The sequence below is a fragment of the Passer domesticus genome, chromosome Z (assembly GCF_036417665.1).
Source record: "Passer domesticus isolate bPasDom1 chromosome Z, bPasDom1.hap1, whole genome shotgun sequence".
NCBI lineage: Eukaryota > Metazoa > Chordata > Aves > Passeriformes > Passeridae > Passer > Passer domesticus.
Window position 1 is genome coordinate 58,677,065 of NC_087512.1, and position 128,411 is coordinate 58,805,475.

The 128,411-nt window shown below is 38.2% G+C and overlaps 3 long non-coding RNA genes across 7 annotated transcripts; 1 reads left to right on the forward strand and 2 right to left on the reverse strand.

Moving 5' to 3' along the window:
* The first annotated feature begins 2,864 nt into the window (after nucleotides 1–2,864).
* Nucleotides 2,865–7,805, forward strand: LOC135290474 (uncharacterized). Its single transcript, XR_010353251.1, has 4 exons — nucleotides 2,865–4,184; nucleotides 6,265–6,317; nucleotides 6,640–6,777; nucleotides 7,744–7,805. It is a non-coding gene; the product is annotated as an uncharacterized LOC135290474 (long non-coding RNA).
* Nucleotides 7,806–28,862: 21,057 nt separating this feature from the next.
* LOC135290959 (uncharacterized) lies at nucleotides 28,863–67,894 on the reverse strand. Of its 4 annotated transcripts, none has more exons than XR_010353791.1 (5): nucleotides 67,757–67,894; nucleotides 58,402–58,499; nucleotides 33,423–33,501; nucleotides 31,488–31,615; nucleotides 28,863–30,904 (listed from the first exon to the last, which is right to left on the reverse strand). It is a non-coding gene; the product is annotated as an uncharacterized LOC135290959 (long non-coding RNA). The 4 variants fall into 4 exon arrangements; XR_010353790.1 differs by lacking the exon at nucleotides 67,757–67,894 and adding an exon at nucleotides 65,414–65,540; XR_010353793.1 differs by lacking the exons at nucleotides 58,402–58,499; nucleotides 67,757–67,894 and adding an exon at nucleotides 37,041–38,268.
* A 15,090-nt stretch (nucleotides 67,895–82,984) lies between these two features.
* Nucleotides 82,985–91,909, reverse strand: LOC135290868 (uncharacterized). 2 transcript variants are annotated; one of them, XR_010353691.1, is made up of 6 exons: nucleotides 91,660–91,909; nucleotides 90,431–90,563; nucleotides 90,252–90,313; nucleotides 89,192–89,393; nucleotides 87,035–87,133; nucleotides 82,985–86,530 (listed from the first exon to the last, which is right to left on the reverse strand). It is a non-coding gene; the product is annotated as an uncharacterized LOC135290868 (long non-coding RNA). The 2 variants fall into 2 exon arrangements; XR_010353692.1 differs by lacking the exon at nucleotides 89,192–89,393.
* Between the last annotated feature and the right edge of the window lie 36,502 nt (nucleotides 91,910–128,411).

A 128,411-nucleotide genomic window follows, 5' to 3' on the forward strand; every position in this document is an offset into this window, starting at 1 on the left:
ACTCTGGGACGCCAGCTTCCCTTGATAAATTTCCAACGGGTACATAAAGTTATTTATTTTTGACCTTTTGACTTCCCCCAGATCTTCCAGAAGGCAGTGGCACAGTTGGGACACTATCAATTCCAGCATCTTACAGTTGTGTCACAAAATGCCACACCAATATGGGCCTCAAAAATGCATGTCATGTAGTGTGTTTTTATTTACATATGCAAAAACAAGCCCAAAGTAAGATAATAGTCTTATTAGAGGCAACACATCCTGAAGTGAATCAGTAAGCAGGAAGTCGCTGTTACTGCACTATTCTTGTTCAGACAGATTATTTTGCCATATTTCGTAGAGGTATGGAGAATTAGGCTTTTATAATGGCCTTATCCTTAGCATTTTCATTCTCTTTTTCATAATTTGTTATCTGTAGCTGCTTAAACTATGCTCAGAGAACATTAATTCAAACTGTGGTGATGGTAAGTTCAAGAGAGTCACCTAAGCAAGGGAGGGACTCATTTAATACCACAAACAACGTTTATAGGAAAGGGTTTTAGAAATATAATTGGGCTGAGGAAAATACCACCCTAGAAGGATGGGAGGAAAGACGCTTGTGGTCAGATTAAATGTGGCTCTTACTGCAGCCCAACTTTTTATAACAGAACACCTGGAATGAGGCAGGGGAGGGATGTGGGGGAAGTTTCTTACTATTTGAAGAGACAATTTTTAAATAAATATGCTGGGGTTTACTCCATTTTGCACTTCTACCTTGTGTATAAAATACGTACCTTAGCTACTATGTGAACAGCAAATCAGGAGAAGAATTTTGCTTAAGTTTTCAGAGAAATATTTGTATCTTTTCTGTATCTCTACCAAAGCTTCCTGTAGTCAAGCTACAGTACTTTTTGCTACTGCAAAATTTTGCTGTAAACACAGGTCTCCATGTCTCCATAAATGTCTCATGGCCAAGTGCCTGCAGAAGAGCAGTGACCACTTCAGTTTATGTATTTTCAGTTTTGAGAGATGAAGCTTAAGCTGCCAGGGCCTGGACTTTTTCTTCATTATTGCTCCTTATGTTGTCATGGTTCTCAACTGACATCCCCTCTAAATGCTTTTCCTATTTAACAACTCTTGTCCTCTCCTTTTTCAACCTGAATCAATGGGCTGCTTGGAGTGGGAGAAGCGGGAAGTGACCATTTGTGTGCAGAGAATAATGTTCACAAGGGGCTGAGACATATTTTTGATGCACAAAAAATCCTCCATATACAAATAGACTGTGTGTTGTGACCAAAATGTCACTATTTTAAAGGTATCTGGCTTCTACCTGCCTCACATAATGGTCACCATGAAAAGGATTTTGGCAGTTGGCTGACCAGTAAATATGAACTTGATTTTTCATATTATTTTTATTTGTTTTACATTGTGGTTAGGCTTTCAAATATTTACTGAGGAGTTAAAAAAAAAAAAAAAAAAAAAAAAAAAAAAAAGAAAAGAAAAAAAAAGACAGAGAGATGGAAAGAAAAAGAAATAACCCAAAGAGACGTGGAAAGATAGAAAGGACAATTTACACACACTGACCCAACCCACACAGGCAGACCAAAGATTTAAAAAATAGGATTGCAGAGAATTCATAAATAGCCCCTGAAAACATAAGCTCTCTTTCTCTTAGGAAAACACACCATTTCTTTGCGCAGCATCCCAAGACAGAGTGCTGCAGATCTGCCATTACAATGTGTGCTGGTATGAAGGCTGTCTGCAAACTTGGCTCTGGCCCTGCTCAGCCTGGCTCCTCTCCCTGTTTGCTCAGCAATTTCCCATTGGTCAGTCCATCTCGCCATAATCACACACTGGCACCACAAGAATGTTTCTTAACAGAACGCTGTACCTTGTAATGAATGCAGGCTAAAACACTCTAAACCACATTGGTTCAGGAACAGCCATGACCTCCGGCTTGACAGATCAATGCCATATTTATTTATGTGGAGTACCTGATAAAAAGGATACCAGCTGTAATGAATACAGCATTTTCTCTTTTTCTCACAGTGATAACTTGATATACCTGGAATATGAATCATTCCACTCTTTCAGTGGATATAAACTAGAACTGTGTGTGGATTACCAATACCTCTGAGAAAACCTACATGAACTGCAGCTGACCAGGAGAGATAAAGTGCAGAGAGGACACACATTTTGGAAGGCACTTCACTTAGAGGTAGAGGAGAAAAGTCAATAGTTCTTCTACAGTTACACATTTGTTCTTCCAGCATTTGTCTTATTACACCTCCAATTGAGTTGTATTAAATTTAACATAAAGAATTTATTTCTGTCTGACTTTGTTGTAACTCAGAAATAAAGGTATCCCAAGCCTAACAGCACCCCAAAATGTAAATTAAGAATATTTTCAATTATTTTAAATTTAATAAGTTTTAAGATCTGATTATTAAAATTATTAGAGAGAGGCCTCTGTCCACATTAAGATGAAAACAAGACCATAAAAAATCAAGAGTATAGATTTTATTCAACAGAAAAAGCAAATTTTACAAATCTCCTTCAAGCTCAGCAGGGCTCTTTTTTCCCATTGCTTTCATGCCATCAGGTGCAAGAAATCACAGCTTTAGGGCCTCCATGATATGTAATGACTTAATTCCACCACCCCTCCCCCAGAAAAAGCATATAAAATCTCAGATAGGATATGCAGTATGACTGGGATTTAATTCAGGTAGTTTTCTGCAGCTGTTGTATCACATCTGGCAGGCAGCTTACATGAGGAAATTTTGAATCCAAATTTCAAAATATTTATCTTTTTTTCCTTTTTTTTTTTCTCTCTTCCATCCCAAAGAGACATAATTCACAAGAGGAGGTTCCTAGAAGTATCTTACATTTTGGTAATACTAGCTAAAGCATCTACAGTGGCAGTTAGCAATTTGTCATTATTTTTAAAAAAAGGTTAAAAGTATTTATAAGCCTGCATTCATGTTATGTTTTACATGATAATTTTATCTAGCTTAGATGCAATACTCAAAATATATTAAGCTATGTGGTTTGTCTTAACTTTGAAAATGAAAGATATTTTCGAAGTTATTTTAGAGGTCTTGAACGGGACAGCATGTAGCACATCTTTTCAGAGTTTCCCATTTATGTGGGTCCATATATGTTTTCTCATATTGGTTAATAGTTTTGCTCTCAGTAAGAAATTCTTGACAAATTTTCTCCATTAGAAATTGCACAGCTATTTTTCTGCCATTTTTCCTTAGTGAGACCTGTGGGTTTACTGACAGTCTTTTTTGTTGTAGATGCATCAGAGGCAGCATTCTCCTCAGGCAAAACTCATGTGAGATACCTGCACTACGTTAAGCTGAGTAGACAAGTGGGACATGACTCTTGTAACTTTGCAAGAAAGGTTCATAGCAGAGAAATTCTATTTGATTTACAATTGAGTAAAGGAGGGAGAGTTCTATTTAGGGACCTTGCTGTGCCTTGGCATGACTCCAAAGCATGAAGGTGAAATGCCTTCTAATGGGGTTGTATTGCCTGTGGTCTGACTGCAGTTTTTCAGAGTTGCTAGATTTTCTGTTGGGGATTTTGGGTGTCTGACGATGGGAGACAACTGAAGTTGAAGCTGAAGTTCCACCTTTTGCCTGGAAGCAGTCTGATAGAGCAGGAAGGTGATAGTCCACTTTTTTCTGTCCACCAGTACAGAGTTGCAGCAAATCTTTTGAGGTGACTTTAGAGCTTCTTTGTGGAGGAAGGTGATGGTAAAGAAACCACTTGCTTTTGTTTGTTCATTCATCCTGACTAGGTAAACAGAAATCTGATTCTGGCAAGCATAACTTAAGGCAGCCTCACCATGTAGGCAATAACCTTAACTTTGATCTTCCCTGCCTGGTTCCTTTGTGAAAGGGAGCTCATCTGTGTCTCATGAGCGATCGGAGCTTTTTTTTTTACTTTCTTATTCAGATACTGAATTTAGACAGCAGAGCAGAGTGACATTTATGCAAAGTAATATTATTTCTCATATTTTTCCCTAAGCTTGAAAATTCTAGCATTGACTCCTTGCTTACTTCCCACTGCATTAAACTGATACTTCTCAGATACTGACAGCCGTGCACATAAGGTGAATGAAGATTGAGACAATTGTCAATCTATCTGGTAAAAGTGATGGTATTTCAAAAGTTTTTTGTGCAGACTCTGTTCTGAAGCTGGTAAGAATTGCTGTTACACTCAATTAAACATTTTCGTGACTAGCTGCTTTCACTTTGCTGGCTTTCTATTTTGGTGGGGGGTGGGGGGGGGAATAAAGTAAAAGTGATTATAAAGTATATTTTTAAATTATCACAAGCAGCTTTGTATACTCAGGGGAGTAACAGACTGAGGTTTGCATTGACAATCTATTTTGGCACAGATCTAGAAAAATCACATGGAAGAAGTTTGTGTCTGTAAAAGAAAATTTTATAGACACACTAAACTCAAGAAATTGAGTTAACTTTCCACAGCAGACATGAAGAAAAAGCTCAGTGAAAATACAGTCTAATTGGAGCCTTTGCAGGACACTGCAACTTCCACAACTGCAGGAACAGGAGTAGCACAAGGACATCAAAACCATCAACACCAGACTTTTGAAATCCTGACTTTGGTCAACATTTCTAAAGTGGTGGGGTCTTGTTCAGCAATCTGGAATGGCTACAGCACCTCTAAAGATCCTGCAACATGCTATGCAGATGGATCTGCATGAAGTTAATTCTGAATTGAATTAATTTGCATAGCATTAGTTCTCACAGACTAGTAAGTGTTTTTCCATTACTTTGTACATTGTATTTCCAGCCAGACTTTTTTATTTTTCTTTTTTTTTTTTCCTTCTTTTTAACTGCAACTTCTCTTCAACACAGCCATGGCTCTACGTCTGACCAATGCTCCATGTCTGACCATTGCTCTCTACTGGCCATCAGTATTCACAATTTCTATTGAGTTAGAAGTCAGAATCAGAGCTCTTGACAAAATCTGGATTTTCTGTATTATTTCTACTTCCTTTACCATGTGCATCATACTGTATTGAGGATTACATTGCCCTTAATAAATATTCTGCTCAGCTTCATGTCAATGTGCTTTGAATAAGACACAGATTCAGCTGCATGAATCTGTTTCAGGGGAGTGGAAGAGAAAAGGAAGAAGTGAGAAAAGACCAAGTGAAACTTTCTGTATAGCCCAGTAAGTTACTTCCCCTTCTAAAAATCACTGGGGAAGATCCACAGCTGCCTATGGTATACCACCAAGAATTAAATGAAAATAGATTAAAGAGAGACCCATGTCTTTGAGTAGAGCTGTCATGGTGCTCTTCATGATGGGTATGGGATGGATAGTTAGGGAAAAGAGACCTGTGAAATGGAAGCAACCAGTGCCAAATAGAAACATCAAGCTGGCAGGACTTGAGGTCAGAAATGCAGATACATTGAGAAAATGAGGATGTCAACCACCTTCTCAACAGCAGAGGGAAAGTGAGAAAGCGCTCTTGAGTGAGAGAAAAGAAGAAAATGCAGGCAGTGTAGAGGAGCAACACGAAGACACCAAGGTCAGTGAAGAAGAAGTCAAGTCCCAGATGGGAAAGATGAGGAGATGCCTTTAGTTAGGCTTTAATTCTCTTCTGAAGATATAGAGAAGGACTCTTTTTCCATATAATACATAAAGGTGTGGGGAGATGAAATGTTCAAATTGTAGATATTGAGCAAAGGCCTCCAAGCTGAAGGAAATAGATATTAAGGTAGCTGTGATTCTATGAGAAGTTTGAATAGAGAAGGCGAGAAGAATGATGAAGATCCTGTGCCTCCAGGAAGATAAGACCTCTGTTCCTAGAGATGAAGATTATTTCAGAGATAGATAATGAGAACCTTTGCCTTTAAACAGCTATCTTTAAAACAGTACCCCATAAGTTGACATAGCCCCTAAACACAGCTGTGGGAAAAGCTTGTGGAAAATGGGAGGGATTTCACAATTGCAGATTTCCCTAGGCAGCTGCAATTTGTGAGGAAATTGAGAGCCAGAAGAGAACTGTTTTATTTTAGAGAAGTCTCAATAACATTAACAAGAGGGGCTTCTCTCCCTAAGTGAACTGAAGAAAGACTATTCTAGAGGTGTTAAACTGATTGAAATTTTAGGGTTTTTTTCTTAAATTGATACTGGGAAACAAAAGGTTGTAAGGGGAGGAGAAGAGTCCTGAAGGTTTTTTTCTGATTCTTAATACTCTTTATTTTAGTTGCTGTTAATAAATTTTTCTTTATACCCTTTCAGAATTGTGAGCCTGCTTTGGCTTTCTCCTAATCCCATGTCACAGCAGGAAATAAGTAAGTATATTCTAGTGAGTGCATTGGTGATTGGCCAGCACTGAACCTACCACACTAACTGGTGTATTGGCTGGGAAATCTCAAACTACCAAATCAAAACCACTACAGAGCTGGGGAAAATACTGTAAGGTTGTCCCATAGGAGCAATGGCCAAGGCTGCAAGGTATTTCCTTTAGGGTTCTAGCTCTGTTTCTAATTGGTAGGACTAGCACATAATATAGATCAGTGAAGATAGATAATGAGGATTTCTGCTCACATTTCCAGTGAGTAATAAGAGTATAACAAGATTTATGGAGTGGAATTTTAGAAGCTTTTTCTTCAGTGTATGACCAGATGGTGGTGAGAAGAAGAGTTGCTGGGCTTCCACAGTGGAAATTGTGACTGACTGAGTGATGAAGTAAAAGCATTTGGGAAAGGAAAGTGGGAAGGCACTGGTCTGCGATAGCTCAGAGATGGAGGGGTAAGTCTGGGATAGACTCTGCGCCACTACAACAAATTTCTGGAAACTGCTATGCGTAGGAGCTCTTTTTCACTGGTGGCACAGCTCAGCTAGTATGCACTACAGAAGGCACATTCTGAATTGTGGGAAGTCAGGGAGGTATAAGGACACACAGATTAAGGGAAAAGCAAAACATTAAGAGGCTCATTGTTAAATAAGCATCCTTCCTCTGATTTAAATAAGTGAGGTGGAAGTTGTATGAAAAAAGTGTCCATGACATTGTCAGTTCCGTAGCATGCCTATATATATCTGCAAGGGGATTGAATTCAGTGTTCATAAGGTGCCTAAATTGTTCCACTACCTTTTTTGATGATCATTCAGTATTTTAAACATTGTGCTTTTTATGACACTTGCATGAATCCATGTGCATGCATATGTAATTAAATGTAAAGTATGATCTCCCAGATGTACAGAGAGATTTCTGAGTACTGATCCCAGCTGATCTAGTTCAAACCTCCTGCAGAAATAAAAGGAAGTGCACACTCATACTGGTATGGATGCACACACTTACTGGTATACCTGCACATGCCATTGGACTGGGGTGTCTCAGTCACTCAGGATAAGGTCTGTACACCAAGGACCCTTCATTTTTGGGGCAAATCCTGGTATATTTGCCGCAAGATATTTCAAAGACATGCAGATATGATAGAAACAGAAGTTTAAAAATGAGACTTTTAGAGTGGAGGGTGACCCTAACCTTAACTCCTGGGTTTGATAAATGGAGGAGGCCAGATGGTGATTAAAGGGTAGTTAGTGTCAAGGTCATCTGTTATCATAATTTTCATTTCTTGAGCTGTTTTCATTTTTGTTGTAATGTTAATGTTATTTAAAGTGCATTTGTTTGTTTTTTGTTTGTTTTAGAAAAGAGACAAAATCACATATTTTGTAATATATCCATATTACAGAAATATATCTAAATTCTTGCAGCATTGATGGGACTCAGGATCTGCAGCTCTGAGTGAGCCTCTGAGGTGGTAAGGCCAGTAAGGCAAGCAGACTTTTACCAAGTCATTGCTTTGACTTTCCACCTCCTCTTTTCTTGTTCCTCTCACATGATATGTGGATAGGATTTTTTATTCTCCTTTATTTTTTGATCTAGCTGTGTGAAAAAGCACAAATACTTAAATGCCAGTTAGTTGTTTTCCAGGGCTTGCTCTTTCTACACATTCTTTGTTTTGTATTTTAATGCATCCTAAAATGTTCAACAATTACTGTACACCTTGACATAAACATATGCACCTACAATTTGAGCATCTCACATTGTTTGTTATGGAAAATAGGATTTCAAGTTCTTGTTTGTTAGGCATTGGTAGCTTTTACCTTCATGATGTTGAGAACTCTGAGCAATGATCAGTGTCCTCGGTGCGTGTCATCATGCCTGATGCAGTGGTCTTGTCTTTTACAGGTGTTGAGGGTGCAACAAAATGCTGCTGATTGCAATCCACTGGCCTACTCAGGCCAGGAACCAAGTCTGTGGGTGGAAAGTGGAAATGGTGGTCTTAGCAGTATAAAGGAAATCTCACCAGAAGACTCTTAACTGAAAGAAAGCGCATATGGAAATCTGCCGTCACGCACACCCAACTTCACCAAAACTTCATGCAACTGAAGGGGGTTTATGGGATCTCTGAAGCATAGCCACCCACAACGGTCATCAGACCAATTTGTGTGAGGTTTTTTAATAGCGCTTTGGGGTTTTTCCCCCTCCTGTTTTGCTTTTTGACTTGTAGTCATAAGCTCTAACCTTCATGTATCTGGGTATATAAATGCATAGAGAGAGAGAAGATATGTACTTTTTGTCCTTTATCCAGTCCATGTTCTAAAATAAGATGTCCCACAAAACAATTCACGCAAAAACTGAATTAAAAATCCCTAAAGATATCCCTCCTCTAGGAGGAGTTGAGTCACAGTCATGGCTTGGGTAATACAGATACCATGATCTTGGTCCCTTGAAACTGATCACCTAACTACAGCTGGCATCAGCAGAAATATCATCAAGATTGTATTTCACTTTTAACAGTCTGGGGGCAAGTCCTCATTTGTTCTTGCTCTCTTTTTTGTAGTTTTTATTTAAAAGCTTATCCTTGGATATGTGGATATGAGACTCAGAGGCTTAACTGCTCTAGCTGGATAGTATATTTTCAGATAAGTGTGTACCCAGCCTGCTCTAAGTTTCATTAGGAGAACACTGCTCAGGTGCTGTTTTCAGATAACTATAATACCACCTTTGATAAATTTCAATGCAGTAAGCTGAAAGCGTGAGTTGTTGACATTTCTTTGAAAAAAATCTGTTTCACTCAATGTGTTTTGCCCCCTTCCTCTGTGATTTTTAAGGTGTATTTGCATTCAGTGCATCTTTACTTACATAAGGCTGTCACGATCTGTCCTCGGGGACAAGATTCATGAAGGTTCTTTTCACTGATCTCAGGGTGCAAAAACTGACATGACAAGGGGGTTTTGCAGTAAAAATCAAAAACAAATGTACCTTTATTGAGTGACCACCAGCAAAATGCGTTAAGGAGAAGAGGAATGAAGAAAAGGGAAAGAATAAGGAAAAAGAGGGGAGGAAAAGAAAGGAGGTGTGTAGCTACCAGACGTGGGATCCTTTGAAGTCCAGTTGACGGGGCCTGCCGTCTTCACATCGGGAGACCTCAAGGGTACCAGTCAGCTATAACCTCTATTATAGTCTTTTTGGATTAGGGAGAAGGGGACACATTTTGAATTAGTCTGTTGAAAAAGGGTACAAAAAGCCCATCAGCAGTAAGCAAGAACCATTGTCTTCTCGGTTCTATGGTCACTTGCAAACTTGCTTTGATCACCTGGCCTTCCACACACCTTCCACACACCTCCCCCCACCTCTGCGGTAGGGATTTTAGTCTCAGTTTTTGGGGAAGAAGGGGGAGCTTTTCCATATAGGGGTCTCATGTCTCAGTCCTTGGGGAGAAAGACTTTTCTTATCTCAGTCATGGGGGTTGATGTACGGTAGGGTCTTTTGTGGTGACCACCGAGAAGGTAATTCCAGGGAGAAAGTCCAGCCAAGTAAGGAGGTTGGAGAAATTTCAGAATCAGCATTGCTAAGTGATGCAGTTGAAGGAGGGCAGAGTGTCCCTTTCCTTATTCATCGAGGGCAGCATCCCATGGGGTGAGCAAACACGCCTGTGGAAACAATGGCTTGGCTTGGTGGGCGACAATTCAAGCAGGATCAGGATCCTAGAGCAGGATCTTTTTCCCTGGTGGTCTCGGTTTTCATGATGATCATGTGGCAAAGAATGAGGGGAATTTCAGACAGACACTCACAAAGGTCCAGCTGAAAATGCATTTTTAAGTCATTTGTGAAGAAACAGTTCAGTTTGAATGAACAAGCAAGTGAATAAATAAAGTTCTTAATTCCAACAGGTTGTTACCTTCAGTGGCTTGTTAAAACAAGCACGGACTCAAAAGCTCAGTTGCAAAGAAGCTATATAGCATGTTTCCATCCACCCAGAGACCAGGAAAGCTGCCATCTGACAGCAATGCCTAACACATGACAGCAACAGCTAACACTAACACAAGTCATCCTCTTCTTCCTATCCTTTCCAAGCCCCTCTGTCTGCCCCTGCACATGATGAGACATAACCCAGCTTCTCAGTGCTGGGGGTGCTGGTTCCAAAGTCTTGCTCTGCTTGACATGTTATACTATGCTACATGGTTTAGACAATGAGGGAAGGCCAATAGTTATCTATTAAGAAATGGAAATGCATAATGTGCATTATGCAAATGGAAGCCAAGATTGTGCCTCAGAGATGAATGCAGAGATGTGCAGTAACCTCAAACTTCACAAATTGTATCTGAAATCTTTATGATAGGATGCAGTCCAATTCACTCATTGGAGTGCAAGAGCCAAAAGATACCACTAAAGAAGATTCCTCTTCATTTATTTAAGGTCAAAACTATCCAGACCTTCCAACATGTCACATCACTGAGTTATGTTAAGACAGGACATGAGCAAAGCAAGGGAATGCAGCATTCATGCTGAGTCCCCACTCTCCAACATAACAGTCACTTCACCACAGAATCAAGCCCTGTTCACAGGAATGCATGTGAGCCTGGCTCTCTGCCTTGCTGCTCCCTCGCTTCTCCTCCCACAACCCACATGCGTCTGTGCCAGGTACAACACTTACAATGGATCAAACAGAATGGGCAGGTTGAGTTTTGCAGCTGGGGGGGTGGAGAAAAAAAGAGAGAGAAAGGTCTTCCAAGTGCTTATGATTTTCAGTTTGCCAAGAGGTAAACAAAACCCCAGAGGCACCATAATCTTTAAAATTTTTATCTGTGCTGCTCCACCAAGCATCTTGGAGTGGTACCCACAGTACCCTGACACAAAACCACAGGAGGGTGAGGTTCCTGCTTCTGCTGGGAGCGGTACAGGGAAGCTGTTTATTTTGGGTTCATCTCTGAGAAGTGAGTCATGTTTCGACTGGAAAGTTAGCCATGACTTTCTTGCAGATCTTTGTTGCCAGCAAAAGCTGGCCTGCTACCCAATTCCTCCCAGCTCCCTGTCTTCATCCTCTCTCCCTTCTTTAGTTTGGGCTGCCTTTATATTGTTAAAGCCCCCATTTCATAATAGTCACTGTGCCATGTTAACCTTGAGAGTAAGGGAGAAAGGATAGTGAAGAGTGTAGCTCTGTGCTATAATAAGCATTTGGTGCTATAGCAGGTGGGAAAGGCTTTAGGGATCTGGGCAGATTAGAAAGAGAGGGGGCTCTAGCAGATGTTGAAGCAGGATGATGTATTGCTGTTCACTCTGGGATTCAGACAATACCAGCACAAAAGTAGAACAGGGAAATGGGGAAAAAAATTGATCCCTTCTGATGCAAACTGGGCTGGAAACCAGACATACTTGAAAATGAGCATTTAAAAAAAAAACAAATGTACTTCCAGGTCCAACATCTTCTCCTCTCTGTTACTGACAGGTTTCTCTTTTAAAACACCATCCCAGGTTTGATTTATTTTACATTAACTTAAGCCTTGAAGAGTTACATACAACTTCACCTTGCTTTCCCCTTGTCTCAGGCAGTAACTGAAAATACAGGCATCTAAACTTCCTCCTCTCCAACACACCTCAGAGACATCCCAAGCAGGACAGCAGCTGTAAGTAAAGTCTCACCTACACACCAAAGGTCAGCAGCACTTAGAAATTCAAACGACATTTTCTTCAGCTTTTATTGCAGCACTTCCAAAATACTTTAATGATGTGATTCCTAGTCTTGTTATCCCACCTAGCACAGTCAGTTTCAAACTGACACATAATTGCTTATTAGCTACATTTATATTTATATTTATATTTATATTTATATTTATATTTATATTTATATTTATATTTATATTTATATTTATATTTATATTTATATTTATATATTATCAAAATTATGTCAAGAGGACTAAAATGCAGATTTAAATGATGAAATTTTGTCCTATAGAGAGCTAACACCTCAAGAGGCAATGGTGCATCTGTTGTAATAAATAGTCTGCAAAAGATAAAAGAAAGGTTTGGTTTTGACTTTGATTTTCTAGAATGTAAATCAAAGTGAGATGCTAGGTGCACAGCAAACTGAAAAGCAATTTTTTTTTTAAACAGATACCTGCATATGAATATAGGGCCTTAGTTTTGTAGTTCTTAGTTTGGAGCCCCACTAGAGTTGAAAATCTAGGCCTTATTTCAGTTTCTATTTGCAAAAATGTTACCAAGGAACTCACATCTTTCTGAAGTTTACTAGATAATTAAAACTGTGATCTGTGAAATAATTTCAGATCAGCAGATCATCCACTTTTGCATTTTGATATGTGAATAATACAGAAAATCTGGGTTACTTTTCTTGAACAGCACAGATCTAACTAACTGATGAATGCATCTGAAATAGCTGTTGTAAAGGAGTTTATCTTCAGATTGTCCTACATTGAGATGTGGGTTGCTACACAGTTTCTGAGAAGCATGTCAGGCCAAAGCTTTCCAGCATCCTGGAAATTCTTAAAGCAACCCAGATTTCTGATTTTGGAAGGCTGCCAAAAATCCCAGCACCAAACTTCTTCCCTATCAGAAAAACAAAATGGAATAGTACAGCACATGACTATATCTATTATCTATTATTATATGTAAGTATTATTGCACTGGAGCTGGTTGCTCAGAGAAGCTGTGGCTGCCCCATCCCTGGAAGTGCTGGAGATCAGTCTGGGTGCAGCTCTGAGCAAGCTGGTCTAGTGAAAGATGTCCCTGTGATGGAACAGGTTTGGAATAAAATGATCTTTAAGGTCCCGTCCAACCAATTCATTCTATGATCCTATGATTTTATGACCTAGGGATTGTCTGTCAAGACAGGGAAATACTCTGATTCCTAGAAGTACCACTTCAAAATTTAGATGGCCAAAAAATGGTGTATAACAGGAATACATAGAGATGAAAGGAAAGTGGAAGAGTTGGTGGTAGTTCATAACAGTCTCAAGAACCTGTGAATCCAACACTAAGCATGAGATGGCAAGGACTTTTCTGATAGCCATCAGCCAAAGTCTTCCACTTTCTGCAGAAGCTATCTGCTGTCCATCCTCTCTGTACGTGTTGATGGTCAGAGATTGTGTTGATGGTCTGCTTACAGTTTCTGCCCCTGAGGCCTTGCAGGTGATGGTAGGGAATATTCTCTGCTCCCTTACTCCTCTTGCCTGGGGAAAAAGGGATGTAATGTCACTCTTCAATAAGAGCAGGGGGTGAATATATGAGTGAGGCTTTCTCCCTTGTTAAATATATATATAAGTTTAAATAAAATATCTTTTGTGAGTTTACTAAGCAATGGCATTCTTTTGCCTGAATTATTGGATTCCAATTAATTAAAAAAAAAAACAAAACAGTTCAGAGAACCTCAGCACCATATTCACACTGAGTGACCTCTCCACCCTCTGTACACTCCGGCAAGTGGTAATGCAGGGAAAAACCAAATCTTTATTGGCACTCATCTCCCTTTTGGTACAGACCCCCTTCACATCCACTTGTATTCTCTGATTTTATATGTGGTGGTTTTTGGTTTATGTCTGGGAAAAATAACCAAGCATGGAAGTAAATCAATAATGTTTAATAATGCTTGTAATCATGCTTGTTTGTAATCATGCTTTTTATGAGCAACTGCATTACATGATGAGTGACACCCAAAGGCACACGCTCTAATAAGATTCTGCTTTTTCCCTGTGTCCCTGGCATAAACACACAAGCCCCAAAATAACATATGGAATGCACATGGGGCACTTCGAAATAACTGAGTATTTATGACAAATTTTAATTGTGTCTTCTTTTAGCATCTAGAGGCCTCAAGTTTGGGCTGTGGGTTTTGCTAGTATAGAGCAAAATGATAAAAATCAGAGTAAAATGGAAATTATGTGGCTTCAGGAACATCACTGCATTTTGGTTTAGGCACCAGAATAGAATCTACAATTTTGTGTTATCCTATATCCACTGACCATAATCCTCAAGAGGGGTGTCTGAAGCCAAATACCTCCTTCCTTCTGGACCAGATCACCATAATTGCTGGATTCCAGCATATAGGACACATCACACACAGACACTCATGGATATGGGTTGGCAAACAAAACTAGGAATTCTGAAAAAAATAAATGACACAAAGAGAATGATGGACTCCACTGCCATTGCAGATGTATGTTACATGTACAGATTCCTCTGGGACAGTGATCCTTGGACATCAGTAGAAGCTGTGACTCAAGAAAGTGAAAGGCAAAAAGGGAAAAGGAGACTAATGGTGCTAAGTAACTAGATCAATGGACACAGCTAAAATACAAGAAATAAGTATTTGAAACATGGTTTGATTTATTAGTATGCAGGATAAGCTTTGAGCAAAATAAAAAAAAAATCTCTGAAATGAAAGGGAAATGTGTTTCACAGTGGAAAAAACCCACAAAACAATCTAGAAGTGCTGACTGGGAGTAACAACAAAAGCCAGATGGCACAAAATGACATCTTTAGGGATTATGAGGCATAAGGAGCTGCACAGAAAAGCATGCTGAGTCCTTAAAAATCTAACACCACTTACCAGGCATGCTCAGTCTCCTTAGATAGCCACATTAACTTGATGTGCTCTGGCCACACCTTAAAAGCTAGACAATCATCTCTACCATTTAAGCTCTCTGCCCTTAGTTATCCCCAACCATTCACCAAGCTTTGTCTGCTGTGCTGTTATATATCCTCAGGAATCCAGGATATCCAGCATTATCAGAAACTTGAAAGACGATCCTTTATCACAGTTAACAACACAAGTCCCCCCCCACACCCGCCATAGGCATAAAACTCCTCTCCCTCTTCTTTTAATTTATTTGGAATGGTAATGAAGCTTTAAGGAGCTTACTTAAGTTTCTTCTAGACAGATCTGCAGTATTACTGAAATGTTTTCCTATCATATGAATATAAAGGGACAGGAAACCTATTTTCATCTACCCACCCAAAATTATGCTTCACTGGTTGTGAGCGTGAGATGACTTTGACTTATTAGAGAAACATCGACTTAAATAATTCATTAACTTAATACTGTAATCGGTATTGAACTTCGTATTTGTCAAAACTTAAGTTCTCTGTGCATTTGATTCCAAGGAGGCCCTGCCTACTCCTTTTCATCTTTCCACCAACATGCAAATACTCTCACTGCAATCAAAACTGAGTCCAGTATCATTTACATTACAATTGTTAAAACTGCAATCAGTTGTTCAGACATCTAGACACCATATTCCATTTCTTTATGGAGATTTACAGAAATCTTCTTAACAGCAAAGAAGATTTTTCTCCATAGACCCTTAGCTTCTAAACTCAGCCTTTTCTCCTTTCTTTAGTGGTAGATTTATGCATATAAAAAGAAGTAAATGAATCAGCTTTTTCTAGTTACACAGTAACTTGATGCTTATTTGGATGAAATCTGTAACAGAAAAACTGTCCTGTGGAAAACGTCTGCAAGAAGCCTGTCATATTTGCAGCTCTTTTCTTTAAACATGAGAAAATATCTTGTAGTAGTGAGTTTGCAATACTAATTTCAGGACTTAGATTTTTATTTCTCACTCACAAACAAAAGACATGTAAATATGATGATCTGGATCAATATACAATTTTCTTCCAGATGGTTTTGATCCTATTGGACTGCAAATCACAATATTCAGGGATGAATAAGAAGTCCCCAGTATCATTGGAATTCTAGACATTCTGCTGAACCAATTTTAATTAAAATTTTAACTGTGCTGGCCTTATTTTGAAAAGCTTAGTTCCCTGTTAAAATTACACTACTTTTTATTTTTAAATGGTGTGTGAATTTTGTTACTCATTAAATGTGCCTGATTGACAGTCCTCAACCCTCCTGTACCCACAGAATGAGTGGAACAGTAACATCATCTCCCAAATGTTTTCTGGCATTGATGGGAATAATTTCACTTGGCTTCTAATTTTGATAGAAATAGAGTCACTCCACTGAGCAATTAATTTCACAAGATAAAGAATCCCAAAATACTATTGAAAGATATTTATTTTATTGACTGTGTGACAGGCGGTTAAAGTATTTGGGAGTGAGGGAAGGGGAAAATAACCACTCATTCTCTGTACAAATCTGAAAGATGTAAAATCATTATATATCTGTCTGAGATTTCCAGTGTGAATTTTCCCAGTGTGAGAGAACACCTAATATAACAGTATATCCCATTTCTAGTCATCTCCTAGGGGTTTTGGAACAGAGGGTACACTACTAATAAAAAGGAACATGGCTGTTCTCTGCTGTTATCTGTGAGTGGAAGATGAATTACTGTAGAGCAATGGTAATTTTGTTCCATTTGCAAACAACCCAGAATTCCTCTGTATTGCCTTAGAGTGTCAAACAGTTGACGTGGAAATCACCTGTGCTGGAAAAGTAGCTATTACTAAGTCCCTTGTACCTTTTACTTGAGAATCAGGAGCAACTGAAACATGAAAAAAATATTTAGATGGGGATTTGTGGATTCAGAGATGTCCTGATTAAGTTGAATGGAAAAAGACCAGGGAACTTGTGAAGTAGTTAATAAAAATATCAGTTAAGAAAAATGTGGTTGAAACTAGGCAAAACGTGGTGCTAAGTATTGTCTTTGCTTCAGAGGACCTGTCTGACACAGCAAGATTTAGCAATAGGTGTATATGCCACTATACTCTTTACCATAAGGATGCCCATTTTAACATTTTGAAGACAAAATAGTTTAAGTGAATATCCATAAGAACACCATTACCAGAGGGAAATTATTTTAGTGCAAGTTAATGGAAACCACATTACATGAGTAAATTATTCTACTGCAAGCCTCTGAAAACCAGATTACAATAGTCAAACAATCTCATTTCAAGTCCACTGAGACCACATTAATAAAGCCATTATCAAAGTAAACCAATTTCAAATGAACTCTGTTGGGATTTAGTTTTAAATGGCAGCAAGATTTCAATGCATGTTGAGAAAGGCCTCTTCAAATACTATTATGGTCTAATGTCAAACATGCAATCAAAGTTACAGGAGCCAGCTATAGGATTATTAAAAAAATGTTCACTTTTTTTCCAAATTCTACTAATTTGACTAACAATTTGCTATTAATTACCATTTGTGTTCTATTTATTTCTTCATTTCCAATGCATGACATGAGTTTGTTAGAAAGCAGTACATGCAAAATGAATTTTAAAACATTTCATTAAGCCATTATGACAACCCAAAAGGCAGTAACCTCATTCAGCCACTTGTAACAAGCACGCATACAACATTTTGTGATAGAAAAGCTGCAGTAAGTCCTTATCCCATGTGCCAGGAGCAATAATCATCATACACTGAGAAAGGCACAGGGCTTGTGACTGAATTACTCTGCAAAGTAGACTATGTACAGAAGAAGGAGGAAAATGGAGAGCCTGAATGCTCCTTTTGAAACTGGGAAAATATGTTGAAACTGCACTCATATCAGACAAGATGAGTGCAGTTTGATATTAATGAGTTAATGAGATGATATTAATGAGTTATACATATATCTAGAGACAAAACCTTTCCCACACAGAAATGACCTCAGGTGATTCTTTCACTTTTCTCCTTTGATTTTTTTTCCTCCAACATCCTTTGTTGTAACTACTTCTATAGAAAAATAATCTTTAGCCATCAAAAGCTGAAGAAAACATTTCTTTGTGTGTTTAAAAGATGGTTCCAGACACTCATCTTTGATGGATCAGTCAGTATTTGTTGGTCCTTTTCACTTTGTAGATCGACCAGCCATGAAGCTTAAACTGCAAAATGTATTTCTGTGAGTCTACAGTCAAATGTAACAATATCAGCTTAGCACCTCAGTTCTGACTAACTGAATTCAAACTTTCCTGAGCAGAAGTCAAAATATTTAGGCATGAGAAGAATTCTGGCTTAAGTCATAAATACCTGTACATTTAAAACATCTATAGTTTTTGGTAGTTGGGTGAAATATTTTCTCTGCAACTTTAGAAATACATTCTAATTTAACTTCAACAGCCAAAATAATTTTTGTGCCTGGTATACATAAAAGTGTTTTACAAATGGTAAATAATTTCAATGTGTACCTTTAGATATCCTTCTTAAGTATTAAAACTTTTAAAGCATACAATAATAATAAAAGTAGTGCTATCTCTGCTGGCAGAGAAAATGAGGAGTTCAGATCCTGTGTTGATACTGATGAATTAGTAAAGTGCTAACTATTCAAAAACATGTTCTATTCAGATGAGAAAACAAATCATGATTCCAAACATACATTGTCAAGATGTAGATGAAGATCCTGAAAAAATTACAATAAGAGAGTATTTTAATAGAACAATCTGTTCAAAAACACTATGTTCATAGATTGTAGCTGTGGGTCTTTGAGCTGTTCACTAAGTTTGATTAGGAAGAATAAGAAAAAGAAGAATCTCTTGGATACTCCAGAGCGGCATATTACTGATAATTACAAGAATTAACCAATCAGACTAACTAATAGTGTATATTATTAAAGTAACTCATTCTGACAATCCTACCTCAAAGAATTTTAAAATTCTAAGATTTGTTGAAGCCAATGTAAATTGCGTTCATCCTTAGAAATATACAAGTATTTAAGCTATTCCTAAGCTTTTCCTGCTTTGAATTATGACTTAAGTATATTAAAAAGATAAAAAAATAGTTTTTCAAAATCATTTTCCTGCTGATAGGCCAGCTGTTTCTATAACTTCCCCAAACATACCAGCTGGTAATCTGAGTGCAATCCACATCAGTGAAGTTCTAGGTTTAGATTCTGCTGGTCTCAAATACAATATCCTCTTTAATAAATACATAGTTTTCTATCAAGTATAGGCTAGTTTTGGGGTAGGTTTGTTTGTTTTTTGTTTTTTGGCATTTTTTAGTATTTCCTAAGTAATTTCAAAGGAAGTACACACTGTACATTTACTTAAGAAAATCCAAATAGCTCTGACAGAGAATTGACACCTCTGCTTGCACTTCTCTTTATGTTACTGTGACTACTGCTGATGAACCAAAAATTTATTATTTAATGTTATTTTATTTAAAAGTGATATTAAGATTTTAAGTTTGAACATGTATTTTCATAGCTTCTTTACTGCAGTAGATCAAGCTGAGGTGAAGATTTCAAATGCAAATACAAAATAATAATCAGAGCAAAAGGAAAATTGTTGAAAGAATGTTGATTTCTCAAAATTCTTTTGTGACAAAGAAAAAATTAAATAAATACAGCCCACAGTGCTGCACAAAATATGGATGTATCACAGGACAGAGTTCTAATAGTTTTGCCATTTTCATGCAAGTCTTAATCTTGAGTGTGCATCTTTTCATTACTTCTAAAAGATGAAAGAAACAAGAAATCAAGTCCAGTAACAGCAGCAAGAACGCAGCTATATTAAGTTCAGTGAGAAAAAAATACTTTTGAGTTTATATTTAGAACTAGTTACTTCTACACACAGAAAATTCATCACTGTTGATTTGTTGCAGGAAGAAATTTCTCCATAACAAAGTTGACTCGCCACGTTTCTACAAAAAAAAAATAAATTCCCCTTACTAATACAAATTAAAGAGTGTGGATTTGTTTTTCAGAAACTTGTCCTCTTGTAGTCCATAGTGCACGTATTTCAGTGTACTGGATGAAAGCAATCACATTGGTGGGTGTCACTGTTGAAAACTTCTGGTATGCATTCTGTCCTTTTTTCTTTACTATAAACAAAAACTGACTCAACAGCTTTGTGGCAGTGTGCAAAGGTTGCAAGGGATGCTGCAACATAAAAAATATCAAAATGGTAGAATTTCAGCACTGAAAACCCTTCTGTCTGAACAGGAGGAGAGAATTTTGATTTAGAAGCATTAGGTGTTGGATTGTCCTACTAGTAGAGGAAATACACTAAGCCAGCAGTGCAGAAGAATCAGTCTTGAAACTGTCACCTGTGGAAAGCAGATTGCTAAAGTACAAAGATGATCTGGAAGCATTTGTAGGTTACTATTGGTAGCTGAGCTCTGTATTGGAAGGGAAGATATACAAGCAACTTCTCTGGAATTTAGTATTTCCAAGCTGCCATTGAACAGAATAGACACATAGATTAATTTGCGTTAAAAGCATTCTTTAGGCCACTTGAAGATACATGTTATCCTTGAAGATTGCAAGACTGCAAAGACTGCTTTAAGCATGGTTGGGCAAGCCTTTGAAGCACGTAGGACCCTGCAAACCCAGCCATATCTGGGTTAATAAGATTCCACAAGACTGTGTGAGGTAGACAGAAGGTAGGTGGAAATGATGCCAACTACATTTATGTCCACCTTAATGCTATTTCTGAGAGTGTCTCTGATGCACTCAAAGAAGGGGGAAAAAAGGGACAAATTGATAATATTGAGAAGAGGGAGGAAAAACTTGGTTTCAGTGCTAACGTAGACACAAACCTTAGTCTGAATCTCAACAAGATCTTTATTATCATCAGTTGTAATTAGAAATTTGGATATATTTACTTCTCTTGATTTCAATCTCTCTACTTATTTCCCATTCTTAGAACTGACTTTGAAAGTCAAAAATTCTCTGCTCAAGGCAAGGAAATATTTTTAGCAGCTTTGATGCATTTGCACGTTTGCAGGTGCTGTGGTCACTGCGTGTGCCACATAACCTAGTTGAGTCATAAGCTGTGCCTGTGACAGTTGTCATGAGCTAAACAAACATAAAACAAAGTGTGGCAACAGCATGAGTGGAAGTTTGTCAGGCTAGGAACAACATGCACAATTCCATCCTACCCAGGAACCAGTGTTGAATCATTTACTTAGGCCTCATTTTGGAGTGTTTGAATAAAAAAGAAACATAAATGAGGTAGAAACAGTAAGAATTTGAGAAAACTTGAGCACAACTGTAACATTCCATGGTACTCTAAATCAGCAGTGGTGTCACTGGAAATTGTCTTTGCTAAGGATGTAAGCAAAGAGTCCTGTAATGTGAATGCCTCTGACCTAAAAACTGAATTTTTGAGGATGGGCTACAGAAATTTCCATGAAAAACACAGGAGACTGTGAAGGAAGGCAAAAAGCCTTCTGTGAAATGGAAAAGGTAAACCCCCTCCTTCCGAATTATTACAATTTCAGAATTAAAAGGGCTCTCAGGCAAAGATACGGGAATGGGAATAACAGTTTTTTTACTAGGAAGGAAAAAAAACCAACTAAATAACAATGTAATTTAACACAAGCAAAAAAACCACTGGCAGAGTGAGAAAAACCTGACACCCTGAGAAGTCAGGGTGTTGATAGTAGTCCAGCCAGATGGTGGCTGCTCCTCCTGGAGCGGCGATCTGCAGAAGGGTGTAGATCCTTTCTGAAAACGCGGTGAATGAGCAGCTGGGCCTTGGTTCCTGATTCCTCTGAGAAATCCAGCGAAGAAGGCTGTCTGTGGTCTCAGAAATGCTTGTTTTATGGTGGCAGGGATGCTTGGCTCCTCCCTCTGGATGGAGCATCTCTCAATGGGATGATGTAACTAATCTTACCAGCCACAGTGAGTAATTCAATAGCCCATCAGCAGGAGATTATCTTCCTGGCAGTGTCATTGTTCTTGAAAGAGATAAGAAAAACTGCTCAACCCCCAACAGATGGCAAAAAAAGAATACATGCCTATTTTACAGGCCAGGACACCATATAGCCCATTAGCAGGAGATTATCTTCCTGGCAGTGTCATTGTTCTTGAAAGAGATAAGAAAAACTGCCCAACCCCCAACAGATGGCAAAGTAGAATACATGCCTACTTTACAAGCCAGGACATTATCCACCCCTTATTCTATTTCCATCTGTGTCACAATGAAATCTTATACTCAGTTTTCACTTAAGACCAGGTTTCCCTGTGGTACACAACAGGTTTCCCCATCTTTCTGCATTACTCACCAAGTGTAACTAGGTCTTTGAGTAAAAACAATCCCATGGATGGGTTTGTCTCTGCCTGAGGTGGGATTAATCCAGACAGTTTTCCTTAAAATACCCTTCATATGTACTACAGGGACTTTATCTCCATCTATTGTGTGCAAGGGTTCAGACTGGGCAGGGCCAGCTCGATTGATGGACCCTCGGGTGTTGACTATCTAGGTTGCTTTTGCTAGGTTATTTTCCCAGTTTCTAAATGTTTCTCCACTAAGTGCCTTCAGGGTAGTCTTAAGGAGTCCGTTGCACTGTTCAACTTTGCCAGCAGCTGGAGCATGATAGGGGATATGATATATCCATTCAATACCATGTTCTCTGGCCTAGGTGTTGATAAGGCCGTTTTTGAAATGGGTGCCGTTGTCAGATTTAATCCTTTTAGGTGTGCCATGTCTCTATAGGACTTGCTTTTCCAGGCTTAAGATGGTGTTCTGGGCAGTGGCATGAGGTACAGGGTAGGTTTCTAGCTATTTAGTGGTGGCTTCCACCATGGTCAGCACGTAGCGCTTGCTTTGGCGTGTCTGGGGCAGTGTGATGTAGTCAATCTGCCAGGCCTCCCCATACTTGTACTTGGACCACCGCCCCCCATACCACAGGGGCTTTACCTGCTTGGCCTGTTTGATGGCAGCACATGTCTCACAGTCGTGGATAACCTGAGAAATACTGTTCATGGTTAGATCTACCCCTCGGTCTCGTGCCCACTTGTAGGTGGCATCTCTGCCTTGATGACCCGAGGCATCGTGAGCCCATCGAGCCAGGAACAACTCCCCCTTATGGTGCTAATCTAAGTCTATCTTTGACACTTTTATTCTCGCTGCCTGATCTACCTGCTCGTTGTTTCGGTGTTCCTCATTAGCCCGACTTTTGGGGACATGGGCATCTACATGACGGATTTTCACCGTTAGTTTCTCCACCTGAGAGGCAATGTCTTTCCATATATCAGTAGCCCAGATTGGTTTTCCTTGACGTTGCCAGTTGGCTTTTCTCCACCTTCCCAGCCAGCCCCATAGAGCATTGGCTACCATCCATGAATCAGTATAAAGGTAGAGCTTTGGCTGCTTCTCCTTTTCAGCAATGTCCAGGGCCAGCTGAACGGCCTTGAGTTCAGCAAGTTGGCTCGATCTACCTTCTCCTTTGGTAGCTTGTGCAACTTGTCGTGTGGGGCTCCATACGGCTGCTTTCCACTTCCGGTTCATCCCTACGATGCGACAAGAACCGTCAGTGAAAAGAGCGTAACGTGTTTCCTCTGCTGGTAGTTGGTTATAGGGTGGAGCTTTTTCAGCTCTTGTCGCTTGTACCTGCTCCTCATCGTCAGTGAGACTAAAGTTTTCACCTTCTGGCCAGTTCGTAATTATCTCTAAAATCCCAGGACGATTCAGGTTTCCAATACGGGCGCGCTGGGTGATGAGGGCAATCTATTTGCTCCATGTGGCGTCGGTGGCGTGGTGGGTAGTAGGAACCTTTCCTTTGAACATCTACCTCAGCACTGGTAGTCGGGGTGCCAGGAGGAGTTGTGCTTCCGTGCCAATCACCTCCGAGGCGGCTTGAACTCCTTCATAGGCAGCCAAGATTTCCTTCTCTGTTGGGGTGTAGTTGGCTTCGGACCCTTTGAAACTTCGGCTCCAGAATCCCAATGGTCGACCTCGAGTCTCACCAGGCACTTTCTGCCAAAGGCTCCAGGACAAACCATTGTTCCCGGCTGCAGAGTAGAGCACATTTTTGACTTCTGGTCCCGTTCTGACTGGGCCAAGGGCTACAGCATGAGCGATCTCCTGCTTGATCTGGGTGAAGGCTTGTTGCTGCTCAGGGCCCCAGTGGAAATCGTTCTTTTTGCGGGTAACCAGGTAAAGAGGGCTCACAATCTGGCTATACTCGGGAATGTGCATCCTCCAAAAACCTATGGCACTTAGGAAAGCTTGTGTTTCCTTCTTGCTGGTTGGTGGGGACATAGCGGTAATTTTGTTGATGACTTCAGTGGGAATCTGGCGCCGTTCGTCTTGCCATTTCACTCCCAGAAACTGGATTTCTCGGGCAGGTCCCTTGACTTTGCTCTTCTTGATGGCGAAGCCAGATTCTAGCAGTATCTGGATGATCCTCTTACCTTTCTCAAACACTTCTGCCGCTGTGTTCCCCCACACAATGATGTCATCGATGTACTGCAGGTGTTCTGGAGCCTCACCCTTTTCTAGTGCAGTCTGGATCAGTCTATGGCAGATAGTGGGACTGTGTTTCCACCCTTGGGGCAGTCGGTTCCAGGTGTACTGCACGCCCCTCCAGGTGAAAGCAAACTGAGGCCTGCATTCTGCTGCCAGAGGAATGGAGAAAAACGCATTAGCAATATCAATAGTGGCATACCACTTTGCTGCCTTGGACTCCAGCTCGTACTGGAGTTCCAGCATATCCGGTACAGCGGCGCTCAGCGGTGGAGTCACTTCATTCAAGGCACGATAGTCCACAGTCAATCTCCATTCTCCGTCAGATTTGCGCACAGGCCAGATGGGGCTGTTGAAGGGTGAATGGGTTTTGCTGACCACCCCTTGGCTCTCCAGCTCACGAATCATTCTGTGGATGGGGATCACGGCATCTCGATCCGTCCGATACTGCCGGCGGTGTACTGTCGAGGTCGCAATTGGCACGAGTTGCTCTTCCACCTTCAGGAGTCCTACTGCAGACGGGTTTTCTGACAGTCCAGGCAAGGTGTTCAATTGCTTAATGTCCCCTGCCTCTACAGCAGCAATGCCAAAAGCCCACCTGATTCCCTTTGGGTCTTTGTAATAGCCGTTCCAGAGGAAGTTTATGCCCAGAATACACGGGCATAAACTGGGCCAGTCACTATAGGATGTTTCTGCCACTCCTTCCCAGTCAGGCTCACCTCGGCTTCCACCAGGGTCAATTGCTGTGATCCCCCTGTCACACCAGCAATAGAAACAGGCTCTGCCCCCACATGTCCCGATGGTATCAGGGTACACTGCGCACCAGTATCAACTAGGGCATCGTATTTTTGTGGCTCTGATGTGCCAGGCCATCGGATCCACACTGTCCAGAAGATCCAGTTTTCCCGTGCCTCTCTCTGGCTAGAGGCAGGGCCCCTCTAACACTGGTTATTATTCCTCTCCTGGGTATACATACTAGAGGTCCCTCCAAGGGGATCTGACAGATCGTACCCAAAAGCTTGGTCATGGGAGGTTGAGGCTACCTTCACCTTGGTGGAACTCCCCCGGTTAGAGTTTTCCTCCTTGAGTTGACGGACCCGTGCTGCCAGGACAGAAGTGGGTTTCCCATCCCACCTCCCCATGTCTTCCCCGTGGTCACGCAGGAAGAACCACAGATTAGCCCTTGGGGTGTACCCTCTCTCTCTAGCTGGGGAATGTTGGGCTCTGACTTTGGGGCCTGTGACTCGTACGGGTGCTGCATTAACCTTCCTCATTTCCTCCCTCATCTCTTCTTTGAACTCCTTAATCACAGCTGAGATATGAGCCTGCATTGGGCCATTAATCATACTCCCATAATTCCTAAGTTTGTTGGCAACAGAGCCCACTGTCTCTCGGTTAGTGTTAGCATCAATTGTTGCAATGCAAGTGGTGTACTGAGATGGCCCCAGATTTGCCAGACTCCACAGCATTTGCCCTGTGCACCTGACCTTGTCGGGGTCATTATTATGTTGTCCATCCCTCCCAAAGAGTACCTCTAATACTGCCACTTCCCTTAACTGTTGGATCCCTTCCTCCAGGGTCTTCCAACGCATTCTATGGTGGTGCTCCTGCATTCTCTCCCTGTGGACAAACCTCTCTGACACTCATTAAAAGCCGCTCCCAGAGAGAAAGGGATCCTGGCTCCCTTACAAAAATCTGATTCATACCTGAGTCCTGGGTTAAGGGTCCCAAGTTCCTTGCCTCACCACCATCCAGCTGCATGCCTGTACCCATAAGGTCCCAGACCCAGAGTAGCCAGGTAGTATAAGCCTCACGCCCTCGTCGCACAATGTCTTTGTGCAGATTATGGAGACTTTCGTACGTCAGGGACTCGGTGATGATCGCAACTTCTGGCTCCCCTGTGGGTTGTGAGGTTCCTCCATTCCTATCTCTATCTGGGTGCTCTGCTTTCATCTTAGACCTCCTTGTTTCTACCGGGGCAACTGCTGCTGGCTGTGACTGCCTTTGTGGTTCAGTTGGAACCTGGACAGTTGTAACATTTGTGGGTTCCACAGCTGTACTATTAGACTGTCCCTCTTCAAGGCAAAGGGCGGGTTTCTCACCTGCTGGTGAAATGCACCCCTTCAGCATCTCTTGCATCTCCTGCATCTCCTTAACCAGCACCCTCACCCAATCTGGGTGGTTCGTTTCTGAGGCAGGCTGTGGGGCAGGGTCAGGCTCTGGAGCAGTAGCATCTCCAGTCTCTGGGGTAGTGTCAGGCTCTGCAGCAGCATCCCTAGTCTCTGGTGTAGGTGTCAGGGTAGTTATCCAGGTTAATCTTCTCTTATCTCTGAGTGCTAAACATAACAGGTATATCAGCAACACCACCCATTGTATGATATCATTAGCACTTAGAGTGGATCTTAACCCTTCGAAAACTGGTGGAGCAGACCCAAAAAGATGGTTAAAAGGTTGGGAGAATGTTTCCCCCCGTGTCATTTCCTCACAGTAGGTACCATTATTAAAGTAACTCCAAAAACATGCAGTTAGTGTGTGATAGCTCTGAATCCATGTACCTGCCATCCAGAGGAAATTAAAGATCCATGAATCCTTCACCCAGAGGACAAACTTGATAACAGACACAGTGGCCTTAGTTATAGGACCCATATTTAGATAAGGGCCTGTAAATGGGAAGTATACACTTGCGACCACATGCCACCCAAACCAGGGAAAACTAGACCACATGGTGGTACTTAAAAATTAAACTACCTAAGAAGTGTTAATCCCTTTTTTTTTTTTTTTTCAATGCCCTCGAGCCTCACGTTGGGCGCCAAAATCTGTCTTGGTTTGAAAAGACAGGAGTCTGTGAAGGAAGGCAAAAAGCCTTCTGTGAAATGGAAAAGGTAAACCCCCTCCTTCCGAATTATTACAATTTCAGAATTAAAAGGGCTCTCAGGCAAAGATATGGGAATGGGAATAACAGTTTTTTTACTAGGAAGGAAAAAAACCCAAACTAAATAACAATGTAATTTAACACAAGCAAAAAAACCACTGGCAGAGTGAGAAAAACCTGACACCCTGAGAAGTCAGGGTGTTGATAGTAGTCCAGCCAGATGGTGGCTGCTCCTCCTGGAGCGGCGATCTGCAGAAGGGTGTAGATCCTTTCTGAAAACGCGGTGAATGAGCAGCTGGGCCTTGGTTCCTGATTCCTCTGAGAAATCCAGCGAAGAAGGCTGTCTGTGGTCTCAGAAATGCTTGTTTTATGGTGGCAGGGATGCTTGGCTCCTCCCTCTGGATGGAGCATCTCTCAATGGGATGATGTAACTAATCTTACCAGCCACAGTGAGTAATTCAATAGCCCATCAGCAGGAGATTATCTTCCTGGCAGTGTCATTGTTCTTGAAAGAGATAAGAAAAACTGCTCAACCCCCAACAGATGGCAAAAAAAGAATACATGCCTATTTTACAAGCCAAGACAATGGGCTACAGAAATTTCCATCAGCTCTGATCTGCTGCTGTAATTGGAATTTTAGAAACATCACATTCTAAAAGTTAAAAGAACATATATGAAGATAATTTAACATTTTAGAGTATTGTAGAACAGTGTGTTTAACGATGATGAGCAAAACTGACATCAAGTACACTAGATAATTCCTCAAAATTTCTGGAAGTTAATTTAATACTCTTCAAGTGTAAGGATAAAAATCATTACTTTCCTTAGCAAGGAAAAACATAGGTTTTTGAGAGACATCAGTTATTTTGAAATAAAACAAAGTAATATATTTTCAGTAAATAGAAGGTGTCATATATCTTTGAATTATGTAGGTGTACATGTGAGCTGTAGCACCTTCTATCCAAGTGTGGACAACTTCAGGCAGAGTTGTGATGTAATCTGAAACTGTTTTGAAAATCACTCAAACATTCAAATAAGAGCATGCAGGTCAGGCAACCACAGACTCATCAAGGTTGAAGAAGCCCTGTAAGATCATTAAGTCTAACCACTAACACAGCACTCCCACCATGTCCAGTGCTAAATCATGCCTCAATTGTATTCACATTTTTTGAACACTTACAGGGATAATGACCCTACCCTTCCCACATTTCTTCTCTTTCTGGGGACTGCAATTTACTTCAGAACTTCATGCACCAAAATGGTATGAAAAGACAATGTTCACATCTGTAAAAAAAGGGTACCTGTTTGCTGATCTGGGGTCCTGATCTCAGCCTGATGCCTTTAAGATGACTGGAATAACGAGTTTCATTCCCCATCACTTACATGTCTATTTTTTTAGTGCAGCTGCTCAGAGAATCGTACACAGATGTCATAATTGTTCTCAAGCTTTGTTTCAACCTTAAAATGCACCCCACTAGGATATGCAATGCCTTTGTCCTCCTGACCTGGGATAAAGACAGGCAAAACACACATCTGGTGTTTTCCCAAATGTGGTTCTTTATTCCATTAAATGGATTGAAAAAAAAAAAATGAAGATGAACCCTTCAACAGATAAATTTTAGACATAAATTTCAATTTCAGATGAATGAAGCTGCAGAGTATACCTAGACCATGATAATTTTACCTATGCAGTAGCAAAAAACTAAAAAGTGAAAAGGAAAATGTTTAATACTACTGATGTAGAAAAGCATATTGTATATTTATAAATGGTACCCAAGATCAGATTTAACAGAGAGCAAAATCTGATCTGCATTTGACTTCAAAGCACAAGGACTATGTGTTGCTGTGTTCAGGTTATTTCAACTCCTTGCTTACTATGAATTTTATAAAACACCATATGCTACCAAGCTGCCTCCACACTGAATACATCAGTAAAAGAAATATGATAAAACCCCTATATGTAATTACATACCTAGTAATTTTTAAAAACTAATTCCTTGTCAGAAATAGGTAGAAACTTTTGTAATGCACAGCATGCATTGTCAGTATTCTGCATATTTAAATATCTGAGTATTTAGATGCCTAACCTAAGAAAGTTTGCAGCTTTTTAATAATATGATACATAGATTCAGATTAATTGCAAATTAGTAAAATACTGCAACAAAATGCACAAAGTCCACCACTGAAGTCTCTTCCCAGTTTGAACTTGTCAACAATTCATAGTTCCTGGTTTTTCTTTCAGACATGCTCTTATCTGTTCATCTTAACCCCCACCTATTTTTTTTTTTTTTACATTAAAAACAACAAAAACAACAACAAAAACAAACCCTAGTGTAACCTCCTGTTTTCCTTTAGTAACCACTCCAGCACTCCTACTTTTTGGACACAAAATTCTTCTTTCCATTGTCTTCGATATTTATGAATCACAATCTATTTAAAGCTATGATGCCTGTAGATTTTGCCAAGATATTTGTGCCTTCATAAGGTTTACTTAGCACGTTTGGAATTAGATTACTGATGCTCCTCATTGTAGACTAGGAATCAAAGTATCTCTAAACAAAGACTAAATCTTTGTCTGGATGTTCAGGGCAAGGCATCATCCCACTCCAGTATCCTGTTTCTCTCTATGTCTGCATGCAGGTGGTTTGAGACCATGCAACATGGTTGTTGCCATTTCTCCTTCACTAGCTATTCACTAGCATTGAAACCCCCTATGCTTTTACTGAGCCTATTCCTTTTGCTCCCTGCTCAAGCGAATGCCTAAGAAATATACATCTTGTCTTTAAAAATGCACACATGATAATTCTTATCCAAACAAAACATACCTTTTTTATTTTTTTTTTCTAAAGCGTGTTTTCATTTGTGCCTGGAAAAGGATAGCTTCTTCTTAAATAATAGTCATGAATGACACCTACTTAGAGGTTAGTTTTCTGTTCACTGAACTTTTCATTATTAAAAAATATATATGTTCTGACCCAAATATACAAGAGGGAAAAATGTTATTTTATATATGCTAAAATTTGGCAGGAGAAATGTCCTCACTACTGAGGCATTTGATGAAGTCTATGCACTTCTTGTTCAACATTTGGTTGGGTTTTTTTGTTTAGTTGTACACATATCAGGTAGCTGATCTGTAGCTATTAGTAATGTGATATTTATGATTGATGTGACTACCAATGATTTATGCATTAGAGATGACCTGGAATTTTGGCAGGATTCTTATTTTATTCTTGAAAATTAAAATGCATTCATAATATGTAAAAAAAAAGAAGGAAAAAATTACAAATATATCTGATCACATCTATAGAGAAATTTGTACTCATGTTTAAGCATATACTTAATTATAAATTATAAATTCCTTGTAGATAATGACAAAAAAAATTACCTATCACTCATGCATAACCTTAGAGCAAAAGATTAGCGCAAGTGCTTTTTTTGGCATTCTCAGATGCAGAGTCAGAAACTTGCTAATACACAGAGAATGTCTCATGCTGGAGCTCAAAATCCTGCTTTTAGCTACAGACAGAATTACTGGATCAGATGAAAAGAAAAAAAGAAAAAAGGAAAAAATAAGCATGTTTCTCCAGTCGTTCATATTCTTATAAAATGTTGGTTCCAGAGAAGATCTGCAAATGAGCACAGGATGAGGTTTGTGAGTTACACCCCAATAAAAATTTTTACAAAGTGAGAATTCATCAGTGCAGTTACAGATTGCTGCCCTTTCACTTCAAAAAAGCCATGTGTTTATGGAGAACTGATCCTTCAGAAAATGTTTCCTACCTTGCCTCCACCAGCAGGGATTAAGGGACTAAGGCTCATTAAACAGCTCATTAAGGGACTAAGGCTCTGTCCTACAAGCCAGTATTTTCAGAAATGGAACCTGTACTGAGACAGCTTGACAAGCATTGGAAGTTGTTTCCTCTTTTGATTGAGTACATTTTCTTCGTTATATGAGGAAGGAATTTGTTCTCAAGCATTTTTATGTAGTACAGACATTGAGATACTTTGTCACAGATTTCAAGGTTTGGACAGATTGAAACCTTGTTTGAATTGTCTGGTAGATAAAAGGCAGTTACAAGCACCCAGCTATGGAAATGTTTTTTTAATTCCTACTCTTCAGCCCATCTGAAGAGTGGGAATTAAAAGCTTAACTACTTTTAAAAAGATGCAGCAGTATTTCTCTGCTCAAGGAAATAATTTAGCAAATACCTTGGGGTCATGACTCTAGTTTTCACTTCATCTCTGGAGCATTTTGGTGGGGGCATTGATCAGAGCAGATTCTGGGTAAGTGCAACAACATTCATGGTAGACATTCATTCATCAGTAATCAGATAGACCTGAAGGTAGACAAGGAGAGGTTTTCAGTTAAGACTCCTGTGACTTCAGAAAGGATGTGTCTTGGTAAAGATGATGAATAAAAATGCCAAACTTTTCAGGGAGGAAACTGGCGTGGTGCTTAGCAAGAGGTAGATGACTTTGTCCTGGTACTAGCTTGAGGACCTCTAAACACTACATTTCTCATTTTGACAGTGTCTCCAAGTCTGTTTGTCAAGTCACTGGCTAAGAAAACCTATTTCCCAGACCTATTTCAGATTGTCTTATCTCCAATTCCTGAGGATTAAGAGCACATATTTGTGGACTCTGCAATTTTAAATTCTTTTATATCTACTTCCAAGTGTTACAGCTATTAATGCAGGGGGTGTATGGAGTTAATCAATACCGCAAGAAGCATGAATTTTATGATGTATTTTAAACTTCATGTTTGTGAATTGTTCTCTTCTGAGTGGGTGAATAGTGCTATAAAAAGATACATTATGTTCCAAGGCCTGTCAACTTGGAAAAATACGTATTTATTTACTGTATATAAATATTTAAAAATGTCTTGAAAAGATGGAAAGGGGATAATATTACTGCAAAAATATTTCTCTAGAGGACAATATTGATCATTATTTAAATACATTGTTCATGGCCAACAAAAATGTGAAGCTTTGTTTCATATAAAACTATTTTTTCTCTTACAACATATTAATATCAGTCCTACTGTTTTCCTTATGATATCTGTGCTGGGCACAAGCTACCCTGTCTGAACTGAAGTGGCTGATAACCAGGCCACTACCACTCATGTGTTGAATTTAGATTGGCAAAGTTGTGTAAAAATATTTTTTAGTTTTGTGGAGTTGCACAAAACCATTTTTTGTTCTGGGCTATATATTAAACAAAAATCGCTTCTTCAGTCCAGCAGAAGTCTGGGTCTCTTTGGCCACTACACTACACCTGCTGTCTTGCTTTCCATTTAGTGGTTTTCATTTTTGTGTTACTGTATTTAGAGTAGTTTTCAAGATATGTTTGGATCATGTTTTCATCCCAACTAATATGAATGTATACAATAAAAAAATACATAGTGGTGTTTAAGTACTGTTCTGTTACATGACAGAACAGTTTGGTTGGGTTTTTTCTAACATCAAAAAATCCTTGAAAAATTTTAACTCTCAAATACAATCCTTTCACTTTGCAGGTAAAAATCTCAAAATTAAAAATGAAAACCAGAATGAAACAAACTTCATTAAAAAAACCAAAACCAAACCAAAAGATTTTAGATTTTAAAATGTGAACTGTTAAATGCTTCATCATCATAGTTCATTAAAATTTATTCTTGCATTTTTTTATTGGCAGTCTTGAAACTTTAGCTGCATTGGGAAGAGTATCAGTTACAAACGTCTTATCCTCCAAAACAAGCCAGTTCCATCCCCCAGTTCCTACTGCTGCTCTAAGATTTGGCCTCCACTCACAAGACTTGCAGAGCATCCTCACCACTGTAAACGAAACACCCGAGGAAATGTTCCTGGGCACAGAATCTCAAATATCTATACTTCAAAAGCAGTGGGTTTGGTTTCCCAGACAATAGCTAGGTACCGTTGCTGAGTTAGAAGGGGAAGGAAAAATGTTAGGAAGAAATTTTTACACAATTTGCCTGTTTTGAAGGCTTGGAGGGTTTAAGCAAAAGGATAAAGAATTTTTCTTTTTCCTGGCTTCAGTGGTAGATGCTGGTCCCAACCATTTTAAAACGGCAAGTGTAAATAAATCTACATGATTCATCTGATCCCACAGCATAGTCATTTGACAGAGTAGTTCAAAGAAACTTACCTGGCTCCTATGGTGTCACAAAGGGTTTGTATGGATGGGAATCCAGTTTTTTCCACTTCCTGTCTGGTGCTTTTACCTACTAAACAATCAACCTCAGTTAAAAAAAACCAAACCAAAAACAAAAAATCAAACCAAACAAATACCTAAAACTATTATTTCAGTAAACCTTTTGACATTGGTATAACTACAGTCCCTGAGGCATGAATAATATTTTTCTATGTAGGTTCTGACGGGAGAAATAGACATATCCCCACCAGTGGTTTCATGTAAAGTGCAATATTTTCATGTAAAGTACAATATTTTGCACAATTCTAATGAAAATTGTACATTTCCACTGTACAGATCATATTGTGGTACCTGCAAAATATTTCTTCAAAATCTTTCTTGACAATCATAAATATTTCGTATGATCCTCCAAAGAGACTGTGTAAAAAATAAATTTCTGAGATTGAAACAAAAGTGCTGCACTCAACAGGAGGTAAAAGCAATCTGTGGAAAGGTGTTATTGGACATTTGGGATATCAGAAATGGCTGTTTCTTTCAATCACCCCTTGGCAAGCTGCTCTATGAGATATGACTATCTGCTCTATGAGATATGTGCTTGGGCAAGAAAATGAGTGAAGGATTTGCCGTGCTCTGGATGTCAGCTGGGCAGCAGCATTCACCCTTCAGCGAACAGCAGCATGCCTTGTCCTTGCCTTGGGCAGTGGGAGGACCACCATGCTCTTCTGCCAAGCATTGTGTATGAGGCTTTAACATGTCTAAAATAAGGAGCATACACAAAAAAGCTGCTTGTGATGATCAGGCTCCTATCTGTCTTTTCCATGTGATCTCTATCCAGAGAAGGCTGTCACTGTAGACAGTTTCTGCTGAGAAACAGGTCAAATAACTCTGTATTCATCTCCAACAGCAAAACACTGGTATTTAAGTCAGAGAACTTGTGTTTATTTTGTTAACATAAAAGGATTTTTTATTAATTCAATTTTTTTTTCTTTTGGTGTTGTGTTGGAATCACACTTAGTTGTAAGCATTTAGGAATGCAACTGATAACGAAACACCAGAACAAAATTTATAAAATCAGTGTGGTAAGCTCTGAATATTTTATTGCAAAAGAGCTATAGGCTTTCTGGAGAAGAGAACAGTAGTTCAAGACATAAAACAAACAGCACCATAATCACAACTGCTCACTTGAGAAAGTAAGATACGGAGAATCAAAATGAAACACAGCCAATACCAAATTCTCTAGTCCTGCAAAAATTACTATAAGCTATTGTATAGACTGTGGAGCTGATGAACAATTCACAGAACATGTATAGTAACATTTATGTCAGAAGTCTACTAAAGTAAGGAAAAAAATAAGAGGAAGAAAAAAGATATGGGCACATACAAGAAACGACAATTTCTACAAATTAATGAACTTTAATTAAATGAATCTCAGAAGACCAAGGAAATTAGATATTAGTCAACTGAAATCTGACAGGTTGTTTTGAGAAGTTGCAGAGAAAAGAGAAATGACAGAAAAATGAAATAAAAAGGTATAATTTCATCCATTCTTGAAAATAAAAGTCTAAAGGTAGCTGAGTATTATTAGAAAGGAAAAATACCTTTCAGCAATTGCATGATGAAATAAACAAGACAAACACAGTTACAAGCACTGATGAGGACTGTCCTGAACACATCGTATACTTTATTTGTCATGGTTAAATACTGGCACATTATTTACCCATTTTTTCCTCTATTAATATCAAAATAAGGAAAAAAAACATATCAGAGACCTACATAAAGGATTCCATTTTCTCTGACTAAATGTCAGATGTATCCTAAACTAATAGGTATGGTCCAAAATCTAGTATAGTACTGGATCCATCCTGATTCTGCTATAGCTGAATTTTCTAATATAAAAGGGTGAAGGCAAGAATCGGCTTTTTGTCATGACCACACAAAGAGTTTTTGAGAGTTGTTTTCATTTATACACAAAACAATTAAAAACCACTATTTACAGGGAAAAAAAACCAAAACATTGAGAAAAATAAGAATCTACCAAAACAAAATATTCTGCTACAGAGCAATTCTCCCAATAGGTCTGAATGGGGCTTTTAAATTGTTATTTCACAAAATATGAAGAGGAATAGAAATCCAAAACAAATAACAAAAAATCTCCAATAAATTTATCCTGGGGTTTGACATTTAGATTACATTAGGAAGTTTATATAATAATGCACTTGCAACCTCTCTATACACTATTTTGTTAAAGTTTTGACAGCAAGTTTTGAATGTGAATATTAAGTAAGGATTCCTGAGTTACATTATGCATGTTAAAATTTTAATAAAAAAGAAGGAAGTACTAAATTGTATAAAGTTTATGTAGGGATCTCAACAATACAATTATATGAATTTTATGCAGGTGTTATTGGGTGAAAATCTTTGATTTTGCATTAAAAAGACAGTCACTTTGGTAGATATTTCTGGTGTGAAAACAGTATCTCCAGATCTAGTTAGAACATTATAAGTACATTTATAAGTACAGAGTAAAATAAGACTTTCTGTTTCGTCAACCAGAATGAAAATTATATATACTTTTTTTTGAGCTTCTAGATATAATTACCAAGTAGTATGCAGCTGGTACAGAGTTGCACATAAAACACAGTTAAGGAAAACAGTGTTAAGGAAAAATAATCAAAGTATTTCTACAATGCAATAATAAGTACTACTGGTCAGTTTTGCATCTTAATATTCAGATATTTTGTGTCTTATTCAGATGGAATAAGAGCCCAAAATACTGCTCTTCAATATTCATTATACTTGTAAAAATCAGTTATCTCACATACACATGGGAATCTTTCAGCTGCAAAGACGCAGACACTGACCGTTTGAAATACACTGCTTTTTGTCTGTATGGAAAAGGTCTGACATAATAGTTCTTATGTAAAAGTATTATATGGTACTTTCAGTAGATCTGAACAACAATTAAGAAAAAAGTAGTTTAGGGTCACTAACAATATCTCTCCTATCTCATCTTGTACAAGAACCTCAGGCTTTGCAGTTTCCTGTATAGTTTTAGTATTTCAGAAAACTTTTGCAGATGGTGGTAATAAATATGGCAGCATGAGACAGTAATAACCTACATTGGCGCTTTCAAGAGGAAACATTTTACTATGATTCTTTAAATTCTTGAAATTATAAACCTTTGATTATTGACTTTGCAGAAACAGCATTGCACTGTAATCCTAAATATATTTTGTGATGATTATTGCACAGAGCAGATGAGATCAAGCACATGCCTTAGAGAACCTATTTTTATGAAATATTTCATAGGTATATAGGGATAGCCATCGTGAAAAGTGTTAGAAATAGAGTCCTGGACACAAAAAGTGTTTAATAATTGAGCAGGTAGGAAGAAAATAGAAACAAAAATCTGCTTATAAATATGTGTCAATCTTAGTAAGGATTGTCTGAACAGACAAGAAAAATCAGGTGTTGAGGTCATGTAATTCATAGCACTTGTATTCTAAATTCATATTGCTAACTTTTTTAGCATCTATAAAACGGAGAAATTGAACGGTCACTATGTACTTAACGTTTAGTCTCTCTTCCGTTTTGTGCAGAATTTTTCATTACCTGATTAAAATCTGAGTTCTCTCAGAATTTCTCCAGTCCCAATACCTAAAAGATTGTTGCTCTCACTGTCAAAGAAGAGATTATCTCCAACATGAAGTCCATATGGAATGCAATTGCCATGTCTTTAACATCCTCCCTCTGTTCAGTTTCCCAAGTTCAAATTTTTATTACAGTTTATAACATCTATGATGTTCTTATTGATGATATATTGCCTATGTCACTATCTCTGTGGTTTTTTCCCACAAGGATCTTCTAAATAAGAAACCAAATACAAACAGCTTTGCTTCAATCTTTCCTTTGCTTCCTTTTTATGGGATAGTCTCTTTAGTCTGTATGGAAGAGAGAGAAAATAGAATTGTGCTACAGGCTGTGGGACTCGCCTGCAGAATGCCATGCAGAGCAGAAAGAAACTTGTCTCCACATGACCTTGAGGGAAGGAGGTACAACAAGGCAGATGCCCTATGGAGAGGATCAGCCTATATAAGACATTAAGCGTTGTGTTGTGTTTATAGTAGTTTAATTATGATAAGTTGTACATTGTGGGTTGGAATGTCCTGTTCTTCCCTCTGGTTATATAATGGTTCTACCCAGGTTGTCCTCTCTTCCTCATTCCTTGTCAGTCTTCTTGTCTCCTCCCCGGTTGCCCCAGTTACAAATGTATCCTTTATTTTGTCCCTTCCCAGTGCCCTCACACACTGCCTCCTTTACTTGGCAACCCATCCTCTCCATCTAGAAGCTTCTCTTTTGGGCATTGAGTGATTAGTTCAGGGTCTGGGGGGTCTGGGGCCTCTGGGGCCCCTCCCCTGGGGCCCCTCCCCTAGTCACTTCCCATTGGTCCTATAGTAATGTCCTTGTTTCCTTTTCCACTCCCCCCTGCTCTTCCATTGGTTGGAGGGCAGGCTCCACCTCTGTTTCCACCTCCCTTTATAAGTTGTGGCAAGCCACTTCTCGGGGTCTTCAACTTTCTGGATTAACTCTATGTCTTTGTTGCAAATAAACCTGGTTGTACCAAGAGTCTGAGTCTGCTTTTTTTTTTTTCATGTCAGCAACAGCCCAGACTTCTGCAAGGCCTTGTGCCTTAGGCGCTGTAATTGGGAGGCACAAGAGAGGAGAGTGGCCCCCTGCTGTGGCTTACCGGCTGAGAGCCAACTGCACGATCTTTGAAAAAATCAATTCTGTTTTTATGCATGTGGGACCTCTGCAGCCAGGGCTACCACCTCCAGCAATGTTGCTAGAATTCTGAATGTTAAGTGTTAAGATTGGTTTTTTTGCTGTACCATCTTGTGACACCATGCATTGTTCTGACTGCTTTTTGTTATGGATGTTCCGGTAATTATCCTAATTTGTATTTGCTGTTCCCTTAACTGAGATTACACAAAGTCATTAACTCTTTTCTATAGTGCATATTTTCAGTTTCTGTCTGTAGGCAGAAACGTTCCCATGTAAATTTAAGTTGCTTCTCAAGATTCTGTCAATTAGATCACTGTTTCCTTTCATGGGAAGGAGATGTGTATTGTTACCAGTTACTGATCTGTTCCCCTGTTTGTGGGAAGATTAGCTCTTGTGAGGTCATATTCCTAACTGATATTAATAAAAGTTTGGGTTTAGGGCATTTTAGGGAAACCCTCACAGTCAAAGCTTGGGCCTTGGCCAAGCCCTGGCCTTGGCTGGTTGAGGGAAGTATGCCATCATATTTTCAGGTGTGTCTGCACTAAAAATGTGATCAAGTCATTTTGGCTTGCTGATTTTATCTTAAAACAGATGGATCTTTTGATGTAAACATAGAAATCTTGTCTGGAAAAAAGCTCTCTAGATCCTCACTGTGAAATGGTGCTCCCTAGCAATTGCAGACTCTGGGTGATGGTTAAGTGGATTGTTTTTATTAGCTGTGTTGTATAACTGTTCACAGTAAGAGAAGTGTGTGTTATGTTACATGTATTCTTTAATTTAGTAGATTGAAATATGTACTTGTTATGACTGATATATTTTCCACTGATGTATTTTTGCCTTTGCACATACAGGTGAACATACAAAAGAAATCCAGTGTCAATTTGCAGCCCTTGAGTACCTGTTTCTGTAGACACTGATAATGGGCCGGCCTATACATGCAAATGGGTGGCCAAATTTTTTTCATTTGTGGGGCATGTGCCATGTCACAGGTATTCCACATTTGCCTATGATTGTTGAACAGCCCATTGCATTCTCAAGCCCATGTTGCTAGAACAGAAAAGGGGCAGTGCAAAGGTAAGATATACCAGCTATGAAAGACTGTAAAAGGCCTTATACGTTGTTCATTTTTTGCATCGTGTTCTGAATGACCTAACCCCCATCCAACAACATTTTAGTGAATGACAGGGTCACTTAGATAAAGCTCAGGTAATTGGGAGATGGGAAGAGCCCTTTCCACTGCTAACCTGCAAGCAAGGATATGCTTGTGTTTCCACAGATTCCTGTCCACGATGGGTACCTGCAAGAGTCGTTCAACCAGCCTTGGTTACTCTGGCTTCATCATCAGCTTGTGAGGAAGCTGAGAGAAAAAAATGAATGGAACTTGTTTGATTTCAGTGATCGGTCAAATGTGTTGTATTGTTGGGAGTGTTTTGCATTGTGATTCTTGTTGGTAAAGTTGATGAAGGTTGAAAAAGGTTCTGGTAGTACCGTTTGAAAACAAAAAAGGTGGAATTGTAGACAGAGATAAGATAGAGTTGAGCTACAGGCTGTGGTATACACCTGTGAGGAGCCTGCCAGAAGTTGCCAGATATTTGAACATCATGTGGTCACCCCTATAAGGACGTTAAGAAAGTGTATTGATGGCATGGCAATGTGTGATAGGGTCGCTTAGTGAGAAATATATCAGGAAGTACTGTGTCTTGAAGAAGTGTATAAAACCAGCTGATTTCTCATTATAACGTCTCAGTATTCCTGCTGTTCTGAGTCTGTGCATTGGTCATTACGCTTCTACTCTGAGGACTGAAAGTGTAAAGGATCTTGATTTCTCTTCTTTAGCACCTGACTGGGAGCATCCAGTCTTGAAACCAAACCCCTAGCATAATTAAAACTGTTCCTGGCTTTTATTTCTTTGTCATTTTAAGTTGCTTATGCACTTTTAAAGCCAGAAATACAGTCCATTCTTCTTCATTTAGTTTGAGATAGGCTAGGATTCTAATTATCTAGTCCACCTTCAAGAAAAATAATTTTAGACATACCTAGTCTAACTTACATGCTATGACAATTTTACATAGACTTTTACAGATGCTTCAATAAAAGCACATTACATAGTCAGTTTTCTTGTGGGTTTTTTCCCTCTATTTTGCCATCTTGTTTATTGTCAAAGGAGAATTTCATGTTACTTACCTCATCAATGCAGAGAAAAGTCTAAACCCACAGTATTTATGCAATTTATTCCATATTCAATGTGCTTTAAAGTTATCAGCTATTTTATAGAACATTTGTGTGCATTGCAGTTGTCAGAGAGAAGTAATCTGATTATGGCTATGCAGAAACTTGCTGGCAAGAAAAGGCCTGAAAATAGAAAATAGTTACCCATAACTCTGCAGTCATTGCACCACACTACATCTTTTACTAAGATGAAAAGAGAAAGTGAAAAATATTACTGAACTAATGGACATCAAGCTCATATCTGCTAATGTAGACAAGGCTTCTAAAAATCACTGTAACTCAATCCAGTGAGTCTTCTTACATTTTACCATACCAGGATACTTTGTAGGCTAACTTCAAAAAGCCTTTGCTTGTTGATAGGGAACTTAGAACAAAACCTTGGGTCCTAATTCAAGTAGCTTTTGTGAAGTTCTAGTTCTTTCAAATAGCCTTTGGAAGAGCTCATGGACATTCTCATGGCTGAAACAGATCCTGATATGTCCAGTTTTGCTCTAGATGACATCTCACTGTGGTCTTTGAAGGCAAAAGATAATGGAGACCAAGATGTGGTTTTTCAGGCAGAGAGAAAATCACAAGCACCCTGAAACATCCCTATTCCTTGAAGAAAAACTAAATGTAGCAGAAAAGAACATGCACTCCTGCCATGTTTTCCATCTGCAATCCCTCAGATAATATCTACTACTTAGTATAACCCTTTGTCCTCAAAGCAGTCTCTGCAAGGACAGGGGATTTACTTTGAAATCACAGCTATTATCTTTGGATAGATCCTGTATAGTTGTTATGGCATTCTTACCTCTGTCATTTCCTCAGCAACATGTATGGCATGTCTCCTATCAACAGGTTTCAGAATCAAACCAATTTTCTTCTGTCTGGAGTGGCTGGGTTATTAATGAGGGGGAAATGTCTGCTGGGGACCATGCAAAAGTAATCCCAAACCCTCTTTCCTCTAACTTCATAATCTTACTGTGGAGTCACCATCTTTGTGGAGTCACTACCACCAAGCGCCCCTTTTTCCCACTGTAAGTTTTCTGAACCTTATCACCTTAAAAAGAAATTTTTTTTCAGTTTTCAGATTTTTAAATTTAGCTAAGCTTCCAAGTTAATCGCCAAACTGTTTCTAATCACCAGTATTATTAAAACATGTTTTATATTCAAGACTGTCAGTTAGTGCAAAGTAATCCAGTAAATACAAAACAATTTCCATTAATACTTGCTTGCTGAAGAGGGGGGATGCTTTTAACTATGAAGAGGAGAATCCTGAGATGTAGAAACAAGAACAGTCAGGTAAAATAAATTTAAAAAAAAACCAAAACAATAAAAAGCATATAGTGGTTTATGAAAGGACACACAGAGAGCTGCTGAAGTAACTATATGTTTTCCTCTCTTTTTCTTAATGTATACCTCTTAAAAATACTGTTTGTTGGCATGTATTTGTTTCCTGGTAGATATGCAATTCATTGCTAGCTTCACATTTATGTTTATCAGTCGTATTTCTAACTTTTCAGTCTCGCTTAATTCCCACAAGCAAGAAGGAAAAAAAAACTTGCTCAGAATTCATATATTGTGCTTATGAATTAGGGTAGCTCTCTGAGAAATGCTCAAGGGAGCTGGAAGACACATATACACACATAATGCAGTAAGAATTTTAAGCTGATATAGCTGTTCTCCTCTTTTAGAGAAACATATTCTGCTTTCAGTTAAAACCTCTTATTAAAGAATGTTCAAATATGTGAAAGTGAAGATAAAGTCTGACAGACCTTCAACAAGTTGTGGTGCATTCATACACTACTGTCTATATCTCTTTTTAATTAGCAGTCCAAATGAAGTGAACAGATTGTACAGTGTACTACATCAGCCTGGCTCCTACATTTTCTATTTCCTCATATTCATATATAAGGACCTTCTTCCAAGTAGGGTTTTCCTCCTCTCTCTATTCTCCCCAAAATCCAGGTCGTCAAGTAAATATAATTTCATTCACTGGCAGCTTTATGAGGTAGCTGAAAGGACACTCAAGTCTACTGTTTCATGTTTTTCTATACTTGGGATGAGAAACAAAATTGTTGCTAGCCTTAGTCATTAACCAAAATGTTTAAAAGCATTCAATTACACACCCAGTGAGAAATTTCTGACTATATTAGCACCTTTTGAATCTGTGTTAGAAGTACCTATGTACTAAAATCCTAGTGGACAAAGGGCTTGCTTAACATATGACACATTATATTAGCTCGACATTCTTTCTTGTGTTGAAGTGGAAAAGAGGGAGAAGTATTTAATTTATAATCTGTTAAATATCAGTATCAGAGATACTGAGAGTAAACTTTGCTTGGTTCTAAATTCTGTATTATTCCCCATTTCTGACTTGCTTAAAAATGAATAAATTGATGCATTGCTTTTTCATAGAATAGAAGAAGGGCAAATACTCCTCAAAAGTATTAGTCAAACTATTTTTTCCTGGTGAGGAGGGTTAATGGTGTGTTCCTTTGTTGTTATCCAGTAAAAATTTCTATGACATTCAACAGCCCATTTTTACCCAAAATATTTACACTGTGATTTATGATATATTGGAACAGTTGAAGCTGAGAAGTTCAGAATATTTTGAAAATATCTTCAGAAGACAATGTTTGTTATGGTTAGGTCTTTGAACTTTCTTTTTTAAGCTGATTTAACCTACATAAATTTGGTAAGACTTTTAAAAGAAAAATCAAATTAGATATCTTTAGGGTTAGAAAAGTCAGACTGAGTAATTCCATTTCTCTCCCTAATCCTCAGCAGGTTTTCAGACTTGCCACATCTCATTAGGTCTGGAAATTGGCTGACTAGAGTTGGAAAATTAAATTATGACTTAAACATATATCCCTTCATTACCTTCTATGGAACCACACTCCCCAAGAGAAACTCAAGAAGGATTTATGAATTATAGGAGTCATGGTCCCTCTGTATTTCTGATGTGAGAACATTTAGGCTGCTCTGTCTTGCTCAAGGTCCATTGGTTTCAGTGAAAACTGCCTGTTCAGAAGTAGATACAAATGTCACCCATTTCTACGGCCAAGTTTCATTCTCATTTAAAATTGCATCCCTTGGGCTTACCAGTAGCAGCATCAATAAAGTTAATCCAGTTATGCCTAACAAATTAGCTGTTAAGCAGCCTTCTCAGTAGGATGGAACATCGCAAACACAGTTCCACCAAATCTGTCCTAATAATTTTTCACATATATTGTATTCCTTTGCCCACCTTAGGACAAAAAGAATCAACATACTCCTTTTATTTGCTGTGAAGGATGCAAATATGTCAAAACACCTGTAAGCAATATCTCATTCTAATATCACTAATTCAGAGAAATGCAAGAGTAAATCTGTACTAGATGCCAGGAAAGAATATTTTTTTTTTAAACTGTGTTTTGATATTCTCTTAATTAGAGGGTTTTTAAAATAAAAGCTGGATAAGCCAATATTTGAGAACTTCATGTTACCTACTAAGGTAGCATTTTCTATGTTTTACCTCCTGTTTACTGTAGTGCTTACTTTCTAAAACATGTAGGGGTTCTTATCTGTTTCCATGAAGGCATGAGCTATGTTTAACACAGCTGACAGTGATTGCACACACGGCCAACAATGACAGAAATATTTAAAAAATGCAACTACCAATTGTCACTCTAACAACTGGCATTTTATACTTCCATGCGTGCCCATATTTGATCTTTCCAGTGACATTGCATTGAGCAAGGAAGGCCTATGTCATATTTATTTGGAGAGTTGGCATGCACATTTCTGGCCCTGTATACAGTCAGATGGAAATGGGGAAAGATGGTTAGGTTTTGTGGTGGAAAGGGATTTAAAATATAATTTAAAAAAATGTGTCACTCACCCCTCAAAAGCACTTAAAAAGGGCTTTGATTCAAAACTGAAAAAGTAGGTCCCCTGGATCTGAGGTAAATCTAAAAGGTGGCATCCTCTGAAGTTAGCTCTAGGAAGCCTCTGAGGCTAAAAAGATACAAAACAGACTGCAGTGGTTCTTGCAGTTAATCCTGTAGCAAAGGAAGACAGAAGCAACTGATATCAGTTCAGCAACTACCTCAGCAAGCCGTTTGGAAAGCCACCCAAAAACTGCATAATTCATTAATAGAGCATTCTTCCCAAGATATGTTTAAAAATACACTAAATACTGGTGACTGGCAGAGATACCTTAGGAGATAGCAACACTCCATACTAGTGTTTAGAGACTACAAATACATGAATCCCTATGACTTACATTAGGATATTGTACAACTGAGTCTAAAGAGGGATTTTGGAAAACAGATCCAATGGAATTCCAAAACCAAGATCTTACCATTAAACATCTGTACAAGTCTATTTACATGTCTCAGCCAGGGGGTTCTTTGTTAGCTGTTGTAATCAGGGCACTGTAGTTGCACTGCACTGTGCACACTCACTGGTGAAATCTCAGGGAAATGTACTTCAAAAAGAGAGAAGGTGTTAAATCTATACACAGAGTCAGGATTAGAAATTGGTCAATCTTCTAATTTGGTACTGTATGTAATTAATACTTACTGAGTTCTGACAAAAATATTTAGAACTATGCATATCAGAAAGTAAAGCTACTGCAATAGCACTTAGTAACCTTTTACAAATGAGATGAAACCAAGTGCCATGTCTCTAAGGCGGGTAAATCTAAAATCAGAGTGCAGTTTTTTAGTATATTGAATGAGCAAATTAATGTCCTTGGAGGGGGAAGAAGTAATTCATTAAGTGGTCAGTTCCATCAATTGACTTCTGCTGTCCTATAAATCTTTGCAAACAGCCATTTCAAAAGTATTGTTTAGACTGAATGCTTTTCACAGCTTAATAGAGACATTATAAGATCTTCCTGCATGCTGTCATTATGTTATAAAGCACCAATTTCAGGCAGATTCTTCTTTTTGGTCACAGTAAGCATACCTTCTTATTGAACATTCACCATGCCAATATAAAGTCAAAGGTAAATAGAAGGTGAAAATCTGGTATTGTTACAATTCAACTTCTCAAACAAGTGCAGATGATGTAAAAGACCAGGAGGGTAATACTGCTAAAAAAGGGTTCCAAGCCATATAACAAAGCTTGTGTGTTGAGAAGCTGTTACAGCTTCCTGGGGGGGACAGAGTATTCTTGAAGGGACTGTGGGGAAGGACAAGTCTTGACTGTCCTGCCTCTTGACAGAGGAAATAAATCACCCTGCACACTTGAGGATACCTTTCCAGGCTGCATGCTGGGAACTTCATTACACAAGCTGTGCCACATATTACTATGCATATTGCCACTGATTGGACATAGCCTCAAATCCATAGCCTATTTCTGTCATAGTCTTAGGGGGAAGGAATCTGTTTCCTGCTTAAACTCATACTGACTTGGAAAGGATAGGGGAAGAAAAAGACACTGAGGAGCCAAGAGTTCTCATTGGAAAAAAGATCCCCTTGACTAATGATATGTCTAATCTACACTAACCCTGCCTCCTGGTGCATGAAATACAGTAATATTGTCATGGTTTTCATATCCCCTTTGATCTTAATGCAATTGTTGTCAAAGTGCATAGCTACTTGCAGCAATCCTGGCTTTATTAGGAAGATAGAAAGTGCTTCCTCCAAGAGAATTTTCTAATTTGGCCTTTTTTTCATACTTCTGTAAGATTATAGAGCTTCTGTATGCCTGTCAATAACTACAGCAAAATATTAAAATACACTTGCTAGAAAAGTGTTCATTAGCATTAGGTATGCTTCAACATATAATCTTAATACTATTATAATTTGAAGGTGTTGAGTTATATTTCCCAATATACATGGGGATGAAGCTGAGACAGGAATATATGACTGTGATTTACACATTAAAGATAGAGAAAGGCTGCCAACAAACCAAATAACACAAGGAGATTAAAGAGATGTTTCCTTAAAATACCTGCCTGTTATGTCATTGATTCACCTGCTGCTGATTTCACCTGGACTGAGCTGAAAAATATGAAGAAGTTCTCAATTCCAGTTGCCTTTATAACCCTTTCATAATGGTTACTCCCTTGCCAAAATCAAGGTGTCTCATATAAGGCAGTTCTGGAAGGTCAGTGTATGTCCCCATCTGATGTTCCTCCTCATTTAGACACTAAATACCAGCCAACACATCTGCTTGCCTCCTTGCTCATCATCTCTCCCTGCTGCTTCCCAAATCAAATCAGAAGTGATTTTACTATGAGCAATTTTTATCTCTTATTAAGCGTTCAACAATTTTGGTCCACTCTGTTAATGGAAAGAACTTAAATGTTTGTCACTTATCAATGAGCTGGAATCACAGTGGTTGCTATAGTGTATATATAGTGTATAGCCATAAGATAAAAATAACAAAGACAAAAAAAAGCAATGAAGTAGGCATCCTGTGGACTGAACACAAGTATATTGGAGGTGAGATTTCACTAATCACATAATAAAGAGAATGGGAAAAGTCATAAATGGTAAATAAACAATTATATTTCTTCCGTGATAAAATAAATCATGGGGGTTTTTTTTATAATAAGGGTGCTTCTACTGAAAAAGTCCTTATTATCTCAATACAAGTTGTTCCAGTGTGACTGGTGTTAAATACATGTATATGATGTATATATATGTTACAGTGTGTAATATATGTATGCATATTGATGCCTTCTGTAGGCTGACCTATAACACAGGCTAGACGGCATCAAAGAATAAATAGGTATTTATTAAAAGGCCTCAATGGATATACCCTGGGCAGTACAAGAGGCCAGCCAGGGCTACACCCAAGATAAACTCAAAATGGTCACAAAATGGACCACTGGTCACATGTCTCTCACTTCTGTAATTTCTGGTCCATTACCATATTGGAGTTAACTGTCCAGTTACAGCTTTAGGTTATGAAGTCACATTCCATCTTCTTTTTCTGTCTTCAGTGCATACTGTTTATGCTCTTGGGCCTGAAATTTGGGTGGTTGTCTTTGGTCCCAAGCTAGGAAAGGAATTGTCTAGCTACGCTGTGAAGAGAGTTTACCATCCCTTAATATGAAGCTCAGAACTACACACTAAAGCAGTAGAGAATCTGAAAAATATAAAAGCTAGAACCTAAGGTATCAATATTTTTGAAAATTACTTCCTGTCAAAACTCATTTTCACAATAAAATTCCCATCTAGGGCAAATATATGGGTAAGTAGGATTCTATTGTACATTAACCCAGAAGTAATATTTACGATACCTTGCAACAGAGTAAGAATTTAAATAAAATAGTGTTCATGTTTTCATTTACTGCACAGCAAAATAATCGTAAACTATTTTAAGCTTTGCGTGGGACTCCTGCAAATAAGGAAAATGGCACAAATATGTCAAATAGAGCATAATTTTTCCTTCCTTCTAAAATGGTTATAGTAATTGTGCCCTAGATTTCTTTGATGAAGTTTTTTGTAAATACCAGGGAAATCTGCAACATAGTGGGAGGTTTTCAGGGTATTACCATGCTATCCTAGCACATGTTAGGAACCTCTGCATTAAAATAGCCCAAGTCTGTCAATAGAAATAAAAATACCTAATCTAGAAAAATTATTTATATTGCTAATACAAGGTGACTTATAAATCATGCACATTTGCAAGGAGATTGCTGCAATCTTTCCTACTAAAGAAAGGGTGGAGCTCTAAGTGTCATTAACTGTGTCATGTAAAAGCTTCCTCTTTACTACGTCACCACAGACTAATAATAGCTAAAACACATAAATCAATTTGCATCCTCTACTTGAGAGGAAGAATTAATTATAACAGTTTGTTAAACAGAAAGGTTTGTAGGCAGAAATGTTACAGTTCTTCCTGTTTCCTTATATAAAGATATGTTTTTTAATATAATTCTCTATTTCTAATGAGTAGGGCATATTTTGAGCATCTGAGTATCCCAGGTGCTATTACAAAATTCTGCCCAAAGTGTTCATCATTTCACTGATGTCTATGGGCGCTTTTCATATGTTATTCACTAGGCTATCTGACTCTCAAGAAGATATACAGCCACCCTTGTTTGACATGTTGATATGTTTGATAAGTAAGGAAAACAACTGAGCACAGGTAATTCTACCCATTTATAAATGAAAGTTAAGCACAGAAAAAGGTGATTTATGTTAACTTTCTCTGACTGCCACAAAGTCAAAAATCTTTAGATTTAAATAGTGATATTTGTTTCACTAGCTTGTCATAATTCCCAGCCACACATCCATCCATAAAACAGAGATAGAGACTCACTTCTTTAGCCTAACAAACTTCTGAACTAAAGGTTCGTGAACATTTATTGATGCAAATTGATTAACTACAAAAATGCTTGTATTGTGCTTACTTGCTTTAAATCTGTAAGTAGACACTAGCTCTCACAGGTAGTTTTCCATGTGCACCAGCTCTTCAAATGTGACCCCTGTTCAAACCTTAGAGTTCCACACTTCTATTCCATCTGTTTGTCCACTGAAATAGAACTGATGTAATAATAAATTTAAAATTAAAAATAAACTGCACAAGAGAAAGATAGAGAGAGGAATAAAAGTTACAGAGAAGTCGTAAATAAAAGACAAATTGATAAAAGAAAAATTCCTGCACTAACAGCAATGAATCATGTTGTGCTATCAAAAAAAAAAAATTACTCAGTGTGGTTTAGTGTTGATCTCTCATGCCTCAGCCATGAAATTGGATTCTGAACCCTGAATTACATGAGAGCAAATAACAATGCAAACTTTATGCAAGAATACAACAGCAATGTTCATTTAAGAAAAATATGTTGTACTCTTAAAAATAAGAGTACTCTTGAAAGTAATTTGCAAATCAGTTCCACACATAAATGCAAACAGCGTTGCCAGCCTTAAAGTAAAGATTTGCCTTTAATCAATTTATTCTAATTTCTTATGAACATCTTTTCTTCCTGGAACTATTGCAGAAATATCATTATTCTTTTTAGTGGCACTCACCACTACGTTCTCAAACTTACTTGCAACCTTTATTTGTCATAGTAAAAAAGAAGAAGTGCTAAGTTGTCCTCAATTACAAAGTAATTTTGCATGATGTATTGCAAGTGTAATATAAATTAGAGCAAATTGCTTAATCATAGTAAATTTGATGTATCATGGCTGTCTCAGTACTTTGGTGAAAAACTGCAGACTTAATTTTTTTCTTTAGGAAATGTATCATATCACACTTTGTAGGAGGAAGTATTTTCTTCGGTCCTGGCATATCTTAATTGACACTAATTTGTTAAAGAAGGAAATGTTTTCAGCTTTACACTGAGATAACAAAGAAGGCAAAGAAAACAGTCATGAAGAACTTTGTAACAATGTGAGAAAGAGAGGTGTAGTATTCTAGAAATGCCATTGCAGATATTAATTTTTAGATGGTAAACAAGTTTTTGAGTATTTGTTTTACTGGAACATAATAATGTTATATTATCAGAAGCTAAATATACACATGATTCAGCTAGAATAAATATAGTTTTAGAATTGTCCTTTCTACATAGAATTTTGGACGGGATACTGTTTCCATTGAAATGTAGTTTTGAAGGTCTGTCCTCCAGTCCCCTGCTCAAGGTATCATAAGTAGTGGATGAGCTTAACTGTGAATTTCCCTAGTTAGGTCTTGAAAATTCCAAGGGACAAAGATTCCTCAGGTTCTCTGAGTCACACTGCCAATACTGCACAACTTCCCATTGGAGAAGTGCTTCATGATGTCCAATATGAAAATCTCAGACTGCAATTTGTGGTCATTTCAACAAGTTAGTCTTGTACTACCTAGCTGAGTTTAAAATGTCCATGAAACAGCATTTTGCATTAATAGTTTTCTATAACTGTTAGACTATCCCTTTACATCCTTTCCCCCGCCACAGTAAAAAAGCCCGGCTCAGCATCCCACCAAGCAATCTTTCCAGAAATTGAGAAAGGGACATCTGCTTTTGGGCCAACCACTCCTCATTCTGTGCGTCTACAAACCTACTGAGGGTGCACTCTGTCATCAAGTGCAACTAATCATTCCTAAGAAGACCTCTTGAATACTCTTTTTTTCTGTCTGGTAGCTGGATATCAGTCCATTGCTGCAGCTAATACCTGACAATCTAGCAAGTTTTTAATTCACCTAGGTCTTCTTACATATTTTCCTTTTACAAATAAATGCTTTGGGAGGTAATGTAGAGGTAGAGATCATCCAGTACTTTCCATCTTTTTCATACAGCTACTTGATTGCAGAAGGCAATCAAACAGAATCAACACAATTTTCCTTTGATAAATTCATGCTGACTATTCCCCATTACTTTTCTTGTATATCACATTCTTGTAAATTAAGAGGGCATACTTCCACTCACAGATCTGAGGTAGAGGTTGTCTTCCTCTCCTCTACTTCCAGAGACAGAAGTTAACACTAATTTTGTCATGGAGAACTTCACTTTGGTGAATCCCTGCTGGCCCCATGGATTTCAAAGAATGCAACTGATGTAGGCAGCTCCAAAACCTTGATTGCCCTACTGCTGCCTGCCCTTTCCTTAACTGTACTGGTGTGTGTAAAGGTGGAGGAGAAGGTGCTGACCGCAAAAACAGTGCAAAAAAAGCAGGAAAAGCCAAAAACTACCATAGAGCAGGAAAAGTGAAAGGAAGAACATAGTTTTGGAGTTCTAAAAAACTGACAGCTTGTTTATTTTTTTTATTACATTTTGTTTAACTTAACATTTATAATGACCAAGAGCATATTTATAAGTACTGCATTGGAAAAATTTGGTCTGGTCTCTTTCACAAATTTATGCACACCAAAGATGAAACATCCTATGCATATGTTTCAAATTGTTTTACTCACCTATGAATGACAGCTTAAGAAAGATTATTGAGTTATCTTTGAAGACTGTTCAAAGAGCCCTTCCTTGTGTTTTCCAGTTCATTAAGACATATTGACTCTCTTCTGTTTTTAACTGAAAGAATTTGCTATCTCACAAGTACTAAGCACTTGATATTAACAAAAAATGGGGAAGGGAATTAAATTAATGGAGTATTGTATGACTGGTTTTTGGTTAATTGATTTAATTTTTTTAGCATGACACAAATATATTGTCATTGCCTAAGACACAGCTTTCACAATTCTTCTAGTGATGTTTTTTCTATAACTAAATGGTGGTGTGACTAACCCACCCTCCCACACCCCCCCCCCCCCCCCCCCCAGTTACTGGAAAACGTTGACATTTATAAAATCCTCTGATAAATATTATTCAAATATACCATCAAGATAAAATATTTCATTAGATAGGAGGAAATAGGACTATTTCCTTTAAACAGGTAAGATATAACAAAAGTCATTCTCATTGCACAGTTTGAGTGCTGAACACTATAAAGGAAAGGTATTAAATATTATCTTGATTGTGCTGAAAATTTATTTCACTACCTATAAAAGCATGCTGAAACCCATGGACAAAATTTTCTGTATGTGAAAGCGAGAGACCTCTAGGACAAAGAAAAAAAAACCAACCCCAAAAAACCACCACAACAACAAACCCCACAAAATCCTCCTTCCCCCTCTTATAAAACAAAAAACACCCAAAAGCCCCTTGAGTCTAATCAATAAAAGACATAATGGAGTAAAGTAATTAGTCATTAAAATATGTTATGCTTTAGAGGTGGAGCATGCACCAAATGCATTCTTCCTCTAAAACTACAAAAAAAAAGTCTGAGATATATGTCACACATTCACTTTTGATTGCCCTACTAACTAAGTCCTTTACCTTAGTGGTGTAGTCCAAAGAAAACTCATGTCTTTTTGTACAATGACTTTTGCAACACTCCTCCAGAGTGTAGGCTGGAATTTCTCCATGAATAAATTGATACAGCCAGAAAAGTTGATCCACTTCACCACATCTGATTATCTGATTTCAGATATGATTATCCTCATTGCTGGAACACTCTATAGCCCTTCTTCCTTCTAACACACATCCAGTGGTATCAATATTTGCCAGTGTGGTACTGTGGTTCACAGTAATGTCCAGACTGAGATACAAAATTAGAATTTATTCATTTAGAAAAATTTACATCTAATCCTTCCCTCACTCACTCTTTTTAAATTTACTTAGAAACAAAATTAAAAACTTTAAAGATTGTCGGCAAGATGCTTTTTACTCCCAAATCTGACAAAAATGACATGGACCAAAGGGAAATGAGGATTTTCTTGAAAGTGCAGGAAACTGTGTTCCTGGCCCTTTGAGATAAGAAGTTCAGACTGAATGTTTTAAAATAATTGTGGATGATTTGATTAATTTAATGCATCTGCTGCAGTGACACAACATGCTATAAGAAAGGCACAACACCTCTGAGGATATTAAGCTATCCAGGCATCAGAAACAATAGCATAAGAAAAAGTTGTTATTTTAAAATAATCAGTTTTACTTCTGTTCATCTCCTGTATTCTTCCTAGAATAGTCCAGAAGAGAAAAAGAAAGGATCATACCAATTAAATGTTTTTGCTACTGTGTGCAGGCTTCTTGGAGATTTACAAAAGAGTCCACACCAGCAAATCCCACCCTTGGTGTTGACTTGAAAAGTAATAGTTGGGTGGACTACAATAACCATCATGTTTGGGCATGATTTGTTTTAAACTGAAATTGTTCTAGCTCAGACCACTGACAGACACCCCTCCCGCTCCGAAAAAGTATGACAAAACAACGGTGATAGTAAATATCTAACTGGTACTGATGCCTAGATTTTTGATTTTTATATATTTGTAGCTTTATAGATTTTAATATATAGTTGCATAGTTTCTAACACTTTGTCGCTTTAGCATAGTAGTTGCACTTTCTTGCATATTGTGCTACCTTCTTGGAATTCTGTTTAGTCTTGCTTTTTAGTCTAGCAAGGACACTTTGTTTTGCACCACACATTATAGACATAATGAAATGCAGGGCTAAAAGATCAAGGGGGGCTCCAATGAGGCAGAACCTAGGGGAAATTACCTAACCGCTCTTCTAATTGGACAATATTTGTTAGACATAACTAATTAATTGCTAATTAGTTGTTAATTAACCTTATAAAAATTGTACAAATCTGATTCCATGTGTGCCCATAGCCATGGGAACACCTGGAAGCTTCCATGAAGGAACTGCTTTATGTATTATCAATATTCATATTATCTGGAAAGTGTTTTTTCTTGATTCAGGCAACAGTCCCTTTCTGAGTTAATTATTAAACTATTATTATTTTTACTATTATTATTACTTACAATATAGCATATAATGATTAATAAATTATTATTACTCAGAGCCTTCTGACAATATTTTTGCACATCACAGCAGGGTCTATTAGTAAATATATTTATTTCATTTTTCACCTCAGCAATTAATACTGCTCCAATTCCTTTCTAGATAGAGTAATAATCTATAGAGAATTAATAATTTTCAAGTTGCTGTGACTGATACCATAATTAAGCAGGAGGTAACCAAGCTTTAAATGTGAGTTAATAATTTAAGGTTGCTGTTACAAAAAGTGACTGTGTCATCATACAGGTACAAAAAGTTTTGTAAAAAAGAGTACCTTCTGGAATCGACTTTCAATGATGATTGTCATGTGTGATTGCAAGGTGACAGAAAATGGTCCACCATTTCCTGCATTTTTGATAGCTGACTGTAAAAAACCTAGAAGATTAGGAAGAGTTTAAGGTGACCATATCAATTAAAAGATAATTTTTAAAATTCTTGGATAGTCTGATAGGCTATGGTATCTGTGAAATGCTTTGCATCCATATTCTTTGTTTCTATTAACATTATCCTTAGTATCAAAACCAAAGCACCAAAAGGCAGCTCTTTGGTAGACACATGCACCCCCAAATGCATTTTTTTCTCAGAAAGACTGAAAGCCTTAGTAAAGGCAGCTACAGTGAGCCTGTCAGTTCATTTCATTGTAAATTAACCTAGTATGGGAATGCAGCCAGCTGGGATGAACAGTGGCTTAGCCTCAGTATCATATACAGGAGGTATCAATCTGAGACCATGGGAAGCAGGGTATTGAAAGGGAGATAGCTAGTCAGGTCGTGGTGTTTGGAACCTGTCACATATAAGGTCATGTTCCAAGTTCATGTTTGTGATTGGACCCCGCCCTCAGAATATCCCTGTATTTTTTTATGTTCACCACACCCTCAGCTTTGGATCTTGCCCCTCAGATTGTGTAGTGTATGCATTTGTTATTTCACTATATCATATCAAAATTACCAGCAGTAATTCAGTATATATTACCTCACACCTTCCAGGCATAGTGAAAAAAAATTAAAAGTCCATTGACAATCATCAGAATAGTAATTGGCGTGAAAGTAGCAAGATTAACTACCATATCAACATTTAACCAAAGAGTTTCATTGCAGAACTGGATATCATTACAACAGTTTTTTAAGATGTCAGTTCCCCCACAAAAGGATTCTTGTGTGTTGTATGTGAGCCTCATTCATCAGAACTAAGCAGACCTTCAGCTTTCGAAATGTTGCTATGATCAGAGAACAGTCCTAAAGCTCTTTGGCAATGGCAAAAAAGCCCCACCACATGCTGCTTCCATATTCTTCAAGGATATTCTTCAGGGTCTCCTCTTACAGCTGAAAGCCTATCCAATATTTTACAACTAATGAGTTGGAAATTCTAGCTGGGATGCTGCTCCTGAATGTGTTAGCCAATGGTGGATCATCAGTGCTGAGTTCCACGGAAAAGCATTGGAGACCTTCAAGATTTAGTGAAAGAGGTTCAGAAATCCCCTGAACCTAACATAGGATGGAAATTGGACCTCCACCAGATTGCATTCCCAGAGCTTGCTGCTGCACTCTTTGTTCAGAGTGCAGAGCAGGCTCTTTGAGGATCACATAGCATATTTGAGCCAGCCAGCACTGTGCTGGAGAGCTTTATACTGTTAGAATATAAAGCACTTCCAGATTAGTTTTGGAGGAACATGCTAAAATCCAACTTGGGATTCTTTTTCTTAAAGAAAAAAAGTTTTACATGGGATGAATTCTTTATGTAAATCAGGAGGCCAAAGGGACCCATCTGTCTATTCACACTGAAAGAGTTTCTTCTTATTTTCATGTTCTTATTCTTATCCGTGAAATGGCTTGGATTTTTTTCCTCCTAATGTATAAAAAAACATTCAAAAACATACAGTGCTGTGTGAAGAGAAACCGCTTTGTACTGAAGCATGCTGGAATCTGTTAACTTTCTAGAACCAATTATCCTTCTGCCACAGTACAGTGTAAAAGCACTAAAATGACCATGCAAAGAAAATAAGTAGATGAGACTGTTATTTACTTTAAATATGTAAAGAAGAAAGTCCATTAAAATGAGGAGGTACTTATTTCCTCAATTGTACTTAACATGGTCAACAACAGAATTACTTCCTTTCACTGATCTTGTAGCAAAACATTCAGATGTGGACTTTACAAGTCAAGGCATAAAAGACTAAACAAGGGATTTTATTTGATAAGATAGTTCCCTCAGTGATTTAAAATCTGGTATTATAAAATATCCCTTTGAAATATTCTAAGAATAAGGACAGATAGAGTGTTTTGTGAAAATCTAAAATCCAGTGTGAAACAATCTACATTGTTGATGACCAGATGATTTTTTTTCATTACAATCTGGAAGATTGTAATGGAGAGGAGAGATTAACAAGATGAAGAAAAAAAATACAATTTCCTGAGGGAAACTCCCAGAGCATTAATTAGCAAATATGACTTTGTCTCCAAAACACTCAGTCTGGAATCTCAGAGTCTTTGCAGATATTTTGCCAAGCTTTATGAATTTTCAGGATGCAGCATAGATCCAAGCACTGTACAACTTTTAAAAAGATGTTAAAATGTTCTCATAACTGGACACTCAGTTTGTAGTTTGGCAATGATTTATTTTTGTCTCCAATCTTCCAGGTCATTACTCTGAAAAGCACGGTGAAGTCCTTTGCCAAATGCATAATATCTTGGTTAACAGAAAGCACAAGGCAGGTAAGCATTTCTGCAGCTTTAGAAATTGACAAGTTTCTGCAGCTTTAGAAACTGACAAGTTTAACTCTCAAATAATGTCTAAAATGGGAGGGCTAGCATTAAAGTTTTTCAAAAGCCTATGTTTCTCTATTATCTTTACCCTCTTATCCAATATTTACTGGTATCCAATCCAGCTCTGCAAGCATTATTAAAACTGTAGGTATGGGCCTGACCTAATTGGCTCATAACTCCTCCTCTTTTTCCTTCCCCCCCCCACTTCATTTAACATGTATTTCACTGGATTTATAATCTCACAGTTCACTGTCCCTGGCTGTCACCCAGTTTTCCTACCTCATGCTCTCATATGTAAGGGCAGGCCTGCAAAAAGACATAAACCATTCAGAAAACCATTTTCCAAAGCAAAGCAAACATGCTTTGCTTTGGAAATGAGATGCACAGTGTAGATGTTAGGTATATTAGGACCTATAACATGTGGAGCAGCTTACATTTAGATAAAAATTCTTATAAAATTCATATTTAAAAAATCTTTGCTTAGTAATCAATGTGACTGAATTCAGAGAACCCAAAAATATATAGAAAACAAATGCTATTTCTGCTATTAATTTTTATGCTGTGCTTCATACACGCATATTTTTTGGGTATCACTGATCAGGTGAACCCACAGACATGCTCTGAAGGCATTTGAGATCCCTATCCAGAGACAGAAATTTCACAGCCCCTTCCACCTATTATCTGGAATTATTTCAAATGTCCTGTAGATATGTCATCAGACTACTCATTCACTGAAAGACATTCCTCAAGGTTCCTGGAGAACTGTGACATGTGTTCAATAGCTTTAAGAAAGTAGCAGTAGATGGGTATTTTTCACTGGAAAAACACTATTTTCACACACCACAGTGGCTTGGGCAGTAACAGAATAATATAAGAGAGCATAAATTTGTGCTGGTAAGAAATGTACCTGATTTTTCCCAACCAGCACCGTGGACACAGGCATTATTTCACTATTTCATTATTATTGGTAAGCAAATTATATTTGAGCAGGTTTAGTCATATTTCTGAAGATTTCATCTTGTCAAAATATTACTAATACTAGAGGTTACACACTATAAAATGTCTGTGAGTTACAAAATTATGTATGTCTTGCAGCACATATACTGCTGGATGTAATAATCTCTAACAAAATTTGATACAAGGTTATTATTATGGTCTATCTGTGCCAGATTATCTAAATAACAAAAATGGTAGTATCTTTGGTAGTAAACTGGAAAATACTTCCTGTAATATTTAACCTGTGCTTATTTTTTCCATCTTACCTGTTTCCAACAGATTACTAAAGCATTATAATAATTTTTCTCCCTATCTGTGAATCTCGGCGGTAACACTCATTGATGAAAGCCAGATTCTGCCTTCAAGCACAGGTGTGAGTGAAGACCAAGACAAAGCTTTCCATCCAAAAGTAGGCACTAGAAAGGTGTAATTTGTATCTTTTATTCATAGGTCCTTCCTTGAAGGCTCTCCATTTCTCAGGGCCAGCTCTTTGCTGACCTTGTGCTTCACATTAGGGCTTTATAGCATCACTTACTTCCCGTTCTCCACACAGATACAGGATGTTTTAGAGTCCAACCCCAAAGCAGTGAAGGCCAATGCAACTAATAATTTTCTTTGAGTAGTTCTAGGAGATAAGGACTACAAGAGGCTGAATTGACACTTGTTTAAATTTAACAGAAACATTGGGGAGTTTTATGTTATTTTAAAAGTGGCCTTGTCAGTCAAATATCAAGTTAAATACTATATCAATGTAGACCATCTATTCTTGCACAGAATTAAGGCATCTCTCCCCAGTTTGTCTCCCTAGAAAGTATGATTTTCTTTATTTCTGTAGCAATCCTTACTGAAGTTCAAAATGGCACGTCATAAAGATGCTGTTTTCTTGTCATTAATACATCTCCTTACTTGCAAAACAGCAGGACAATAACATGTTGGATCATACCTGGCAGTAGTGCCACGAGGTTGATTGAGGTGATCCTTCCCCCTTTTCAGCACTATTGAGGTAGTTCTCAGGTTCTGGGTCTGGTGCTCGACTCACCACTACAAGAAAAACATGGATATATTCAGAGCAATGAAAAAAATGGACAGACTTTTCTCAGTGTTGGCTGTTGGCCAGATGAGAGGCAATGGTCACATTGAAACACAAGTAATTTCACTTCAGCAAAATAAATAATTTTTACTCTTAGTGTGGTAAGACATTGGCATGGGTTGTGTATTCTTTAGTCTCTTCTCTTGGGGACTTCAAAAATTCAACCGGACATAGTTATGGGTAACCAGGTCTACCAGGTCCCACTGAAGCAAAGTCATTAGACTGGATGATGGCCTTACGTCCCTTCCAGTCCCAACAATTATGTGGCCCTGTGGGATCAGCAGGACCCCAGAGCCCTGACCGGATACCTCAGGGATCTCTTTCTCTCCATCAAAAAAGAAAAACAGTCCTTCAGGTGGTAATCCACTGATGTAGAAACTACCCATATGAATCTCCTCAGACCTCATTCGCAACAGCTCATCTTACCAACCTCAGAGGAAAGATGTGTTGTACCTACTCATGTGCCATGCCATCTTTAGCATTTCAGAGTATTTTTTTCTGCTGATTTTCTGCTCACTACAAAATACAGCTATCCAAAATCCTGTCAGAGGCAGACTCTGCTAAGCACAAACTCTAAAATCTTGTGTCTTAATTTGCAGAAATACATTTCACTGGCCAATTTTACATCCTGCTAGTGACCATCAACACCTTAACAGCAACTGCTTAGGCTGGAAAAATCATGCTAACAGGCTTTTTTAAATTAAGTGAATAGCACAGTGTGAATGACATCCAAGGGAGAATACTCTTAATTTTATTTATTTGTACATTTTCAAACATTATTATTTTCTACTGTTGTGCACTCTGATGGGCATCCTTCTAAAAAGGAACTGCTTTGTAATTGCTAGTTTCATGTACTCTGCTAAAATACATTATTGCCAAGACAAGAAAATCAGTGATGGACTCAGCCTCAAATAACCTAGATAACTTTGAAAATTATCCTAGACCATATCTGAGACAATGAACATTCATATACTGCAGAAGATTTTCTCCTTTTTTGCTCAAAAATTTACATGTTACAGAAGCTTCATCACTGCATGTTTATACAAAGTGCTCCAGTTTGGGGCTCAAACTCCCAGAAATTTCTCATTTCAACTATACACACAAATAAATTTAAACTTGGGCCAAATCCCCCAGTTGCCAGATTTCAGGTTCTGAGTATGCATACTGCAAACTAAGAGCAATCAATTCAAACCAAAAATAGCATCCAGGTTGATTTTCATCCATAAATGCAGCAATGGAAAGATGTTGCTACATGCTTTTTTGCAAAAGAGAAGCCAGTTCAGAATAGTCATGACCTAAAAGCATTAGAAATACAGACTTTCTCACACTGAGAAAATTCCACACTACCATCTTCATGTCACATGATGATAAAATTTTAACAGCAAACATGTAGAATGGTCTGAATGGGAAAAAAAAAAGAAACAAAAAAACAACCCAATACCAACCAAAAAAATCAAAAAACCAACCAATCAAACAAAAAAGTTTCCCTGGAAGTATTCACCCCCAACACAGAAGTGTTTTCTCCTGTACTTCTTTTGAAAATACACTGCACATGAAAGTCAAGCCCAAATTGTTAAATACCTTGTAAGAAGAAAAAATATAAATCTCTGTATTCTCCCACTGAATACTGTATGTCCTTGGATAAGTTATTCACTATGCCCATGCCACAAATATTTTTTTTGTAATATGAGGGTAATACTGCAAATCCAGATATTTTAAAGTGATGTGCCAGTGATAAGCACTATATGATGACTTACTAAACAGAAATAATACTGCTATGAGTCATTGCCTTTAGTAGCCTAAGTGGAAATAGGAAATCTTCTTACTCATAGATTAAAAAAATCAAGAGGTATGATTGTGTTTTTCTAGAGAACAGGTTGCTGAATTTGGTTTTCATTAAAATTCTTTTAAGGTTCATTCACAAGACGTGAAGATTTCTGAGCAGAAACATGCTTATCCCTCACTCACAATGTTGTTATGTGAAATTCTGCAAAGCTAGGGAATGAGCACTTTATCTATTCCCTTCTCAGCCTTGCCAGAGGGCAAATCAAGCCTCCTGAGCTCAAATGACCTGGAACCACTATTTAGAGCAGCCTTTGGTCTTCTTTAGTTTAATGAAAAGGGTGAGAAATTCAAATTATGGATAGTATAAGTCTTTCTGTCTCTGTCTCTGACCCAAAACCAGAAGTAAAGTTGTTGTGACTCAGGCTTAAACAATAAGAGATTTTCTTTTAAAAAGAAAATATTTCAGCAGAAGCACATACTTTTCAAGGTAGATGTCATAGGTTAAGAAGGAAGTGAGTTTTTTGGGAGGTTGTGGTCAAACCAATCAGTACTTGGATTTGAATATTGGCACCTGGTTTGGCCACTGAAGGTATGGACTGCCTCTGAGAACTCAGGGGGTTAAAAGCAAGAACTCCCAGGAGAACTCTCTCGGTCCTGGTCTGTGAAGGAGCTCAGAGCTCCCCTGCCCAGCTGGGCCTGGCTGGGAGAGGGAAGCCGTGTGGCCGGGTGAGGGAGGCCGGAGCCTCGGGCAGAGGAGGGGGATGAAGGCCTTGCAGGATGGAAGGGTGGAGGAGCCCTGAGAAGCATCAGGCTCCAACCCCCCGGGTTGGGGGGGTTGAGAGAGAGCCAGTGCCTGTGCTGCCTTGAAATTCGATATCATGGACTGGCAGCACGGCCAGCCAGAAGGAGAAGTGGGGGATGCAGTGAGAGAAGGTTCCCGGCAGCTGTGGGAGTTCTGGGCAGACAGAGGCAAAGATTTTAACCCCTTTCTAGAATAATGGAAACCTTACAAATACTGATCCTCCTGAATCTGAATGAGGAGAGAGAGGTGAAGCAGGAGGAAATGAGCAAGTGTGATGGAAATTGGTGCACATGGGAAATGTCAGAAGAGTGAGAAGAATCCTAGGTGGGAGGAGATGATGGAGTGGCCTTGGGCTGGACTCTTTCTTGTGTGGCCATGGACAGACCCATGTTTTTTCTGTGACCCAGAGAGTGCATTTAGGGGGAGGCAATGCCTTGAAGCCAGAGAGAGCGCGGTGAAGCAGTGGCGTGAAGAGAGATGGCTGAGGAGGTTGTGGGATTCCCTCTGTCTTCAGAAAGAAGAAGATCTCTGTTCACGAGGCCCCTCGGCCCCAGGGGGTAAATTTGGGGGGGACTGGTGTCCCGAAGCTGAGAGACTGCTGTGTTTTTGGAACTGGGTGGGGCATCCTTAAAAGAGGAACCCTAAAAGCAGTTCTGGTCCATGTGCAGTGGTGAGAGCACTGGACACGGAGGGAAGAAGTCACGAGGGCCGATGTTCTCCGGGCAGTGCCACGAGTGACATGGAAACACAGGAGGTTTCAACTGTGTTTCTGGGGGAAGCCTGTGGTGCAAGGGGGGATTCCTCTCTCCCTGATGGACTTGAGAGTCGATTATCTAAGGGGTGGTGATGGACTGAAAGCTGATTATCTGAGAGATAGTGACGGGGTGGAAATCTACAGTGTTATTTCATGCTGTGGAGGAAATGGGGGGGGAGGAGGAGCAATGTATCTGGAGGGTTTTCATTCTTAGTGCTGTGTCTTTTTAGATATTGTAATTAATAAAGTTTGTTTCCTTTACTCCTAAGTTGGAGCCTGTTTTGCTCTGTTCCTGATCACATCTCACAGAAATCACTAGAGAAAGTATATTTTCATAGGGTCACTGGCATTGTGCCAGCCTCAAACCATGACAGTAGAGAATTTCAAAAGACCATAAAACAAGTGTAAAAATCTGTTGCTCAAGGCTTACTTGTGATACACTTGCACTCTAAACAAAGTTAGATAGAGGACCACATGTAGATGCTGTTCACTTTTTCCTCCCCCACACACTGACAGTTTGTCTTTGTTCCTGCTCAGCTGACTGATTTAGTTGTCTTTATTGTCCCAATAAGGTTGTCAGAAAAATATAATAATTCCTAATAATTTTGCTCTTTGAATATCAAGTTGGGAATTTCTGAATTAAAAAAAAATATTTAAAGAAAAACAAAGGGTTGGGTTCCTTTTCTTTCTGTTTGTATGGTTGTTTTTGGAGTTTTTCTGTTGTTTCGTTTTGTATTTTTGTTTGGTTGGAGTTTGTTGTTTGTTGCTGTTTCTTTTTCTGAACACAATGGTCATATGGCTTTGCACAGAAACAGCTTCAGTGCAAAGTGCTTGTACCAGCTCTGATCTAACCAGATGTTTGTCTTTGAAAAGTTACCACCTTTGAGGCTGTTGTATTAATGAATCCCAAATGGTAAATAGTGCACTGTCCACCATGGAGAGAATCAGTTTTTTGAAAAATTCAGAGCAGATAGGCCAGAAAGAAGAATAAACTTGTTGGTAAATGTTCCTTGTTGGTAAATGACATGGCTTGTTTTTCCCAGTTACTCCTGATCTCTTGTATGCTCAATGTGTTCCTCTGTGTTTGACAGTGTATTCAACAAGCAACATGTTTCATGAGACTACCTAGAGTTATGACAACATTGAGGTGCTTGATATATTTATCTCATAATAAAAGCATGCCAGCCTATCAAAAAGAGATGTGTTGGAAGATAATTTGAAGACTCCTGTTAAAACAGAAGCTGTATAATAGCTTTCCTGGATTACCTTGTTGCTTAGGGATGCACTCATTAATTGCCATGCTGGTGCTAGGTGCTGTAAAGGGAAGCCCAGAAGGACAGGGAGTGAGATATGCATCAAAGACAATGGAGACCAAGTTTTGGCAACTGACATTATGGGGTAACTGATCGGCATTTCTATTTATTTAGAAGAACTTTAGAAAAGCTTATTCATTTGTATCTGCCCTCTAAAATGGAAAGCAGTTAGTGCATTCAAATGAGTAATTCTTTCATTTGCAGGTGAAAATATAAAGCAGAATTTCATTATTTGAAAATTTTTAACCAGTGCCTTCCATTAATCAATGAAAAATCTGGTAGTCTATTTTTTAAGCATATTTTGGCTCACATTTCTAAATGACATATTTTTTGTATTTATATACTTTTTAATAGAAAATATTTTCAATAATCTGGAGTTTTATTTAATCGTTGTCTTGTTTCTTTCCATTTGTTTCAAAGTGAGAACACACAGCAGGAGAACTACTATATTTGTCCCTGTAAAACACTCTACATATATGTAATTTTTCTTTTCTGGCTAAGGAGATGTATGCTTCAAATTAAATCAACCTTTTCTCTTTGAAAGGCTCTCTATAGGATTATGTGCTGTGTGTTTCTGGCTGTAGCTTCTCTTGCTAAAAGGTAACAGGTGTAAATGATATTCACACATTGGACTAATTTAGAGTTCTCTAGGTCTTCCATCTTAAGACCTTGGGTTACCTAAGAAACAGCTAGAAGCCACTCATGGGTCTGTGCAAACTTTTGTTCATATAAGTACATCAGTTAAAAGTGTGATTTTTTTGTGTGTGTGTTTTTCTTGCAAAATTTCTTTTCTGTCAACATTTCTACCACAGACAAGATTTTATAAGCAGGAAGGTGCTTTTGTTTGTTTCTATGCCTGTTAAAGGAAAACCATCACTTCTACGTTTTTCCTTGTATATTCTGTATCTATTAAGAGATTTTCCAGATTTTCCGTGTCTAGTTACATGAGCTGCAGGCAGACGTTTTTGCTTCTTTCTTTAGTGATGCAAATTCTTAAAAGTTTGGTGGGTTTTTTTGCTTTGTTTGTTTGTTTGTTTGTTTTGTTTTGTTTTGTTTTTCCCCCCTATTTAGTATGGTGCAAATCATTTTGAGAGTAAGAAAAAAAAAATCAATTATTTACTTTGCTCTGCAGAAGAGACACAGAACTGATGGAAGCACTGTTCACTATACACTAACAATTCATGAAAAATTTAGGTACAAACCAAATATAGTTTATTAATAAAACTGAACCAATTTACACTGCTTAACTGCAGTGAACATCAAAATGTCCTTCTGTGCCCTCTTAAAAAGCCTGTACCACCTCTACATGATTTTCTTGCATTTCCTTTGACTGTAACTGTCTGAAAGCAAGTCTGATTTCACATTATGCACCAACATGCTTTCCTATTGTGTTCACAGGTATAAATGCTGCAATACCATGCTCAGTTGTTGCCTGTAAACTCCACTCTAGGCAGAAGACATCACTACTACCACAGTAAAAATCACTATCAGTTTTGCAGTCTGCAGATAAGTAGGAAGATTGCTGATGAACCTGCACTGTCACTTGCATTCAGTGTAACGTAACTAAAGTGTAAAGTAATTAACTGTAACGTTAGTTTGAAACCATGACATCACCTAAGTAATAATATTATGAAATAATAAAAATATTAATTGAAACTAATTAAACCAACAGTCAGGAAAGATTATATATAAAGGTGGCATGTACGAGTGTTGTATTGCTTGGAGTGATCATAAAAACTCTTTATATCCCTTCTAAATCTGGACAAACTTAAACACTAAATAAAATCAGCCTAGAGTGGTGTTGGAGGTTGGGTTTTACTTTCCTTATTACTTGTGGAGTTTTTTCCCACTGAGTTGCTAAGAAGCACTGATGACTGGGTGGTTGAGGCAGCGGGAGGGGGAACTCTGCTTTCTGGGAGTTTCTGGCAGTGAGACAGAGATACCGTGAGAATAGAGGCAGGAAAAAAAGACAAGGGTTGGGGCAGCTGGGGGTTCTCTCTCTCTGGGCTTCAGAGCAGGACAGTCAGACCCACAGCCTGGGGAAAGGAATTCTCTGCCACCACCATAATCCAGATGGGAGCTGCCTTTCTTCTGCTGCTGGGCCTCACATTCCCTGCCCTGCTGGGGCATCGCGCAGTTCCAACTGCTGCCATAGAGCTTCTGACATATTTTGTCCACCATCCTGGAATTTCTGCTCCTCCCTGCCCTTACAGCTTGCTGCTTCCGAGGGTCCTGCTGGGACACTGGGATCTACTGCCCCAGGGGTTTGTGAAGCAAAGCCTCTCCTTCTATCCCATCGCCAATGGGTCAAGCCGCCATAGCCGCGCGCTCCCCGACCTCGCACCACAGCGCCCCCTGCAGCCCCGGGGGAGTCACTGCACCTGCCCTGCCCAGTGGGAGCCACCAGGGGCTGCCGGCTGTGACCGGAACTGCACCAAGGGGAAAGTGCATGCGGCCAAGAAGGCTGGGACTGGGGTTCTGGTTCTGTTTGGTGTTAATGCCGTTGTTGTTGTTGTTTTGTTTGCCTTGTTATATATATTAGTAAAGAACTGTTATTGCTATTCCCATATGTTTGCCTGAGAGCCCCTTAATTTCAAAATTATGACAATTTGGAGGGAGGGCATAGACATTCTCCATTCCAAGGGAGGCTCCTGCCTTCCTTACCAGACACCTGTATTTCAAACCAAGACAAGTGGGTGTCATCTAGAATGGAGACAGATTCTCTGTAGTTAGAAATAAAATTAGAAGTTGTTCCTATATGGATAGAGACTGGCCATTGCAAAATATGCATGGCTGAGTTGGCAAATGAGGTAGACTCAAATGCTGGAAACCTCAAAGACATGCAACCTTGTCACATGATAGATTCACAGGAGCCATCTGCAAACCAGTATGCCCCTAAAGGATGCATAAAGCAGAGCTCAAAAATAAGAAAAGTAGCCCGTCATTCATAGTTGAAAATCATATTAGATCTTTGTAGAGATCTGGTGAGCAAGAACCACAGTGTAACTTTGACAGAGGGTCTGAAGTATAATTGTGAGTTACAGCTTTGATCATTGTTCATCAGTGCCATTGATCTCCAACTCCAAGTTAACTTCCTCTTCCCCATTAAAAATAGTACAAAAGGAAGTTATGATATAGTCCTCTGTCAACTCTATGAATAAAAAACCCCCGTTATATAAGAAAAACACCAGTCAATGTCTTGTAATACAAAGTTACTGGATATTTGGAAGAAAGCCTTTCTCAGATTATTCTCCCTGACCCCTTTGATATTAAAAACATAATTATGAATGGGGGGAAGAACTTGAATATAGGCTTTTAAAGTGAATACCCCAATCCTTTTGAGTTCTTCATCTAGTTTGATACACATTTTAAAGGTGAACCTCAATTACCAAAACTGCAAGTCTATCCATCATCTCAGATTTTGTTTGATTACTTTTTTATTTTAATATAGTAGACTTTTTTAAATTTAAAGAGCTTTTTTCTTTTTCTTTTATTTTTGTCTTCTTAGTTTCTTTTTTTTTTTTTTGGTGGTGGTGGGGGGGGGGGCTGTTTTTGTTTTTCAATCAAATACTGTGCTTTGAAGACCCTCGGAGCTATACAGGCAAAACAAACCTTTCAATGACTTTTAAAAAATTGCTTTTCATGTGTATATTGTGGCTGTAATTCTGTGTCCCAAAATTCACCACACAATCACATCTTAATTATTGAACTGTATTTCTTATAAAATCAGTACAGATGTGGAACTCATATATGTTCAAAACGTAGTGGATCTTCCTCCACCCAGTCCATGGGAACCCAAGAGGAACTGTCATGGGAAAAGGAGGTTGAGGAAATGCAAGGAGAATCAGTGTTTCAGGAAGTGTTTTTAAATATAAGTAATCTATGTTTCAAAATTATAAGTTTCTCTTTTGGTAAGTAGTAATACACAGTTAAGTACTGATCATGCAGCAGTACTTAACTAATACCATAAGCTACAAGACAAACTGAAAAATTAAGAAAGAAAGGCAACAAAAACCTCTTCTTTAAAAACATCCATGTCACATGTATTTCTCCATTGTGTTCCAACCAGTTTTCCACAATTCTGGTTGCTATTGGCTTAAGTGCACAAGAAATTAACCTCTGTTATCTCAGAGTTGTTGTGTAAGTGCTAAATTTGTCTTCTTACTAAATCCCTATTTTTATTTTCCTATATAAATAAAAATTATGTAAGAGGTTATTTTTGTAATTGATTGAGAAAGCTTCCACAATGTTCAGCTTGCAATAGTATCTTTCTAAATGCAAATGCTATTTTTCCTAGGATTTTGTCTCCTATGAATTTTTAAATAATCTAATATATTCATGAGAAGTGAATAAAATCACTGCTTTTCCAATGGAGTCATATGTTAACATGAATCACATCTTTCCTGACTTGCATATCAGTTTTAGGGGTTGGACTTCATAATTGGTCCAATTATAAATACACTTGACAATCAGTTCCTGGAACTTTCAAATAACGCCAATATGTCTGGTTTTATTCAGTTCCAAGTTCTCAGTTGTACCTGACCAAAAAATTACCTGCCAGCAATATCAGACCTTTCATGCCATTCTCTTCTGTTGCAGTTTGTGCTTTATGTTTATTTTATTAAATAGTTAGAAATTGTTAAATGGTCTGTTCTGTTATCCACCATGTTTTCCCCAAGCTGGTTCCTTCCTAAGTTGTGCCCTCACTTCCAGCTGTCCATCAAGGTGTGCCCTCCAGATGCTTCCCTGCCTATCAAGGCAACCCCGCCCCTTCTTCCCTGCCTGTCAAGGCAACCCTGCCCCTTGGTCAGGAACATTCCCTGCCATTCATTCCCCTAACTGAGCCTTCTCTCCTCCCTTATCCTGGTTGGTTGTTACCCCAAAACTCTACCTTGAGTGTTACCCTATTGGTTATACAGTTATATCCACACCCCTGCTCTGCTTCACAAAGGCACTTGGGGCTCTGCTCATTCTGGCGCTTCTGACTTTATTAAAGTTTGTTGGAACATCAAGACTGGAGAGTCTCCTCTTGCTTCTCTGCCCAGTCCCTGCCCTGCCTTGTAGGAGTGTCACCTTTCTGTGTAGAGCTTAGATACCTCTAAGGTTCTGCCTGTGGCTTCATCCCAGCCAGGGGAGTTCCTCACATTCGTCGCTCCACCAGAACAGAGAGGTAGCCTGGGCTCCAGTGTGCAGTGGCACCCACAAATTAAAATGAGATTCTTTCCTGAAACCAAAATCTTCCAATATTCTTTTCATGAGCTGTTGAATTTACTGTTCACGTCTTTCTTTTACAATACAGATTAAGTGTGGATCCAGAGCTCAGTTTCAAAGGGGCCCTCCAAATGGTACATTTTATATATAATAGCATGCATTCACACTGCAAATACAATATCCATCTGGGCCTTTTATGGGCTTAAGTTATCCATCATAATTACTTGCACCATGTGAAAAGAATCCATCTCTACTGATCTGAAGTGGGGAAGAGATTATTAACCCTACTTATGAAATCTAGCAAATTAATTACATTACATCACATCATAAAAAACAAATTCTCAGCTAATGACATCAATGTGTTGGACTAATCTTTTCTAGCTAAATAATAGGGCAGGGGAATGACAGAACATCAAACATGATCTCTTTATCAAAGAGGAGAGAGCCCTATAGAAGTCGCAAGGAAATTTCCAAACTACTAGATTTGAAGTTTTGGTACATCATGGATTAGTTCTGCAGTGATAGAAATGTAACTAGGGGATGAGCTGTGTAAGAACCCCAGGTCAGGGAGTTCGGAGAAGCTCTTCTGAAATCAAAGCTGCATCACTCCAGGGAAGTTGTTTTAGGACACTGCAAGTGCAGTTTGATTTGGGGCTGACCCACCTTCCCATCTCTTTCCACAAAACCAGTAAAAACACATGTACCAACGCGTATTTGTACAAAGTGTAATTTTTAAAATAAGTATCTGTCACAGCCTCCAAAAGCAATAAAGAATTGGAATGTTTGAGGCAATCAGTCACATATAATGTCAGTTAAGGTGTTGTGTAGTCTATATCCAGAGTCCACAATGGAGTGCAGTGCAAAATATTGAGTGCAACAGTGGCAAAAGTATTGTGCAGACAGATGAAGTAATCTCCAAATCCAGATACACAGCTGTACTGTGCTATCCACAACAAGTGGATGGGGACTGCTGTAACTCCTAGACTTCAGCTGGACAGTCCTATATCACCCTTCCTTATAGCCATAGCTTTAGATATTTAAAGCTGGATTTGTCAAACAAGCCAGAAATAAGCTTCTAGTACTGAAGGAGGTCTTTAAGACTTGCAAAGTCTCTTACTTCCTTTAAAACAGATATAAAATCTGTCCATATTATGCAGATGTCATGAGATCCAGAAAAAGAAAAAAGGTGAAGAATATCCGTATTCATGCCTGAAGAGCTGAACGTCATTGGTTCTTCCAGAACACAGCTGCAGCGTAATGCCGCCTCCTCAGACCAGACTTTGGCTGTAAAAACCTTTTATGTTAAGAAATCACAGTACCGCCACCCTCTTTTCCCCATTTTGATGGGCTCATGGAAGACCTTGAGGTACTCCCATCGCGAATTGTTTATATAGGAGAAGACAAAATGAAAGGTTTGTTCACTTTTTCTTCTGGTCTTTTGTCATCTCTCTCATGCTGTTCCGTGCTTTTGACCCAAAGGCTCCTGGCTACAAAATAATCATAATCTGCCTAGGCAGATTCTTCAGACCCTCAGGTAGGACAGGATAGTTGCTAAATCTGGAGGAGCTAGCAACGTGCCAACAAAGAAATTTGGGGCCTGAACGAATTTTCAGTTTAAACTCAAAACACAGAGTGTTTTGTGTTTTGAAAACTCACAGTGACATTTAGCAGCTAGGAGCCAGAAACTGTTTTTTGTTTAAATGCATTTAGTTGACTAAAGTATTTATCTGTTTTATATATCAGGTCTCATGGGATTTCCCAAAGTGCCTAACAATTTTATTTACCAAATTCCCATTGAAGTTTGGACCTTAGGAGTCACTGATTTTCAGTAAGACTTACAAAAATAAGTCTAACTGAAAAACTTACCATGTTTTTAATGAACTTGCAAGTTTTAATGAATAGCAATGCAATTTTGGAGTCTTCTTGTCTGGAAGCAAAGCTGGTCTGTAAATCATTAGACCATTAATAGCTGTTTCTTTGCCTTTCATTCTAAGTATGGTAATAATTAGGTGTTTTGCAAAGCATAAGAAAATATATGTCATCATATTCAGAATATTCTTGTAGTGAGAATTCTAAAGCTATCATAGATGATATACAGACAACAATGTGTTCATAGTGAACCAGATTTCTAAGAGAGCTTAGTTTCCAAGCCCAAAATCACAAACTTTAATAGAGGAAACAACAGTGGCCTGCAAATCACCAGAAATTAAAGGGAGATATTTCTCCTGTGCTGGAAAAATTCTAGATCCTTGCTGAATTGCAAATCCTTAAAACTTAACATGATTTAAAATTCTTGATCAATGCTCTTTCTATGTACTTGGTTTTGTTGTTACAGTTGAATATGCTTGAGAATTAAAGTCCTCACAATATTTGAAGAAAAAAAAGTGTTAAAACCCATGAAAATCATTGTAGGTAAGCTGTATTTATTTACTGTTGGTAAAAATTTTGTGACTCTTCTTGTTGCTACAGGAGACTGATGCTACAGAGGTGGAGGCTTAGGGTGACTGCTACTTTCTAGGTAGCAGTAGGATAGTATACAGCACTCTGCCTCCTTGTCCTGATTGTGTGACTCACATCACACATCCCTTGCGGCCCCTCAAGCACAGAAGTGATGGGTTTTATTCCAGCCTGTGTCCCTGCTGTTTTATGTCACCCTCAACTTTATCCCCATCTTTGTGCTAATGGATGCAGCAGAACACATTCAAACCATAGATTTGACATTTGGTCTTCCTAGCGATTTTTTTTAGGATTGGGAATTATAATATATTTATGGAACTCTTATGGTTTGAAAACTACATTTGGGATTAAAGTAGAAGGTGATAGAAGAAAAAAAGACCACAGCAAAGATGGTTTTCACCTTTAACTGTGAATATCTTTGAACTGGTTGAGCTAGATTGGTTTCTCCACCAAAATTCCATGCAGTTGAACTGTTCATTAAAGGCACTTCTTAAGAAGTTGAAGGAAAATTACATGGGAAGTCTTCAAAATGGTGCAGTCTTTTCAGAAAGGCTTGATGAAACTCTGCCTTTCTCTAGCACAACCAGTATGTGAACATTATAACACATTTCAAAAAAAAACCAAAAAAAAAAAAACAACCAACCAAAAACCAAAAAACCCAAACAAACCAACAACAGACAAAAAACCAAACCAACCCCCCAGAGAAACTCCAAATGAAAAGCCCTCAAAATCCTGAAGTAAACTCATATCGGAAAACTTTCTATGCCATGATAAGCAAATTCATCAGAGCTTTTCAGACTGAATGCGTAATATTCTCAAAAGAACAATTCTCATGACAAGTTACAGAAGTAATTTTTTTTTTAATCTGCGCTGGGGTCTGCTGGAAAAATGCCAGCTGGAAGTGCAAGAGGCTGGGACAAAGCAGGAACTCTGTATCCCAATATATGTAAGGAGCTGGAGTTCGTAGTGTAAATCTATCTTCCAGCACACTTCATTAAGAAATGGCCTCATAGTGGTGGTAAAAACTAAAAAAACTCAGGTTTTTTCCTAGATCCAGGAACCAGGAATGAGCTGTGCAAAGCCTGTGTGAATGGCATCCTACTCCAGGACTGTGCTTGACTAATTCAATATACTTTTTTGTGTGTTCTGTCAGTTCTATTCATTTACTAAGTTCTTGATCGATTAATTCAAATTATCTGTTGTGAGTTTCTTCTTCAAGGTGGAGGTAGGTGTGAAGGTGAGCAGTTGTTAGATTTTTTTTGGTTTACAACTGCTAAACTGCATTTGAGTATGTATATATCTTGGCTTTGTGAATTGCCTAGAGTACTCCTTTTTTTCTCAAAAAATCAATTTCAGAATATTTTTCAGATATTTATAACACACAGCAGCATCTCTCACCAAATTATGGCAATCTGTGATGGGGTACGTTTTGCATTTCCTCTTAATTTTAAAACCATGAAAATAAGCTTGAGGGAAGACTGGATATGCTCAGTGAGTACAGAAGAATATTAAGTCATGAAAAATATAAGTTTCCAATCACATGGAAAGCGCTTTCACCAGTAATTATCTCAGGGCTGAAATGGGTAAACCAGTGCTATCTGGGTCAATTTTGATCTAATCTTAATAAATTCTGAGCTTAAAATGACAATTTTGGCCCATGCTTCTGTCTGGAAACAAGTATTTTTCAAAATCTCAATATTTTTATTCTGTGTATATGAAAGCAATGGTCATAATTTTTGTTTTCATTCTTCCGTTTTTATCCACCAAAATTTGGTTTTTTCTCTCATACCCATCTTTACATAGCATGGACTTCCTTCAGAAATCTTCTACTACATGGGAATGAAATCAGTAAACTTTGGAACAGGTTTATGGTTACAAAAAGACAGTGCTCAGACAAACATATCTGACTAGAGAAACTAAAGATCCACTTTCTTCACCTGCTGAACTGATTATGGTGAACAGTAAAGCCTTGGTTTTGGGAATTTTTATCAAAGAAGGTTATTTTAGGCTTGTCCCTTCAAAGAAAATTGACAAGGATATTTAATGACATGTAGTTCGGCATCTTTGAAAACACTGTATTAACTGGAATCCTATTCCTGACTTCTTGTTCCCAAGCCTGTGAGACAGCTTGCCCATCTCCCAAAGGTTCGTACCTGTTCACACACAGGCTGTTAGTTCTGCCCTCCAGAGAAACCCTTCCAAATTATCCCACACAAAATCACAGAATTATAGAATAATTTGGTTGGAGGGAGCCAGTTCCAACCCCCTGCCATGTGCAGGGATGCCTTCCCACCTGACCAGGTTTCTCCCAGCCCATCCAACCTGGGCCTTGCAAACTTTCAGAGATGGACAGGCACAGCTTCTTTGGACAGCCTGTGCCTCACCAATGAAGATTTCTTTCCTAGCATGCAAACATGACATGATCAAGCTGAATTTGACCTTAGTACAAGTGACTAAGCTTACTAAATGTAAGCAAATCCTGAGACTCACAGTTCAGTCAACACAGTTAGTGAAGAATGCTGAAATTCATTCATTTGCAGATCCCCTTTTCCTGCTAAAAATATCTAAAAGACTTAGATATTGTTCCCTTCTCTTTATGCTTCCTGTCAGCTCCTTCTTTTTGCAGCAGAACCTCTCTGAAAGCAGTGTTGAGTGATTCCTGTGAACTTGCTTGCTCTTTTCCTTTCCCTGAAAAGCATGGGACTTAACAAGGGCGAAGAATACTGGCACCCCATGATCAACATGTGGACAGACAGTTCGTCTGGATCACTGGGTCTGCACAGCAATCTTTTGTTTTGAGTGCCAATCGGTTTTGATTAAGGCACTGGAAATAGAAAGAATTTAAAGGAAGGAGAGTGTGTCTAGGAAACCATCAGTAAATAACCCAAATTAATCTAATAAAAGTTTGAAGATTGAGTTTTCTTCTGTATCTATAATTTACCTTAAAGATTTACAATTACATAACTATCTGAGCCATTTTTCCATAATTGTTATTAAAAAGTAGGAAAACTCTACCTAAAGCACTGAGACTAGAATTTTATCTCACATAAGTGAATGAAATTCCATCATGACTTTGCCTTTTGGTGCTTACCTTTATCTTGTTTGTATTCCTAAAAAGGCACAAGAATGTGTCTTTTCACAGAAGAACGCCGGGGGTAGGAAAATTTTATGCTAAAGTTCTAATCCCTGAATACAGTCCCTGATGGATGTGTTAAGTACGTTGACAGAAGACCCTCTACATTAAGTCTCAGAGCCTAATATAGTTGTCAAGAGCTGAGAATTTCACAAGATTTAGTTCATTTGCTTTCAAGTAGTGTCTGTGTGAGTTAAGACTTGGTTTCCTTGTAGTTTTTTGTTGGTTTGTTTTGTTTTTTTTTTCAAAAGCAACCAAAAAACATTACCACATGCTAGTGTCTCAGCGCAAAGTATTGAAAAACCCAACTTACAGCCTCAGAGGAGGACCCTGCAATCGAAATACTGTATGATCAAATTACTAAGGTAAGTAGACAAGAAGGCTCAGGTGCCATACCTGATGGGATACATTTTACATAAAGAAGTGGTACCGGGGGCGGGGGGGGGGGGGGGGGGGTGGATAATCTTCCATGTGAAAAAGCTCGCTCTGGTGTTTTAGTTCCTTACATAAGGATCCAGTAATGTTTGTGAATCTGCCATTTTAATTCAATCTATCATAAGTCACCTTATTTTTCTTTCAAAACATGTAATTCCCTTTTTTCAACCATCCAGTGATTAAAAACTTTTTCTTGGCAGGGGGAACTATCACAGTCATTTTCTCCGTCCCTAAACATCTTCACCAGTGCCTGAGGAAAACCAGAGGAGTCAGTCCACTCTGAGACAGACATATCCTACCTGACCTGTCACCACTACTACCTAAGACGGAAATAGGTAAAAAACATCCTGTATGGGAGAAAGTGAGAGTGGGAGTCCCTCTCCTAATTGCCAGCTACATATTTTCCATATTTTCCATGTTAGCCTGTTGCCAGCACAGGTTAGATTTGCCAGTATCAACCAGTATCAATTGGCACATGCAGAGGAATACAATGACATGAAAGTGACCTTCCTTTTTTTTTTTTTTTTTTTCCCTTCCTTCTTCCTATTAATCTGCAGAATAAATAAGGAAAACTGGGAAATCTTGGAAATCTGAAGGTCAGATGTCTAGGCATTTAAACTTCAGGACACTATTTTTGCAAAAAATTTTAATCTGGTTCTTCCTCTCCTGCCTCTGATTTACTACAATGTATTTTCTATTGTTGCAGGGAAAACAAGTGTAAAAGAAAAGAAACCTTACAAATAGTCCTAAATCAGTCCATTTTCTCTTTATTTCTGCATTTATGGGGAAGGGGAGTCTTTGCTCCTGGGATAATCTGTTTTCAAACATGCAGAAATGACTGATTGATTAATGATGTGACTGAGAGAAAAAGGTTATTATACAAATGGGTCTACCAAATACATTCTTCTGACAGAATTGTAGCAAGGTAAATGCTCTGTGAATGCCCTTTGGATAGGTTGACAAGTTCAGAAGTGGAACTCTGTGGGACAGAGACAAAAAACAAACATTAAGCCTAGAGCCAAAAGAGTCAGTTCTACCTTTTGCCTAAAACCTCTCCCAGGTGACAGTTTGTGAACACAATGTATGAAAAAGTTCTCCAGTTCAAAATAGTCGATAATAAATTCATGCTGGCAGTAACATGACGTTTTCTGCTGTGGCACCACAGCTGTTTCCTATGCTCAACTTACCCGACTTTTCAGATCCGAAAACAAGTGGCACACAAAAGAATTATGGCTAGTAAAATCTGTGGTTGTCCCATCATATCTCTACTGAGTACCTCAAAAATGAGGAAAAACAAGTAAACAAACACAAACAATTGAGAGTATGAAACTTTAGACATTATCATGATCTGTAAAATTGGACCATCATAGGGATAGCCTTACACTTGTGGGTTTTATTTTTTCCATAATTTCAGTTCAAATTCTCATTTGCTTCAGACTTGAAGCTATACAAGTGAATTGTCGTAAGAATCATGTTGACCTTCAGTGAGAAATCCAAGGGATCATACATAAAAACCAGGCTAACATGTTTAATAGGATCACAACCTATTATATAATTTGTGAATTACCAGCTGCTAAGAAGCAATTGTCTAGCAAAGAGAAATGTCTGCCATTATAGGCATACAATCAGCTACAATCATGTAGCAGACTCAGAACAGCAAAAAGGCACCAACTGTTTTATTGTCTTCTAAAACAAAGCCAGTATTTATTTAACAGTCAGTGATGCAACAAAAAGAGAAGAGAGCAAGACAATAGAAAAATCACATCCAGATTATAACTGAAAAGAAATTACAAAAACGACGGCTTTTTAATTAAGTCACTGATTTCCAGAAACAGTGGAGAGATGAAATGGCTGCCAAATTTCCACAAACCAAGTAAGCATCTTAGGCATACGGTGGGGGCTAATGTTCTCTGAAAACCTGGCCAGTGGTTTCATTATGGAAGCTGTCCATGTCATAAGCATGTTTGTAAATATGGTCCATATTTAACAAAGTTAAGATTGCAGTTCATAATCCAATTCCTCTTTGGGCTGCCAAGAACTTAAAATTCTCATTACAGGATAATTTTGACATAATGTTAAAATATCAAAAAGGGTCAATTTAGAGCCCATCATCAAGACCACAAGTGTTCACATGTCAAATACTTTGACAGCTCCTTTGAAGTCATTCAATGTAGGTTCAGACTTGAAAAATGGCACCTTTTTGTCAAAGTTCCTTACAGCCAATGAATTTCTACTGCTTTTGATATAAGAAAATAGATTGCATCTTCTCTGTAAAGAATAATAATTATACTCTATCTGAATTCATAAAAAATACTGAGAAATTATTCAATGAAGATCTCAGATTAAAATAACAATATTTTGCTCTAAAAATTTATGAGATATTCTAAGAACATTGGACCCTTATCAAATCTGCCATTGGTTGGATGATAAAAACAGCTTACAGGGCATAAGGATCGTGCTGTAGATAAAGGCATATGAGAAGCTGGATGACAAGAATGCAGTCATGATCAGAAAATTAAAGCAAAACCCTAAGATGCTCACAGAAAATTAAAAGAGGTTGGCTTCTAGTAGAAGACTAAGAAATTTTTATTGTGTGGATTTACCACATACATTTCTACATTTGGCCTTTTAGAGGACTGTGAGTTCTCTAGTCATTATTCTGATCATCAACACTCACACACACACACACACGCACACACACACACACTCAAATTATTAGATCTGAGTGTGTTAGCCTCTAGAGTGATAAGTGAAAGCTAAGCTTGAAGCCAAGACAGACATATTATTTCTCTGACTGAACTTGTGTTTTAGGTAAAGTAAGGTATTCAATACTTTGCCCACAAAACTGTCCACAAAAAAAGTAACACTGGATTCAGCTGTAATCCTTTTGAATCATTAGCTGAAAGACCAATGTCAGCAAAGGAAAATAAAGATGTAGGCTAAGCTTGCAGTTATTTAGTCACTAATAGCAATCGAGCACAGTGATGTGCTGCCTCGCAGGCTCCTCTTGTGCTTTGACATGGTATTGTCCCTTCAGCAACATAAATTAACAATGAACCAAAACAAAGAAAAAAACCAGTGTTTTCAATCAAAATTTGCATTTTAAATATAATTGACAATACTGGAGATATACTTGCAAAACATGCTATGGGAATATTTGTGCTGAGGCATGGAAAGGAATTTAACAAATATTTTTGCAACTGGCACTAAAAGGGGTTTGGGAATCTGATTTTCTTTTTTTTTTTTTTTGCCATTTTTTTCTGATCAACCTTATAATCAACTAATAGAGTTGCCACAGAACTTTATTCATGCCAGAAGCATGTGTGGAAGATGTCTTCTAAAAATGAAACCAAATACCTCTTACAGTGCAGCATACTTAGGGTCTCCCATCTACCCTTTACATGAAATCCTTCTCCTGAAAAGATCTCAGTACAGGAGGGAGGAGAGAGATGACCCAATCCCATGCATTACTTTAATGCATCTATGATCATTTAAAAATAGGAAAAAACTGTCTAAAAATCTTCTGCTTTGAATGTGCTTTATGTTTAAAGGAAGTTGTTGGGGTTTGTTTAAAAAAATACTAAAAACACACAGAACCCAAACTCGGAATACATAAATCACACAAAAATAGTAAATCATCAACCAAAGGGAAAAAACCCCAAGTTGTTTAACCAGCTTTCAATCAGATTCCTTATTATTTTGGCAGTATCTCTGCAGAATTCTTTGTGAGTAATTTCATTTCATTATTTGTTTCCACATCGATGTCTGTGAATATTTCTTAACATAACTAAATTCCTATTTCTTGATTAACAATCAAATCTTATTACAGTCAGTTTCTAGGTGTTCCTAACAGCTGACTCTAATACAAAGAAGGTTACTAAACAAACCCAATTAAAGTGAGCAGATCTGCAAGTTGAAATGACTGTTACAGCCATCCATGAGAGCTGGGATCAAGAATGATGGATTGCAGGCCATAATATTGATAATCCATGTAAGAAGCATGATCCCATCGTGGATTATCTTGAATTGGCCTACCTAAACATTTTGTGATGCAAATTGGAAACTCTGGGCACAGTAACAATCTGCAGAATATGTGACATTCTTCTGTCTGGTAGTGCCTGGAAGGCTCTCAACTGTTATATTCGAGCCTCATTAATCAGCCCTGTATTGTATAACTCTGTCTGATATGAAGCTGCTGTGCCTTGTCACCAATTACAGGTTTTGCAAAGACCCGTCTCATTATAGTACTTATATTGCTTGTTCCTGAAGGTGGTACGTGGTGTGACACATCCTCAGTTTCCAGTAGGAAAATTGTCCCTGAAGACATGTCATTCACAAGGCACAAAAAAGCAGTAAAAAAAAATCTTATTAAATGTTCCCTGAAATATTAATCATAACACTGTGTAAAACCAGGTACATAAAATTGAAACAAGGAAAGAGCAGGCCAACCAAACTGGTTATCTTCTCAATAAATCCAGGTGTCTGGGCAAGGTTTTGGTGGGGCACCAGTCGAATAGGAATGTGGTAGTTTATTTTGATGTGGTTTCATAATTAACATCCCAAATGTTACTCCCTCCCAAACGTCTTCTGCATCCACCAGAATTTAGTAAAAACACAACATCTCTCCTGCAGGCATTGCATGTGTCCTCATTTGTGTCACTAATAGTAAAACCAGTTAGATATACCTGCAGTGCATATCTGCACTCCAGAACTGGAGTAATGTAACAATATAGCTGTTTTCTTGTTACATTCATACCTTCCACATGACAATTTGACTTCCCATGTGACATGAGCAAACTCCACTACTTGACATGTCCAAGGAATATACAAACAATGAATTAATTTATTTACAATATAGTATAATTTGTGCTGTTGGTGCATTTTTACCACTATTAGTGATTTTTCTCAGTTTACTAGCAGATTTTTTTTGAGAGTCCTGATCTGTAGGTATGATCTCCTCTGGCTGCATAGGCTCTCTCCAACAGTATAAGACCCACATATACAAATGATACATGAGGACAACCCAAAATTTTAAAATTCAATGGCAAGTATTGTTAAAACTCCCCAGTGTTTTCTTCTCTACATAAAATATGGTAAAAACATAGTGATGATTATCATGATAGAAAGAGACATTAAGCACCTTACATTTAAAGATAATATGGTAAAATATAGAAGCTTTAAGAAAAGAGAAATTCTTATTTATTTTGTTGCTACAATCTGTCCTGATGGCAGTTGAGTTTAGACATCAAATGAGGGGGAGAATTTTTCTCTGCATGCCATTCTTTTATAATCTTGAAAGCAGTAGTATTTGCTCTTAAGCCAAGGGTATGTCCCTATGCAACTTTTTAGAAGTTGTTTCAAGAAAAATAGGATAAAGAAAGATCTATCAGTGCCAGTTAAAAAAAAAAGGAAAAAAAAAGAAGTTTCCTAACCTTGAATATTTTTCTCTTTTCAGTACATGTACATACATTTATGAGAAATGGAAGAGAAAACAATAATATTCCTTTGTAAAGAGAAAAAAATAATACCATTAATTAACAAAAAACCTAAACCACTTAACAGCAACATAGATCTCTGTCTAGATGGCAATTTCCAAGCCACAGTATTGTGAAACAGGAAATACAAGTTCATCCTCTGAAAAGAATTACAGACTGCATTATCATAAGAATCTTGTATCAAAAGTGCCTTCCATCGTGATGTCTAAACAGTTTCGGAACTAAAGGCTATTACATCTCAAAGCCAAAATTCTCTATCAAAATGTTTCCAAACAAGCCTAAACTTTATCTGCAATGTACAGATTAAATGTACAAGAACAACCCCAAAAAGAGCCCCCCCAACCAAACAAACAAAAAACCCCAAGCCACCACTACTGCCACCACCAAAAAAACCCAACAAAAACCAAACCAACCCAACAAAAAAACAAACAAATGAACAAACAAAAAAAAGAAAAAATATAACAAAAAACCTCTCAAAAAACAAGCCCTTCCCCTGCAAAAACAACAACAACAACAACAACAACAGAAAAAAAAAACCAACAACTTCACAATGTAATGCTGAGCAACAGTAAGGAATAATGAATCATCATTTTCTGTAGGTAACGAAGTGGAAACTTCTGCACAGAGACTTTCTTTAGCTTTCCAGGTGTTTAAGTATAAGGTATGATATTTAAAAAAATGTTTCTTCTACTCCATATCGACAACAGCCCTGTCATTCTGCAAAATGAATCTTTACGTAACTGACAGATCATCTAAGGGTACATATTATACACACATTGCTATGACATTTTAATGCCTTTCCAAAGAAATACAGCAAGACTATCAAGCTATCTAATTTTCCCCAGTCAGATGCCCTTTTCCTTCTCACACTGATAAAGAGAGAGCAGCAGGGAATTGCAGACCTCTGAAGAAGTGATCAGAAGACTTTGGACATTAAGAAAAACCACAAGACTCAAAGAATTGAGAGCACTGGTAAATATGTATCAGAGAGATACGGGATGAGATATATTTCATTCAGGGTACCAGAATATTCAAAAGTCAGTTTAAACTTTTCCATGCACTAAACGAATGTACATATTATACAGTTTTCTTGTAAAGAGAGGCTTTTTTTTTTGTTTGTTTTCTAATATATATGTAGCAGTTATTTGCATGAATATGTGTTTTGTCTAATCAATGTGCCACAAGCTAAAAGTAAGTGGTAGGGAAAATACTTAACACTAGAAATCTGATGAGATAAATCACTACTGAATGTATCTTTTCCATCAGCTTTTTCCATTATCATAAAAACAACCTCAGGGTTATAATTTTGATCAGAAGTGAGAAGCATCCAACATCTAAGGACTAAACCAATAGTTAAAAGAGCTGAGAAGTCAGTGGAATATTACTGGTGCTATTTTATGAATAAATCAGTGTTTTCCACACCTTTTGAGTCTAGAACTATGGTAAGCTCAGCACCAAGCAAATTTTTTTCTGAAAAACACAAGTGCAGAAGCAGCACAATTGAAGCCTCTTTCTTTAAAGTTACATAAGCTCTGCTCCCCCATGAGAAGCCAAATCAGGACAGACCTCTTCCCTTAGGAATGTCAAACAGGCAGAGGTAAGATGACAGTGGTGGAACCTGTTCTGCCACTTCTGAGGTAACTGGTAACATGGAAGATAAAGTATGCCAACACAAAATTTATTGTCAAGAGGTAACAGATGAAACCAAGCCAATGTTTTATGTTAGGATTAAAGAGATTTTATGGATTCTTGGAGGTTTCCTGGCCTGTGCAGCTTTATTCTTCATCCCTGCCTACTGCCAACATTGACCATGTCTTCTGACCTGTTGTCATGATCCGGTTACTAAGGTTCTTAGAAATGCCCCTGCCCGAATTAAGGTGCAAACAAGACCATATGACAGTGATAATAGTATGGGTTTTATCTGATAGTAAATATGAGAGAGAGAGACACAGAAAGAGAGGGGGAGAGAGAGAGAAAAAAAATGGGGTGGGGGACAGAAAGAGAGTGACAAGGACAGAATAAGGAAAATATCACCACTCCATAGATCCCAACGATATTCCATTGATTCTCTCCAGCTGGTCTTCTTGGTGATGGAGGCTCGCCCGAAAAGCACTGGATTGGATGGGTTTTCCTACGTCAGGCCAGGTAGAAAAATCCAGGCACCTCCTTGGGGGTTGGGGGTGAGTTTGCCCATTTCTCTTACAACAGACTCCACATTCTTTGCTTCACATGCAGTCCTATGATACAAGGCCTCAGGAATTACTCTGGGGCCACTTCGGGGGGCCTTGGATAGATTAAGGCATCCTCTCAGCTGTACCTCACGTGACTGTCCCATGGATGTGGTATTCCCAAGGTTGGGAGTTCCATAACTAGTTTGTTTAAGGGAGGATGGGTTCACTGCCCCTGTGCAGAGGTTGCAACACACCAAAACTTCCTTTTCCCACCTCACTTGAGGGGGGAAATCTGTGCAAACCTGCTCCCAGCAAATGGGTCTGGGGGCTACAGCCTCCCCCACCCCAAAGCAAGCCAGAGATTATTCTTAGCAGGGCTGCTGGGTTTGGCTCACATTCTTTTCTTTGTTTACTTGTTTGTTTCAGGTGATTGAACAATGGGTTTTCCCTTTGTCTCATCTCAGCACTTTGACTTTCTGTCCAAAGTCCCAATCAGGTATCTTCAGGGAGGCCTCATTGGTTGTAGCTTGTTTATACAGTTTTTGTTCAAATGAGCAAGACTTTATATCGAAGTTTGAGGCATGAAGTATTTCAGTCCGTGACACCTATACTTTGAATGGGAGAAAAGCCTCATCCGTGCCGCTTGTTTCAGCAACTAGTCCTAATCTCATGAGCCTAACTAACCTCCAACTAACCAAAATTCCTAGAACTTTCCATAAACACTATTTTTTTAATGGGTTAAAAAAGGATTGTTTATTTGGGGTTCTTTTTTTTAACATTTCATTGTGACTTTCATTGCTTCAGCACACATTAAACAGTTTATTATTATGCACACTAAACAAAATAATTTTGAAATATTTTATTTCAAAATGTCCAGTTGCATGTCTGCCACAGCAGAAAAATTCCTTACAATTTATTACAAAAATTCATTACAAAGACAATTCTTTCACTTTTGTTATGTCCAAAATATAACTGAAATTGACACTTTAAAAATGTTTCAATACAGAGAAATCAATATCCTTCACCAAGAAAATCAAGAAAATAAATTATAAAACTAATAAATTAGAAAAAATTTATTATGAGCAGTACTCTGATCTATGAGCATCATTGGGTGATGGTTAAGAAGACTCAGTCGTTGAAGGTTGTCAGATAGCTCTTCTAAGATATTGAAAGTATAGTTTAAATACTCAAGCTTACATTAAGTTTGAAGGGCTGGATTTTCAGTTAAACAAAGAACCAATGGATTCATCAAATCTGCCGTCATCATTCCCATTCATCTCAGCTATGAACACTACAGCTAAGAATTTCGTCTACACCAAGTATAAGCAAATATTAACATGGAAAGAGGTACAAAACCAGTTTCTTAATGTTTCACTGTTCTTTTGTTAGGCTACAGAAACTTCTGATATACATAAGATGAATTGTCTTGCAAAAAAGTAACACATTGATTAATTTAGGGCAGAACATAATACTTCCATGCTGTCTTCAGAGGAGGAAAAGTGCTGTTAGCTAAGGCTTGGGGCATTTTGGTGGAGTTTCTTTTAATCTCTTCATTTCAGATTTATTGAATAATATCAAGACTAGAGACTTCACCAAGAACAAAAATGTGAACACAAAAGGGGAAACAGAGAAACACAGAAAGTGACATGGTGATAAATTAGCTGACTCACTTCTCCATCTTGCATGAGCAGCAGGTTAGAAATATTTGGCAGCATTGGCTGCTGAAAGTTGTAGTCCTTTCTGTTCCACTCGACACTTTTCAGGGAGGCAGCCAAGGTGGTCATGTACTGCTTCAGCCCAACAATCCTGAGATGCTGTCTGTGCTTGTTATGCTTTCTTGTCACAGATGTTGGAGAAGAGTTTTCTAAAAGTGCTCATAGTTGGAATTAACTGATTTTCATCTGCCATCATCATAGGTTCAGGGATAAAAGACCATCATATTAGTATTTAAGACATTCTCTGCCTTTTATTACTGCTTAGGCCTTTTCTGCATCAGGGAAGTGACTACTTCATGATAGAATGTAGTGGACATGACACTAAGAGCTTAAAGAATTTAGCATGGCCAGCAAATATTCCATAACCCAAAAAAACATCTTCAGATAGGTTAAATTTTTAAACAATCCCAGTACAAATCTCATGGAAGTTCTGTGTCCAACAAACATTTAAGAACATATTTAATTCCAAAAGATCTGTTTCACTGACATCAGTGGGAGTGGCACCACGTTTGCTTTCTTGTGGCAAAGGTTTATTGTTCCAATCAAAGTTCATGAATGTAAAGTAGGGCATTATCTATATACAACACAAACAAATATCCCTTAATAAGCACTTCCAAACACTGACCACCTACTTAAAATACATTTTTCATTACTTTAAAAATAATACACAGTAATGAGAAGCACTGTGATCATAGGTGTTTTGGGCTGCAGTGAAGCTGTTCTGACAGCTATGACTATCTCCATGGATTACTTGAATATATTTCCAGGAATTTATGGCCATATAAATATTGGCATATCCACAGAACATCACATAGTCCTGAACAATGGTACTTGTCAAATTTTGCAATACTGTGATGAGAGGAAAATTGAACACAGCAAAATTGGTGGAAGAATTTTGGTGTGCTCTTCCATTTAAGAACAGTATTTTCAGAGCATTCTAGAGAAGGATGAAGTATTGAGGACAGGGAAATAAAATTATGAAAAAGTTCTTCCACTGGTGTCTCTCATGCAGAGGCTTTAAAAAGAATGAAAAATACTTTTGAGAAAGTAGGTGGGTAATTGTTAAGGTTCTTCTGGTATTTTAAATACTCCTAGGTTTGTAGTCGCAAGTGAAACATTCCCTCTTGCACTTGACTGTCAAACAAAAGCAACTCACCTTTGGAAATGCACCTCCTCTGAAAGCTTAAAAGTAATATGTAGAGCTGGGGTTTTTATCATAAACGACGTTGAGTTTTATTTTTGCATCACTCTATTGAAATTTTGTTCCACACTTGAGTTTTTGGGGTCTTTTAATGCTCAAAAAGGGAGAGATTATGACATTTAAAAAATCCTAAATTAACAGCAAGAAACTCTAGGTGACACAGCTAAATAAATAATTTCTTGCCAGCAAGAAATGTCCAGTAAAGATCCTTTTTTTAGTACAGGACTTAGAAACTCTTTTAATGCATATCACAGATACAATTGACGATTTCATATGTTCAGAGAAATGTCCAAGGTACACAATTATCACTTCAATTTCCCCAGGAAGAAACTAATTTAGTACATCACAACTTAAAAAATACCAGGATATATCCTGTAAAATGAATTCCCAGTGGGTACATGTAAGCAGAAGAGCTTTGAGGAATTTTTTCCAAACCCTTGATTCAAACTCAAGCTGGAATGACTCCACCCCTGCTTTCCACTTCTTACACACTTATTTCCAACTGAAGTAAACTAAAACACATGGGCTGAAAAGGATGACAGTGCTCTTTATCATGTCCCCAGATTTGTGTGACACTCACTGTTTGTGCACAGAAAGGTCATGATGATGAAAGTTTTGTAACAGCTAAATATTGCCCTTTTTGAGGGAGTATTTTGTAAAATCTGTGCTTTTGACATGCTTACTTGTAATGGAATTCAGACCTCAAGCCCTACCAATTCCCACCTGACTCTGTGTAGCCTTTAAAATTAATCCTATAAAACTGCAAAGTTTAATTACGTTGCTTAACTCTGCAGTGGGATTTACTTCCTATGATGCTGAAGAAGGCAGTATCTACTGAAGTCCATCTACCAGTATTTGTCAGAAGACTTACCCACACTGTTGGCATGTAAGTAGAGCAACTGAGAAATCTGACAGCACCTTTGCAGGAAAATGCTGGAGAAACTGAAGTAGTGTTTTGAATATAGGGTGGGCAATGTTCATTGAGCTCATTACGGTTCATCAAGCCCATCCTCCGGCACATTAAATGTTTAGAACCAGGGGACTGATATCAGAGGAGGTTTTTGAACTCCTCTGTGTGTAACTCATATCAGAGCTTCACTGCTCTGATAGATACATACCTTCTGCCACCAAAATGAAATAATTATATATTTGCACCTATTGACAGATATACTAAATTTGCTTTCATTTCAGTACTGCTGCTCATCCTCCTGACCTACTGCACTCACATCTATGAAGACTACTCACATCTTCCTCCCAGATCCCCTAGCAATGCAGTGACCTTGCTCCCTGGTGATACACTTAATGGAATTACATAATTCTAGAAGTTAGTGCATTCCAGACTCCTTTCAACCCACAAAACCCTTGGCCTTAAACACTGATAGCTTTTATGTACTTCCAAAGAGCCTTCCTGAAAGGGACTCTGAAGTTCTGGCTCCTTAGTCCCAAGGACATTCACCAAATTTCCAGTGCCTCCCAGATCCCAGGTTTTTCGGTCACTTGTCAGGTCAGCCTGTGTGAAAACACAGAGGTTAGTGAGCCTAAGAAACACATTTGTTTTCAAAATCACCACATTTTTTACGCTTTCCAATTTTCAGAGGGCATACTATGGAATCTCAATTTGGGATTTTTTTTTAAATTCAAAGTGAAACTTTTTTAACACAAAATAATCATGGATTTTTCTGACACAGCATTTCCTCATGCACAAAAAAAAAAAAGAAAGTACAAATCTGTAGTTGAAACTACATTGTTTGCTAGACAAAAGTCTAAACTAAAAGAGGTATTCTGACATGATTAATGGACTATATCCTCTGTGTTGAGAAATCACTAAATACATAACTTGCACTGCAAAGAAGTAGTATTTTTCTCTCATCATGTACACAGGGACCTTTCTAGCAATAAAATTCCTTAAAGGCCTATTCAGTTTCTCTTCTTTATGTTTTGAGCAACTCAATTTTTTTGTTTGATTGGCTTTTTCTAAATATAATGCTAGAAAACAAAGCATCCTGATACTTACCGGAAATGGAAATAAATTAGGAAATTTCAGCATTTAGACAGTAATGGATAACTTATCCCATGGCTCCTTCTGATGCAGTTCTTTTTTTCCTTTGATTCCCTATAAGCAATCAATAACAAAATCACAAATATTTTTGCAATTGTATCTGGTTACAGAATTAACAGGTTTAGGTTTGGTGAATGCTGAATTTGATTCATTGGGAAAAGTAAAAGATGATGTGTCATAGCTAGTGCTTTAATGCAAAGAGGGAAGTGTCTTGGGGACCATGTCTTCAGGAGGTTGTTGCTGTTGAATAGCTGTTAGATTAAGATGGAGCCTTGTATGGAGGGGAAAGACAACTGGTTCTGCCTTTGTCTTAGAAGAGGAAAGCCAGTGAAGAGTATACGAAATGAATTGCCAGACTTGTCTCTTCCTGTCACATTAGATGAATGGAATAATTACTTTTTAATTCCGCAAGGACCAAGCATCTTTTAGAATCCTGTGATTCTCAAGGTTGGATAAATCAAGATGTGCAAAAATAGGCTCCACACTGAAAATGAAACTAAAACGTTTAACACTGAGCATGGAAAACCCTGCTTTGATCACCCACATCTCTTGGAGAAATTAATCCTTTAATGGAATTCAATGTTTTTCTACTAGAAATTTCACGCAGTTAAGACACCCAACTTTCTAAAGGGTATGTGTTTTGGTAGCTCCAAAACCGGCAGAGAGTCAGGCAAGGAAGGTTAGTCAGACCCTGAAGGAAGCAGAAATGTGCTTTTAGCACTTAGACATGCGAGTCCCACTGACCATCCAATTACATAGCAGGGCAGCTTGCTTACAGCTTGCACCTTCTCAATCTTCCTCAGCAGAACTGATACTCTCAACAACTGCCTCTTGCTGAGTGTTGCCTACTTATGTGCTCTTTCATCAGCAGAGTCATCCAACGGCATATGCAAGCATAAGGTGTTCTTCAAGAGCTAAATGATAAGGCTTAATGTGGCTGACTCCAGCTTTTTTGCCTGAGGTTTCCCTGATAAAAACCCAATGGTACAAAATACATGATTCAGAGCACAAGACTTATAAGGAGCGGCTGAGGCAGTTGGGTTGTTTAGCCTGGAGAAATGGAGTCTCAGGGGAGACCTAATGCCTCTCTACATCTATATGAAAGGAGGCTGTAACCAGAGGTCAGTCTCTTATCTCAGGGAACAACTGACAGAACCAGAGAAGAAAGCCTCAGGATGTGCCAGAGAAAACTTCAGACTGGACATCAGATTTTTTTCTTCTTTTTCCACAAAGGGTAATCAAGCATTGGAATAGATTGCCCGGGGAGGTGGTAAAGTCACCAGAAGTGTTCAACACTTGTGTAAATGTGGCACTATGAGTTAATGGTGAATACCATGGTGCTGGTGAACTCAATGATTTTAAAAGTCTTTCGCAATTTTGATTATTCTGTGATTCTATGATTCTGTGATCTAACATCAGTACCCAGGAATAACCCTCAGTGACTTTGCCCCCTGTATGCTGACCAGGTTCTGGGTGACTCTAGAGTTGTTCTTACAGATATCTCAATCAACAATATTGTGGGAGTGGGTTTCTCAGCCTTACTGTAACAGAAAAGAACATAGCAACCTCTTCTAACAAATAATGAGCTTCAAATGTATATGTACCCATGGCTTCTAGACTAATGAAATACTGAGAGGAAAGCTGGCTTCAGCTTTCTCACAAAAACGTTGTAAGAAGAAGGAGGAGCACAGAGACTACTTCTAATGCCGTTCAAACTCTAAGCCCAGTCCTGACACTGACTAGACTCAAATGCCCCCCAAAACTGCTGAAAAAAAACCACTCTAGTGGGTCTTCATTAGCTAAGAAATTCTGAACAACAATTTTGTAAAGGAGAGAAATACAAGTATGATAGTCTTTCCATCTGGCCTTCTTTCTCCATAGGCTGACCCAAAAAGAAAAAACACCATGGTACACTTAACAGCATGAACTTGTATTCATTCCAGTGGGGTCTTTCTCTTTCCATAGTCTTCCACCTAAGCTAGGTACGATATTCAAGCACTGAACATGCAGAATACTGCTTCAGTATCCTTCTAATAAAACAAGATATGCAAGAGCTTTATCCTTTCATGTACTCACATATGTATATGCATATTCACATCTACAAACACACACCTCCCAGTACAAACAGATTATAAAAGACTGCACTGAAGATAAGAAATAGTGGTTGAATGGCAAATCTTGTAAACTTGAAGCTGTATTTCACAATGGTGAAACTGATGCTGATGTCTTGACATTTGAAAATACTTCTCCCCATCCACCATTTCAAACAGCTGTTGGTAGGTTTGTCCCACTTTTGTTTCCAGAGATATCTCTCCTGCAATATAATTTAATCATTCCAGTCAAGCAGTTAAATGTATAGGGCAGTTTAAAATGGATAGGGCAGTTTAAACTGAAGTAGAAGACTTAGATTTAGGTGTTTTAATTGCTACACACAGGAAAAAAAAAGAAGAAAATGGTTGTTCAATTTAAATTGTCACATTTACTTATATCCTGATTTAGTTCTGTTCATAAAGATCTTCAAGTATCCACCAGCTTGTTAGTAATGCTCACATGTATTTAAAATCCAAGAAATGTACACTGAATGAACGCAAATGGAAAAACATGTAACTCCACATTTCTGATGAAGTCTAATTGAAGGATACGTAATAAATTCAAATACAAATGGCAGGATGTGAAACAGCCACACAAGATTTTTCAATTAATTAATGAAGTGCAGTAGTGCAAAAATTCAGGAGTGAGTAAAGGCAGATAGTGCTATAAAGAGATTTCAGACTTGTTTAATGTAATTGCTCTATAAGGTTCCTTAAGAAGGAACTGGGAGAGAAGATTCTGGGAGTACTGTTTTAGAGTGGTGCATAGTAAATTAATGATCAAAAGTAATAGGAGTCACGTGGTCAAATTACAAGGCACCACTCTGAAGATGCACCCTTAAGACCTTGCTTGGCTGATCTCTTCCAAGGTTGAATCCACTCTACTCCTGCTGTTTCTGATACCAAGTATAACATTAAAAACTGTTCTAAATCTAAATGGGATTTGTGTTGTGCTAAGAAATCAAATCCACTTCTACACCAAGGCTAATATTTAATTTTTGAAAAAAAAACAACAAACAAACAAACAAAAAAACAACCAAAAACAAAAAAACCCCTTCAGGATATCTTAGAAAATTCTGCACCTTGAGTGTTGAATTTCTCAGGTGGTGGATTTGCTCTTGTCTTCTGAGAGTAAAATCCATTCCTTTAAAAAAAGAACAAAAGAAAATTAAAATGAAACCATGAAGACACCTTTTTTTTTAAAAAAAAATGCTTTATTCTGGTGTACTGCTGCCTGTGCAGAATAAAGTAAGTACTTCACCCTTTTTTGTTATGTTGATCCAGCAGAAGAGATAATTTTCTCTTTTTTGTAGAAGACAGGTGCTTTACCAGGAGGCAGCTAAGAGGACATATTCATTTCACTTTAACACGTCTTATATGTGGAAGTGGTACTGCTGTAGAATAAATTATTCAAAATGAAAGTAGTGCATTGGGATGCACTCAGATGATTGAGGAACACTCCTGCTCCATGCAAAGGCATTTGGTGGGAGCTGTAACAGGTTTCTGCCTTCCCCTTCAAATTCCACGCCTGAAAAAGCTACATCTACATAGCTATGCACAAACAGTTTGCAGCTGTGTACCCTTCTCCCTATCCCTTTAGATTTGTGTTCCATTGGCCCTGATTTGCATTGCTTTGGAAATAGCTTAAGGTACACAAAGAAAAGCTGCTCTTGTTTCTGAAGAAGAAAAGGCTTAATACATGCAGAAACACATGCAATTAAAACCATAATTTTAATTACACAAACATTACTTGTTATACAGTGCAGGGACAGGTGTATCCCATTGTTCAAACATGGCCCTGACCACTGACTCCTTGCTGCCATCTGTTGCAGCTTCAAAATATTCTGCATCACCATTCCTCTCATAAATCCTCTGTAAAAATTTCTGCAGTTGGAAATACCATGATGTAAAATTTTATTTGACCTAACCCTCCTATCTGCAGTCCCTTCTCATCACAAAAAGCATAGATCATCAAGTTTTCATCATCTAGCAATTTTCTTAGCCACGCATCCTTTTAATAAATTACCTCAGTTTGGCGTCTGAGAAGTTGCCATTAAGTGGATGCACACTGGACTAATCACAATACAAACTTCAAGGAGTTAAGCACACTGTTATTGATACCTTTCACCCAGAACACCCTTGAGTCTTGAACTAGCAAAAGTAAACCACAGCACACTTTCCATTTACCTTTACAGTCTTTAGTATTTGGCAGCAGATGTCTTTGGTAAGCTGCAGCTACCCCCATGACCAGGTCTATGTGAAATTTTAAGACTATATCTAGCAACATCTCACAGAACATAACAGCTTCTCTAGAAGACTTTGATGTTTATGGCAGAGAAACTTTGCTGATAGAAATAATCCATCTATAATGCATCTATCCAGGAACTAACAAAGATTATCAGCCACCAAAAGCAGAAAGGCAGCTGAAGAGCTGCAGAAGACATTGCCTTGGTAACAAAACCCAAAGTGGCTGTGAAATGCAGCACTCACTGAAGTTCAGAAATGTCGCTGTGTCCTCTTTGCATCTATTCAGACACTCCTGACCAACCCCAGCATGGAGGACAGCGGGGGACGCTCTCCCATGCCCTGGGGTACAGGAGAGCGGCTATGATTTTGAGCCCTAATGCACAGGAGTTGCTTGCAGATGATGGTGGAGGAGGAAGGAGTCAACTCTTTGCAGGGGTTTCATCCAAGGTTTATTCGGGAACTCCAGCAGGAACAACACACAACAGTGCCATCACTTGTGAAGAGCCCAGACTGACCACTAGCAACAACTTATTGCCGGGGGGGGGGGGGGGGGGGGGAACAAGGGAGGGATTTACACAACAACCAATGGAAAGAACTGGGGGTGTGGAAAACAGGGGGATAGACAGGAGGAGAAACAAATTGGGAAACACATTGAGGGAGGGCCCCTTAGGAAAGGTTCTGAAAAGAGGGGATGGGAGGCTGAGTGACTGACAGAGAACCAGGGAGGAGATCAGGGAATGAATCAGCAGAAAATTGGGGGTGGTAGGTGGAGAGTAGGGAGGATTGACATGGGGGAGGAGGGAAGCAACTTGGGGTAAACCATTTTTGGCAAAGAATGGAGGTACATAGATAAAACCATTACGGAATGAAACAAAGGTAATAAAAACACGGTACAACACAGAAATAGCAGTATCAATGGCTGTTTGATAAGGTAGAATCACCTTTCACTCCATGAAGAAGTCAACACTCTGATCTGCACAAAAAATATTATTTGTGTATACCGGAATTGTGGGATGAGATTTTTAATAATTATTAATTTTCATCAAAATATCTAAATAGTAACATGTTCTGTGTATGCTGAACACAGAAATCAGATGGGATGGGAGATGGGATGCAGATGCAGGTCTCATATATGAGCTTAAATTTGCAGCTAATGAGTGTGACATACCAAATGGTACAAGAAAAGCTGCATCATAGTTTCTTTTCTGTAGTCTACGTGTTTATCCTGTCTCTGAGAGAACTGTATTACTTTGGTCCTTCAAAGAGTCCTCTATAAAAGACCAAAACAAAAACTCTGAGGAAGCAGAAAGTATATGATAGTAACCAGAATAACTCTTGTTCCTGGGTAGGTTTGTAGCCCATCTGTAGATCACACTCAGCAGTTTATCCTATGTTCCCTCTTCTATTAAGGAAGCTCTTAGTTTGCAACATGTTGGATGGCTGCTCAGGTTTTGAAGGAACCAGAAGTTTGGAGACTGACAAAGGGCACAAGAAAAAGTGCACTTATGGGTATGACTATGAAAACGCATTGGACTGTGAGAACTTCTCATCTTTCCGAGGGTTCCATTAGATTATGTCCTGACTTCCTGGGCAAGACTGGGTAGAAATTCCCTTTCATTACCCCTTCAGAAAAGAGGATATTTTTAACCTTAGTTGTTTTAGAGAGCCAGTGTACAGTAAGGACACTTAAATAGTTGTATTGGCAGAGCAAAGTTAGGCAGGAACAAGAGGAAGACTATTGTTGTCTTCCCTGCTGTTGCCAGCATAATGGGCTACACCAGTGTTTTGCAGCTCTTCCAAACCTTTGACATCAAATTCTCACTTGGCTTCATCCTTAGAATCATCTATACAACAAATATATTAGAATGATATCCCATCAGGTTTCATTTATGGTATATGGAAACAAATCCAGCAAAAATTGAAGGTTGGGTTTGTGTGTGTTTATAAGAACATACATTGCAGCTGATACAGAGACAGGAGCAGGTCCCAGGAGCAGAAATGCACTAAAGACTGAAAAAATAAGTCAAAACAAGTTAACATATACCTATTTTCCCCCTGACAAGAATCATATCCAAGGAGGTTTCTTATCCACTTCCAAGCACCTAGAGGTCTCTTGGCTTGGTCAGGTGCAGAGCAATGGAGGTCTGTAGAGCTCATCAGGAGCTAACCCCGAAGGGAATCCTGCTGGCCTGCAACAGGGAAATAAATGCTGATTGAATAAGGCATGGTTAATAAGACTTTTGTCTTCACTCCTCATTGTGGAATGTTTGGTTTTGTTATAAAACTAATCAGCATACATGTGGAAGTATTTTGTGAAAGCAGCTTAATCTCAAGCAAATGTGAAAATAAGCCTGTATTTTTTCTAGGGACTGATTTACATTAATTATCTTCTACTTAAAAAACCTCACAAACGCTTTTTAAAATCATCGTTTCTTTGTGGAAAAATTAAGAACAGAACACATCTGTAAAATACTGTACATACAAATTTCTAGCATTTCCAGCAAGGAAGTATTCTCCAAAGGCAGAAAGGCTTGGGTTTAAGTCAAAAATGCTACTTTACAACTAGCTAAAGTCAGAGGCCTCAGTTTATATCTAGCTACCCAAATTACTAGCTTCATTCTCAAAAAATTATGACCTTCTGAGAACCAGACTTAATTTTAGGAACCTAAATGTGGATTTAGGTGCCTAAACTTAGCTACACTGTGTTACTTTTATTTTTTTTTTTACTTAATTAACTACAGCATTGATCATTTGTGTATATAAAAGGTATCAGGAGAGTTTGTGATCTCAGAAAAAGACTCTTTCACTAAAATTTAACCAGCAAGAGTGTAGCAATTTCAGACTGCAAATATCCGTAAAGAAAGCATATGGATTTTTATGGTGTATGTCTGTGTTTAGTTTCTGCTTTGGGCATGGCCCTTTGCCAGATCCCAGTCCTTTAGTCACCTGCAAGGGATGAAATGCATCCTTGCTCTCTTCTGAGGCATGCTCTGGAGCTTTTTTACACAGTAGTTTCAAGCAGTGGTGGGGATGACCTGTATCTCTGCCTGGCATGGAGCAGGGGCTCAGCTGAACCACATGGATGGACCTGGGAGTCTGCACTTAGTCCCAGCTCTAGAGACCCACTTGCACATAACTAGGATCCACTCTATCCCTCATGCTTTTAAAGAAAGCTCTCATCCTGCCTGAAGAAATTTTAAAAAGAAGGTGAATTGTCTACTTAAGTCAATATTATCTCATGGAACAAGTTCCCATAGAATGATCACTGAGTAAACCTCTCAAGTTGTTCCACTTTGAAGAATTTCAGGCACTGCCTGGCAGCAGCAGAATATTATAAACTTAGATACCTGCCTGATGCATCTGTTTCCATCTCTGCTATGAAGAAGAGATAGGAGAGTCCCACAGGACTTCTGCCAGTGTTCTTCTGCCTCTCCAGCAGCTAGGGATAGGCAAATAGTGTGGAGATGTGTTTGTGGATCTAAACATTACCACTCTCTTCTAAGTGTGAAGAGACAGAAAGTCAAGATTCCTTTCCCTCAGGTATCTCTAATCAGAGTGTATATCTGACTCCTTCAGGTTAGAGGGGAAAATTGCTTTTGTTTCCTGACTGCTGCCTGTCTCTCTCTTGAGCGGGAGGTCATGGGTTAAGGAGGAAGGTGTATATTGCAAGAAGAGAAGTGCTAAGAAATGAGATGTGAAGCAAACAGACAGTTCTGGCAAGGACGATGGACTTAAAAATCTGTGAAAATGTGCACCTGGATGTCCAGGGATCATCACAGCTATGCCTGCCTCTGGCTCCTAGTAGGGACACTCTGGCTCCTCTGCAGTCTGGTAGCCAAAGAAGCTTGGTTTGGCCAGTGCTAGTGTCACAAAATAAATAGTCATGCATCTCTTTTGTTTTTAACAAATTCCTGCACTGTGCTGTAGAAGGAGGTCAGGTTAAAACAGGGTATACAAGCTTTCAGACATTTAAAGTTACAAACCCCCAGACATAAAACAAGTACTATTTGCCTGTATCCAGATCCCATAGGAAGACTTGCCATAGCACAAAAACTTTAGATTTTTGCAGAACATATCCTTGTTGACAGTCTCTGGGACACATATTTTACAGCAAGAGCATATTGGGCTCAGCCTTAGTGGGTCTGTAAATTTACTGTATTAGAGATAGTGCATTTCCTACAGAGATTCTGTACTTCTGCTAGGAAAAAAAAGATCCAAACCAGAAACTAACACATGACATAAAAAAGACTTTTCTCTCAAAAAGGTAGAAAAGATTCTGTAAAATCTTTTCTACCTCTCCCCAGGCTGCTTTTACTCAAATATGAAATGCAGTTCTTCCTTTGACTTAATTACCCTAAATAGTCTATTTATAACTAGAGCTTAGTGTCTATCCTTGCAATTTTCACTAAGGAAATATCTGTATTTTCCTCACTCATATTTTACCAGTCCTGAATACAGAACCAACACCCTTACCCATTACTATCAAAACCTGGATGTTTGTCTATTTCATTTAAAGCACTACTGTGTTTGAACACTTAGAGTGCTGAATGTAAAAACAGCTGGCAATCTCAGAAGTGAACATTTTATTTGTAATATGGCTGATTTTATCATGCACCACAACATTTTTTTTACTCATCATTTATTAATAATTTATATAGCTCATAAAAAATGAAGGTTGAGGTCAATAATTGCTGACACATAAAAGAACAAGGAAAAGGGCAAGCAAGGGCATTATCCAGATCATTGTGGACTAGCAAAAAAACTCTCAGATTTTCTTTGCATACATTGAAATACAGTAACCACTTAAAAGGCCCAAGTAAAGGAAAAAGAAAACTTATTTTTTAATAATCAGCATGATTTCTAGTTTCATATGTACTCACATGTGCTTCAGAAAGCATCTGGATTTTTATTTGCATCCGTTTTTACTTATCAGTTTCATTCTATAGCCTCTGTCTTTGCTGCTGGGGAGCCTCATCTCCTCTGAGCAGAGGAGACTGGTGAGCAGAAGACAGTTTTCCACTTGGCTCACAGCCCCACATATGCATTGTCAACATGACTGTGTTTAATAATAATTCCTGCTGATTCTGTTGTGGAAAAACTTACTCTTCATAAACTGACTAACTTGTGGTGCCAGTGCATGTGTGTATAATTTTTTTTTCTCATTTTTACAGACTTGGGCCCTGGTTTACAAAAGACTGCTTGAGCATGTGCTAAAAGCTAAACATACTCATTCCCACCTTTATTTAGCAAAGCACTTAAGAATGGATTGAATCTGGCTAGCTTTAAAGGGACTTACATGCATGCTGAAGTGCTTGTTGATTCAGAGTCTCAGCTCTCAGGACTAAATTCTAGCTCAGACACACTCTCAAACCTACCTACATCTACCTCCCCAACAGCAAGATTTATGCCTTTCACTACAATAGACTTAATAATTTACAAGTTACCACATTTCCCCCAGGTGAATATGTTATGTATTTCAGAAAACTATACTGAAGATATGATCAGAACTACCTCTCCAGAGCAGTGAGTGATCCACTTAGTCTGCATTTCTCTGTCATTTCATAATACTGCAGAAAAGAAAACCTATTAAATGAGTCCATAATTGTTAGTCCATAATTGTTATGCAAAGGATACCAACGGTTCCATTTCAATTGCATTACAGTTTTCTTCTAATAGATACACTCTCCCTAAATAACAAAGGCTCTTCCACCTTCAATAAAAAGAAAGGAACAAGAGCCATGTTTCAATATGCTGTGGCGCTTAATATATTCCTTTTAAAGGACTGTATGCTATTGAAATATTCAAATACAATAGACACAACTTCTTCAAAATTTTCATCAGCTCTTAATAAAAATGAACAAATATAAAACCTTATGGGGTCTAGAAGGAGGAGTCAGAACTGGGAATTGTGTCAACTCACAATAATTATTTAGGGTAGTAGTCAAACTTAAACTGCAACAAATGTTTTCAAATTGTATTCTACCTCTGTGTCCAGAAGAAGGACTTATTTCAAACAAACAACAAAAGTGGTCTGTACTACATTTCCTTAGTTCATAAGCTCTTAGCATCATTTTAGAGTGCCAACCTATTAAGGATTTTCAAAAACTGCTGTCATTGTAGCTGAAGCTGTCAAGGCATGCAGCGAAAACACATATTTTTTTTTATTCTAGGAAATATGACTTTGTAAAGAGAATAGACAGTAAAGCAGCAACCTTATCTAGTAACTTATTTTTCTAAAAGTGCTGATTTACAGACACATACCTTACCATACTATTTTTCTTGATTTTTACAGCTGTTTAGACTGTTATATCTGTTTTGCAGACACCATGGGTTTATGGTTGGAACACCTGAGCAAGTAACACTGCTGTCTCACACCATTCCCTGGATACTGCTTGCATGGTTATCAAATAAAGGCTTAAATCCACACAAGGACACCAAGTAACCTGCAATCATAGCAGAATCTATAGCTCTGTAAAGGTTTCTATGTTCTCTATAAAACTTAAGAGAATTAAAAGGGCTGGCTGCAATTTCAATCAGCCCGTAGGAAAGGTTTCTCTCTCAAAAAAACCCCCAAAAAATTATAAACTAAAAAGTAACTTAGATCTTGTTCCTTTGTTTTGTTCCAATCCATCTTTCTGAGCTTTTCCTAGGATGGCTGGAAATATTGCCATGAGCCTGGTCATCCTGGTTGTGGAGGAAGACAGTAAGAGCTATCACATAAGCCTTTCCTACCACCACGCTGCTTGGTAAATGTGTTAGTGAAGGTGGCCCGATTCCAATCTATCAAGCATCAGTTTTTATATGCCTATTTATCCATGTTATATAGTACGCAAAATAGCGTGTTGCCTTCTTTTAGAGCATTTCAGTCTACCTGTGCAATTTCAGAAATTTGACCCTGGTTTTCAGGAAACAAATCCCCTACAATTAAGCCATTAGGGTTAGACACTTCACTAACTGACAGATTCCAGCTCAGGATCTTTGCTGAGAATGGATGGTGTATCAGCATCAACCTCCCTCTGCCTCCCTGGTATCTGGGTTAGCAAATCCTGACTTTTTTTTTTTTTTTCCCTTAATTTTATTTTATTTTATCAGCTTCTTACAAAATTCCAGCACTTGTTAACAGGGCAGGTCAGTGAGAAAAACATCACTGGTATAAAGATAGCGGAAAAAATAAATACAGCAGTGATACTTCTGCATGCACATGTGTACTTATGTGCATACAGTTGATAAAAAGATCGTCCAGCCACTAAAGAGCTATTGGTAAAACATTCACATACGTCAAGCTGATTAATTATTAATATACTTCCAAACGATTTTCCTGAAAGGATTATTTACTTCCTTTCCCCATTAATAAGAGTGACCTAATTGAAAGCTAAGCTTGTGACCCCATGCTTTCTAGGTTTAGAAACAGAATGTACCTTCCCCTGCTAAATTAAACATCACATTGTCAAATGCTCTGCAGATATTTCTCTCAGGAATCTGGAAGGCTAATTAGGGTGAGCTTCAACATAAAGAATATTGTTGATAAAACAGCTTTTCTACACACTGGACTGATGATCATTCTCATAGAGATGCAGTGATTTGAGGCTGCAATTTGAAGCCATATAGCTCTCAGGAGCTAATTCAGATATTTTTATTTATTGCACATATGATTATTAATGATATCTTTGCAACTGTTGGAAGTGACTGGTTTCACCTCAGGAATTAAAGTATTTTAGCTCAATGTTACAGACCTAAGGAGACACCAGTTTCTGTAGGAAATCAGTTCTTCATTTCACCTCCCCCACCTCTAACTGTAAGGTCTGTGCCATCAGTACTTACACGTATTTGCTTCATACTGTAAACAATTTTTGTCATTATGAATTAAGAAAAAACCCTGTCAGTTCTTTATATTGAAAAATGTTTTTTACCAAGAAAATAAAAAAGAAGGGAGTTTTTAAAATGCCTCTGAAAAGGAGTGAAAAAGTAGTATTGTATACCTATGTATATACATAAATAAGTAATTATGTGTGTAGAATATAGGGCCAAGTTCTCAAATCACTTGTAATTTTTGATAGGGAAAGTGAAAATACTTATTTTTCAATTAAAAGTCCTGCTGATCTGCAAAAGCACTTGCAGAAATTAAAACCTTGCAAGATCATTTACATATTTCACACTACTCTTACTTCCAACGTCTTATACTTTTGATTTTTATGCAAAATCAGTAGTTGTTTATACCATGATATTCTATCAAGTTATTGCTCAACCTACATTTAAACTGAGATCTCTCTTGGTGTCTGAGGGAAAAAATAAGTGTAATCAAGAAAACCAGAGGAGCTCATTCTAATTTTGATCCCATTTGAACTCTTGAGTTTCAAAGAGTGACTATAGCACAGACTTTAGTGGAGATGTGTTCTGCTTAGAAGAGATTGTGAAAAATTCACAGGAGTTCAGATGAATCTTAAAAAACAAAGAATAGTAAGTGGATCAGCCTCTTTAGCTCTTACCTAAAGTCATCTTGTTTGCAGCTTAGCTTGGTCCAGGAATTTGCCCTGTGTAGGTAGTGGGAATTCCTCTGAAAGACAGCAAACATGAGTTCTGAACATGAACTTCTTTAAATTTTTTGAGAGTAAAATGATAAAACAATAAAAGGTGTGATAATGGTAGATTTTTCAAGTGAGACAAAAAGCCAAAGAATTTTACAGACTACACAAGATATGCCCTTTTAAAAGGTGTTAAAAGAATAATTGAAATTTTATGTTTTAGAATTATCTAATAACTAACAGCAACAAATAATTAGATATTAGTGCATCTAAAACATATGGTATTATAAAATTTAAAATCATCATTGCTTTAGTAAACCTTTCACAATCAATGTCAAACAGTAATACTAGAACAAAGAGAAAAAAGAAGTCTCATGTTCACTGTCCAGAGCTATGTCAATCTCATCTGTACATTAATATTTTAATGAAAAACAATGATCTCTAGATAAGATACTACATAATTTCCTCACAATAGTAAACAGCAGCTTACTTTCTGCTTTTCTTTAAGGATGAGTGTGTATGAATAATTTAATCTCAGCCCGCCAGTGTTTTGTAACTATTTCCTGTAACAAAACATCTGAAAATACTAAAAATACAATACTATTGATTATTTCATTTGGTCTATCAGCAAACAATAAACTGTATTGTATTAGTCTAAATTGATAGTAACGATTCCAGAAACTACATAATCTGGTTTAGGATTTATGGTGGTTTAGATATGTAGGTATCTGACTTTTTCTTAAAATAATAAAAAAAAAAAAAGTTTGGATTTATGGTATTCTCGAACATCTTGTTTGCATGCTCATGGATTTTTAAAATTTTTTATGAATGATGAAAGCTAACTCACAAATACATATTTGCATAAATGTGCAGGCAGGCAGCATCACGGAAATTCACATGCGTTTTTTTCCTGTATTTTTTCCATATATATGCTGACAAAAAATTGCTTATCAACCCATCCTCCTGTTCTGGAAAAAGGTGCAATACTTTGTGGTCGTTTGGGTGTTTGTGGTTGTTAAGAAAACACTGTAAACATTAGCAATTTTCACCAATAAATGATTCACGGGGTGAGGATTTTCTTCTACAGACACCATGGCTAAACAATTTTCCATAACTAATGAGAAACAAACCAAAACCTATCACAGACACATCTCAAATATAAAAGGCAGAAGATTTGTCAAAACATTTGTTTTGAATTATTTATCTGAGTGTGATGTTTCATAGCTTAATTCTTCAGTGTAATTTGAGAATCATGTGAGAAGAATTAGCCAAAATATCAAAGATTTTACTTGTTAGCTTTTTAATATTTGCATACATATATATTGTGCTTAGACATACATTTCTGTCTTGCTATTTTGCACAAAGTACACAAACTTGCCTGCTAGTGGAAAAAAAACCCTGTAAAATGTTTAAGTATCTTAAATTGTAGCGAATGATGGCTAAAAAGGATACTTGATTCATAAGATGACAGAAAATTTTGAACACTTGATGGAGTTTTCTATGGTTTGAAATGGTAATTTTTGACAACAATCAATGCCACAGGACACAAAAACCCACCTGGTCCAACTGCTTACATTGCAAAGGAATCTTTTAGCATTCCTCCTACTTTGCCATTATGCCATGTTATTATCAGATTTATGAAGCAAAACAGAACTTTACGCTTCTGTTCTTAGATAGCCACAGAGGATAAGGTTAGTGTATAATTTATATGTTTTTGTTGTTGTTTTATTGTTTGTTTTGATTTTTGGTGGGTTTTTTTTGGTTTTGGGGTTTGTTTTGTTTTGGTTTGGTTTTTTTTTGTTGTTTTTTTTTTTGTTTGTTTGTTTGTTTTTTGGTTTTTTTTTTGTTTTGGTTTGGTTTGGGTTTTTTTGTTTGGTTGGTTTTTTGGTTTTTTTTTTGAGGAAAAGTACTGTAATGTTTAAATAGGTATTTAAAGATTACAGACTACCTAAGCACATTGTTCCCAAGAGGCTCTGTAGAGATTTTGGGGCTGAGTAACAAGAAAGCCTTCAGGACTGACTATCTCAGTATGACTGAGCAGACAAGGCTTGAAGGAATGCAATGAGCCTGCATATCTAGACTATGAAAACAGCATCAGATAAAACAAGTGAATATCAGGACTGAAACAGCTGTAAGAATTTGCAAGCAAATATCAAAAAGCATACCAGAAAATGTCAAGAAAAGTATAACAATCTCTGGTTGCAGAGGGTAATAAACATGTGAATGATGAGCACCATGGTAGAACTTGCTCTCCTAGGAGCAGCTTTGGAAGAGAAAAAAGCCTCAAACCCTCTATACCACAAGCAAAAAATCAATAAAAGAACATAAAAATAGTAGTGGTCAATGTCTGCGGAAAATCTTGGAGTTATAATATAAATGGAGGATACTTGGTAAATAAAACCATGTCTGAAACATGCCTCTGGAATGTCTCAGTCATTGCTGTTTTATCAGGGCTTGGGCAAATTGTTTTGCTCTTTGGAAAGGAGAATAAATGCACAGCAATTTTCAAAAGATCACAGAAGAAACTAATTGTGGTAAGCATTTGGAAATGCTTCCCTAAAAGTGTGAAAAAGTATTTTGGAAGTGCAGATTCTTACGTGCAGGTAATAGTAAGTTTGTGTGTATGGCACTTACATAGCAGCAAGTATCAGGTCTGGCTCTGAAATATTGAGTGAAGCTAATGCTCTCCAGTGGAAAACCCACATGGTGTAGGAGGAGCACTGCAATCTGAGGGGCTGTTCATCATCTCCCTGGAGTCACTGAAGTGAGCAGAAAGAAATGGTCAGGAGCTCCTGAACTGGAAACTCATTAAAATTACAGCAGCAGAGAGAAAATGAGCAAAACTTTAGACAATGTTGTAGAAGGCTTCTCATCAGAGTATCTGTGGCAGCTGTTAGTTATGGGATATCCTGGAGAGTCATCAACATCAACACCTGCATGCTTTGCCCTTTTTTCACAGTTTCTATATTAAACAGGGAAGCTCCTTCTCTGCAAACTGTGGGAGTAGAAGTTGCCGTGGTGTGAAATAATTTCCACCTCTTGTGCTGGACTGCTGCTGTGGGGAAGCTTTGTGAGGCTGTTTAGGAATGTAAATTCAGAGGGATGAATGCACCCTGCCTTTCTCATAAAACTCTTGCAGGTGCTGGCCAGCATCTCATGTTTTAAAAACCACCCTGACAGAGAGACCTTTCTATTTCATATTTTCCACTTAATTTGTAGTGACTTATTTTCTTTGCTTATGGCCATTGATGTGTGTTTGGTTAGTACAAAACCATTGACTTATCTCTTGAGGGGAAAGTTATCTCATGCTTCATTTCAAAACTGGCGTATAATGGTCAGTCCTCAGCATGCAATTTTTGTTTAACTTGCACACTTGGCACTGAGATCACCACATGGAAACATTGATTCCCAGGCATCCATGTCATATAGTCTGCTGTTATATGGGCTATCTGTAAATTAATTATAGGCTTCCTGTTCAGCAATGCACACTCACAATTAAGTATCTGATCATATATGATTACTGATCGCTGATTGGTGAAACAACACAAGCAAGAGATGTAAATACATATATGCCCAATCTCTGTTTAAAGAGATTATTTCTACTGACAATGGATGCACATCAAGACACTACCATATTGGGTGCTACATGATGAAGTTTCCTAGCACAAGCAGCAACTGTAGATTTGACCAACAAGTATTTTTTGTCACCAAGTCATTAATGTGTTTGTAGCTAGTCTTACTGAATTCAGAGATGGCTGTGGGGAAATACAATGAATTTCAAATGTGGCCAATTAGGTGAGTAAACAAAACTGATTCATTTTGAATTGCCATGGGTTATAGAACATGAATCACTCTCACAGGTCAGCTGCTCCTGAGTTGGTAAATGCCAACTGGTTTTGTACTTTTAGACCTAAAGTAGTGGATATCAAAGGAAATGCCACTTACGTCTGTCCAAGCTTTCCAGCCTTTGGATTAGTTCTTAATGTAAATACTTGAGTTCTGTTTTAGGAAACTTACAGGAGAAAATCTCCATGCATCTTAGGTGGGAAACTTAGGTTCAAGAGACGCATGCAGGAGGTTGATACTGCTTCTGCTGTATCCATGGATAGATAGTGCATCATCCTAAAGAACTGGTAGAGACCTAACACTGCATGCTGCACCAAACTTGCCACTGCAGTTGTACAAAGAGGGAGACTTATTTTCTGCTCATATACGCAAAACCCCCAAGTTTATTCTTCCAATGAGTACAATAGAAATATAGGGGTAAGAAGGTTTTAGATGAATGATACAGCTTAGCCGCCATCTAATTTGCATCACCCAGCTTACTGAAATTTAATTTTCTTTCCTGCAGTTGTTTAACATGCTTAACAAAGTAAGTCCAAATTCACAGAGACCCAGCAGAAGAAAACACCATGTAAAAAAAATCCCCAAACAATAGAACTGCAACACAGTAAGAAATAATAAATTAAAGAAGGCTCTGCATAATTTCCAGGAGTAACTGTTTTCACTTCTTTGGTGTTCAAGTTATGCAAACTTAAATTCCTCAAGAGAGCAGCAAATAAAAGAATACAGTGGATGGCAAGGAAGCCTTTGTTTGATCTCTTTATACACCATTCCTTGATTTGGCCTTGACAACTTCAGAGAAGCTATATATTAATTTACTTCCACAGCAGGGTCTTTCATATGGTATGGTCTGTCTCATTCTGACAATTCATTTTTCATGGCCTATTAAATTTCCTAGTGGGAAACATTGATGAAAACTGTGAAATAATCCTATGGTAGTAAGAGTCCATCCATATTTTCTCCCCTTCTGTGAACATTTAAAATAAAATTATGAAAAACATACCATAGCATAATTAATCAAAAAATGCAATCAAAAAATTATAATCTGGGGACTTTTTCCCCAATAAAGACAGAAAGAACAAACCAAATAGAACTGAAACTGTCTTTTATTGAGAAATTACACTATTTCTAGATAAGTAGAAATTAGATGCTGGCAAAAAGAAAAATGATGCAATGCTTGAAATCAAAGAACATTAAGTCTAACACAGTTAAACACACAAAGAATTGCTAAAGAAATGAGAAACTCTGACAGAAACTGAACAGTCTGAAACCTTGTCTTTCTAACCAGGGAATGATTAGAGGTCTCAAAAGATCTAAAATAAATTCCAAAAAGCTATAAAAACAAGAGAATGGAAACCACATGCAACTTAATGGAGTCTCAAAGCTCCAAAGAACTTCAGTCCAGTATAAACAGAATACACAGATGCATATAGGCTACTTCCAGATTGTAACAGTTTTGAACATTCATATAGAGAAAGCTTTTTTTTTTTCTTTTCTTTTTCCCCCCTTCATGAAATGGTGCAGAATGAGCATATTTGTGACACATCTGGAGAACAATTACTTTTACTGGCCACTTTGTTTCATTGCCCCTCCCTTAAAATTTAGACTGTCATGTAGCAGAAGATACTTTTTTCCCATAGTTTTTCTTTCTGTTTTTGATTTGCTCTGTCCTTCTCACTTCACGCATTATATGCACTTCTAATGATGAATAGAGCTTGAGCAGTCATATGTTGGTGCTTGACACTGGAAGCTGTTCTGTGCTTTATTATTCTGGTGGTTTAGTGAGTGTGACAGAAGATGAAGTTTAGTTCCAATTTTGTCATATCGTAACTCACAAAAACCCTTTCAGTACAGTAATTAAGGTGAATATCAGCAAGATACGACATTAAGTATCTTTTTTAGTTACAGCTAACAATACTACTCAAGTGTGATGAAACGTGGCAAAATTCAAGAGATACTGGATGAGACTCCACAACACTGCTCTGTCACCTAAGGTTATTTCCTTCTCTTTTAATTTTTTTCTAATAAATGTTTTTATTTTGTAGAAAAAGCATACTGTCAGTAGGTACAAAATTGAAAGCACTCTGCACAAAAGTCACAGGTATAATCCCTTTTTCAAAGACACACCAGGAATGCCTCTTTTCTCCCCAGATGCTCTCAGGATGCCTTAGCCTCACTTTAGGAGAAAACCTTTAAGTACTGGAGAATAATTCACATTTTATCTCAGCTGTCCTGTTGAGATCATGACAGAGGGTACCTTATTTTAGGAAGACCATATTGCAATGCATGTACTCATCCACTAAGGAGTGGACTGACCTCACTAGCCAATGTTACCTATCATAAAGCACCAAATGGTAACAGATGTTACTCTTGATACCAGAGTAAGCTAGTGTCATGAGTTGACACTGGCTGTATGCACCCACAAAAAGCTACTCACTCACTCCCCTGCTGCAGCTAGACAGAGGAGAGAAAATTTCATTAAGTTCTGATAAGAACCAGAACAGATTGCTCACAAATACCATTAAAGGCAAAACAGGCTCAACTTAGAGATATAAAGTGAATCTATGGCTAACAAAATCATAGCAGGATAAGGAGAAGTAAACTAAAACCTTAGAAACATCTTCCCCTCACCCTTCCCTCTTTCTTAACTCTACCTTCTACCCCAGTGGTGCAATGAGATAGGGAATGGGGGTTATGATAAGTTCATGACCTGTTTATTTCTTCCTATGTTCAGAAAGAGGAGTCATTCCCCTACTGCCCCATGAGGTCCCTCCCACAAGAGACAGTTCTCCATGAACTTCTCTGATATGGCTCCATCTCATGATCAACAGCTCCCTGTAAATTGCTGCAATGTGAGTCCATCTGACAGGCAGCTGTGCTCCCCAAACTGCTGCAGCATGGGTCACTGTTCCATGGAGTGGAGTCCCTAAAGGACAGGCTGCTCCAGCACAGGAGCAGGGCCCCTCTCTCCACAGATCTTCCACACCATCACAGCATCCTCCCAGATATCCACCTGCTTTGGTAGGGACTCCTCCATGGGCTGCAGGGGCACAGCTGCTTCACCCTGGTCCTCACCACAACCTGCAGAGGAATCTATGCTCCAGCACCTGGGGCACCCCCTCCCTCTCCTTCTTCACTGGCCTTAGTAACTACATGATGTTTATTTCACATATTTTCACCCTGCTTTTCTCTGACTGGAATTAAGACTGGTCCAAAACCTTTGCTTTGATTTCTTCTCCAATATGCTATCACAGAGGCATTACCACCATTTCTAATTGGCCCTGCCTTGGCCAGCATCTTTGGAGCCATCAGGGCTTGGGTCTGGACATGGTGGAAGTTCCTGGCTGCTTCTCGCAGAAGCCACTTCTGTGGATCCCCCAAAACCAAAACCAGGCCATGCAAAACCAATAGAGCTAATTCTCAAAACAAAAACAACTTAAACCATCCAGCTTGCTGTCTCAAATTTTATTCACTCTAACTGCACTTTTCAACGCTGTTGAATAATGTAAAGCCTTTATTTTACCCCAAAGGCAGAGATAAGTTGCTTGTTGTTATTGTAGCTTCCTGCAGACTTCAGAAACTACTTGGTGATGGTGAACAAGCCTTGTGTTTCAGATCTCTAAAGCTTCCTCCCCATCACAAGTGAGGAGTGTTATTCATAGGAGGCAGTACCTTCATGTTTCAATCATTAGTAAAAATGGGCCATAGATTATATCATGTTGTCTCTAACCTAGTCAGATTTTGACAGCAGACAGGTTCCCAAAGCATAGGTTCACATTAGAAACCTTTAAAAACTCATTAACTCCTGATATTTATTCCAATATCCAAAGCACTAAAAATCAAAAAGCTCATATCTAGTTCAGAACCAACTGTGAAAGTGTTCAGAAAAAGCTCTGCCTTTTCTTTCTCATTAACAAAATAAATAGCTTCTCTGAATATGAACATTTGGAGCTGGTGCAGAAAAAGACAACTTTCTTCCACATGAAGAATGAAGGCAATCCATTCTGTAACCAAGATAAAAAACTTACATCTCATTGCTCTGCTTTGGGACATTATCTTTTCCAGTCCATCTCTTCCTGAACATTTGACAGCCCTGTGCCAAATTCAGAAAACACTGCCTTTATCAAAACTGCATTATTTTGGACACTTCAGTTGTTTGGTTTGTGGGGGTTTTTTTGGCAGTTACCGTGGAAAAGTTTTCTGTGAGATCTCATATGTTAAAAACCTTATAAACAACCTGACCTGCAGGTGCCAAGGAGCTCGCTCTTAAGTGCTCCTTGGCACCTGCATGGTCAGGACCATCCTCTGTTGTTCTACCATTGCCAAGTCCCAGTCTTTATTTTATTTTGAACCATACAAGGACCCCCCACATACTTTAAAGTGTTTTGAATCACAAAGTAACCCCAAAAAATCTTTTCCCACTAGATATTAAATGAAGAAAGGACTATTCTTTCAGCTTATTTAGCAACAGCTGTCCATTAAAGCCCCTGGATGTGATGACTGGACAATAGAACACTTTAAACTGGAGCACGCTTTTATAGTTCCCACTATTTGTTCTTACTGTAAGTCACAACTGAACCAAACTACTCAGCCTCATTTCCAATAGATATAAGCCAAGTCTAGACAAATTTGTTTCTACAACTAATTTTCATAGCCCAACCACCTAATTTCATAACAGCAGTTCTACAAAAATATATAGTTCCGTATTTTTTTCAATATTATCTCCAGAACATGGACAAAATCCTGCTACAAGAAACAAACCAGCAAAATAAAACAATGACCAGCCCTTACAAAAGAAAAAAGAAATTAAAATCTACATAAAGACTATCAGGTTATTCATAACTTTTTTATTGCAACCCTCTTCTCATCAAACTTGATTTCTTTGAAAATGTGTTTTCCATAATTTCTGGAACATTGTGCTTCTCTTTTTCATAAAGCATGACTGCTTTATGAACTGCTGTATGGAACTAGCACCAGACAGTTACAATCAAAGCTAGTTTTTTCCAATTAGATTTCCAGTGTGAAGCAAATAATAATAATAATAATAATAAAATTAATTATTGTGATACTGTTTTCATCACTGCACCTTTCAGGACCTTCAGAACTAAAAGGAAAATGTTGACCTAAGGAAGCAGAGACTATTACCATGGCTACAAGGGACATGTTTACCTGTGTGGTTTAAGTACAGAGGTAGCTACGTAGAAGACACTGGCAATATTTTGTCCCCAGTAATGCAGAGCTTGTTCCTCAAAAAAACAGTAATTGCCATACCAACAGTGCACTGAGCATTTTATTGCAAAGTTTATTAAAATGCCATTTGCATGTAAAGAAACAATCATCCTGGACATTAGCTTCTGTGGAACAGAAATTTCTTAAGCTCTGCAAACACAATTCTAGTACTAGAAAAAAAAATCTAGTTCTACTCTTTTGGCAGTTTACATGGCTTACATCAAAACTTGCAACAAATGTGACAGGATCAGAAAAAAACTGGTCATACTTTGATCTTTCCTGGGGAAAAGCAGGAACATTTCTGTGCTCTTCAGTGATTCACCTCTTTCACTGGAATTTTTGATATGACACGTAGCCACAAGCTGGGGAGCTACATGAATATTTTCCTTTCATAAGTCCCAGTTACTTCACTGGCCAAAAGCTTTGGCAGCAGCTCATTTTCAGGGTGACCAAGCTGGGATATATTCCAGGGAGGTACCCAGTTTTCAAAGGGGAAATATGGCTCTGTTGTTTAACAAAAACCACATGATAGCTAGACAGCCTTGAACATATTTGTTTATGCAGGACAGCTTCAGAGATACTGTCTACATGAGTAAAATTAAACTTGGAAGCATAGGCAGGGACAGCTTCAAACAGTTCATGTTGCTCAGAGTCCCATCCAACCTGGCCAGGACACCTCCACGGATGGGCAACCACAGCTATCCTGGACAACCTATGCCAGTGCCTCTCCACTCTCACAGTAAAACATTTTTTCCTAATATCTAATCTAAACCTACTAAAGGGCACAACTATACACAAAACAATGGGAACTGCTTGGTCAATAAAAGACAAGCGAAAATGTCTGAGAAGTCTTTTCATACCTGCAATAAATGTCATATAGAACTGCCATTGTAGAGCAATGTTAACTATAACAACTCAGTTTTGAGGAGAAAATTTTTTCCGCTACATTTGACTGAATCTGCTTCCTTCATTTTATCCATTAGCCCTGTGAAATCCTCCATTTTGTAGCATTTGATGTGAGATTGGGAAAACCATACAGGTTTCCTGCCTCAGCAGGAAATTCCCTCCTTTCTGAGGGACTGTCAATTATTTGCAGGAAAACTAAAACAGAGGGCTAAACATTATATGCTGATGGATATTTGTTAGAAAAGATAGGAATACTTTCAACAGACTTTGTCAGACACAATACATTCTGCACATCTACATTTTCTATGGCAAAGGGAATAGAGCTCTCCAGCTGCTCGCCTGGCAAGACTAAAGTTTTCTCATAAATTTAAATTCTAGATGACATAATGGTGGAATGGAAAGGGATTGCACCTAAAGAGATAAATCCAGAAAAAAGCCCTGGAAGGAAGAAATGAAAAGTTCTGACATACCACAGATATTCCATTTGTTGTGATATTCTCTCCAACTCAACACTTTGTAAAGCAATTTGTTTCTTTTTTAATTTCCCTCCACCTCCATGGAAAGTGATGAACATTTTTGTGAAGCTCACAGAGAGTGCTAGGTTTCAAATATAACAAAGAGCTTGCCAATGCCTGGGGGAGTCCTAACTGACAATATTTTCAGTTGTGTCAGTATTTTATTATTGTAGTGTTATCATATCATGGCATTAAAAAAAATATCATGGAAGCATTTGGGCCAAAAGCTTAATGTTCATTGAAAGCACACATCAAGTATCCATAGGTACTTTTGGGTTCTTTGCGAAACATCATTTTAATATGAACCATTCAATGGTTTTTCCTCTCACTGATGAGAAATGCTACATTTTAATTTAAACAAATAAGAAGAAAAACACTGGCAATTTTTCTGTATCTGAGACAGATGGGGAATAATGAGGAAATTGTTTGATAAACTGCAGTACCTTGGAATGCTTTGACATCTTAGAAAGGATATGGTCTCAGGTCTAGAGCCTGTAGAAGGTTCTGCTTTTTTTCCACACAATGAACTTGTCACTTTTGTAAAATGTGCAGAACTCCACAACAAATTTATCAACCTGTGTCAATGATAAAGTAAAGTTTTCATGTAGAGATTGAGAAAAAAATGACTAAGAGAGGCAAAATTTTACTCAGGAATGGGTAAAATAGTCTGTCTCATTTCTTGAATCCAGTGAAAATGATATCTGAATGATTAAAACAAGAAATTAGAGAAATGGAGTTGTGTTCTGTATCACTGGGCGTTGAGCATTTGAAGGCATATCAAGCTTGAAAGGCTAGTGGAAATAAAGTCTGAAATTGAACAAAATACATATGCTTCAGACTACATTCAGATCCAAAAGACAGTCTTACCATATAGATATACTGAGTGTAAAGAATTGTTGCTGTTCATGTGGGGCTCCCCGGGGAGTCCCCGGAGGGCCCCCGAAGCTGTGAGTTTGCTGGAAGCGGCCGGCAGGCAAGGAGACTCCACAGGGCTTCTGAGGGTGCTAATTAGATGAGGATTTATTGGGGGTCCCATCCCCAGGAGCAGCATGGTTACTGAGGGAGAAGGGGGAAGGGGGAGGGAGGGGGAGAGAGGGGGAGCTTAGGGAGAGAAGGGTCAAGAGAGAACCTGGTCTCCCTAGCACAGTTTAACAGGCAGATTCAAAGTGGGCGTGGAATAAGACTTGGGCCAATGGGATTGCAGAGACATGAGACTTCACGGGGGATCACAGGCTTGGAATAAACTGTACATTTTCAAGGGGTGAGACAGAGCATACCATTTAACTAAAATGCAACACTGCAATTCACCCATTTTTTGTTAGAAAGAGTAGATAAAGAGAAATATGACAATTAACAATTTTAAATATGAAGCAGTAATTACACAGCACAAATAATATTAATTTATTTCTATACTGTTATTAAACAGAGCTTTTTCTTTTGGATAATCCAGCATAAATTCATCCAGCTCCTGGGTGAAGGTAGAAGTAGCATTTGGTCATTACTCACAACTCTTTGATCTTTTGGAAACTCTGTGCTTTATTATACTGTATACTTTGCTAGTAATTGCTACAATGATCTCAGTGTCAGCCCAGGACCAAGTGGCAGTAACAAGATAAAAATCTGACCCAAGGACTTAAACTGCACAAACAAATGCTGAAAGAAAGTTCACCAGAAATTAACACATTTTTGTTTCTTTGCATTTAGGCCTTGTCAACAAGGGCATAATGAAGGAGATCTCAAAACAAAAGACTTGAGTGTAAGTGTATACACTAATAATCTCATATATGAAGAGTTGCAACAAAGAAGACAGCAGGAATTTGTCTTTGGAAAACTCCCTCCTCTCTGTGCTTTCTGCCTGTCTCTACACAGAGTGACCATTAGGTCTTCTTAATTGTTGCTGTAGCCTCCCAACAAGAGTATGGAAAAGCTAAACCCTTTACATTATTTAATTGGGACAAATCTGTCTTATAAAATTGTAGAACCATACACAGGTTTGAGTTGGAAGGGACTTTGAAAATGATCAACTTTCAACCCCACATGGACAGGGATTCTACCCACTAGATCAATTTGCTGCCATTAGGATCTTCTCCATTGTCTTTCTAGAGGAAGCAATGAGGCTCAATAATCTGTAATATGATGTGGATGCACAGCAAGGTGATTCCTAAAGTGTCTGTTATGCTGTTTGTTAGGTTGTTTGTAAGCGGCCAAACCTTCAAAATAGAGCAAGCTTAAATAAAAGCTACCTGGTATATCTCAGGACCCTGAATAGATAGGATCTTTCTTGCAGCAAGGCCCTTGATAAATATAAAACATGTTTTTACAAATATTTTTTTCACTTACGATTTTCTTGGTTCTACAAAATTTTCTGCAGCCAGACTTATTTGCTAGAACATATGTCAAAAGTAGACAAAAAAGTGAATGTAAACACATTAAATGTGAATTAGCTTAGAATTTAATAATCAAGAGAAATGCACAATGATTTTGTACAGCTCTTGCCTTGCAATGGCTGTTAGAGCATCCAAACCCAATATAGAAAGCTACACACCGATGCCAGGTGTTAAGGTGTCTAACACCTGACCTTTCATGAAAACAGTAAAGTGGAGATCATAAAGGACTAAATTTTAAAAGTATTATGAGACCTTCTGCTGGAATTAGGCAAATGGACTTGGAAATTTAGGGGAATTTTGCGCATATCTGAATGGGTTGAGATTAACTCCACCTGCCTCAAGCCCAAGACAGTTCCAACCTGGGATGCCACATAATTGCAACAGCAGCTCTGCCAGACACTTACTTTGAACACACTGAGATATTAATTTGTTCATCCAGTTTCCAGACCTAAAATTTTTTGCATACCACCATCAAACTCTCCATTGCCAACAGAAAATATACCTCTGTAGGACCTCAAATCCCTCAAATCAAGGCAAGTGGAAATCTAAAACTCCTTATAGCCTAGGTAAATACTATACAATGAGCTGCCACGGCTGTGTTGTGAAAAGACTGACTCATGCTTGTTTTTTTGGAACACTTCATATCTGACTCCAGAGTGGTGAACCTAAACAGAATAAAGAGACACCCTCTCATGTTAAGACTCTTGTCTCTCAATTCTGTCACACCAGCATGACAATACAGCACTTCATGCTCTCCAAAAAAACCCCCAAAAACCGCCACCACCAAAAAAACCAAAACAAACAACCCCCCCCCCCCCCAAAAAATCCCTTTATATTATTAAATGAGCAACTGCTCTCACAATTTTTTTATCAAATCTACCTAATGCACTCATTCAACAGCTTCTCCTGGTTCAGCACGTTGTGTCTCTCCATTGGCTTCTGTGGAGTTAGGCTGAAATGTGATGGCTGAAAGGAAGACTGTGTTACCCTGCTAAACTCAAGGGTGGTAAAGCTCCAAAAGCAGTTAGCAAGGCTTGCTCATAGCCTCATTCATCTTCAGGCTTTGTATCCAAAACCAGAAAATTTGCAGCAGTTTCTGACATGCTGCTGAGGCAGCAGCCTTGGAAACAGAGCATGCTCCAACCAAAAGCCCCCAAACACATCCCTAAACCAGTGCTGCCAAAGAGAGAAGTAAGTCACTGGGCCCTCCAGAATGAGAAAACGTGCTTAAAACTTAGAAAGCCACAAGTCAGAGGAGGAAAGTGTACTGCTGGCCTACATGAGAAGTCATTTGCACCTGGCAGAGGCAGAAGACCTAAATAGTCATAGAAGACTGATGTATGGGAGTGTTTTTGTCTTGCAAATGGGAGTGAAGATTGGAATTTTGTCAGCTTTGACATAAAGCTGTGAATCACAGTTTTCTGGTGTGTGCAGATGTGCCAGGACACTTCTCTGCAGCAGAGTCTGCACCAGCATATGCTGCTCTTTTCCTGGCTAGGTTGCTGAAGGTGATTAAAACTAGTTTTAACATTCCTCCTGTTTTCCACTACCTTCCCCCTGCTTCATTCTCTCTAGTATTAACTAGTTTAAGACAGAAAAGAACAAATAAACTGCAAGGAAATCTTGCTTGCTCATTAGGCTCTGTATACTTCTTTCTGACTAATTTCTCCCTTGACAATTTTATAGTCACTGTAACTCTTAAAAAAAGAATAAGCCTAAGTGAAGCCTTTGATTTTTTTTTTAGAATTTCTTAATATTTCTAGCATTACAAAAACACAGTGGAACCCAGAAAAACCCTAGTTGAAATCATTATGACTTTTCAGTGGCTATTCTATCTCTGATTTTAATTTAATTAGCTGCATAGACTGTCTGCTCGGTAGATAGGATGGTAGCTTAAGAATTCTAATAGTTTGGGCATAGACAGGTTACATTTACCACTTCTGATGTATTGTGGCATTCAGTGCATAGTTTCTTAGCAGGGACATTTACTATTCTGCTGTGCTGTACAGTTTATATACTATAAGAAGTATTCCCCGTCCATGGTGGACTTTGTCTCTGAATGACAGCAGCAGCCTGAGGGTTGGTCTTCATATTACTTCACTTCCTGCCTGAAGATAGTTTTGTGGGCCAGATGAACCTTTCAGTGAAAAAAACCCCACTGAATATGTTCTAGCACACCTCTTTATTGCACTATTTAAAGAGTTTATCAGCTAGATAAAGATGGGTGGCATTGAATCTTCAAGTAGAAAAAAGGAATAATTTTAAAAAATTAAATTATTTGCAAACTGCTTGGAGATATAATGGATTTATTATTTATTCTTTTGCCAATAAATGGATACATAAAAAGTGCAAGATTAGGCACAGTTTTGCATATGTTTTATAAATATGTTATTCCCACTGTGGAATAGAACCTCTGAAGCTTACTGGTAGAAATACAGTTATTTCTTAAATTAATAAAATCTCTGGGATTGGGATGTTCATAACAGCTTCTTAGAATCAGAAGCAATACAAAAAGTTTTGAGTGTGTATCTACTTAAATCTACAGAGATGATGTACATATGCACAGCTGAACTTGGAATGAATCTGGCACCCAAGGATTAATCTCCTACTCAAAAGTGTCAGGGATCGTTTCACAAGAGTAAAATGCAGATTGCAAAACAATTACATTAACTAGTTCCTGATGTGCTGTATCACAACACATTCAAATCTCCATCTGTGGTGTCTTTAAATACTGTTCACAAAATGGAGATTTCAATGCAAAAATAAATACGATGTAGCTCTGTGACAGTATCACAGAGAGATTTTTATCATATTATAGGCCTAGGCATTTAATCTGAAAGATACTTCAAGCTTGTGTAAATCCCACATAATGCCTAATTTGCAGGTCTAGGAGAGTACACAGGTATAATTTTCAATATTATCCAGTTGGACTCTAAATATATTTCTCTAAGTTTTGTTCTTTTCCTGTCTTGCCACACCAGTTTGCTATTCATTGCTACAGAGTACCCATATACTACTCCAAACCACTGCATTTTCAAATAATGAAGTAATTTTAATACAGCAGTATTGATAGTACAAACGCTTGGATCACCTTACATGGTATGTGTATACCATACCACAAAGCATTACTGACCCGTGAAGCAGAGGAACAAGTTTTTGTGTAAATCTGTTTCCTCTGTGCTTCTTTTTTGGTGGGATCCTAGCACACCAAGTCCTTCCTCTCATTTTTGAATGTTTAACTAAACAGGGGAAGAGCAGCAACAATGTTCCTAAAAAGCTATCTAGTAGCAAATTCATCATGAGCCAATAGTAGCTACTAATAATCTACCAGTCACAAAATGGTAAAAAAATTATATTGACTGGTAGCAGTGACAAAGAGGTTATAGAAGTGGACAAGCTGATAAAGCTGCCACCACCACCTTAGCTCAAAGCAGGAAACAGTTTAAGAAGTAATAAAGAAAGATTTTACTTTAAAGGTAGGAAAAAGCAGAGACCAGGGAATGAGGGTTTCAGCTGATCAGGGAATATTATCCCAAAAGAACTAGAATAGGATTGACCAAAGGGACAAAAGGGGTTTGATGAGAGGAAGCAGGGAAAAAATTCAAGGGGAGAAGAAATAGAATCCATAGGAAAAAAAAGACAATGTAGGAATCTTGAACAGAACAATAATACAAAATTTCCAGGGTGACCCCTTTTCAGGTACCTTGATGCCATCTCTAAAAGTACAGACAGTTCATTTCATGACCACATATCTAGCAATATCTTCCTATGTATTCATTTCAATCTGATATGGTCCTGGTGAGAAGTCTCAGAGAGGTAACAACAGGAAAGTGAGCCTTTCTGTAATTTCAATAGACTTTGAAAGAAAATAACCTGACTGTGCCCTCTAGTTATATTTTTAGGACTTTGGGTTTTTTGGGATTTGGTTTTTTTTTCGGGTTGGTTTTTTTTTTTTTTTTTTTGGTTTTGGGTTTTTTGCCTGTTTGAATTCTGTTTCTTTCAAGTTTAAAATATGCAAATGCTAGAGGAAGGAATAACCTAAGTTCACGTTATCAATACTGCAAGAACCCTTGAGGCGGTGCTGTTGGGGTGACTGCCTTCCCAAGAGTGATCCTCTCGTGGTCTGGACAACCAGCTCCCCCAGCCCACCTTGCACTCAGGCCCGGATGTAGCAAAGTGCACACAACCAGAAGCCGAAGGAGGGCTCTTGACACCAAGGATCCAACTGGGCTTTATTGAAGGAACAGCAAAGGGTCCAGGGAAGATAGGGAGGATAGAGTGCAGGTGAGGCAAAAGGCAGGGCAGGCAGGAAGGTCCACAGCCACAGCTGAAGGGTTTCAAGGTCAAGAAGCCAAAGAGATAAGGTGCTGATCTCTCTCCCAGGAGCTGCACACACAGAGGCTAACAGCACTGAGCCATCAACCTCACCTCACAGCAGAGGGAACTGGGTATATAACCAGAGAAGGGTAGGAGGGGTTAGGGTACAAACAATCCAATAGAGTTGGGGAAGAGGGGAGTAGCTAGGATGGGGTGACATGACAGCAACCAGTGGGGAAAGGAGAGGGGGTGGTTTGAGGCAGAGGCTAATGAGTAGACAAGGGTTAGAGAACTTTCTGGAACAGGGGAGTTACACATCATTTGAGTGGCAGGGTTGTTTTACATAGAAGAAACAGAGCACTCTGGGAAAATCTAAGTCCCTCACCCTAAACTACATGGAGAATCTTCCCAAGGCATCCTTGCTTCAATGTCTGGCCCATGACCTCCCACAAATACCTTTCACTGTGACAAAATATTTCTGCAAGTGAGCGTTTATTTGAAATACAACTTTTGAAGAATCCTGATAATACTTGGCTAAAATTATCCCTGGTATAATTCCACTGAATTAAAAGAGGTTGCAGAGGGAGGGGATGAATTTGCCTCCTGGCATTATTGGTGAAATATAAAAGAGTTCTATGTCAAGATGTTTTTTATGAACTTGAATCTAGTTTCTAATCAACCAGATTGCCCTGTACAATAAACTCTTGATTATGACTGCTGGCGTCAACAGTAATAAGACAAGATGATGTGCAGCACAATTTTCTTCCTTCAGCTTTTCATTCTTCCACTGTTCCTTAAAAGTCTCCCTATCTTTCTGTAAGTTTTGCTTAAAAGTCATGTAAAATTAGATATTATCAAGTTGCACATTCTCAAGTGCAAAAACATTATTTTGTTGATTGCCATGTAGCTTTGTGGGATGAATTGGTGCAGTTCCACTCCATGTTGTGGAAAGTTGGCTCTGTCTGCTCATACAACTTTCTGCTGAACTGAAAGCATAGGAGAAAGCACCCACTTTCCTTTGGTTTAAACCAGCGCTATGGAGAGTGATTGAAGACACTTAGCTGCATTCTTTCTACTCTGTATCCTCAACCTTGTATGCTTCTCTCCACTAATTAAACCAAGGAGGAAAAAAATTATATGTTTGCACTCTAAAAACAAATTTATTTCAAAAGAGAGTAGCTTATTGGAAAGATAATCAACAAAGGGCTTTCATTTTGAAATCACAGCCTGGCTTTCCCCTGGCTTTCTTGCTCAGGCTTTGGAAATCTTTCAGCCCTTGTTCTACTTGATTTATCAATGTTAAGAGTTCATTGTAGGCATGAGAACTCAAGTCTGGAAATTACTGTAGAAATCCTAGGATATGCATCCTAGGATATGCATCCAAGAATAGCATGGCTAATGGAATATATCAGTATCCTGCTGAGAATTACTGCTTCAAATAAGAAAAATATGTGGGACTTTAGGCACTGAGGAGTTTGTCCTCTCTATTTCAAGCATCTCTCTAGTGTCTTTACTCAGTCGGCTAAATGACATTCTCCTCTGTCTGGCTGTGAAGTTCATCCATATTTGTTATTTAGTCCTATACAAAAATTCTCCATTTCTGTAATATCAGAGGCATTTGTGTGGCTGATATTTTAAATGGATGTGTGGAAAACCTTCTTCTCTTCCAAATAATTAAAGCATCATAATTCTTTTCAGTAACAAAATACGCTAAAAAGAGAGGCACAGTTTACCAAGCACAAAATACGGTCAACAGGATCAGATGAGGGAAAGAAAAGAACAAAAAAGCCAGGATGAGAGATGATACCAACAAGATTTCTGTGAGTTTGTGGTAGCTAATAAGCTGTTTATACCTCTGTGACATGTTGGTATGAATAGAGTTCTATGTAGCTCCTATGAAAGAACATACCATCTCTGCCTTTAGAGAAAATCAGTTAGCTGACCAGTGTCTGTGGGTCATTCAAGCTAACTGGTCTGATTTTTGGAAAAAGGGAAACAAGGACCTAGAGTTTAGTCTTCCAGCACAACTGCTTTTGAACATTACTTGGAAGGAAGCACCAATGTGCTGTTCAACCTCTGTTAATTCTCCCCACAATCCAGATCTATTGGCTTTGCAGAGTGCTAAGGACTATTTAGGGGACCTGTCTGGTTTAGGGCAAATCTGGGAAGAAACTTCCAGAGGGGTCCCTCTAGAAAGCAGATTCAAGCACCCTCTCCCACACTGGTTACGGAAAATATTTCCTTGGAGAAAAGTGGAAAAACTCTGTTTATTTAACAAGAAAAGTATTTACAAGCATAAAAAATTAATAACATTAAACAATAAAAACTTTCACTGCTCTGAAGAGACAGCAAACTCAGAAAGTCCTTTCCATGGGGTGTAGCTCGGTTCACTCAGTCTGTTATCAGTCCCTCCTGCACTGGAAATGCTGCATCCCAGGCCCTGGTGTGCCACAGGTGTGAGTTCCTAGTGTTCTGGGTTTTCGGTCCAGAGCAGGGCCAATCAGTTACTGAAGAAAAAGAAAAGCCACCATCCGGGGAACTTCTCTGCATCAGCTAGCTAAAAACTAGCTAAAAGCAAAGGAGACCTCTGTCCCACTGTCCATGCTGCAGACAGCATGGTATGTAAGACAGAATGCTGAAGCTCTTATCTCTATGTTTTTGAATACAACCACCTCAGACATTCCACTGCTTCTCTTTCTCCCCCATCTTCACTCTCAGAGCTAGTTTTAAAGGTGCAAAACTTATTTCTGGGCTAAACAGATGAATGGGGATACAATTCAGCATTAAAAAGACATCCAAGGACACGACCCTTAAGCTACCTCACATATTCCAGAATAACCACTAGTAATGACCACTAGAGTGGGTCATTACTTATGTGGCCATCTGGCTGAGGCAGGTTTCCACTCTTTTGCAGGATCAGAGTTGGGTCCAAGCTGAGGATCAAACAACAATATAAGCTCCCCATGGCCTCAGGCAGCAGGAAGGGATTAGAAGAAGTAGCTGCAACTGGTGCATTTGTGTGACCCTAAAAGAGACCAGATCAAAGCTGGTTCCCAAGCTAATTCTTCTGCTTCAGGCTTAAGAAAGGTATAAGCATCTTGAATAAGAAGGATTTTTTTTCAGGGTGTGGAAAAGATGTTCATGTTGCATACAGAATAATCAACCTTCTTCAAGCCAAAAGCGTTGGCTACATGATTAAATAGCCCGGTTTCTAGCAATTTCTATGTCACAACAGAGCACAGAGAATTTTAAAGTATTCTAAATGCCTCTACACATTTCTGAAGCTTCCAACGTTATGTGTTCTCTTTTGCAGAGGAGGCAGAGATTTGATCCCCAGCTGCCCATGAACTGATGACTCCCCTCAAAAACATCTTTCTGTAGAGAATTGTAGACAGTTATTGCAACACTCCCTTTTAGTAAGTACGATATTTTTTCTTCAGAACTAACTGCTCATGTCTGACACTCAGCTCACTACAAAGAATATCTGAATAAATTCTTCCCTTTGAGAATGAAGGGGTCCTGGCACAAGTTGCCAAGATGATGTGGCTGTATCATCCCTGGAATTGTTCAAGAACCGGGCTCAGAACAGCCTGATCTAGTGGAAGGAGTCCCTGCCTATGGCTGGGGGAATGAGATGATCTTTAAGGTTCCTCCCAACCCAAAACATTTTGTGATTCTATTTTACATACATATTTTGTAGACATATATAATACATATATATATATACAAGTGCTGCATAAACATATATGTGTGTGTATGTATTTTTTCATATATACACAGTAATTTTACTGGCCAGTGGCAGGGAATTTGGTTACTCTCCTGAAGATTTGCTTATTTGCCTAAGAAAGAAGTAAGATAAAATATTTAGCAAAAGCTATGGCATACTTTTAAAAACATAGAAGAAATATCCTTTCAGAACCAGAAAGGAAAATTTGCAACCTGAAAAATACAAGAAGGAAAAGAACAAACTTAAAATATAGACTAATCACATGCTCCCTTCTCACTCTCCAAGAGCAGGATATAAATCCTAAGGGCCCATTGAGGACCTATCCCACAAACTGCCTCCCCTTCTGCAGTGAGAAGAGCTGGACCCTGCAGCTGGTTAAGGAAAATAGGTGTCACTGCAGCAGCCTGGATGGTGTTACATTGGCTTACATGAAAAAGGACCATTTCAAATGCAAACATTTTGCTCTAGTGAAATGTCACTTTAAAACACTACTGAGAGCATACAATGCACTTTGCACCAGCAATTCCCATACAGCATTGTGTTTTATATTTTTTCTTTTGTGAACTTTCAAACATAACATTCAAAAGTAAATGTATTGATTTTCTGAAAGTTGTTTCATTAATACCATCTTTATTTTATGTTATCTGAATGTAGCTGCTTTGTTTGGAGGAAGGTCCTGCACAGATTCCCAGTGTCCTAGTGTGCACAAACTTTGACAGCTTTGAAAGTACAGGTTTTTCTTTAAAAGGTACATTTGACCCTTCTAAAGATGCTAGGCACTTTGCATAGGCCTTTGCATAGGCGTGTTTTTGTGGCCCCTTTCATGGGCCTTTGATACCATGGGAACTTTGCACAGGAGCAAAACACACCAGACAAAACATTACCTGCTGCCAGCGCTTCTCCTCCTTGTCCTCACACCTCTGTGGCCAAATCTCTTAGCAAAACAGGAGAATCTCACTAGTGCTTAAAAATGTTACTGTCTATTGACCGTTCTAAGGATTTGCCTTGGTGAAAGAAGATGCATCTGACTCTTTCCTCTTGAAATCAGGAGGGAAAGCAAGAATTTGGCACAGCAAGGGTTAATATCATGAGGAAGGGAGCTTGTTGTCAACCTTTATGGTGCTTTCAGGTAGATCAATATTTGACATGCCATGGAAGACACTCGTGTTTATTGACATTTAACTTTTCTTTGCAGGAATTGTCACACGCTCCAGTCATTGCCTTTCATGTGGCTTTCATGCTGAGCCTGTAAGAACAGGATGTTCAAGAGCTGTCCCACATGGTGTCACGCTGTCTATTGTTCAGACAATTGGCTACAAACACTGGTTGGCTTTCACTTTTTGCTTTGAGCTGGTTATGGCTGAAATTTGCATTGGGTGCTGGGCTTGGTGGAGAAAATGTTTCTCAGTGACAGGCAGATCCTCAAAGGGTCTTCTTTTCATTACATGAATTTAACACATCTGCTGCAGTTAGATTTCTTTCTGTACTAGGGCCATTATGGTTCAAATTAAAGGGATATTTTAAGATCATAAGAATATAATTCCCATCTAAAGCAGTTGTATTTTTAGTTTCATTCTATTACTTATTTATTTCAACACATTTTTGATTAGTCCAGGGCTTTTGTTAATGTGCCTATTTATCAATGCTTTTCAGGATGGTTGTTACATGTAGATTTACCAGTAAACTTGATTAAGCTAGTTTTCATAGTATCTAAGTCTACTAAGAGCACCCACATACACAATTAAATGGTGAGACAAAAGTTGTCTCCGTTAAGTGGAACAGAATGAGAAAAGCTGGAGAGATCAGGCTGACTATATCTTCTCCAATCAATGATTGTTTATTTTATTTTCCTGTAAGAGGTCTTCCACATCTTTTCCCTACTTCTTCCTTAAATCAAAGAGAAGTTGCAATGTTGTAACATGAATCCATATAGTAAAACTATTCTCTGTTCTGGGCAGCAGCATAAATAAAGCACCCAAGTAACACAATGTTAAAACCTGATAGTAACAATTATGAATTACTTTCTGACCGCTGTGAGTGACCAAAAGATTGGTGGTCTCTGCAATTTTGTCCTAGTAATTTTAGATCTTTTATCTGGACTGTCAGTGGATATTCACTGCCTTGTCTAGTTTGTCCACCACTGTCTGTAAACTAGTTTTAGCTTACAGTGTGTTTGCATGAAAAAAAGCATTCATCTATAAGGCACTCCTTAAGTATACCAGAATTTAAAGATTATGAATGCTCTTTGCATTACAGGGTCCAGTGGTTGGTATCCTGCAATTTAACAAAATAATCAAAAAATAATAAAACACACATATAACTTAATAAATGCACGCAGGTGTGCACACATACACACACTACTTAATAATTGCAGTAAAATACCAGTTTTTCACCCAATGAGACACCCACAGACTGCCTCACTGCCTCAAAACAATCCCCAAACCCAAGCACATCACATGAAAGCAGCATTTTCTTGCCTATTTTTTATCATTACACTCACAGAATCAAGTGCTGATGAGTGTTAGACCTGAACACCTTCAAAGATGGCAACTTTGCACACACAACTGTAAGATGCAAAAATATAGATGATTTCATTAGCATCTACTGGAATCTGCACTGCAGAGGTGCTGTTTGCAAACTTGGACAGTATTTTGCCTCTTTTCATGCAAGATCACATCTAGTTATTTAGGGGTTTTCTAGTCTAATGTATATTTTTCAGGAAGGTTTTTGTGGAATGCATGGGGGTGATGGAGCTCCAGCACAGAGTCCCTGGAGGCATGGCATGCAGGTTTGGGGAGACCTGTATGAGCAGGATTTTTAAGTACATCCTATATTTGAGTGAGCATGCCGGCTGCATCTCTTTTTTCTCAACGCATTATTAATGGAGTCTGTATGTTGGTATGGGGGACTGACTGAAATTACAAATGAGCTAATTTCCTTTTGCAGCTCCACATCAAGAACAGAGAAGTTTCTAAGACATTTTTCTTCCCAGGCAGACTCCACACCCCAAGGAGCATTTTTCAAGATTGGCCCCACCCCCATCCCCATGCTCTTTTTGTATCTCTCCTAAGTCAAAATTTCAACAGCACTACTGTGGAGGGAAATACTCCCTAAAATAAAACGTGATGCCTGGAAGAGAAAATATTTTCCAAATCGAATTATTAGGCACTGCAAGCATTTTGAGAGTGAGAGATCCTACTGAAATGGCAGAATGCCTTAGAAGTAATGCAGCAGGCAGTTTTTATGTCATTTTAGGTGACTATTCATCTGTGCATACAATAAATTTTGATAAGTACACACACGAAGATAAATGACTCGCATTTTCATGTCACTGTCAATTCTCACTTAGCAAGTACCACTGATACACCTTACTGCACAGTATATGAAGTGTACCCAGCTTGTAACTGGTGTAATAAGAGGGGTAAATATAATGCTGATTAGTGCCATGTCACTAAGTGCATGGAAGACGAAAATGATAGGAAGAAGTAACAACACAAAATTATACATAGATTATCTTCCATAGTTTTTGAGGAGGAGAGAAACAACATAGTGCTGTAAACTTAGAGATACTACCCTGCTGACCTTGGTAGTCTCAGATGAGGTCTTTTAAGGCTAGTGATACAAAATAATTGCTGAACATTTTTTAATGGGAACAACTGGAATATGACTCACAATCAGCAATGGCCCAAAGACCCTAATGTAAATGACCAGATTTAATATTTTAAGACAGTTCTTTTTAGCCATTAGTTAATTGTAGACTGAGGCTTGCACTGTTGATTGGTTTGAGTGGAAGACAGCATATAAATGTTCTCATGTATGGAAATGTGTAAAGGTTTTATTGCATGTGCTGTAAATAATTAATACAGAAATATTTTGTTTTAATATTGACAAAAGTTTACTTGGGCAGCTTATGCCCCACTCAACTACTGCAACCAAAATTACTGCCATTTATTCTGATCCAATCAGAACTTATCCAGCTGCACCTTCCTCTTGTAGTATATTTTTCATATTGGTATTGTATTGTTAAGAGGGGACTTGACAGTTGTATGTGTTCTTATTTCTGCTTTGTGTTTTTGTGTTGTCTTATCTCACCTATTTTGTTTTTTTTTTTGAGAACAATCTCATGGTCTACTCCCACATCCTCCACTTCTGGAAACCACAGCTGTAGTCTAACAGAACACACTGGTAGTGCTGTAAAAAGGGGAGACATGCTGATGTGGTCTTTTGAGGAAACAAAACAGTCAAACTCTAGATGATATATTCAGTTCTCACCTAAACAAATTGCATGGGAGTAGAGGAGTGAGGCTGAGGATTCTCTTCTCTATTCTCACAGCCCTCACTCCAGAGGATGCAGCTTAAGTTCACTCCTTCAGAGATGTTGGAAAATGTCTTGCATGCTTGCATCACAGAAGACAATGGGATAGCTATATGCTAGATGGAAATTCACAGTAAACCAGGCCATATTGGCTTCCAGAACTGCTCATGCTGCATTTAGTTTCTGCCTTTAAGACCTTTGGACACCAGGTAAATGATGATGAGAGCTTTTCTGATGAGAGCTTTTGTGTTACTGAAGGAATTTTGGAAGGACACTTGGAAGTGGTAGAGAAGTCCAACAATATACTTCTAAATTAACACTAATACTTATAAATTGAAGTATTCAATACCATTTTCTAGCACAACTGTGAGCTAAAGTGCCCTCAATAACATAAAAATTGCCAAAGTGCACTATCACAAAACATAATAGTCATAATTTTTCAGTGAATTAATATGGAAAGTGTAAAGGAGAGTAGATTGTTTTCTATATCAACAGTTCACTAAGAAAATTGTTTTAGTTACAAAGCTCTCCCATCTTTTTATATTAGGTATCTTGTTAGGGTTGAAAAGCCATTAGGGTCTCAATGTCTTGCAAAGCTTTCTCTACAATTGTATAACAGCTACTTAGCAGTTATATGAAGCATGCAATTTAAACAAAATTTAAGTCCATAATTACTCTGTTAATAAAATGTAAATTTAAAAATACATGCAACCATCATGAAGATGGAACATTTAATTCTCACTCATTAGCTTACTACAGAATGAAGGGTTACTTTGGTAAAAGAGATAAGAAGGTGGCAGTAATTGCTCTTATCTGCTGTTTCGTGGGTGAAAATAACTTCTAAGACTAAATTCTGAGGCCGAAATCAAGTGTTCATTTTATCGAACAGAACATTAGAAGGAACATTAGAAGGAACAATTAGCATATATACCTGTGTATCTTAAGTTATGGTTAATGCATGGAAATGGTATGCTTAATTTTACTGCTTCAAAATTATATCCCCTGGAGAATAAAAGAAAGACTGTGGTGTTCTTAATAACAGTGAAAAAGGAAGAGCTTGATTTGCTTACTTTTTCTTTTGTAATGCACTTGTTCTTTTTGGAACAAATTCTCAGCAGTATAAAAAAATATTATTTATATGTTATTTTATAATATATATTATGATATATATATAATAAAAATATCATTTAAACCAGCCAAATGAATAAACTATATAAACATGATAAAGGGTTTTCTGAATATTCTGGAGCTCAGTGGAAATACTGGTCCAGTGTGTTAGCCAGAAGAGAGAGTAGAGACACTGGGTTTCTTCTGACAAAGCTATTCTTTGATGACTATATTTTGCCATAAGCCTTCTTTAAACCATCACTGTAATGAACAGGAAAAAAAAAGAGTCGGCCCTGGAGAAGCAGCAATGCCAGTCAGCAACCAGTACAAGGAAGATCTTCTGATGCTGGAGCAGTTAGAGAAAGTGTTGCAGAAGGCAGGACTAGGTTCATAACACAAGGAGACATCAATCAGAAAATGAAGGTCCTAGAAGTACTGCTAGGAGGAGTTGTTAGGAACCAGTGAGCAATACAAAAAAAAAGAGGTGTCTTTTACCTCTCCTTATCACCACACTGACAACAGGAAACTTTCCTCAGTAGGCAGACTGGCATCAAATTTCCAGACAAGAGGAGAAGTAATAGAAAAGGGAATTTTAAGAATTAAGCCTCGGGGAACAAGATCACTCTTGTAATGCATAATTAGATGACTCTAAGGAACATCCCAGACCCATCCAACACCACGGGTAGTTGGAGGAATTCAAGGGTACAAACAGTTTAGCAGCTGTCTGAAATTCTTAGCCATACATATCTGTTACCTCCCTTTATAGTGGCTGCTGTGAAACTTCTAATTTGAATATTTGTTGTTATCTTCAAGCAATATACATATTGGAAAGTTATTCTCCTTTTTGGGGAAAGAACCCGATTCCTTTATTTCTCTTCTAGTATCAGTCTCTCCTGAAATAATGCCTCTTTTACAAGGTGCATAGTCCAGGTCAGAAGAACCTTTAGGAACATTTAAGCATCTAGCTCATGTTAGCTTTTAAAAAGAATTTAAAAACCTAAGTTGGTGTGACTGGGAAATGCTGAAGGTGAGTGAGCTATTTATGTGGCCAAGGAGTCTTCATTTTAACTCCAGCTCCTTATTTAGTGTTGTCTGTTTTTACCTACTAAGGTCAGATCAGCTATTCACATCTTCCAAGGAGCTCACACCTCAAATTTTGAGGAAGAATCTTGTTTTCAGCATCCTACAGGTTGACAATTTAAAATGAGGACATCTTCTATTATGTTGCCCTGTTGACCAGTAAGTTATTAACCTCTGTCTCCTAACAATCTGTGGTCAGAATATCAATCAAAATATTATTTTTTATGCAAATTGTTTAACTTGTCCCCACCATTTTTAATATTCACTGTCCATTCATAAGTATTTTGCATCTAAAAAGTAAAATGTCTATGTTTTTGTGATGTCTGATATTTTTACCATTAAAGTCTACCTCAAAATATTTCTATAAAAATACACTTTTAAAAAATGTTAAACCATATTATTTCCTGTGTTGCCTGTGTTATGGAAAAAAAATTAGCCATTTCTACTTATTATGCACCACCATAGCCTGCATTCCAGATCAGGGTAAGCTTAGTAGGAAGAAATGACTGTACACTGTATGTGGAAAAAATAGAAACAGTGAAAACAAAAAGTTTACTGCAGTAGCTGGTCTGCAGTAACTTACAAATTACTAACAACTTATGTAAGTTTTACATGCCTATTCCATCTGCTATTCATTAAAAAAACACGTTACCATGGTAACTGCCACATGCCATGGTATTTATGCTGCTTCTGATGTACAAAGCATAGTTTGTGTAGGAGTGTGTGTATGTATATGATGTGGCAGCTGTCGTCTCTGCCATTTTGTTGCTGCTCCAGAAAAAAGTAAAGCAAGTAGTGGCTATGAATACTCATTTGAGTAACGATACTCACACCCATTTGACTAAGGGCCCACACAGAGCTCCACATGGTTATCATCTGACCAACCCACACATGGGGTGTTCTCACAAGGGGACAGAGCTGGGTAGGTTACCTTTAAATATAAGATTGCTATCTGTCACTGAATTAAAAGATTAGGAGACAAAAAAGATACCCATGTTTTTATTGGCACACAGTAAACAAACGCTTTCAGTATGACCCTTTTCATCA